Below are 127,494 nucleotides of genomic sequence, written 5' to 3'. Positions count from 1 at the left end.
ACCGGCTTGGGGAGCTCGAGGTAAGGGGCTGTTTAATTATAGATTAGCTGTTCCCATGGGCAGCAAGTTACATGCGCAGGCACCAGGAATATTCCTGGCCTACGGCTCAGCTCTAGCAAAGGTGGGAGCTGGCTGTCTCTCAGCTGCCCCCATGCATGTCACACAGCAGCTCCCGGGTGATTTCAAAAAAACCCTGGGACCAGCACTGGCAGCCCAGCAGGGACAGAGCAGCTTCTGCCGCCCGTCCCATGCAGCCCCATAGGTGGGGGGTGTCTTGCGTGCTGCCCCACCCTGAGTGCTCCTGCAGCCAATGGAAAGCCAGCGGGGCAGTGCCTGTAGGCAGCAGTACTCAGAGACCCTCTGGACCCTTCTGCCCAGGAGCCACTGCCGGAGAGGTTGCTCCAACTAAGCACTGCTCCTCCCTGCCCCCTCTCCCCACACCTGTTCCCACCCCCCTCCCTCCCACCCCCACGTTCCCTCACCCCCTCCTGCATGGCAACCCCCTGCCCCAGTGCAGAACCTGCATGCTGCCCCCAAGCCCCCTCCCCGAGCCTTAGGCAGGTGGGAGGAAGTGTGCAGGCACTGGGCGTTCTGGGCACCATCAAAATTGCTACGAACCTGCTGCCCCTGGATGTTCCAGCTCTGGGGCCTGTTGTGCTGGGGGAGTCCCAGAGCTTTTGTTGTAGCCTGAGCCCAAACATCTGCTCTGCAAACAGGCCCTAAGCCTGAGCCTTGTGAGCCGGAGTCAGCTGGCTGGAGCCAGCTGTGGGTGTCTAATTGCAGTGTGTTCCTGGCCTCTGGCAAGGGGAGAAGGCCCTGGCACAGGCAGCGCATGGGCCAGCTGGAGTGCTTATGAGCCCCCAGTCAGGCAGGCCGTGGGAGGGGTACATCCATAATGCGGAGCACTACGGCGATTCTGTGTGCACTCCGAGCTGCCGAACAGACCCCAGAGCATCTCCCATTCACCCTGGAGGATGTAGCAGACCCAGCAATGCAGGATGCAAGTGGCCCGAGGGCTGGCCAGGCCTTCTGGGCTCCTCCGCCCGGGAGGTTAGGTTGCCAGACCTGAACCCCGAAACACTGGTCAGTAAAGACGAAGAGCCAAGTCCTGCTCTCTGTGCTCTCTCTGCAGCTCCCTGGACTCCACGGGGCAGCAGGCGCTTAACCCAGAGTAGTGTTTTGTGGTGATATTGAGCTGCGGGCTCACAGCAGAGGTGGCTGCATGGTTAGACTAGCCAGTCTCGGCTGACCAGGGCAGAGAGGAGGGGGAGAAATCCCATGGGGAAAGGCAGCTGACTGCCCGCTGTTGCTGCATTTAGAAGATGCTGCTCAGGCTGCAGCCTGTTGCTTTCTTAGAATAGATCGGCTCTGCGCAGAGAGAGACCCTCTTTGTGTCCACTCCCCACCCTCCCGGGGCTCTCGATTTCCCCGATGCCCACTCAAGAGCTAAAAAAAAACCCCTACAAGTGCACCAACATGGCTTCTCCAGGCACTGGAAGGGCTAAGGAATGTTCCGCGGGCCAAACAAATCCGGGATGTACCACCACTGGCTTGGATGGTTGACTTTCACACGCAGAGCACGAAGGAGGCGTTTTCCTCCATCTACATCAGCGGCTGGTCAAGCAGGGACAAAAGCCTGGAGGAGGCACAGCAGGGGAGCGTGGAACACATTTTTCTTGGCCCTCGATGTAACTAATCTGAAGACCTGGTTGTTACTCCCTGGTTTGCAATTGTTATTCTGTGCCCCCTTGTACACAAAGTGCCACACCCTACTCCACCAGCCATCCTGCCAAAATCGACGGGCTCGCTTCTGACCTAACGTGACGTTAAATGTGAATAAAGAGAACTGGATCCTGGATCTTTAAAGCGTATCAGTAAACAATGAGGCTGAAAGGTCCTTTACACTAAACTCAAACGTGCCTGTAAATACAGGTCGCATTTCAGTCCTACGGTGCTGATCACCTGCAGCTGCCAAAGCCCTTTGCAGAGTTCATTTCAGTAAGCTGAGACTACTTTGCAGATGAGAAACTGAGGCATGAAGCAGTCACAGCTTTAATCTTCAAAAGCGCCCATCAATTTAGGGTGGTTTGGTTTTTCAGAGGCACCCCAACATGATTTTTCTGGCCGCCTGCCTTTTCCACCTGCAGATCCTCTGAAGATGGCCCCAGGGTGTTTTCTGGCCCCCAAAACAGAGGCACCCAGAAGCCAGGGACTTTTCTGAAAAACCGTGCAACAGTCTTGCCACAGAGCACATGATGGGGCACAGCCTCCCCAGCTGCCCTCATACACCCCTCTCTGGTGTAGCTAGTGCATTCCATGTCCCATTGGCTGACGTATTAAATTAAGTCAATTACTTAAAAAAAATACAAGTACAATGCCAAGGAGGTTAGTTTGACTGTGCTAGTACATTTGATCCAGCTACCCATGTAAAGGCCTGACCCAAAGGATCTCTTCGTGATCTCCAACGGCTCACTTGTTAAAATGCTCAGGTTGGGTAGTCCAAGAGTTCAGTTGATTTAACAAACGGACTATAAAGCGATCTGTGAATTCAAGCCTATCTGTCATAAAACACACTGCAAACAAATCCACGCTGGCTATGTTAGAGGAGCAGCTAGCTATTCTCAGAGCCTGGCCTTACCGCCCCCTGTGCCCTGTCACCACTTTCGATTCCTATGAATCACAGCAGATCTACACAACACACCTCTTCCCCACAGTCACACATAGCAAGTACCTACCACAGACAGCGCTGGAAGACGTTGTGTGTCTACCAGGGGCTGGCTAGCCTCTTTAATACCCACCCAAGGACCCGAGCCAGCATTTCCTTTAAAAAACCTGATAGTGCGCTGACGAGACACCAGCACAGCTGGCCATGCCATTGCAAACCTGAGTGGCCAAAGCTCATGTCCCTCAGGAGAGATCAATTAATGCCCGGTTTCTTGGGGCATTCTCCTTCCCTTTCTTGTCCTTATAGGGCATCTTACCAACTCAACTGCATGAGTCCAGGGGCCAAGAGCTGAAATAGAACAGCTGCCTCATGGCTTTTAATTTCAAAGGCACAACTTCAGGCATGTCTTTCCTGCAGGTGATAGACAAGATGTTCACCAGTGTGGGTAAGGGATCGGTGTGAGTCAGGAGCCTGGCTGAATGGTATGTGGCATGCTCCTTCTGAAATGGGGCTATCAGTTTTGACAGAATTAAGCCTGCACTTGAAAACAGCTTTTAATCCTTTCATTTGGGCTGAAAATCCTCTGAGCTGTCTCCTGAGTCTGCAGACAAACGAACAATGGATTTGTTGTAGAGTTGCAACTGCTGACACCAGAACTGATTTGATTCAACTGCTTAAGGAGGTGGCGACTGCCCCCAATCATTTTGCAGTGGTGTGTTGACTCTGAAGTCTAATGATGACCATGTAAATATCAACTTGCTACAGCTTGCACTGCTGTGTGTTTCACTAGACACGTCTGAGAAGTCTTGTAAGCAGAGAATGGATAGTATCCCCATCAAGGTCTTTTGGTATTTAGTTAGGGTGAAAAATGTTAAGGAGTGAATATCCTGGCAGGGACGTTTTCAGAAACAGCAAATTTGAGGCAAATATTAGGAGAAAGCAGATTTTGAGTTTGCATTGGTGAGTATTCCCATGAAATTATGATTCATCCAATGAGGGAATAGAAATGGCACTGCTGGATCTGACTGTCCAATCAGAACTAACTAACCCGCCTTGAATTTTGAATATCGAGTGGTTGCAATGAGCTGCCTCCGAACAAAGTAGAGAGTGTGACTTATTTGCTGAGTGTATTTGGTGTATAATTTCAAACTACGAATTAATGAATGAAAACAGTAAGTGACTTCTGAACAGTCTGCTTAGTGAGGGAGAGGTGAACTTCATTAGACGAATTACTGACTGAATTATTCACCCTGTCTATCAGACCAAATGGTCTGCGTTATCTGCGTGTGAAAGCCGGATTGCAAAAAAGTAGCCACACCTACCCAGGCGGTTATCATCCAAGCTGGTTAATTGTAAACAGACACAAGCTCATCCAACCAAGAGGCCAGAATCAGCAAACATTTAGTGCTGTATCCAGCTCCCATGAAGTCTGCTCAATGTTTCCCTCTGATTTCAGGGGGAGTTGGCTCAGCTGATTTGGGAGAATGTTTCTGACTCATGCAGGCCTAGCCCTGGAGGAGGCTGACTGCCTCCATTCAAGATATTGGGAGCTGAATGCTGCCAAAGCATCCCACAAAGTGTTCCCTCTATTTTTTTCCATCCATGGGGAGAATAAATTTTGTTATGTGCACCAAGGCATGTGTGGATGTGCACCACCAATAGAAACACACGCTGCCAGCTGTGAGCACCATGGGCACTCTGCTAATTAGCTGGGCAGCACCTGACTCTCCTGGACAGTCGCCCAAGTGCTCAGCTTACAGGGAGCACTGATCCCAGCCCAAGGTGACTTATGTCCTTATTGTACAAGAACTTGGAATGACCACAGATTGAAATGCTCAGGTTGCATCATGAGGAAGGGTGGCAGAGACAGGAAATTATATCCGCAGACCTTCCAGTAAGTCCTTATTCCTCTGCTTTTCCCCACAAATTAAAAACTCCTACCTGGCCGGGGTGAGTTCGACTAGGCCAAAAGCAGCTAGAGACATCCCCCTCCTGAGCCAACAGGGGTCTTCATGGGTAGAGTCTGTGCTGCTGCAAGCATGGGAGAATGTTACCAATGATCGAAATGCTGCAGTCCCTACTCAGCCCAAATTCCTTTTGCAGTCAGTGAGTGTTTTGGTTCCCTAAGTGCAGCAGGATCAGGTCCTGAAATATGATTGGTGGGCTCTGGGCACTTGTGAAATATGGGTAAAAATAATAATTAATAAAATGTAGCACCCACGCTAAAAGTGAACGGCCGTTGCTTCTTAACAGTATAGGGCCTATGTCACAGAGGTTTGCAGTTCAGACTTCACCCAGCAGAGGGCAGCGGTGCATAAACACACTCATCATATTTTATAAAGCCCATTATAAAGCCCCTGGCTGTAGTGGACCAACTTTCTCCACTCACTTGTTATTATTTATATATTATTGAAAAAATTATTTGTTTTAATGGCACGCTACAAAAAGTAAGACCTTGGCTAAACACTACTACCTTGTGCCCTTCAAAGTGATTGGCTTTGGAGGATGGTGTTAGGTAAGCCCTCCTGAGAGGCACTGAAGTCAGATGGGAGAGAGAGGACGTCCCGTGGTGAGAGTACTAGCCTAAGACATGAGGGACAACGGTACAAGTGCCTGTTCTCTCACAGACTTACCCATCTGCACAATGGGGATAACAGCAGTGTCCCACCTCCCCAGGGAATTGTGAGGCTAAATCTATGGGAGGTGGAGTGGTGCCCAGATGTTAGGGCGATGGGAGACATAAGTAGTTAAGGTAAATATACATTCAAAAAAAAACATCCTCATAGCAGAGCCTGGGTCAACCATGTGGGTTTGCACTCCTGGGCCAAAAACAAAAGTGCAGCTGTTCCCACTGGGGTCCAGTGACATACCGCTTGCTGGATTTCAGAGCCGGGGTTCTAGCCCACATGGGAATGCCTACACTGCTGTTCTTTTCCTGGTAGCATGAGCCCCAGTCAGTTGACTCAGGCTCTGAGACTGAGTGAGGTGGTGGGTTTCTTTGCAATGTATTGGTATCCCTAGGGTACAACGCCATATAGGATAGTACATCTTCCTGCAGAATCCAGCCCATAAAGAGTGAGGTGCAGGAGAAGATAGGGTAACAGCAAGCCCAGGTGAGCCAAAAAGGACTTTTAATTGACTTATGGCCTCAGTCTGCACACACCAGGGCTCTGCTGTTCCAACCAGCCTGTTCCTGCCTGTTACATTCAGAGAGGGGCAGCAAACGGTGGAAGCTGCTTTGGAGGGTTGTTTGTGTCTGGAAAGGCAAACCCTGCACATGGTTATATTAAGAGCTGCCCTGAGAGGTTCTAAGATGTTTACTGCATTTATTAATCACTTTAAAAAATAACGCTGCTCCTCCAGCTAAATGTGTTGGCCTCATTCTCAGCTGTCATCCATTGGCTGCCTTGAGGAGGATTGTTGTCTTCCCATGAGGATGCTAGGGCAGGGCCTGTGCTGAAGAAGCAAACAGCCCCGATGCTAACCAAACAAGGACATAGACCTCTTTGCCCTAGGGGATGCAGTTAGGGTCTAACCCTTTCCCTGAGCTAGGCCCTCTGCTGGCCCCAATCCTAACCCTAGCTTGGTTGCCCCCGACAGTGCCCAAAAATAGAGTTGCCAGCTTTTTACTTACACAGAACCTAACACCGTTGCCCCTCCCCTCCCCTGAGGTCTCACCTATGCCCCGCCCTTTCTCCAAGGCCAAGCCCCCACTCACTCCATCTCCCCCCTCCTTCTGTCATTCACTCTCCCCACTCTCTCACTCACTCTCATTTTCACCAGGCTGGCTCAGGGAACGAGGGCTCCAAATGGGGGCGCGGGCTTGTGGGGGATGACAGGGATGAGGGGTTTGGGGCACAGGAGGAGGTTCCAGGCTGGGGAAGGAGCCAGGAGGGTCAGAGTATGGGCGAGGGCTCTGGGCTGGGGTGGGGGTGGGGGTGTATGAGGAGGTACAGGCTCTGGGCTGAGGAGTGGGTTCTGGGAAGGTGCAGGAGGTGGCTCTGGGCTTGGCCTGAGGGGTTCAGAGCATGGGAAGAAGTTCTGGGCTGGGCAAGTGGCCGAGGGCGAGGGCTGTAGCTGGGGGTGCAGACCCTCAGGTGGTGCTGGGGATGCGAGGCTTGGGGTATAGAAGGTAAGCTCTGGCCTGAGATTGAAGGACTCAGCTGGTGGGAGGGGGAGCAGGGCTGGTGTGGGGTGATGATCACTTCAGATATCTCCCAGAGGCAGCCAGCATGACCCCCTCTGCCTCTTACCTGGGGGTACAGTGAGGTGGCCTGGTGCACTTCTCCACCCACAAGCACTGCCCCCACAAATCCCATTGGCTGTTGTTCCTGGCCAATAGGAGCTGCAGGGGCAGCGCTCGGGGTGGGGGCAGCATGCAGAGACCCTCAGCTGCCCCTATTCGTAGAAGCCAGGAGGGGAACATGCTAGCTGCCGCCCAGGAGCCATGCATCACCGCCAAGTGGGCAGTTAATGGCCCAGTCGGAGGTAATGGCGGAGCCACTGGGATCCCTTTTCGACCTGTCACCCAGCCAGGCTACTGGTGTGTCCGGGCTGGTTCTGCTGCCCAGCTCAGTAGACACTGGGCAGTGCATGTGCACTGTTGCCAGCAGCTCCTTGGAAGAAGCCGGGGGAGGGAGAGGCAGGCCAGGGGTGTCTCACAGCAGTGCCGTCACACAGCTCCCTTGTGGCAGCAGACAGGAGCATTGGGGCAGGGACCTGTCCACCACCCAGGTGAGGTAACCTTCCCCCATTGTCTCCCCTCACTGTCCACTCCCCGCTCCCAGCCCCCTGCCGTGACTCCGGCACCCGCCCCCCATCCCAACCCTCTCCCCTAAGCCCCTCACACTCCTCCACACGCTTAAATTTCTTACAGGTACTGTCTTATTGCAAAGCCCGCGCCCCCTGCCCTTGTCCCCCTCCGCCCCCCCTCCCCCCGAAGGGATGCAGGTTGTAATAGGACAAAACCTGTGAGAAATCTAAGTTACTTTCGCCCCCAGCTACAGCTACACTATCACCCCCCTCAGTGACATAAATTACACCCACTGACACCAGTGTGGCCAGTGCTATGTTGGCAGGCAAGTGGTTCCCAGAGACAAAGCTACCAGTACTCACTGGGGGAGGGATCAGAGACTCTTGTCCACTTAGAGCAGCTTCGCTCTGGGGCCCACTTCTGTGAGTGTAGCCAGAGCTTTAGTTGGGGGCTGATGGGGTGAAGAAGAGAGAATCCACATTCAGCTCCTTCACCAGGCTCCACACGAGAAACAAATCAGAAAATTCAGCAAATGACCACAAAAGCCCCATTTAATATGTCAGCTGTGAGTCACAGTGCTCCAGAAAGGGCTGGTCCAGCTGGACCCCTGGGTGAGATGCTCTTCCAGCAAGCGGCAAGTTGGTGGTGCCCAAGGACCAGGCTGGCATGAAGAAGAACCATTCAATTAACTCCTCGTAAGAGGTCCAGTACATCAGAGAGCCTACCCAAATCTAAAGAGACATCAGAGCAGCAAAGTGGCAGCGTAGATACAGCATAAGGAACATAATTACAGCTGCCTGAAACCTCATTACTAAATCAGTGCATACAAGGCAGGCAGAGCTGAAACAGACATTGATAGTATCCTCAGGCTTAGCACAGTATTAGGTTTAGCGAAGAGCAGGAGAGGAAAGAGGGATTTCCAGTTTTCTGTTTGTGCCTTTTTAGTACTCCTGGGGGAGTTTTCAGCACCTGCTGAGTATAAATGTTAGCCATGAGAAATCCCCTTCCACTCATCCCCATTAACTTCCTAGCTTGGGCTGCAATTTCAGATAGTGGTATGGGAGTTTGGTGCCCAATTCCCATTAACTTTGAAAATCCTGGTCTGTATTTATTTAATATTTCGATTACAGCTGCATCCAGGGGTCTTGAGCTGGATCAGAGCCCTGCTGGGTCAGACTCTGCACCCACAGTCCCTGCCCCAAAGAGCTGACAATTTTAAGGTTACATTGAAGATGGAGGTGCAATTTCCCAAGTGAGTAGACATTCCCATGCTAGTTTTGAATGCGTGTGCATGCTACAGATAGGGTATAGCTGCAGGAGAGTGGGCAGCAAGAGAGCTGGTCAGCCCAAGTAGGGTCCCCTCTGAGACACTGGCTATATGCTGCTGCTCATGCCACCATGCCTGTAATTTGCCTCATCAAGTTTAGTGCAGGAATGTCCACCTGAGCTGGAAATTACCCCTCCAGCTCCAGAGAACACATCGTCTTGGAATGAAGAACTGCACAGCCTCACACTCGCCATGCTCACAGAAGGAAATGGGTTTGTACAGGTGGCCGGCACACTATTTAGCCCTTGGTCACTAACTTATGTCTGCCCTATCAACCCAGTGGCAAATTGGTGCAACAGCTTCATGTCAATGTAAGGAGGGCACAGTGGCAGCCTGCTGATCCTCCCAGGGAAGGTCAGCTCAAAACTCCCACTTAATACACCCTTCTAGTTTCCATCCTGCACACGTGACTAGATCCATTGTTTACAGTCAAGCTCTTAGGTACAATCGCATTTGCTCTGATCCAACTGACAGAGACCAAAAACTACAAGAACTTTACCAAATATTCATAAACCTGAATTACCCACCAGGAGAAGTAAAAAAACAAATTGACAGGGCCACATGAATACCCAGAGACCAGCTACTCCAAGATCGGCCCAAAAAAGCCAAGAACAGAACACCACTGGTCATCACCTACAGCCCCCAACTCAGACCACTGCAATGAATTATTAAAGACCTACAACCTATCCTTAATCAGGATGCCACACTCCAGAAGGCCCTGGGTGACATGCCTGTTCTCTCCCACAGACAACCTCCCAACCTCATGAGGATCCTCAGTAACAGCCACAGTCTATACCCCAGGAATACCAGTCCTGGAACCTTTCCCTGCAGCAAAGCCCGCTGCCAGCTTTGTCCACATATCTTCTCTGGAAATACCATAACTGGACCTAACCAGGTTACTCACAGAATCACGGGCACTTTCTCATGCTCCTCTACTAACATCATATATGCCATCATGTGCCAACAATGCCCAGATGCTTTGTATATTGGACAGACTTCTAACTCCCTTAGACAAAGGGTCAATGGGCACAAAACAGACATCAAAACACTCCAGATCCACAAACCAGTTAGTCAACATTTTAATGGAATGGGGCATTCTGCCAATGACCTAAAGGTATGTGTGTTACTGAAAAGAAATTATCGCACCGTTTTGGAAAGAGAAACATCTGAGCTGGCTTTTATATTCAAATTCGGCACATTAACACATGGTTTAAATCGTGATGGGAACTTTCTGAGTCACTATAGGGGCTCGTCTGCATACTTGGCTCAATCTGATTCTTGACCTCCCCCCCACCCCTCCACTCTCTGATTTGCTCATCTTGATTATCTTTTTCTGATTTGTCCTCCTTGCTTATTGTTTTTGGTTCTCTGTGCCTTAAATATTGAGTCTGTTCTGGTCTGGCTATGGTCTGAAGAAGTGGGTCTGCCCCACGAAAGCTCACCTAATAAACCATTTTGCTAGTCTTTAAAGTGCTACTTGAATGCTTCTTGTTTTAATTCAGTGGTTCAAGGTTAGCCCTTACACATGATAATGCCTTCCTAGCACAGACCAAAACTTGGTGGAAGGGTTCAGTCTGCCGCCTGTTACATAAGAAAAGCCATATTGGGCCAGATCAAAGGTGGATTTTCTTTAGCCCAGTATCCTGTCTTCTGACAGTGGCCAATGCCAGGTGTCCCAAGGGCACGAACTGAACAGGAAACCATCAAGTGATCCTTCCCTGTTCCCCATTCCCAGCATCTAACAAACAGAGGCTGGGGACATCATTCCAACCCATCCTGGCTAATAGCCATTGATGGTCCTATTCTCCAGGACTTTATCACGCTCTTCTTTGAATTCTGTTGAAATCCTGGTCTTCACAACATCCTCTAGCAAGGAGTTCCACTAGTTGGCATCACACAAAGAAATACTTCCTTTTGTTTGTTTTAAACCTGCTGCCCCATTAATTTCATTTGGTGACCCCTAGTTCTTGTGTTGCAGGAACAAGTAAATAACTTTTCCTTATTTACTTTCTCAACACGAGTCATGATTTTATAGACCTCTATCATATCCCACCTGTAGTCTCCTCTTTTTCTTCAAAGAGGAGGCTGCTTCATGGCAATCCGGATTGCCTCAAACATCACGCTGTCCATATTTAGGGAGTGGAAGGGAACCAGAAATTCACGTACATCTAATGGAATTGCAGACCAAATCCCTGACAGCAAGATAACATCTGCAGGGATGTTGTTAGGCTGGCAAAGTTCTGAAATCCAGGATTTTGGATGTTTTCTGATATTTTCATGGGTTTTGAATTTTTAAAATTTCCTTTATTTTAACAAGTGATTTATTCCCCTGGAATTCTAATGTTTTGAGAGCAAAAAGTTGTTTGTGTGGGATGTTCACAAATTTTTTTGAAAAGTTTCTCTATCACCCATCAGCCCATTTATGGAATTTTCCCTGAATTCTGTCACAGCCCATCGCTGGGTCGGACTTTTCCCCACAACTGCACAGAGTTCTGCCTGTTTGAACACACCCAAATATTCACAGCACAGAAAGATCTTGAGATAAATTAGAGCTTACTATTACTGAATCGTTCTATTTTATTCCATCAGAAAACAAACTGTTAAAATTCAAAGATTATACTTCAGCAGCTCAATGAATCAATGCCCTGGAATAGCTCTAATAATTGGCTGGGTCTGATGTTACCTTTAAATACCAAACTGCTACTGGGATGCCCTCCGAGATGGCTGAAAGGATGAATCTTAACAGGATAAAATTAGTTCCTCAGTATTCACTCTAGTGTGGAGTTACATGTCCTCCAGGACTGAACTGGCTTGCTAAGATGTACCCTTATATTGCTTGGCTAATGGACATTAGCAGCTGCCTTTGGCAAATGCTTACGGACTCCCAGCATGTTCATTCAAGCAGTGCTAGTGTTAGAACTTCTGGGGCTCAATTAGTCTGTCAGTTCCTGCATGCAACTCCCATTGGCTTTAACTTGTGCAGCTGATGAGCTAATCAGGTCCTTTGCGTTACAGAAACCACGATTCCAAAATAGCTTTAGATTTTTGGATCCAACCTGAGTTGCCTGTCTGCCAGCAGAGCGATTCCCTTCTCAGGAAATTCACAGCTGCATTTCTCCTCACCAGTACGTATAGCTCCCATTGTAACATATCAATGAGACATTCAGAGTCCTACATTTCTGAGTGAATCTGCCCATTCTTGGCAGAAAAGAGTTAAAGACACTTGGCTTACAGCCTCATGCCTAGAAAAAAAAACCACAAAGGGACAGATTCTCCCATTCACATGTTCTCCTCTTGTGTAAGTTTTTGTTGGTACTAATTAGATTATTTTATGCATTATCCTATTTTATCAGATGCACTGAGAGGCCTGAACCAGCTTCGGCTAGGATATGCTTGGATGAAGAAAAAAAATCTTGCGTAAAATAACAGCTGATCGTGTAACTTTGTTAGGATTCACTAGCTGCAATGTAGCCAGTTGAACACCAGTGGAGATTTTTCATTCAGCTTCAGTCTTACAGCGCTTTCAGGTCGGAACATGTATTGTTCACGTTATCTGGGGAGAGAGCTGACGTCTATAGCCATGAAGATGAAACGTTTTAAACAATTCTGGTAGCGATGTTGAGCTCCTCCATCCTCACGCACCCCCTAGCCATGAGCTCCGCTCCTCACACCAAAGAGAACTCAATGGAAGGGAAAGGGTGGTCTTGTGACTGAGGCACTGGACTTAGGACATTGTAATGGGGGGTCTGCCACAGATTCCCTGAATGACCTTGGGCATGTCACTTAGCCTTCCTCGTGCCAGAATTCCCACTGGTAAAATGAGGATAACAGCATTTCCTTTTTCCTAGCACAACGGGGCCCGAGGTGTCAGAAATCCAGGCCTGCAGCAGCGCTAGTGTCCAGGCATTCCATAGGTGCAGCTGGCCAGCAGCAAGCTGCCTGCTCAGCTGAGCGGGGATGGGGAGCAGATGAGGGAGGGCAGGAATGAGCAGCTTGCTGTGTTTACTGCCCACACACATCATTGTCACTACTTGGGCCCCTCCCTGCCTGAGACGCCAACTTGCCTGTTTTCGTGCTTGCCCTAGGGGACACCTGCGCCTGAGGCCTCAGTGCCCGCCTCCAGTCTCCAGCTCTGATACTAGCCTCTGGTTTCTGAGGCTCAGTTCCCAAGGCCTTCCCTGGCCCTGAGCCCCGAGGCTTGCACTGATCACTAGGCTAGACTGCTCACGTGCTGTCATCTGGCCTTAGGTGCTACAAAAAATAAAAGAGTGATTAGATGAATTTGAAGGCTGGGGTGTGAAAGCCACCCTCTGTGTGATTCTTCACCTGAACGGCAGAGAGGTAGCCGTGTTCGTCTGTATCTTCAAGAACAACAAGAAGTCCTGTGGCACCTTATAGACTAACAAATATTTTAGAACATACGCTTTCACAGGCAAAGACCCACTTCATCAGATGCATGAGTTGGGGTGGGGTTCAGAGGGGTATATAAAGAGTGGGGTCCCAGTAAAAGGGAGGACCAGAGCTGACAAGGTCTATTCAGTCAAGGTGGAAATGGCCCATTATCAGTAGTATGTATCGAAAGAGGAAAAACCAAGTCAGATCAGACAGGGGGATGTGACCCATTGTCAGTGTCTAATGTGGAGATGTTAATACCCAGGGCAGAGAAGCTGCTTTTGTAAGGGGCCAGCCATGCCCAGTCTCTGTTTAATCCTTGGTTGATGGAGTCAAATTTACAAATAAATTGCAGCTTGGAGATTTCTCTCTCCATTTGATTTTTGAAATTTCTTTGTTTTAGGATGGCTGCTTTTAAATCTGAATGAGGAATTAGTAGGGACTAGTAAATTGGCATTGTTACCCAAATTGGCTTTACTGATAGAGCAAGTTCAACTCCAAAACACATACAATGAGCTCGATTTACAGAGGCCTGGGCCTGTCACCCTGACTCTCACAGCCCACCTGGTGCCCAGGGGTAACTCCTGGGAGGAAGTGCAGTGAATAGGGCTCATAGTTTCCCCTGCCCTCCCTAGCAACAGAGCTGAAATGCGACTGCAGCTTTCCCACCATCAAAGCACTCTTCCCAGCATCTGATGTGTCATTCTGTGACTGACATAGCTCTTGGCTTGGCTCCCTGCATGTGTCATCTGTACCATGGGGAACCATTGCACTCAGTGACTTCCTCCATTTTATCAAGAGCCAAATGCCCCCCTCCACCAGTCCCACCGCAAGCACAGTCACAGTGGTTGGCAAATGGTGGGGAAATTTTAGGACTCTGCTTTCTAAACATATGTACAACACCTAACACAACAAGGCCAGCACCAATCTTGGTGCAGGGTGGGTGGGGGAGACTTCTAGATGCTACCAAAACAGATGAGAAGTCCTGTGGCACCTTATAAGCTAACATTTTTTGGAGCAGAAGCTTTCGTGGGCAAAGGCCCACTTTGTCAGATGCCTGCTCCTGTAATTTACTATACATTTGAGGGAGGTTGTCCATGGATCTGTTTGTTAAAGAACACCTCCTAAACTGTCTGAGCTAGGACCAGAAAATTTGGCATGAAACCAAAAGCAAGGTAATGATTTGGCTGTGCCGGGACAATAGGGTGTGCCTGAAATGTGATTGTTTTTCATCAAATGGGAAGGGAGGGTTCTGCTAGCAGGGATTGTTATATTGTATAACAACCACAATGGGGCAGCAAGGGGCCAGAGATGGGGACCAGGACAGCTATACCCCCATTGGGGCAGCAGGGGTGGAGAAAGAGACAGCTATCTACAAGACTTTTGAAAGAGTCTGTCTGTTTGTGCATCTGTCTCTGTCTGCATCCCCTGGCTGTGTCCACTGAAGCAACCATGGACAGACGCTTCTCGCTGGCCCCAAGCTGGCGCAGCGGGAGAGGGCTGGGGTTATCCTCTCCCTAGGGCAGTCTGCATATAGAACACCTCATCCCCAGCCCCACATCAGAGCAGTGATTTAAATGAATGAAAAAATATTTCAGCTAAGGACCAAGCAAGGCCAGGTAAATCTTCCATTTAGTAATAGGTTAACAGCAGCAGCTTCCTTATTAGAGTGGATTAGAATCTAATGCAGGATACCCAATGTGAATGCCGAGGATGACCAGATTTGTAAGACTCCTTTGTTCCTCTCTCACCAGGTACAGTTGCATTTTGCAGAAGGATGTCTCTGAACAGCTGCTACAGAGAACAACCTCCCACGCCACCGCCAGGGCAAGAATTTGTATGACCTACTGTGAGGATCCTGTAGGATGATGCCTTTCCCCAGGAGTGTCTCCTATTGCATGCAGCAATGTCAGAAAGCCTATTAAAGGGCCATGAAAAGATGGGGAAGGAGCGGAATAGGACTTTTATCTTCAGGCTCTAAAATGATGTTTTCAAAGCTGTTGTCAGTGGTGATCTAACCAATCTTCAGCCCTGTTCTGTGAGTGCCCAACAAAAAGCTGCCAGGGAAAAAACCCTACTGCACCATTGAGCTATTTCCTCTGAGATGCAGAAAATGAACAAAACTGAATATATTTTCTGTTTCATCTGACCAGATCCACCTGCTTGGGACACAGAAACCCAGGCACCAGGGCAGAGTTAACACTTTTTGCATACCTGTCAAGATCCTGGTTTTCAGCATGAGCACACAGGCCTGAGCTAAAGGGACACTGTCGTGTAGATTTATGACTTCATCTTTCTTCCTCTGCATTCATTGTGATAGCCTCTTATTAAGCTTGAAAATAAAACACTATTGATCTTACCCTTTCCCATTTGGCAAATATTGATCTTTCCCACGTTCTCCCCGGAGGCTGAAACTAACCCCAGTCTTTTTGTTCCTGCTTCTGGGATTGACATTCAACACTGTTGGCAATGATGCTGGCCGAGAATGAAGCAAAGCTCTGGGCATGTGGTTTATTTAGTGCATTTGGCCATGCTAGCTCGCACACGCTGCTTCTCCATGCTGGCAGCCACAGAATCCTGAACAGGATGAGTCTGATTGCGCTTGGCAGGTGTGCAGGAAAAGGAAAGACTCAAAGAGAAAGGGGTGCACAGTATAACAATAAACTTCCTCACAGCTTATTCACTTATTCACGTTCTAATGCATCATATCCTGTGGGGAGAGGCAGGCTAAAGGAACCATTTCCCAGCACCCGCCTTTGTTACCTGTCAGGAGAAAGTCCTGTTAGTCTGAGGTCTGATTAAACCCAATGAGTTAGAACTGCTGGGAAAGGTTGTGCATGGACCTTCCTATCTCATGGTATTCCAGACCTATTTCAGATTAGCTTGTGCCATGTAGGTGTCGGCTTAAGCTAAACCACAACAAGCCACTTGGAAACCAAACTAAAAGGAGCTACACTGTCTTCTGTAGCCTGTTAGATTAAATCCAATTGAAACCCAGTTTAAGTCACATCGCCGCTCTTGTCTCATGTCGTCAAGGCCGTGGAAGGACAGAGTGCCACCTCTTAACACTGAGGCTCTGGAAAGTGCTGGGGATCTCTAATGTCCACCAAGAGGTCATCTGAAAGGCCCCCAGCACGCTAACCTGCTTACATCACAATTGATCAGCCAGGAGAGGAAAGGCTAAAAGGACCCAACCTGGGAGTTGGATCTGCGACTCCAGGCAGACTCAACGCGCCGTGTTTGAGCACACAGATATTCATGGCAGTTTATAGACTCTCAGTGGATGCAGTTCTGCTCCCCATGCAAGCCCCAAGACACTCCCTCCCAGGAGGTTATCCTGGCACCTCCTCCCTAGAGCTCCATGTACATAGGTGCCGGAACAAGGCGTGCGGAGGGTGTGGTGGCACTGCCTGACTTGAAGAGGTTCCCATTATATATAGGGTTTGCAGTTTGATTCAAAAGCTCTAAGTCCCCACTTCCCCCACCCGCCCCACCTCGTCCCCCCAACACACTATACAGATTGTTCCAGCACCCCTGTCCATGTCACTAAAGAGTTTCCCAACAGACTTTAGCTCAATACAAGGGTGAAAGTAGCTTACATTTCTTACGGGTGCTGTTCTGCCTCATTGCTCCGAGGTGTGGGGTGTTTATGGTCATGGAGATGGGGGTGTGATGTAAAATTACCTGTAAGAAAGTAAGTGTGGGGTGGAGTGCAGGAGGCTCAAGGCAGGGGTTTGGGGAGCATCAGGATGTGGGGGGGCTCAAGGCAGGGGTTGGGGTGTGGGGGGCACAGGAGTCAGCAGGAGCTTGGGGGTGGGGTGGCTCAGAGCAGGGGTCTGGAGTGTGGGGCAGTTCAAGAGTCAGAGTTGAGGAGTGAGGACAAGAGGGTCGGGGCATAGGAGGTGCAGGGGTCCGGGCTGAGGGTACGAGGAGGGACTCAGGGAGTAAGGTTGGGTATGGAAGGGTGGAGGAGTCAGGACTGGGGATGCAGGTGTTCAGGAGTGAGGACAGGGGACTGGGAGTGTGGGGGGAAATGTGGGGTTGCAGGAGTCTAGGCAGAGGGCTGGGAGTGTGGGGGACTCAGCGCAGGGGTGCATGTAGGGGAAAGTGCAGGGGGAGGGCACCAGTGCAGGAGGGCTACAGCTAAACATATTGGAATGCTGCTGCCCTACTTCCCCTGCCAATCAGGGAGCGGGGGGAAAGTGCATAACTTGCATGAAGTACTCCTCTGCCCCTCCCCTTGGCAGCTGGGAGTGGAGGGAGTGCACACAAGCTATGCACTTTCACCTTGTTCCCTTGAGCATCAGGGGAAGGGGAAGAAGAACTGCAGTTGCCCAGTAAATGCAGCTGCTGAGGGGACCTCGGGGCTGGCACATTCTTGGCCGGTGTGGGCTGTGCCCCGTGCCCCATCCAGCCCCTTTCACCTGCCTGACTGCCTCCTGTTTAGCAGGGTGGCCTGCAGAGGGCCCCAGGAGCCCATGTGGAAGTGGCTGAGCCTCCTCTTGCAGCCGAGAGCCCCAGCCCAGCAGCTCCTTCTGCACTGATTTACTTTCACCTCTGGTTCAACGCCAGATATTACCTCACCCACCTTATCTCCCATATCTGGGACCAGCATAGCTCCAGCCACACTGTGAGCAGTGAACGGCTCTCTCCCAGGAAACGATATTACGTCATTTAAAAGCAGATTTTAACGACAAGTTTTAAACTCGCTGTGGAATCCCATGCCCCAATAGCAAACCCTGGCCCATATGCCCCTGTGCGTCCGAATTCTGCCAAAGCGAACACGACCATTCTTTGTCTGTAACAACCCCCTGCCTCGTGGCTGGCTGTCCCCTCTGCCCAGTGCTGGGCATCGCCTTTGTTTGCTGCTCCTGCACCAAGCGGAGAGGACACAATGTGGGCTTTATGGGGCCTGTAACAAAGGGCTGTGACCAGCTGGCTCCTGAAGGAGATGCCTCTGTGCCTGACCAGGGCACGGTCCAATTCCCCTGCACGCCGTGGCTTTGACGGCTGGGCTGCTTCTTTCCCCCGCTGAATATCGGCCAGGAACAGGAAGGCAAGCAGGTGAGGCACTCCAGGCACCTTGACCTTGTCTTCAAATCGGCCATCCACACTATTCTGAATCACAGATCACTTTATTAGGGCTATTGGAAATGGAAAGGTACAATTACTCTACCCTTAGAGCAATGTACATTTAAAGTAATGTTAAACAGTTAACCGATTAGCATGAGGCTTACTGGTACACTTACCAGTTAATGGATCCTTGCCAGCAAACTCCAGTGGTGGCCAGCTGCCCTGGACCATAGCAGCCCTGACTGCAGAGGGGCCAGCATGTTGGGCTGCGGGCTCCTCACGGCTGTGGCAGGACCTGGCAGCAGGCGCTGAATTAACTAGTTAGGTGCACTCACTTAACCAGTTAACTGTTTTAACATTCCTTCTTACCTTACACTAAATAGTAACCTAATGGTTCCCAGCCTAGCCTAGCCCTGGGGCACTTCACTAAGGGAGCATCAAAGGGTCTCACTGGGATACCCTCCATGCTATCCACCAGCTGCATCTACACAGTCACACCTTTGCCACTTGCACGCAGACCACCGCTTGCAACAGGCATCTTCCCACCCTGGCTCCCAATTTTCCAGTCTCTCCTCCCAGGCTCCTGCCTGGGCTATTTCTCAGGCTCGCAGGCAGCCCCTCGCTGTACTGAACACAGGTCCCTCTAGCCTTGGCCCAGAGCCAGCCCAGTGGGTGCAACCCATGGCAGCACTGTGACAGCAGGGCCCCCACCGGTGCCTATAGTCAGTTGGACCATGGAGCCCTAGACAACTGCCTTGCTCACCTTGCCCTAGGGCTGGGTCTGCCTCTGACTGCCACTTCCTTTCCTTGCATAATAGAGCTTGTGGAACACCCAGTAATCCAGGGTTTGTCTACACTGAAGTTTGCACCCTCCCCCCCAAATAACACCTCCCCCCAAAAAAATAAATCCCCCAAAGCAATCACACAGCCAAGCAGGATAACTCGAGAGGAGAGGGCTTCTCCCTCAAAATAGTTACTCCAGCTCTGCAAATGACTTACGCCGACCTCCCACTCCTTTCCAGGTCAAAAAGGAAAGTGTGTGAACAAAGCACAGCTACAACAAGCGGCCCTGTGGCACCTTATAGATGAACAGATATTTTGGAGCTTTCATGGGCAAAGACCCGCTTCATCAGGTGCCAACTGGGTTTTTGCCCACAAAAGCTGATGCTCCAAAATATCCGTTATAAGGCGCCACAGGGCTTCTTGTTGTTTTTGAAGATACAGAGTCACATGACAATGTCTCTGGTACAAACCACAACTAGTATCCGTTCATCCAAAGGCTCCTTGTGCAGCGCTGGGGCTGTGAACAGTGGCTGGAAGCGAGGACGCTTCTCTTGCAATGCTGTGGCTGCGTGAATGCAATTTTTCGACGTTACTGGCCTAGGCATTAGAATGTGGAAATAAGGAACATCAGAAATCCTGCAGTGTAGAAATAACCACCGTGCCCACCCCATCTGTATCAACCGGAGAAGGTTAGCTAAGGCTGCACCATTTGCTGCACTGGCCTGGCTAGGCCCTCACTTCTACTGAACAGGGACAAGTACATTGGAACAGGAGGGACAGAGGAGCCCCACCCCAGGGACAACTAAACCAGCCAAGCCAAGTCCCCAGTGCTAGACTGGCTTGAGCAGAGCCTGGGCTGGAGTCCTTTGCACACCCACTGCTGTTCCTGCGGTTCCTCTGCAACCCCAGGCCGCAAGAGCCAGATGTTACCATGGCAAACGAATTTTAAGTAATTACGGGGGCGGGGCGGCTGCAAGAAAGAGCCAATCAGAGAGGAGAGCCAGGTCCGCGGGAGATTAAAGTGCCCGTCCGCAAGCTGCAGCAGCTGCTGCTGAAATCTGTCTGGAGCATGGGGCTGAGCAGGTACAAGGAGCTGCGGGGCACTGGCTCCCTCCCGCTTTCCCCGCTCTCTGGGGCGAGCGTGGTGGAGCAGCTGTTGCAGCGGGGCTGTAGGTGGGGTCCCTCTACTTGCTGCATCCCCCACTGGTTTCGGGCACCGGCGGCGGGGGGCGGCGCAGCGGGACCGGCTCCTTCCCTCTGCGGGAGGCTTTGCACAGCTGCAAGGGGCGCAGGCCGTGGCTCGCTTGGTGCAAATGCTCCCAGAGGCAGCAGGTTGCCTCCTTACCCCCTCCCTGCTGGCAGGGGGCAGGTAACGTCTCCCCACCCCCGCTTGCTGGGAGAGCAGGAGGCATATGCAGGTTACACACCTGCCAGGTCTGAGTGCAGGTGGCCTGGCTCTTACTGGAAGCAGCTTATCCTTATACCTGCGTGGGGGGGAGGTTTAATATCTTCTAGGGAGAAGCAGCCATTGAGTCTCCCTTCCCCCTCCTTTCCAAGCCTGTCTGAGCACTTCCCCCTCTGCCATTCTGTGGCCAGTGCTAAAGAGATACAGCAATTTAATCAACGAGTTGGGGGGCACAAGGGCCAGGCCAGGCAGTCTGCAGCTGGCAGCTCTGGAGCCACATACTGCTCTTTAAGGACTCTTTTTGTGGCTTCCAATGCTGTAATTGCAAACTGCTACATTTCTGCTGTTTTGTTCTGTCACAGTACAGACCAATACGGCCACCTCTCTGTTACTGGAAAAAGCCTCACGATTGCTTTTGGTGTATTGGTGGCTGTCTGAAAGCCCAACAATGAGCACAACTCATATCTAAATAATGCACAATATGTGATCTTGAAATGTTGGATGGCTCACCCTTTAATATGTGTCGTGCAATGTGGGGTATGGGTGCAGGGTGCTCTTTAAATAGGGGTTACAAAAAAGTACTGCTCGATGTTGGTTGTTAAGGACCATCGCTTACTCACATGCATTTCAGCTCTTGAATTTCCAAGTTTTTTTACCAAATTTGGAAAAATAGTGTTTCTTGCTATTTTGGTTGCTGACCCTGGGCCTAGTCTATTACAGGTATAACCAAAACCACATGACTTGATTAGTAAATTATGCTGTCCTTTGTGCATGCAAATTGCAGTTTAAAGCCACCTGGAGAGCAGGGTGGGTAAAGCCTGTGGGGGTATCTGGCCTCTTCCTCTCCCTCCTGCAGGTTGGCAAAAGGCCTAGCCAAAAGTTTTGCACCCTGGTGGGCAACTGGCTGGTATGGCTTTGTGGATTTGGCTAAGGCAGTAGTGAGCCTCTGACTTCTCATACAGTGGTTGAGATGCATTGCTTTAAATAGTGCCTTCAGTGGGAAAGCATCTTCCAGGGCTACCACTTTAAAGATCTCCTCACCAAAAGGCTTTGGCCATATATCCCATGCATGATGGTGAATGCACCAAGATAAGAACTGGAACGTGTGTTTAAAAACTGCTGCATTAGTATGTTTTAGGTAAGTGTTCCTTCTAACTGCTCCACTCCCTGTTAGACTCTGACAAAGGCTCACATCCCCCTGTCTGATCTGACTTGTTTTTTCCCCTTCTGATAAGTACTGTTGATACTGGGCCACTTCCACCTTGCTGAATAGACCTTGTCAGCTCTGGCCCTCCCTCTCATTGGGACCCCACTCTTTAAATACCCCTCTGAAACCACACACCCCCACTCACGCATCTGATGAAGCAGGTTTTTACCCACAAAAGCTTATGCTCCAAAATATCTGTTTGGCCTATAAGGTGCCACAAGACCTCTTGTTGTTCCCACTGCAGCTGTGATTGCCAATGCTGGCAGTACACTAGGACAGCTGCTGACAAACCTGTCCTGCTGGTCCTTTACTAAAGGTCTGGGGTTGTGTGGTCACTGGCAGTGTGAAACAAACCAGTTAGGGGCTTGCACCATGTGTTTTCCCCATAGTGTGTTTGTGTCTGAGTCTGTTAGTGTGGCTAACATTGACCTTGTGAGGTCTTGAAAAAACAAATACCAATAGCCACAGCTTTTTGATGGGCAGGAGGTCTTCTCAGTACAAATTCAACCTGGGAAAATACTTCATCTGAACTGTGAATGTGTCTAAATAACTAATGATTACATGAGGTACAATCATTCTTTGACAGTATCCATAATGGCTCCAAAAACCTTTTGGTCGTGCCTGGGCTGTTGTCTCTGATCTGCTCTGTGCTTACAGTGGTAAAGGTAACGTCAATGGCATAATGTTAGAGTACTAATACAAAACAAGTGATTATGTGACCCAAGCTTGGCTAACAGCCAGGGTAGCTCAGTGTCTGCAGTCTGAGTATTAAATGGTCTTTGTTCCCCTTCAAAAAGGAAAAACCAGTGCCTACACGCTTTGGTAGGAGCAAATATGGGCTAAGCACAAAGCTGTTTAGAGCATTAAACTTTAGACGCTAGAATGTCAATGTTTGTACCTGAGCTACATGCAGTTTCTGCTTTTATACCTAGTTAAACCACGTCCATTTAGCTTGTGTGCCCATCACAGTGAAACTAACTAGATGCTGTAACCAAGTCTCTTCCGTCTCCAATCTCATCTGCAGGTGATGTTTTGAAGTTGCTCAGCAAACAGCTGGAAGGATGCCCACCACAAATGAGCAAGATGGGAGGATGAAAAAGTTTAAAAACAAAGGCAAAGATGGAGCTGTAAGTATTGCAGTCCCCAAATGACCAGTGGCTGGACGAGTTGGCACATAAGCATGATTCCTCACTAGCTACATCAAAAACTTTAAAGTGATTTAATGCAGCAGTGTGGCCGTGGCAGGAGCACAGGGACAGAGTTTTCCTGGTGCTCATCTAGATAAACCACCTCTGTAACAGTTCCCAGTGCTGTAGCCTGGTTTATATTGGTGCTTTGCAGTGTTGTAACTTGCTGCACTGGGGGAGTGTAGCTGGCTCATAGTCTAAGCTAAAAAGTTATTGTGCAATAAAGTGCCAGTATAGAGTTGGCCTCGGTGCCTTTCCTTCTGGGACATGTTTGAAAAGGTTGTTCTCAGCAGTGAATCTTTCAGAATACACTAAAAACGTGAGACTTAGGCTTGGTCTACATGTGATTCTCAACCCTCACTAGTGGCCTGTTTGTGGCCCAGCCAGCTCACAGCTCCAGCCCACTTGCTCCTTGGGGCCCGTGTTCCCTCTAATCTTTCCATCCATGTGGGAATACGCTTTATGTGCACCACAGTTAGAAACAAAACAACTAGCTGTGGGCTCTCACCTAATCAGCTGGGTGGCATTTATCTCTCTCCTGAGCAGCTGCACAAGTGCACAGCTTACAGGAAACACAGGGCTATAATGATAGGGTGTCTAATTAGCATGGATGTGGCCCACAAGCGTAAATAGGTTGAGAACTATTGCTCTGCACTGACCTTGTCAATAGAAAGATCATTCCACATCCCTGAGTGACATACTGACCAAATCCCTAGCTTCTTGGGAAGGTGCAGAAACTTCACTAAGGGTATGTCTATACTTACAAGTGGGTTGGCACACTGCGATCAGTCTTCTGGGGATTAATTTTTGCCACGTATGTAAAGATCAAGTAAAATCAACCTCTGGGCTCAGCCGTCAACCCTGGTACTCCAGGCTGATATGTGGAATCAGGGACGTCAGCATAAGCCTGAGGATCCCTGATCTACACAAGGGAAAAAAGTTGATCCTGATATGTTGACTTTAGTGACACTAGTAGCAGGGCTAGAACTGCATATCTGCTAGCAACTCTGATCCCTAGTGTAGACCAGGCCTAAGGAGCAGGGCAGGGGCTCAGCTGGACCCCTCCAGCTGCAGTGCTGTAGATCTTCCCTAATGCAGCCAGAAACAAACGCACCCAGAGCCTGAAAGAAGAAGATTCAGATTTAAACCACAAGAGCTACTAAAACTTAGCCAAGAAATCCTTGGGACAGAGCACTGGTTCACCAAACATGTAAAAAGCAGAGGATTTGCTTCTTCAGGCCTGTCGCACTGAAAACTAAAAGCTCTGCTCGTCAGAAGTTTGTGTAGCTACAAACACTTGAAACTACCACAGAGACTGCTTCTTGCTTGGCTTGGGGCTTCCTGTCTGAGTTATACATGGCCCTCAAAAGAAAACTGCAAAACATTGTCTGTAGGGGGGGTCAAGACTTTGAAAAGATGAAGTGACCTAGAATTGGAGAGAGGGGTTTATGCTGCTGGCATAGGTGTTCTCTAGCACTTCCTCTGGTCTGCTTATGCAGAAGCCGAGGAAAACGCTTTAAAAAAGTAGGAAAAACAAAAACCCACAGGATCTGGGGACAGGTTTCATAACTGACACAGCTTTCTGTAGCTGGCAATATATCAATGACAGTCCTCTGCAGTTTAAAATAAAGCTTCCTGGGTTAAGGAAAGTATTTGTAGGGGCTTGTCTAATTGGAGAGGTTTCAGGTTTAACCTGAATTGCTTTAGGATAAACTGCCTTGTATTCACATGTTTAATGCAGAATGGGATGTCGTAATTGAGTAATTCATTTTGGATGCAGATAGACTCTCTAATTTGGGAGGAGTTGTCCAGGGACAAAGCTGGTATGAATGTATCCCCATTTTGAACTTTTCTGCTTCTGCCAATCCTCCTGGTGCAATCCCATGCTGCATTCAGGCACACCCAGGTGTGCCTGTTTACCTGTGTGCCCACTGCTCTTCCTCAGTCAGCCGGGTGTGTGCTTTCACATGCAGTCAAGTACATCTTATAGCAGCCATGCCCCCATATGGGATGGCAGGAGAGGAGTCATGGGAATTATTTTGACAAGTCCTCAATTTGCAGTGGCTTCTGGTAAGTGTACGGGGGAGTCCCAGAATTCCTAAGCTGGGTAGTAGAATTCTGTCCCATGGGACATCAACTCAGAATACTCTGCTCTTACTTGCTTAATAATAAGCACACTGATGTGCAGATTGATTCTAAAGGGAAGTTGGTTACAGGAGCATAACAAAGCAGTCTGGACCCATTGCTTTTGGAATAGTGATGCCTGATCATCTTGGTCAACATGAAATAACACTCAAGGATACCAAGCCCTTGTATGTAGCTGCAGTGAAGCTTTCTCCTAGAAAGGATAATTGTAGTGTGAGTGTTAGACTATTCTCTAGTGCACATACAAATCTGATTACACCATGGTCAGCAGTGTCCAGGGATGTGGAAAGACTAGCTTTCCAAAAACTTAATTGATGACGGGAAGTGCAATTGCAGACAGTCGGCAAAACTGTCTCGAATAACAGAGGGCAGATTGCTGATTACGGGGTTATCTGGATTGTTAGTAAACTGGGTACAAACAATGTCTTGAATACAGCTAAATATCTACAACTAGAAACAGGCAATACATTGGGAGTCAAATTCATCCCCAGTATCACCCCTGCCTCACCATACTCTCTGCTGTGCTGCTTCTTGTGAGTAAGGGGGCGGTTCCCCTCCTCCCCCAGAGCAGCATCAGCTTCCTTGCTTGTGCTGCTCTTGGGCTGTGCCACTGTGGGCTGGGGGGGCTGCCTACATGCTCACCAGAAGGGGTGTGGTTCCTCTGCAGGAAGAGGAGAGTAGGGCAGGGCAGTGGAGGGTCACTTGGCTGGTGGGTTCCCTGTGCCTCTGGAATCTCACACTAGTCACTACTCTCTAGGAACAAAGAATGTAAGCTGTACTCGCAGGATGGGGGAGTCACTCCTGGGATGCAGGGATCTGAAAGGTTTAGGGGTTGTGGTGGGTAATTGGCTGAGTATGAGCTCCCACTGTGGTGCTGTCACCAAAACAGTTGTAGCTCTTGGATACAGGGCATAGCTGTAAGATTTTTTTTTTTTAACCCTCTGTCTTCAGCACTGGTCCAGCTGTGATACCAACAGTTCAGGAAGGATGTTGATAAGTTGCAGGGGGCTCAGAAGAGCCATGCAAACCATCAGATGGTTAGAAAACATGACCCAAGGAGCTCAGTCTGTAGTTTAACTGAGCTTTATGGAGTGACTTGATTAGCTTTCTAAGCACCTATACGGGGAACAAAATCGGGCAGAATCTCGTCTGGTGACCTCTGTAATCTGGCATGGTTTTAGTTAATTGAATGACCACTTAATCATAGGTTTGGCCAAGTTTCCTGGCTTTACAGCCACCAGTCCTCGCTGTTAGCATTGTGTGCTGTTTAGCTGTAACTTACCCTGAAATATCAAGAGCCTGGTAAACAGTGAAAGTGTTGATAATGTGCTAGACCTCTCATGGTCTGGCAGATTCTCTCATCTGGCACCCATTAGGTCCTGAAGGTGCCGGCTGAGAGAGGTTCAACCAGTATTTAATGGGCCATCAATCTAGCACGCAAAGGTCTAACATAGCTTCAATCTAGGAGCTCATACGCATTCAGACTGTGTAAATTTAGCAGATGGTAACTAACATTGGAACAACTTACCAATGGTGACAAATGTATACTCCACTGCAGGCACCTTACAAATCATATGCACGTGCTTTTCCTAAGGTAAGCGTGCTTCAGGAATCCTCTGAAGTTGTGTCCTGGGTTATACATAAACTTTGCAGAATTTCCTTTTCATTTCTTTTATAATTTTGACAAACTGTTGCTGTTTTGGAGCCTTCTCAATTTATCAACTTTGGATATTCATTTTCAGGAAACATTGGGGGCTCTGACAATTTACTGACTGGTCTTGAGATTCAGAAAGAGCTTTCACCACAAACTGTCTGTATCGCATGTCAAAATATACACAGCAAATACCCTTAAAATCATCTAGAATTTCTCAAATAGCACTTTTTTTCTCTGCCAATCTTCCCTTCAGTTATTGATGGAAAATGACTCTTTGCTGGTTTGTGTAACCTCTCCAAATTTAGTCATACAGGAGATCAGACTAGATGAACACACTAGTCTTTTCTGGCCTTGTGATGGATGAATTGGATGGCTTACCCTGATATTTCTGCCTTGTATGGTAAATGCATTTAAAGTTCTCCAGGAAAAATTATCTCCTCTCCTAGTCACCAGACTAGTTTTAAAGGTAACTTTGTGTCTAAGGGCAGATCCATTAAAAATGGGAATTTTGTTGGTCTTCCAGCATTATTCAACTTGCCACAATCCCCTACTGCTGATAGGGCTTGTTGATGCCAACTGGGCATATATAAGACAAACCTATAGCTTCACAACCAGTGAAAAAGCTTCAGTAGGCCAAACAGGAAATCTGGGCAGAACGCTTTGAAGGCTGAACTTGGGGTAGAAGTCACTCTTTCCTAGAGAAGCATCCCATCTGTGTCACCATTCCCTAGAGGTTATGCATTTGTGGCCACTCCAGAGAGGGTCAGATGCTGCTCAGCTGATTAGCAGAGCACCCACAACTAGGCCTGTGTTCCTACTGTGAGTGCATGTACAATTTCTTCAGCATGTGGATGGAAAGGATTAGAGGCAACATTGTGTGCAGTCCAGGCCTGTGAGGGGATGCGGGGGTGGCAAAGGGGGCAGTCGAGCCCAGAATTTCAAAGGGGCCCAGCGCTCTAGATGCTGCTGCAGTAGCAGTAGTGGTGGCTCTAGCTCTGGGCCCCTTAAACTCTAGAGTGCTGTTCCACCCCTCTGTGCATGGGGTGGGGTAGGGGGATGCCAGGGCTGACTGCCCTAAGCCCTGCCCCTTCCACCCTTGGCACTGCCCCTTTTGGGGGTGGGAAGCCTAGTCCCTCTCCCACCTTGCTCCTGGGCCTGTGGTGGCTGTCTGCACCAATGGTAGTACTATATTTTGTGATCCTGGATGCTCACAAAACCACTTATAACATACAGCACTCTTCCCTCATAGGAGATGAGACGCCAGAGGATGGTGGTTAACGTAGAGCTTCGAAAGGCCAAGAAGGACGAACAGATCCTAAAGCGAAGGAACATTTCTTTCTCCTCCATGACAGAAGAGAATCTTTCTCCAGAGCAAGAGAAAAAGAACAGAGTGAGTACAGAGCACAGCTGCACACAAACCTTGCGAGTGCTAGAGCCTACGGCCAGGCTAACTCTCGCAGCGACAGTTACTAGCTGGACTAGGGCATTGACTGCAGCATCAGTGCAGCTCACAAAGTCTAGCTGAAGTGATTCATTTGTGCAGGAAGACTAGAAAGGGGGATGTCTGAAAAATGTGTTGGACTGTGTTAGAACTGGCAGGAACCTAAGATGGCTATTTGAGCAGTGACTTACAGCCTTGTTCCCTTGCCTGGCTCAAGGATCAGTTGCATCTTAGGTTTACATGGATGCCTCATCCTGAAACTCTTGCAGAAAAGATGGATGTTGGGCTCAGCCCCATTGCAAGGCTCAAGCTCCTAGTTTGGCTTGAAAGATGAAGTGGGTGGGTCTTGGCTTATCTTGTCCGATTCTGACTCGCGTTTCTCCATGACAGACCGTTCAGCTTTCCATGGAGGAAATAATTCAAGCGGTGCATGGGAACAATCCTGAGCTTCATCTGAAGGCTACTCAGACAGCCAGGTAGGCTGTAATGGTCTATCTGTGGAATGAACACAGTTATTGCTGTTATGCCCAACATATTTCCTGATCATGAGGTTTTACTGCAGGCATAACTGAAAGACTAGGCAGGATGGATTGTCCAGTGGTTAAGTAGTTACCTAGGACTAGACACCTGTGCTCAAGTCCCTACTTCCCCACACATCCTCTGACCTTGGTCGAGCTCCTTGGTGTCCCTGCTGCAGCTTTCCACCTATAAAATGGGAATAAATGTTTGAGTTCCCTGTAAGATGGGCACTTGTGCAGCCACTCAGATTCATATGTTGTGAAGCTGATTAGCGGAGCAACTGCAGCTAGGTTTTTGTGGTGTGGGTGGTGCCCATTTGCACATGCCTCTGTGCGTAAAAATGTATTTTGCACATCTGGAAAAGATCTGAGGGAACATGGCTCACAAATCACTCTGAGGCATTCAAATACTGCACTAAGGGGAAGAGGGGCTGTGTAAGTACCTGAAACAATGGAAGGAAAAAAGGGGCAAAGGTACTAAAGCAAGAAACCAAAGCATGAGACATGGCACACAGTAGCCTGGATAGAGGTAGGGGTGTTTCCTTGCAAACTCCTGAGCGAGGAAAGGGAATAACTTTTTCCATTTCCATCAGGTGGGAGTGATGGGGCTGGGTGGGGAGAGACAGGTGAGGGTGAGGTTAGGGGGAAGAAACTAACAAATGTCCAAAGCTCAGTCAGAACAGTTAAGAACTGATGTTAAAGCCTAAGGGGACAAGCACTGTGAAGGGACACAGCTGGTTACGTGTCTGCTCTCCTTTGCAAGAGGTGGAGGGGAAAAGGTTAGGCTGGTGGGTGAGGGGTTCCTCTTCCTTCAGGCCACGCAGCAGCCTCCTAGTTTTGGCCTTCCGAAGGCAAAAGGGTTGCTCTGGTTGCCACCCCACCCACTGACTGGTTCTGCTGACAACGCCCTGAACAAGGGTATCAGATATGGCTGCTAGAATGATTTGAGCACACTGACACTGCAATGAAAAACCTGTGGCTGGCCCAGGCCAGCTGATAGCCTGAGCCCTGTGAGCCAAAGGGGCTGTTCTTAATTGCTGGGCAGGTGGTGGTCACAGAAGCCTGAGCTCTAGGTAAGAGGGTCCCAAAGCTCAGGCTGCAGCCCAGGTCTGAATATCTGCCCTGAAGTTACAGCCCTTTAGCCTGGGTCCCCAGTCATGAGCCAGCTGTGGGCTTTCAATGACAGTGTAGCCATCCTTCAAGTGCCTTCTTAAAGGTCCAGTGGGGGTGGGATGGGCAGTGCAGTAATCATGCTCCTCTGGTGACTGCTTGAGAGGCATTAGCCTTGCTTCACGAGTGACCAACTCAGGATCCACTAGTTCCACGTTGACATAACTAAAATGACTTAACCTAGTTGAGACTGGCCTCCTCGAGGAAGAGGAAGGCCAGTTGTAAGGGGAGCTGAGCATGCCAGAGCTGACATGCAATGGGCACAGCTATGCATAATGTGCTTTTTTGAGTGTCCCCAGGCAACATAGCAACATTCAGCTGGTAGAATCAAACTGGCAGGCTGTACCAGAAAACAAGTCTTCTAAAGCAGCGTTCTTCTCACTTTGAGAGAGCAGTAACAGAGGAAGCCAGGCTAGTCTATACACTAGCAAAACAAAAAGCGGTCAAGTAGCACTTTAAAGACTAGCAAAATAGCTCATTAGGTGAGCTTTCGTGGGACAGACCCACTTCTTGAGTCTGTTCTGGTCTGGCTATTGTCTGAAGTGGGTCTGTCCCACGAAAGCTCACCTAATGAGCTATTTTGCTAGTCTTTAAAGTGCTACTTGACCGCTTTTTGTTCTGAGAGAACAGAACACCAAGCAATAATTTTTATGCAGAACACCTATGAAAATTTCCTTCCCCAAAAATTGGGTTTTTCTTCAGACTGACAACAAACAGCAACATCTGCAGTGAAACAACAGGAAGTAATTTAATCAGGTATCCTAGCAATGAAGGAGTAACATTGTATCTAGTTTTAATAACAGAAAACATCTATCAGTGGATGAGATCAAAAACAGCAGATGTTTGCTCCACACCTGCAAGATCACAGAACATCCATGTTCTCTGCAACATAGTTCAAGAAACTGTTTGCAAAGACCCCCATGTGGGCACACACAAGTAATCTTTGAAGAGGAAGGAGGGAGTATTACTTCTGGTTGGTAACATGCACCCTTGGGTCACCACTGCTCTGAGCGATAGGCAAAGCATGATACTCAAGCCACCATGGTTTCAAGAGCCATCTGTTCTACTGTGCTTTCCTAGAAGGCTAAACTTCAGATAGGCAAATCCTTTGTTTAAATTCAAGGCTGCGCTTGGTTTGAGATCATCTCTATTGGGTAAAACAGTCCAGGGTCCATCTCGCTCTCTGAATCTGACCTAGAGAATGGTGCTTTGTCACTATATGCCCCATGGACTGAGTGAAAGAGGCAAACTTACTAAGCAACCTCTCTGTCACCCCCAGGAGAATGCTGTCCAGGCAGAGGAACCCTCCTATAAATCAGGTTATTGAAGCAGGGATTATTCCTAAACTGGTGGAGTTCTTGCGCCATAATGATAACATCAGCTTGCAGTTTGAAGCCGCGTGGGCACTGACTAACATTGCTTCTGGAACATCTGACCAGACAAGAGCAGTTGTGGAGGCAGGTGCCATCCCAGCCTTCATAGCGCTCTTGTCTTCCCCGCACATGCATATCAGTGAACAGTCTGTGTGGGCGCTGGGTAACATAGCAGGTAAGATGAACCCATCATTATTTTTGTGTAAGCAAGAAAGCTCAAGAGGCCTTGTTCAGTGCACCACCAGGTTTTGCTAGGTAGTAATCTCATGTCCTCTAGCTCTAATGGGAGGTACATATCAAAACTCCTCAAGAGAAAGTGGGAGGTATAATAAAGCCGAGGGTGCAGCCAGTGTTCTCTAACTTTTCCATCCACCCTCAGACTAAATTGTATGTGCACCACCAACAAACATGCTGGTGGCTGTGAGCACTCTGCTAATGAGCTGAGCAGCATATGAATCTCAGCTGGGCTGCCACCCAAGCACACAGCTTACAGGGAACACAGATTTATTTATTGGTTCTACTCACCCTCATTGTGCTATAGGCAAAACTGTTGGCCAATAGCTGTAGGCCAACAGCCGTTATCACAACCTTAAATCCATCTTCTAATAAACGCTTTGTTATTCAGCACTTCAATATCTGGAAAACTTGGTTAATTGGCATTTGCTATAGACAGTAATATTCTCCCTTCAGTTAGCTATCAGAATTTTTCTGGTTATCTGGCATCTTTTCTGGTGTTTGCGAGGTCATGTGTTTGGCCCTGAGGCAGTGGAGGAGCAGTAAAGCACAGTACCATATCCAGTAATAGTGCTAAAAGGTGTCATGTTAAGTAAGGTTGTTCCACTTAATGTTTTCTGAGTGTGGTGGAAAAGCTTGAGTAACTGGCACATCTGATTAACTGGGAACTCCCACCAGATAACAGCTTGCACGCTATAAAGAAGGAAGAGTGAGTCTATTTTTCTCTCTGCCTCCTCTTAATACTACTTTTGCAAGACAGCATGGCTTTGATAGTGTTCTTAACATTCAGCCTTAGTGTTAGAGGGGAAAACTGCCACTGAATCCTCACCAATTAAAAGAAACACTACTTCGTGGCTCTACTTTGCCTATCAAAAATAAACCACCATACTTCCTAGTGCAGGCTGCATTAGGAAGAAGTCTGGGAGCTAGACAAGACCACTGTAAACAAACTACTTTGCTCTTCTCCACACAGGTGATGGCCCCATGTACAGAGACTCCCTTATCCACAACAACGTGATTCCTCCTCTGCTGGCTCTAGTGTCTCCTTCGACTCCTGTAAATATTCTAACTCCTTTTGTAAATATTCACACTCCTTTTGAATTAGTAACGTAAGAACATAAGAATGGCCATACTGGGTCAGACCAAAGGTCCATCGAGCCCAGCATCCCATCTGCCGACGGTGGCCAATGCCAGGTGCCCCAGAGAAGGATAACAGAAGACAATGATCAAGTGATTTATCTCCTGCCCTTGTTATGAAGGCTAGGGCACCATACTTTATCCCTGGCTAATAGCCATTTATGGACCTAACCTGCAAAAATTTATCAAAAATTTAGTAGCTGTTAATTACTTTACTAATAGCTGAATAAGGGCTCAGCAACCCCCAGCCTGGGTGCCAAGAGCAGCACATGAGCCATTCCCCCTCCCCTGTCCCCACCCATCAGCACATGAGGCAGGAGTTTAGCCCCACCCCTCCTCCCCTGTGCAGCCAGGAGCTTGCTTGAAGCCAGGCTGCCTGTGGATTAACAAAAGATCAGCTAATGCTACTGACCACCACATACATAGTGAAGTTCTGCATCATTACTTGTTAATGAAGCTGTTGTAAGTAGGACTACTAGTGACTCTAAAAAGTATCACTGGCACTCAAACTGTGCATAGAGGTCCAAAGGTCAAATTTTGGCTCTCTGCCTCATCAAGGTTGCTGACACTTGAGCTAACCTGTTACTGATAACTTGTAACAAAGCCAAATGTTAGCCCATTTCCCCACTTCCCCCTTCCCCTGCCTCAGACTTCACAGGAATGTGCTGCTGGCTTTGTAGGATTCCCATATGCTATCATTGTCTCCCTTCAGCTCCTGAGGAAAAGGCATTTAAACAGGGCAAATGCACCACTTCTAGCATGCTTCCTTCCTGGGCCTTAGCACTGCAGGCTTTCAGTCATGTGTGACAGGGTTCCCCTTGTGTTTCAGATTGGGTTCCTACGTAATATCACGTGGACGCTGTCAAACCTCTGCAGGAATAAGAACCCGTATCCTCCCCTTGAGGCAGTGAAGCAGATCCTACCTGTGCTCATTCGCCTCCTGCAGAACGAAGATAAAGACATCCTCTCTGACACCTGCTGGGCTGTATCCTACCTTACTGATGGGTCCAATGATCGCATCCATGTAGTGGTAGAGACTGGGATTCTTCCAAGGCTGGTGAAACTCATGGCCAGCCCAGAACTAAGTGTTATGGTAGGTAAACGTGGTTTGTGGTGAGGAATAATCTTCTTTCATGCATCTCACTTCTTCACACAAGCACAATTCAGTGTTGCAAAGAAAAAATCTAAAGAGTAAGACTTCTGGGGCTGGCATCCGAAGCATGCTGGAGGCAGGAGGGAAATGTATCCTTGTCCATCCTAAAAGGATTGTCTTCTCCCCCAGATTAGAGCAGCAGAGCTATAGCCTCTGCAAGTCAACATGCTGGCTTATGTCTTGCAACTATAAGTTTCACAAGCCAATTTACCTGGAGAGTGTCACTTGCCCTACTTTTAAGATGTAAGAATGGATGTTTGGTCTGACCCAGTTTGGCTATCTAGCCTAGTCTGTCTTTGACATTGGCCAATGCCAGATGCTCCAGAGGGAGTGAACAGAACAGGTAATCACTAATGATTCACTAATCACATCTGTCATCCATTTCCAGCCTCTGAAGAGGCTAGGGACACCATTTCTGCCCATCCTGGCTAACAGCCATTGATGGACCTGTCCTCCAGGAATTATCTGGCTTTTTTTTAAAAACCCTGTTGAAGTCCTGGTCTTAAACATCCTCTGTTAAGGAGTTCCCCAGGCTGACTAAGACAGTGTTGTGCACTGGTTAAGTTCTGGCTTCATGGGTCCACAACATGAATTTTTCTAATGCTCGGTCAGGGGAAAAACTAGTATTGAAGAGACTACCTATCTGCTAGATACACTCTTCACCTAGCTTATTCAGGGAGTGAATCTTTTTCTCTCTAGACCCCAGCTCTGCGTGCTGTTGGGAATGTAGTCACGGGGACTGATGAGCAGACGGAGAGGGCTATCCAAGCAGGTGTGTTGACTGTCCTGCCACAACTCTTGCAACACCCAAAGCCGGCTATCCAGAAAGAGGCAGCGTGGACACTCAGCAACATTGCAGCAGGACCTTGCCATCAGATCCAGCAACTTATTACCTGTGGGCTGCTACCTCCCTTGGTGGAGCTGCTGGACAAGGTAAGGGACGGTCCATGCGAATGATATGTGGAGCCTCTGTGAAGCTTAATTTGGTGCAAGAACTGAACAGACTCCTGAGACTACAGGTTGCTTAGGCAAGCTGTATATCAAGGAAACTGTCTAGTCTGAATCTAGAGACTCAGCACCAATTAAATCTTTTGCAGGGAGAATTTAAAGCTCAGAAAGAAGCTGTGTGGGCAGTTGCCAATTTCACAACAGGAGGCACTGTACAGCAAGTGGTGGAGCTTGTCCGGTATGGGGTTCTTAAACCTCTGCTCAATCTGCTGTCTGCCAAAGACAGCAAAACCATCTTGGTCATCCTTGATACTCTGTCAAATTTCTTCTTGGTAAGATCATCCCTCCAATGGCAGTCTGTGTTTTCATGATGGTTTTTCCTATAGATATGTCTCCACTTTCCAGGAGATCGACCTGGTCAGGTTCCAGGTCAATCTTCCGGGCTTGGATTTTGTGCACTAGTCAACCCTGGTGGTACTCATATTGCAAGGAGTAAGGGAGGCCAACTGGAGAATTGTCCAGAGAAGTTGATCCTAGATACATCTCTTCCAGCTACACAATTGCATATCTAGGATAGACTTCAAGGCCTAATATAAACCTGGCCTTAGGAGTTTCAAACGTGTATGCTCTGGGTAAACCCTTTCCCATGCACATAAAACACCAGTGTTGGCCCTTTCCTTGGTAGAGGCTGTAGGTAGTACAAGAATGCAAGTGGTTCCCCAAAATGACTCCTGACTACCAAATCATGAGCTGACTTAGATAAGGTTTAAAGGTGGCTCTAAGAGGAGCTGTAAGCAGGAATCTGAGCCTCTTTCCACCTTCATAAAAGGATGAAACAAGCTAGTATAGAGCTTCAACTGTCCACTTTGGCCAGGTTCTGAAAACCAGTCCATTCCAATTGACATTTAGTTTGCAAGTATCCTTTGTTTCTGTGCTGCTAAACTACATCTTTTTATGTAAATAAAAGCATTGAGGTTAACTTGTTGGGAGTTGATTACAATCCTCTGGGACAAACCACACAATTACTGCATGGCTTAATTAGATATCTTGTGGCTCACAAACTGAATACCTGCATGCAGGACTTAACTTTCTACAACACTGTGGTGTGCATGAAGTGGGTACTCAATGGATAGTCTCAAAAAAGTTACTATTGCTATAGTTAAAGACACTGTCACCAGATAACTTTTCAGTAAGATGAGCAGGCATCTCATGGTAGCTGATGCTATCTGACCTCCTGCCAATGTCCACAGGCAGCTGAGAAGCTGGCAGAGACAGAAAGACTGTGCTTCCTCGTGGAAGAGCTGGGTGGCCTGGAGAAAATTGAAGCATTGCAAACCCATGGGAATACCATGGTTTATCAAGCTGCCTTAGGCCTCATAGAGAGGTACTTTGCTGGTGAGGTATGTGGACTGTCTCATCTACTTTCAAGTTGTAGCATGGGGACAACAGTATTGTGGGGAGGGGGTTGTTGTTGGTTTGAATAGTATCTAGTGCTAATTCTCTCCACCCAGGCTTTCAGGAGCCTGAAACAATCTGAATTTCTACAGTTATTAACCTCAGACTTTGCCATCATTCAGTTCACAGGTATCAGCTACTGATCTGGATGCCAGAAGTGTTAGAACATAAATGAGGTTGAGAAAATGCCCAGCAAAGTCAACCAGATCATATTGTCCTGTTAGAGTCCTCTTGGCCATCTCCAAATGCCATCTCTTAATGATTCAAAGACTTGTATGAACTCAAGGGAAGGAATAGCTCAGTGGTTTGAGCATTGGCCTGTTAAACTCAGGGTCATGAGTTCCATCCTGGAGGAGGCTGTTTAAGGGTCTGGCACAAATGGAATTTAAAGAAAAAAAATTGTCAGGGATGTTGACCATGTTGGTCCTGTCAAGAGGTCAGGGGGCTGGACTCAATGACCTCCCAAGGTCTCTCTAGCTCTGAGGTGTGTGTTTTTATTTTAGAACTGCAAATGTAAACAGTTAAATACATATCTAAAGCTTAGCTCACTTACTTGTATGAGTGGATGACCAGGCTAAACATCATTTTAGCTAATTGAGAACTCTTGTCAAGACACAATTCCCATCAGTAGAAGGTCAAACCATGTTAATTCACAACAAATCTCCCTCTATTAAAGATTAAACTTAAGCCACTGACCTTATGCAGAAACGCTGAACTTATGGTTACTGTTGCATATGGGAAGTGAAAAATGAGGGAGGAACTTAGCTCTGTCCAGCAGCTCATATGCCACTGACTTAACTGCAGTTACAGGATTTGTGCATGCACAAACAAGGAGTAGTAACAGAGGGAGAGGTGCTAGTCTATCCTATCAAAACAAAAAAGCAGTCAAGTAGCACTTTAAAGACTAACAATAACTTATGTGAGCTTTCGTGGGACAGACCCACTTCTTCAGACCATAGCCATACCAGACAAGACTCCTTATTTAAGGCACAGAGAACCAAAAACAGTGATCAAGGTGAGCAAATCAGAGAAAACAGCAAGTGTAACTGCTGCTGAAGTATCTGAAATGTGCTTGTGATAGTTGGGCTTAAGAGTGAACATTCTCTGAGGTGAATAAGGGCATCTTTAGATGCCCTTCTAAGCAGCTTCTTGAACCAGTCTGTTCAGCACCTGACCATAATGGAACCCAGATCCTGAGTAAAAATCCACAGGTGCTATAGTCTATAATCATAATGGCAAACCCTGAGGTTTAGAAACTATTGCAAAAAGGGAAATACTTCACACGATTTTAAAGCTGTGGTGGTTGTGGAGAAGTCCCACATGTGCTAGGTAGCTGGCCCCTGTCTGAAAGGACTAGGGGCACAGGAATAAGATAAAAACTGACCTCCTTTTTTACACAAACTGTCAGGCTTTAACAGTGATCAGAACTTCAGCTACCTACTGCCTGGACTGCTATGCTTCTGAGAGACTAGACTGTCAGCCCATCTACACAATCCATAATACCACACTGCTTTGTGTAGTACTAAGTGGATTAGTTTAGGTGATGTTCCAAGCCAAGTCTTTGTGGCTCTGGGGATGAGAGAAGTGTGTGATCTTAGCACTGCACCACTATAAGAAATGAGTCTTTTAGCCAAATGACCAGTGCCCATTGCTTGAAACATCAGGGGCAGATAGCTCAGGGCATGTCCATACTTCAGCATGAAGCAAGCTCAGACCTCTTGGATTGGAGCTAGGAGGGCAAGCCCATTTGCCAGAGCCCCACCACTATGCTGCTGTTCTGGGTCTGAGTCCTCTGGCTGGGAGACTGGCTCCCAGCTTCAGCCTAGAACCACTCTGCATGCTTCCCCGATTCTAGAGCAATAAGGGCACACCCTTGGGCCTTAGCAATCCACATGAATTGCTAACTTTCCTTCTGCCACTGTAGCTCAGCTGAGTATCTATTTCCAGGAGAATCAAAACCTGCAGCCAGAATCTGACCAAGCAAGACAAGTCTTCGACTTCTCAGAGAAACCAGATTTCCACAATTTGTAAGAAGGAAGCACTGCAAAGCACTAAACTGGTGGGTGGAGGTGTGGCCTCTTGTCTGGCTGTCAAAGCAAAGATGTTGAGGCTTTTTGTATTTCTGAAATCTGACAATAAACTGCATGTTCTGGATTTGTACTACCTGCTTCTGAAGCCTCTTTCTAAACCATGGCTGTGAATGTCTTCTAAAGGGTCTCTCTCAAACCATCCCAGAGTCCAACAAAACTATGCTTTTGGGGCAAGGGGCACGGAAAGCTTTTATTTTGGTCTGAAGTTCTACACGAAAGGCTTTGTAAGCTGAACCTCAAAGCTGTGGGGTGTTTATAATAAAGCAAACTTATCTGTCACCTTTTGATATTTTCAGGTAAGCCTGGACATGGCTGAAGCTCTTAGCTCTAAAATAAGCTAGTTAAACAACTTCTATTTCACAGACACCCCCCCACCCCCCAACAAAGCTACTGAACCAGAACAGAAGGGAATGAAGGGCCCTCTTTCCTGGCTGACCTTAATCAGTCAGAGGACTCCATTATTAACTCACCTGTTTGCTAAATCTGGGTTCTGTGGCTGATGGCCCAAAATGAGGCTGGAAAAAGTAGAAACAGGTGAGTTAAGATCCAGCTTGGCACTAATGGCCAAACTTAACCACCACAGGCAGGCCCACAGATAGTTTGGGGTGGGGGGCAAAGAGGCAATTACCCTGGAGCCTAGTGATCCAAAGGGACCCAGAGCTCCTGGCTGTGGTCATTGCTACTGCAACAGCAGTGGTTGCTGGGCCCCTCTGATTTACTGTCAGAGCATCACTAGACACAGTGGGGTGGGGTCTGGCTCCCTTGTCCCATGACCCGCTGTGGCTGTCAGCCCCACTGACTTAGGGGCAAACTGGTACAGCACATCTATGTTACCAGCTGGCTCTAGTGGTGCAGAAGGTGTAGACAAGAGCTCGTGCTGGGGTTTCATTCCAACTTGTCAGAGCATTGATTGTTCTGCCCTGGAGCCTGGAATGGCAGCAGCTGCTTTGTGAAATGGAAAGGAAATGGTGCTCATTTGTGTGGCTCTCCAGTTGTGTGCAGCTCTGTGTAGACACAACCGTGTGTGGGGACAGCCAGGCTGTCCAGCTGCTCTGTACTAGAGCAATGCGGCAGATGGTGTTTCAGCATCTGTGCTCACAACATTGAGATGAATGGGCTGCCAGCTGCTGCAAGAGTCTGAGCTGGTGAGGGGGGTGAATCAGCATTAGAAGACGTGATGCTGAAAGAACTGTGGCTGTTAGCAACAAGTCAACAATGTAGTTGGCCCTATTTTGGGCCTTGTTAATGGAGGTTACACTTCCTCCTGATCCTCCCAGAGTCTTATGTGCTTAAGCCCTTCTGGATTGTGCTTGCACTCTGCAGGCTGAGCATGGGGTGTACAGGCAAAGGTGAAAATACACTTCACTGCCCACAGCTTTTAAAACTGGTTTCATGAGTCAGTCTAACTTGCACCTAAAACCATAAAGGTAATTAGTTTGATTAAAGTACAAGTGTGCACCAAAGCTGCTTCTCATAGCTCTCTTAACAGTTAGGCATTTCAGTATGTGCAGCCTACAGGCATTACCTCTCACTGACGCTTATCTTAGCCAAACACAACTTGCAATTTCTTGCTAGTCTGAGGAGCAGTTATATGCAAAAATAGGCACCTTGACTGTAAAGTGAGGCTGACTTGTGAGAACCATTCTTGAATTCCTTTAAATAGTGGTTCTGCTCAGAGCAGGAGCTGCATGAGTAGGGCTTCCATGTCTGCTGGGGGCTAGAACAGTGACCATCTCTTCCATAATTATCCCATTGTATTAAACATCACCCTGTTTATGGCAACTAACTTCTGAACCTCTTTCTCTCATCATAGCAATGCCACAGTGCATATGTCTAATCAATCTCTAAACCCGGACTACTCCAAGAACACTGTCTAACCTAGCCCCACCTTTCTGACATCAGTTTCAAACAACTCCCTGTCTTTGAGGATGAATTGTTTCAGCATTCCCACTCCACTCAATAGCTTCACACAGCACAAGGAGCTGCAGTGAAGGGTACAGGGGATGCCCTCAATTGTTTGAAGGCAATGGAAGCCTGAGTCCTACATAGCCTTTCCTCAGGTGGAGTGAAGTTCTGCCTCCCACTGGAGGGTGGCACTGGTCAGAGGATGCTAATGGACTTTAGCCTTAATCTCTTCAAAACAACAGCCCCCTTGGGTGTGAAAAGCAGACCATTGGCCCCAGCTATGGATGTAGGCTCCAGTTAGGAAGTACCTGATGCTTTGACACTTCAGCTCCCTGTTTATCTCTCATCAAGCAGATTCTGCCCCAGGCCCTGAGGGGGTGGTGGAAAAAGAGAGGAGCTGAGCAGAGGGCATCTGAACCTTGCTATTTTGCAGAGGCTTCCTTTGTCTAATTATTTGGTTGCCTGTGGTGTTCAGATGAAAAATACATCACAGCTCCTTCCTCCTACGCGCTCTCCTGATTAAATGCTCTTGCTTAAAGACCCTCTCACAGAGCTGACCTAGGAGCAAGTCTGCAAGAACCTGCCTTTCCAGTCATAGATGTAGCACCCAATTTTTGTTGATGCCCGTGTCCTCCCTTCAGCAGAATGCTGCTGTGCCAAGCTTGCTAAGCCTGAGAAATGCTAACCTCTACCTTATGATTGTATAACCCACGGCAGTTATAAACAAAGCCCTTGCTGGTTAAGTTATTTTGTGTATGTGCACTGAAGCTATCAGACCAGGTGCCAAGAGTTTACTATAGATGGATCCAGCTACTGCAATACTGAGGGGAAGGACTGCAGCCCTGATCATCATGCTGCAACTTCACAGCTGTAGCTGCTGCTTCCAAATTAAAACTCTTTTTTTCAGGGGGTGCAGGGGCAGGAGAGCTTGCACTGCCCACATCTAACTCAAGGAACATTTAAGTATGGCAGGAGACGCCAAAACCAGAAGAGTGTTTAGCATAAATGGAAAGTGATAGAGGGCAGATGACCATAGGTGATGCATTTGCTGAAGGCAGAGTTACACATGCAACTGAGACTGCAAAACAGATGTACGTGAATATCTTACCTCTTTTCAGCTGATGGAAAAAATTAAGCTTTGAATCAATCACTACTTGTTGTCCAGTTTCAAGGTGGCAGCGTGACAAATGTCTGAATGGCATGTGGGAGGTTCAGATGGCTGTGATTGTAAGATGGGAAAGGGATATCCTGATAACTACAAAATAAAAGCAATGTATAAAAAGTAAGTATTATCCTGATCTCTTAAGTTACATCTACACTAGAAGTGTCTGACAGAAGTTACTGTTGACATAGAAATTTTGACAGAACCTCTGTCGACCAATTGCATCTACACCCAACTTGCTCCATTAACAGAGAACTGCCAGGCTGCACTGCTCTGTCAACAGTCGTGCCTCAATTTTTTGAGGGATAATACTCTTGAGGCACATGCAGAGTTCTGTCGAGACTCTGTCAACAGAATGCTTTGAGTGTGCAGATGTTCCCTGAGTTATGTGGGCAGGCCTCTTCTGTCAACAAAATTCTCCAGTGTAGACACAGCCGTAATATCAATAGAAAATCTGTGGGAGTGATGACTGCTCTGTTGGTGACTGGTGTAGCATGGCTATATAAAAAGAAATATGGAAGGTGTCCACCTCATCTTACCTCTTCTCTCTCAAAAATCTACCCTAACTCATGATTCATGGCTCATTTAGGTTTCCCTTCAACGAAAACAGGCTTGGCCTGGGGTTTGTACCCAATGTTGCAGTGTACAGTAAACTTTCATATCCAGCATTCTATCATCTGGAACTCTCCAATAACTGGCATTTTAACCATAAGTAAATTTTAGTTAAGTTTCCATAACTACAGATAATGAAAGTAAATACAGCAAATAAAGTACTCTGCATACATTTGTTTCTTCATATCTAATCTTAACAGAGAGGAAGCCGTGCTAGTCTATACACTATCAAAGCAAAAAGCGGTCAAGTAGCACTTTAAAGACTAGCAAAATAGTTTATTAGGTGAGCTTTATCTGTGCCTTAAATATTGAGTCTGTTCTGGTCTGGCTATGGTCTGAAGAAGTGTGTCTGTCCCACGAAAGCTCATCACCTAATTAACTATTTTGCTAGTCTTTAAAGTACTACTTGACTGCTTCTCCATTATCCAGAATATTTGAATATCCAGCACCTCCTGGTCTCTGGGCTGCTGGATATGAAAGAGTTTACTGTATTAGGAAAATCTGGTATTGGACAGTAGAAAGCCACCTCCATTAATGTTTTTTTCAGCCTGGAAACAGAACTGAGTCTACTTCCTCCCTTTATTTACCCAGTTCTAAGTATTAGTATGGCCAAGCATCTGCATGTGCATTCTCTTTAGTGCTAAGATGCCAGAGCTGCTGAATGTCAAAGCCATCCTTTATTATTATTGTATTTCTTAGACCTGATACTTTGCATTCAAAACTGGGACAAAGCATTGCTTGAACATGTAATTTAAACTATTAAATCTGTTGTCTGGGCCAGCAGGTTAACATAAAAGGGGCTCTTCAGCTCAGCTGCCTCCTCCTTCTGGTACAGTGTTGCTGCTCAGACTGATAATGCAGCTGGAAAGTATTGTATTTCACCAGGTGAAAAGAACCAGAGACAGATGCCTCTTTGGTGTAAACTGATACATAGCACACAGGTGGGCCTTGGTACGCCGCTTTATGACTTGGTGGCCTTAAGAATGGATTACTTTATGGCACTCCACGTGGCTGGAGCTGTGCTGAACTTTTTAATAATCCCTCCCTACTAATCTAGCAGCTGTGGTAAGCACACCTAATCATAAGCAGACTGCCCTCAGGTCCTTGAACTGTCATGCCACTCAACCTGGCACCAGTGCTAGATGACCAGTCAAATGGGGCTGCTCTAAACTACCCCTACTGCTGCATATTGCTCCTGTGATGGGAGAGTTTTAAAAGACGCTCAGAGTAGCCTGGGTTCAGGAGGCTCTCAACCTCAGCTGCCCAGTACCCAAGCAGCATCTTCCTCAGACAGCATATTTCACTGATGCTCTGTGGACTGCATTGACTTGCTTCAGTTTTGGGGAGGAGTAGAAGAAGCTATAAATGCTTGGGACCTGGCTAGGTGAGGCACAGCCTCTATCCACACAAGATGCTACGCTGGAGAAGCGCGAGCTACAGCCTTCTGTTTTGATGGATCAGGGGCTGGCTCGAGGGTGGTGTCGGGGAAAAATCATTTCCTTCACAGCCCACTCCCCTTGGGCTGATGCGTCATACTTACATTGCAGCAGCATGTTCCCTGTGCCATTACTGCAGGTGGCAGAAGTCAAATGGCACCTTTGTCCTTATCATGGGCTTGTTTTTCCAGCTCTCTCCTATCCAGATGTAATAATGCTGCTTCAGCCATTCCTGGGGTTGCAGAGCCAGAGGCTGCCTCCAAGTCAGCATGTCAGATCATCAAAGAAAGGCTATCCTGTAATCATCAACCTGAGAGGCCCCCTGCCTAAGGCACAGACCGAATTTTCATGTTTCTTTTACTCTGGGCATGTGTGTGTGGGGAGGGAGGGTTTGAACTCCATGACTTCTCTATCACTGAGAAAAGCACCAGTTCTGTCTCTAGAGTATAACCCAACTCTGTGTGAAACCCCAAAGAACACATCTGGCCGTGGCAAGGGAGGTAAAGTCTCAGAAAAGGAGTTGCTAAGTGCCAGAGGAAGGTGTTGAGGGATAACATCCAGGGTATTACGAAGCCCACTATTTGCTGTCGGGCTTGTCTTGGAGGCATAATGTGCATTTTGGGTCTTATTCACAAGGAGACTCAGGGTGTCCTAAAGATCTTGGTGGCAAATGTGACATGAGATGCTTTTAGTTACACTGAGCATGCGAAGGGGAAGACTGTGACTGTAATGGATGTAGTTTATGCATTGAAGCGCCAAGGTCCTACTCTTTATGGGTTCGGAGGCTAAACTCATGTTAGTAATTTTCAGAGGAGAACTATGCAAAGGCAGGATCCTATGGTTGTCTGGCAGCTTTAGGGGTGAAAACTCAACCAAAAGAGTGTTGTCACTATAGACTTAAAAATCCCTCTGAAAGAGGTGGGCAAAGTTAAGAGCTGTAGCATATAATTACAGATCATCTTTGCCCACACACAATAGCAGCCGCTTCAAAATTCTCTCTCTTTTTTTTTAAAATGGGAAGAGTTTCGAAATAGCTGTGCTCAGCCACTACTTGACCCTATTGTGCTCCAGAAATCTTCATCTCCTTCATCTGTCCCAGCTTTGGTTTCTTCAACCCCAGAAGGGAACATTAGAAACTGTGCTCTCTAGCCTCTGCAAGGAGCCAGCCATGCCACTTTCATCCAGCAGCAGCAGATGATGATTTCAACTTAAATACACTCAAAAGCAGAGCAAAATCCAAGTGCATATCTCTCGGCCTGGTTCCAGCTTCCAGTTCAATAAATCAGCAGGAGTGGGGAATTAGGTCATCTCCTTGCCGGCAGAAAAAAAAAAAGGCAAACAATTTGCCACACAGTCGTGTTTACTCCTTCAGTCTGGCTGTGTATAACCTCTGCTAGCCTCTTCCCGGGGCGTGTTCAGCCTAGCATGACAGAGAGCACCACATGCAAATAAATAACCAGGACATGCCAGTTTTAGCCCAACCAAAGAACATTAAAAATAGGCCTGGCAGATAGATTTATTAATGTATTAAAAGTGAGGGAGACAAGCAAAGTGTGAAGGAGACTAACTCCACCTCTTTGATGGAGAGGGATTATGTTTGTATTTATTATTCAAATGTTCATAATTTGTTTTATTTTGCTGATAGCATTGTGGAGCCCGCTGAACGAGGAAAGGATTGCGCTTTATAAACAGTTAGGTCATTCTAGTTTTGTAAGCAAAAGTTATATGATACCTGTGCAATTTTTATTCTAGCTGATATTCTGTATCAGCAGATATAAACCATTTCAGAGCTTGGGTTAGATGGGAGAGTCATGGTGGTGGTTATGCTGGACACTGGGTGTCACACCCCTCCATGCTTTATGAAAATTGGTTTGTGAATATGCATAACTCAGAGACCCCAAAGTAACTCTCATAATACATCAATTTTAATGTTACGATCTGCTGAATGTGAATGTACTATTTTTGTGCACGTATAATTCTTGTGTGTGACATTAGAAATCTGACACATTGATCTGCTTATATTCTAAATGTGCTGAGGGCCATCACTGATGTCCTGAAATCTGGATGGCTCGTCAATCAGTCTGTGAATAGCCTAGTTTCTCCTGTAAGCCTGAACTGTGGTTGGTCCTAGAAAGACATATGGCAAATCCACTTGATGTTAAAACCCATTTAGGATCTGGTAATTTTCCTCACAAGGTGAAAAAGAGAGTTTGAATTAAGTAAAAAGAATTTTCTGCCTTGGGCAAAAGGGATGTAAGAAGGGTGGAGACAAAAATAAGTTGTTGCCAGACACCTCTCTTACCATCCGATACCTGCTGGAAATATCTAAGATTAAATGGGGGAAGATTGGGCCCAAGATAGGAGACTGCTTAGCTTGTGAAAGAGATGTTTAGAATAAGAGTTTACAAGTAAGAAGTTCCTTAGTGGATTTGGATTAGCTGGAGAGCTTTGTTTATTTTAATTTAGTAATTTACTTTGATCTGACTATTTTCATTTGCAACCACTTAAATCCAACCTTTCGTACTTAATAAAAACACCTTTGTTCATTACAAGCCCAAAATAAATAACTGTTACCTGTGGGAGGGAACCTTTTCTGTGCATATCTATTTTGTTGATAAAGGGGGCAGACATATGAGCTTTCTCTTTGCAAAACTTGGACACAGAGTAAGGTGGATTTATTGGGGTTTGAGGGGATTAGTTTCTTGAGTGTTGAGCATTTAGAATGAAGTCCTCCCAAAGCTGAACTGATTCAGTGTCTGTGTTGCTTTTTAGAAGGGGTGGGAACTCCAACTCTGTGGTTTTCGCTGGTGGAAACTAGAGGTTCTGGCTAGCAGAACAGGATGAGGGGGTGGGGGGTGGGGAGCACTGGGCAGGAAAGGGAGCATCACTGGCCTGATCAGCACACCCAGGGAGGACTCCAAGGAGATGTTTGAGATTAACCCCATCACAATGGGGTGTCAGGGTTCTTAGGTTCTGTTCCTTGCTTCAGTTTGTGATGTGACTTTGGATATATTGTTCTCTCTTTCCCTGTCCAGCATGAAATAAAAAAGCCCTCTGTGGGATTGGTTCAAACTACCAAGAAGATACCCACTTACAGCACAGGCAGGGCTGGCCCAACCATGTAAGCAAACTCAGCGGTTGCTGTGGGCGCCAGGTTTTAAGGGGTGCCCAAAACCCAGTCAGTGTGAGTGGTGGGAGAAAGCTGCCATGAAAACACTTCCCTGCACTTCAGTTCCCCCAGCCGGGGGTTGAGGGAGAGGGGAAATGGCAGCTCACAGAGGTTTTTGCCCCCTTTCCCCAGGTACAGTTGGTCATACGGGGGTTTAGCACTGGCTTCTCTGCTGCTTGCCTCAAATAATTTAATGGAGGGGGCAGGGCACAGTTCTCTTAGGGCACCAAAAATCCTTGGGTTGACCCTGAATACAGGATAGTTGTTGAGAGGATGAATTAATGTTTATAAATCTCTGGGAGACCCTTAAATGGAATGCTGTAAAAGTATTAAAGGAGAGATGAGAGTTGTCACAATCTGATACAAGAGTTTTGGCCCTGAACAGTGAGGCCTGGGATTTGGCTTTGGCCAGCAAGTCTAACACCAAACCTGGGGTGACTGGAGAGGGGGGCATAGAAGGCCACTGCCCATATGCCCTCCTTCCCAGCCTGGGGAAGGGCTGGGACAAGCCCCCTCCACCTGGGCCCTGCTTCTGCCCATCCCTGCTTTGCCCTCCCGCTTCCTCTTTCCCTCAGCAATGTAGCCCAGGGGCCTAGCAGCACCAGAGGGCTGGCACTGGCAGTGGAGGGGGGGGGTTCTCTCCCCCATGCTCACTGGCAACAGCAGGGGAAGTAGAGAAAAACCACTCAAGCTCACATATACTCTCCCGACTGTATCACTCTGCTTTCCCGCAGTGAGTGTGGGGAAGGTCCCACCTTCTCCCCCGAGCGATGTGCCAGTAGAGCACAGTGAGTTGGGGCTGTATTGCTCCACTTTTGCTGCCGCTGCTGGTGAGTGCAGCAGGACTGGACTCCTACTGGAGGTGCTAAGCCCCCCTGTAATTCCCCCCAGATGCCCATGGACTCTGGTCTTACCAGCTGCTAGCCAACCCCTTTCCCTTCCTTCCTATCGCATTTGGGGGCATGTGCCTCCCATGCCACTCCTGCTGGCGACCCTATTAAAAGAGGGTCACAACTCACTTAGGAGGCTTGACCCAGATTTTGAGAATTGCAGTGCTAGCCTTAAGTAATGAACTTTGCATTTGGTTCTCATGGTCCTTCTTAGCTCTCATGGCGTGGAGTTCCTGGTGCTTCCTGGCTTGTAACGTAAGTACAAAACACACTTACTGACTGTGAAAGGCAGCAAATTCATAGCTGAGAAAAGGAGGTACTTTCCCTCACGGTAAGAAGTCTTGTGGCACCGTATAGACTAACAGATATTTTGGAGCATAAGCTTTCATGGACAAAGACCTGCTTCATCAGATGCATGAGTCGGGGGTGGGGATGGTTTCAGAGGGGTATTTAAACAGTGGGTCCCAGTATGGGGCTCCTTTACCTGCACATCTACTAATATAATATATGCCATCATGTGCCAGCAATGCCCCACTGCAATTTACATTGGCCAAACTGGACAGTCTCTCCGTAAGAGAATAAATGGACATAAATCAGACACGAGGAACGGTAATGTACAGAAGCCTGTGAGGGAACACTTCAATCTCCCTGGACACTCAGTGGCAGATTTAAGGGTGACAGTGCTGAAACAAAAAAAAATTTAAAAATCAAATGGAGAGAGAAATCTCTGAGTGGCAATTTATTTGCAAATTTGACTGCATTAACCATGGATTAAACAGAGACTGGGAGCGGCTTGCAGCTCACAAAGGCAGTTTCTCTGCTCTGTGTGCTAATACGTCCCCATTAGACTCTGACAAAGGCTCACATCCTCCTGTCTGATCTGACTTGTTTTTTCCTCTTTTGATAAGTACTGTTTATACTGGGCCATTTCTACCTTGCTGAATAGACCATGTCAGCTCTGGCCCTCTCTCTTACTGGGATCCCATTCTTTAAATACCCCTCTGAAACCCCACCCCCCACCTCATGCATCTGATGAAGCGGGTCTTTGCCCACGAAAGCTTATGCTCCAAAACATCTGTTAGTCTATAAGGTGCCACAAGATTTCTTCTTGTTCTCAAAGCTACAGACTAACACAGCTACCTCTCTGATATTTTCCCTCCCAGTGTTTCATTCATCTGTGGAATTCATTGCCACACCATGATGCTGAGGTCAAGGATTTAGCAAGGTTCGGAGATGGACTAGGCATTGCAATGGCCCACACGAATATCCAAAGTTAGGATAAATACGGCTAAAAAAGATATTTTCAGGATTTAAACCTTTCCCTAACAATTATGGATTAAGATTAGATTTTGTTGAGGAATAGTTTATCCCAAATCAGTTCACCACAAAATTTCTTGCACCTTCCTCTGAAGAATATGGTGCTGGCCATGATCAGAGACAGTCTACTGCACAAAATGGACTGGGGTCTGATTCCCTATGTATAAGAATCCCCATATTGTTCCACAGAAAGGTAACTGCTGTGGGTGATCATGGTTGCAAAGGAAACTGGTATTGTCCAGGTAATTTGAGCCAATCCCAAAGGCGGGTTTGCCTGTTGAGATGGAGACTTTACACTGTATCCTATATTCAACAGGGAGCCGACGCAGCCTGCAGAGCACTGGCATGCATAGTGTGCACAGTGGCTAGCGATTTTGCTGCTTTTGACACCAGCTGGAGCTTTTTCAGGGTGTGCCACTTCATTCCTGCTCGTGGCAAATCACAGTCCCCGAGATCAGGTGTGGCTCAGCTGTGTCTGGCTCTGTACCCCATAGGAGAGGGCACAGGGAGTCCTGAATGGCTCAGGGCCAGGGGGCCCCAGGAGGGGCAACAACACCGCTTAGGTTGCAAGAAAAGCGGTGCCAGGACTCCAGCAGGTAGGTGCCAGGGCTCAGCCCCAAAGGATAGGGCGCAAGGGAGGCCTCAGTTTCCCTGTGGCCACCCTCATAGTCCTGCCCAGACTCGTTTCCTCCCCTGGGAAGACTCAACCTGCTCCCCTCTGGCTGCAATATACACGCCCTCCGCTGGGGGCGCCGCTCATACCGCCCGGCCTCCGCTGGCGACCTTCCTGCGATGGCGGCAGCCGTTGGCCGCCGCGCTTGGCGTCACGCCGTCTTCTCGCGCAGGAGCGAGGGCTGGCGCGAGCCTGCGGTTCGGGGCGGCGCGAGCGCGCAGTCCTCGTCCGGGTCGGGCTGGGCGTTGAGCTGCGAGCGGCGGCGGCTGAGGCGCTGTGGCGGGGGTCGCTGCGTGGGGCGGCGGCGGCGCACAGGGCCAGACGGGGGCAGCCCAGGCCGGGGCGGGAGGGGCCCGGATGGAGGTGGCTGTGGCGGGCGGCTGATCCCCCCGCCCTGCTGCGCGGGGAGCCATGTCGAATCCAGGGACCCGGAGAAACGGCTCCAGCATCAAAATCCGGCTCACAGGTAGCGGAACGGAGGGGGCGGGGCCGCCACCCCCCATGCGCGCCCACACCCCGCGGGCTCTGCCCGGCAGAGGTGGGCGGGAGCTGCGGGGATTCCCTCGCCCCCTCTCGGGGCAGCGGGGCCAGTCCCCCCAGTTGCCCCAGTGGGGGACGGAGTCTCTGGGGGCCGGGGCTAGAGGCGGGGAGAGGCGGTCAGGACCCTTGGGTGGGACGGAGGGGAGCAGGGGATTGCGGGCTCCGGGGGGGAACCCCAGGACCGCTGAGATTGGGGGCAGTAAGGGCTAGGGTCTCCCGGGGGGGCGGCCAGGACCCCTGTGGCGGGGGGTGGAGTGGACGGCAGGGGGTAAGGTCAGGACCGCGGCGGCGGCCCGGAAGGAGATGGGGCTCAGAGCCTGTGTTCAGTCCGCTGTTGCTCCTGGCCAGTCGGGGCTGGGTTTCAGTTCCCCCTTGCCTGGGAAGGAAGCCTTGTGGAAGGGAGTTTCTTGGTGCTTGGTTGGGTTTCCTCACCCGTGGGGTCATGGGAGGACCCACCAAGGTGGTTATTTTCTCGAGTTGCCATTGGGGCCCTGTTGCTGAGGGCTTAGGGCTCTCACAACCTAGGGGAATATATTGTGGCCGGGTTGAACGCTTTTATCTGGTCTGTTGTGGTTGCTTAGGAGGCTGATGCTTGTTGAAATCCAGAATAAATGGGGGACTGAGAGAGGGCTGGGTACAGCTGAGACTTTTTCTTTCTTTCCTTTTTGTCCTCTTTATTTCTGTCCAGGCTCCATTTCCTAACAATTGTCCTTCCAGTCTCACTGCTTCCTTCTGCAAATACCCATACTGCACAATCTACCATTTGTGTTTCTTAAGCTTCTTTCTCTTGTTCCTGTTGTTTTCCCCAGTTGGGATTGTCAAGTATGTGGTATATGAAGTTTGAAGTCCAGACACCACTGACCTACCTCTTTGGCATTTTTCTTCAACTAGCTTTACAGGTCTCCCATTGTGTTACACGTTTGCCCATTAGAGATTCCCTGACTAATATATGTGAGTGTCCTGGACAGTTCCTGCCGGGAAGTGTTCCTCTTTGGTAGTCTCCAGATACCCTCTCCATTCATGGCATCTTTCCTTTTCTGCTCCCCCAAAAGAAAAGTCCGGTTTTGCTAGATGTATGTAGAGAATCATATTTCCTGCCTGTCAATTGTGTTTATATTTTATTAGCCCATATTATTAAAGAGTTTGCTTTTTTTGCATTGAAGAGTTTCAGTTGCTGGAAAATATCTGTTTAATCTCTTTCTGACACTTTGATCTAATTTGGTTTTTTTTCCAGTAAATCACACGCTACCCTTTGAAGTTCATGTTTGGTGATAAGATGTGTGTGTAGGGGGAGTATGTTACACCCTTCTACAGTATATATTATTGTAACCCTAAGGAGTTGAATTAAATACTATTTTGTAAGGAGTGCAGGGAAAGACGCAATTTCTTGTTTCAAAAGGTGGCAGTATCATGAGCTACTGATGAGAAAGGTCCAGTCCAGGTTTTGAAAGGCAACTGGTGTGTGCTCCATAGGACTCTTTGGAAAAACCTTTAAGGCTGTTGCACTGCATGAATTTAGCATATTGTTTTATTGTACATAAAATATCATGTATTAATGAGAATATAGTCCTTTTTAAACTTTAAAGGTAAGCCTGATTTGGTGGTTCTTTACAATGCTGTCAGTCAAACACCTGTGTTATAACCGATTTCCTTTTTGTGAAGTGCAGTACTATCTGGTTTCAAATATTTTTAGGAAACTGTGATTCAATACACATTTCAGAGGGGAAAGGTAGTTGGTTGCAGGATATCCGCTCATTAGGCCTTTTGTATTTAAACTACTACTAGTTGAGAATTTAAGCTTTTGAGATAAATGCTTTTTTAGAAACTAAAGTTTTAAAATGTTGGGTATGTAGCTACTTAATAGTTTTATACCGGTGTATGTAAAAATATATGCTCCGGGTTTTGCATTTTTTTGCAGACATCCTGCGTCAGATAGCTTTTATCTTCATTTTCACTTTAGTAAGCGTGAATCAGCCTTCATAATTTAAAGCATTTGAAGGGGTGCTGCACATTTTAGTCAATGGAATGATTTCTGTGATTTTTGTGTTAGGAATGTTATGCTCAAACTGTATTGAGGGAATTTCCCTCCTGGTTAGTCATACTTTCAGTTTTATTGATAAATAATCCAGAAAATGGATTAAGATTTGCAGGAGTTGCTCTAAAAATAAATGACTTTTGGAGATTTGTCACGAGAAGTATTAACAAACATATTTCTTGCTTCATATGAAATTTGTTTAACTGATTAATTTTGAATAACTATAGCTAATATGAAAACAAAAAAGCAGTCCGGTAGCACTTTAAAGACTAACAGAATAATTTATTAGCTAATATGGCTTTTGTTGCTACATTTTGTGTTGTTGAGCTGTTTGAGCTGAACTGAAACAAAGATATCATCTGTTTGATATCCTGCCTGTATCGTGTTGCCTTGTGACTTGCGATTTGTTTTCGTTTGATTACGAACCATCTCTTTTTGATTTACATCAACTGAAAATTACTGTGTAAATACCACTTACATAGAAGATGCTTTCTAGGGCCACTTCATAAATAAGATATGAACCCCAGGAGAATCTTTCTGGTGTCTAAAAAAATGAACTTGTGCACGCACAAATATTTGCCTTGACAGGAACATCTTATTTTTTTATTTATCCCAAATTCTAAACAGTTTGACAGTGATTAAAACACAACAGCTTGTGGATAGGATTAGACACTGTGGGCACTGACACAATACTGTCCATGAAAGGGCGGCAGGGAAGAATTGCACACCCTGCCCCCAACTTACCTTTTCAAACCAAATACTAGTCCACAGAATAAAATGACCCCATCTTTCACACATCCCAAGTCCTCTGATTTTCCCCCATAAGCCAGCCTTCCCCACAGCCTGAGCAAATAGTTTCCTGTTGTCGTGTGTGGAAGTACTCATGCACAGGATTTTACCTTCATGTTGTCTACAGGTTTTGAGAGCAACTCTGAACAACACAGTGTGAAAATGTGTATGTTAGTGGTCTCATTAGTGGTAGTGTAAGAACAAGATGCTTTCTCTCTCAAAAAAATAAAGAAACAAAGCAAAGCAAAACAAAACAAAAACTAGTGTAGAGCAGTCCTAAATGCATTGTGCAGCATGTCTGAAAGATCAGCTGTTCAAGGAAGTATTGCATTCCCAAGATTGAGTTTTGGGGGGGCGGGGCACAAGAAATGCCTGGACATTGAGTTTGACAGGGTTACCACAGTTAACAGACCCTTCCCACTCCAGCCCCCACCCTTTCACGTGTTGACATTGAAGATTTTTCCTGGCTCTGGTTGGGGTGTATGTATGGGTAGAGGGGCCCCAACTGTTTCTTACTCTAGGATTTAGAAGTTGGTTATAGGTGTTGTGGTGGTGGTATTGGGAGTTGGGAAGTAATTTAAAGACTGAAAGGTAGTAATAAGAATCCGAGTGAGAGAAAATGCAAAGATTTGTATGAGATGACTGGACAGATTGGTAGCAGAGGCCATTCTGACAGAGAAGAAAGGGAGCTGAGACAGAGAGGAGCACTGTGATAAAACATAAATGGATAAGTTGGGAGTGACAGAATTATGAAAGGTGTTGAAAGTCAACTTGATATCATGGAGGCAAGGAGCCACTGGAGATATTTAAAAGGATGATATGGTCAGAGTGAAGGGCAAGAAAGACGAACAGCATTTTATACAGATTGGAGGGTAAAGTAGAAGTGTCGGTGAGCACATAGATGGGTGTCCTAGCTGCCTTGACAGGTAATAAAGGTTGAATTCAGAAGTGAAATTGTGAGAAAACCTGTAAGATTTGGGGGCAGCCTGGCTGTCTGAGTCATGTGTAAGAACCAAATGGTAACTCCTGGGTTACAGATCTAATATACGGAGATACACATCTCATAGAGCTGGAAGGGACCTGGGGAGGTCATTGAGTCCAGTCCCCTGCCCTCTTCACAGTGCCAAGTACCATCTCCCCACCCCGCCTTTTTTTTAAATTTGTAAACCTATTTGCCCCAGATTCCTAAATGGCCCCCCTCAAGGATTGAGCTCACAGCCCTGAGTTTAAGCAGGCCAGTGCTCAAACCACTGAGCTGGGGAGGGGGAATCACTCAGTGGTTTGAGCATTGGCCTGCTAAACCCAGGGTTGTGAGTTCAGTCTTTGACGAGGCCATTTAGGGGTCTGGGACAAACAGATTTGTAAATCTGTAAGGCATGGTGCTTGGTCCTGCCAAGAGTGCAGGGGGCTGGAGTCAATGATCTTGCCAGGTCCCTTTCAGGTCTATGAGATGCGTATCTCCATCTGATTTTACACAAGAGATTAGTACAGGTTGAACCTCTCTCATCCAGCAACATCTGTAATCCGGCATGATTTTTGTTAGCTGGATGACCACTTATGTATGTGGTCACAAAGTTAGTTGCCAAACACCAGTCTTGGCTCTCAGTGTTCTCTGCTGTTGTTTAGCTGTAATTTACCCCTAAAGCTCTTCTAAGAGACAAGTAAGCAAAGGAAGTGTTGCTAATGCCGCTAGACAAAATTGACCTGCCATGGTCCTGAAAATTCTCTTGTCCAGCACCAGTCAGGTCTCCAGGGTGCTGGATTAGAGAAGTTCAAGCTGTAATAGTAGAGAAATGGGGAGGATGGAGAATGGTGATACATACAGAATCTTTGCAATCAGCCCTGGATGGAATTTAGTAAAATGGCTTGGTACATCCAGTTTAATAAATTTATTTCTAACTTAAACTAATACATTTGTGATAAATGCTTTTCAAATTTGTCTTTACTAGTTGCAGAACAGTATTTTACTTTGAACTTGAAGTCAATTTATTTCTAAAAGGTTTATGTTGCTTTGGCTTCATTATTAATGGGATGCTTGTAGCAAAGTTGACTTACTGATCAATAGCAACACAGAGTTTGGTGACCCAGACAGTTTTGTTTCATTTACAGAAATGTTGAATAGCAGTACCTGTCTGTCTGTATCAGAACTACTAACACATTTTACATTTTTTTTCACATTTTCATAATCAATTTAGTATGCAGGTTGTCAAAAAGCATTGTCCTGCTATTGATACAACTGGTACCATCCAGAAGTGAAATTGAAATAGCTGGTTAATAAGCTCAGTATGTTACACCATCTGGATAGGGAAATGATTTGTTTGTATGCCATGGAGAGGGGCAGGGAATGACGGTTGAGTCACTACAAACCCTAGATACTAGCATTGGATTTCATCAAAATTTGTGGCCAAAACTTTCTGACTTCATTTTTACCTCAGTTTCTGTCCTGTAATGATTCTCAGCTTCTTTACCGCAGACACTCTTTAGAGAGTCAGGTGGCTTTGTGGTTGGAGTACTGGACTGAGTTCAGTCCTGGCTTCACCACAAACTTCCTCTGTGACCTTGAACAAGTGACTTAATCTCTCTGCCTTGGTTCTTCATTTGTGAAGTGGGGATAATACTACTGCCTTGCCACATCAGGGGGCTGTGAAGGTAAAGTCATTTGAATGTGAGACAATTGTAGTATAGTGACATGAGACGGGAGGCATATAAACAGAGGAAAAAGCTCCATTTTTTTTCTTGTTTGATGGGTAGGAATCCAGAGTGCAGCCTTTGTAATATGCCAGATCAGTTGTGTTCAAAACAAATGTAATAGACCACCACAGCCCCCACTCCTTGAGCCAGTCACCCCCTCTCCAGCCAGGCATACACCACACCTACGAGATTACTCACTGGAGCTGCCCCAGGTCTGAAGCCCGCTGGGGCTGGAGGAGCCATCTCCACTCCTGCCAACATACGCTTGTCTCACCATGTGGTGGGGCATGTGTGCAGAGCGGCCGGAGGGGCTCCCCACTTTTGGCGCACACTACTGCCCCATTTGCTGCACGTGTACTGGACCCTGCAGGGCCAGCTGGTATCTTCGTTGAGCTACCAGAGTGGGAATCCAGACAATGACCTTTTCCTATGGGCAGGCTGGTGGGGTAACAGTTTTTTTTCTCCTACATACAAGTGTAGGCCATCCCAAAACTGTTGTCCTGGTGGAAGGAAATTAAATCTTCAAAAAGAGTTTGCTTTAGCATTCCCCTCAGGTGGGGGAAACTAGGAATAAAGTTGTTGTTGTTCCTAACTCAGGTTTCTTAAAATCGGAATCTTCATATAAAGAGTGTGATTTGGAATACTGTTGTACAATTATTTTTCTTTATCTAGCAGACTAAGGGAGATTCTTTTCTCACCCATTTCTTTTAATGGTCTTTTTTTTTCTTGTGTGTGTTTTGAAAGCTGTTCTGAATGTCTTTGCAAAGAAGTTAACCTATTACTGAAAATTGATTTCAGCAGTGAACCACTGAACCACTACTGAAATGGCATAAATGGAGCAAATAAAACATCTTCATTATCATTTCAGATACAGAAAGCATGAGATTTGACAATTTTAGTTATGTTTTCTGAAACAGTATTAAAGATGATGTATTTGAACATAACCCACTTTAATTATTGATTTAATGTGGACTGGGACATGCTTCTGAAGATTATTTAGCAATGATTTTGGTTTTGTAGTGTAGAGAGCACTAAGGCTTTTATGCTTTTTTCCCATTTATGCAAGGAATTTGACCTATTGCTAGCAGCAGTTGGCAAACAGGTTTAATTGCCACTGAAGGTGAAACAAATTTCCTAGCATGTAGTGATCTTGGTTCTACATAGCATATTGTATTTGAAACCGGTCCTTTGCAGAATACATAGGCAGAGATGCTGTCTGCTACAGAGAGCTTACAGTATGAATTTTAGGCTGGGACTTGGGCTCTGATCTAGTACAGCACTTAAGCATGTATTTTAACCTAGAGCACTCAAGTAATCTTTGTCTTCATTGGGAAAACTCATGGCCCTAAAGTTAAGCATACATGTCCTTTGCTGTACTGGGGCTGCAGTAATTGGGGATGACTAACAAAGGTGGGGATAGGTCAAAGACAGATGAAGGCTACGCCATCTCAGTAGTGTTTATTGCTTAATTTAGGCACGTGCACATCATGTGGTTCATTTAAAGTTCTTGGATATAAAAGTAAGATGAAGATATAGTGAATTCTGTATTTTTGCTGAATACGGTTCTCCGCAATGTTTAATATATTTACTATATATTAAATTATTAATTTAATTCATTAATTTTAAACCAATATTTAATATATTTCATGTGCTCCTCTAAAAGGGGGAAAAATTGTGGAATGCTGCAGGAAACTTTTTGTTTGTACTAGAACTTTAACTATATGGAATTTTAATTCAGAGGGAAGGGAGAATTATTGTTAGCAACAGATCAGTTTCCTAGTACGGATAAGGTGACCATTTTGCTGGTGAAGATGGATTTCTCTTTTTAGGCTGGTAATTAAACTTTTTAGAACGTTGGTTCAGAATACAGTAAACTCTTTCATCTCAGGTGTTCTTTTATCCAGAACTCTCAAATAACTGACATTTTCATCGAAAGTAAATTTTAGTTACCTTTTCCTTAAGTACAGTACAGTGAAATTAAAAACATATAAATATAGCAGATACAGTGTAAGTTTACAGTGCACAATACTACTGTTGGTAAATAAAGTACTCTGCATACATTTTTGTTAGTATCTGATCTTGTGTTGTTTTTTTTTAGTGTTACACACTGCTAGGTATACCTCTCTGTTATCCAGAATACTTGAATATCTGGCAACCTCCCAGTTCTGGGGCTTCTGGACATGAAAGAATTAACCATATCTCTTATTCAACCATTGTAAATTGCATACTTTCCTTTTGTGGGTAGAGTTTAGAGCTTGGGGTAAGTGGCTGTGGTCTGCACGGAGGTCTTTGTGAAAATCTTCCGTAGTTGCTTTACACCTCCCCCAGTGCTAGCAATGAGTGCTAGTGTTGAAGACCATTGCCTTTTTTTGACTCTGTTGTTAGGGATGTAAAATTCCATTATTTGATTAACTGGTACGAAACGTTCAGTTTAATTGGTAAGAGATTAAATGGGATGTGAGGGAATGGAGGGAGGGCTGCTCTGGCTCAGCTGTCCTGGAGCCACGAGCTGGAGCAGCGCCACTGTCTGCTGTGGCTGGGCTGGAGCAGTGGAGCAGGCCCACCCCCCTCTTCCAGCTGAGGACATTGGCTGCTCTGGCCAGACTGGAGCAGCTCCCTGCCTGTGGGCTGGTGGGGGTGGGGTGCTGCTTCTCCCACCTCGAGTTGACCAAAGGCATCCCTAGCTGTCATGCCGTCAAAAGGTATTCAGTCAAAACTCTAGAAAACCCATTGCTAAAGACACAGCCCCACATTAACATTCCCACTATTTCTGTCATTCATAAAGTTGGTGGTGCCATAGTGTAGGTGAGGCCTGCATACATGTTAGGGGAAGAAACTTGAATGTAAACCACTGTACGGCTTTTCTTTTTAGAAAGGAATATTTTCAAGTCCATACACCTGTTGGAGTGTGTTTGTAAATTCTGATTCAAGACAGTATGACAAAAGAGAATTGCAGTAGCATTTTAGTAATTTGTGAATGGGAAATCGGATAATATTTTCTGCCTCTTCTCACTTCCCTGTAATTGCCTTTTGTAGACCTTAAGGGCAATATTTTGGGCTTCACCCACAGAGGGAGGGAGAGTTTGTGTGGTGTTCTGTTTCTGCATCCTGGGAATATTTTTGGGTGTCTTAATTGTAAGGTATGTTCATGACTGTAAATTGGTTTATATGGCAGAGCAGGGTTGTATTCTGTGAATAATTTAAAAAAAAACCTCACAAAGGGATATAAATAGCTTTCTGCTTTCATCTTCATCAAATGATTTTGTCAAATTAAAGGCCAAAATTCAGACTGGCTTGTTTTCAAGGTCACTGTAAAGCACAGGAGACAAAAATCCCTAAGGCAAACCAACTCAGAGCATAGATTGATAGAGCAGGCCAAGCAAGATTAATAAAAAAAGCAAGAGGCTTTTTCTTTATTTGTTAAACTGCATTGCTACACACACCAATTTAACAATCTTAAGTATTTAATTGGCAAGTTTGTCCATCTGTGGGTAAAACAATCCACTGTTCCAGAATAATGTTAAAATAGTGCCTACTCAATGAGTATATGGTGATGCATGCTACCACATCGATTCCAGCTGTGTTCACCTCCGTTGCAGCTGAAAGGAATTCTATAATTGGCTGAAGAATGTCGGTAACATCATGTATCAGTGAACGCAAACTATTAAGGCTTGCTGTGGCATGATGAAGCAATTTAAATGTTTTTAAGATTGAGTTTGACTCTTTTGCTCTTAAATTTTCTTGAAATTATGAAGAATCTTCTGCAACCAGGCACTTTCTAATACCCAATAGAGTGTATGGTAAACAATACAAGTTTAAATTAACACTCAATTTGAAATTATCAATTTAAAAAAAAAAAACGTGGATCTACTATATGCCAGTTTCATAAAGTTTTCTTACCAGTGTTTGACTGTAGTCATATTTATCGGATTCTTAGATATATTTTTCCCTCTTTCCAATGACCACAAATGATCCACAAAAACAAGGGGAGAGTAAGGGTATGTGAACACTATGAAATTGTTAGATTTGTTAAGATTGATTTTTCTAGCACTCTGTTGTGTAAAGTTGAAGGTGCATCTCCGCACTAGTACGTAAAGCCAACGGGTATATTCCCCATTAGCATTGCCAGGTTCAACTTTGTCAGCAGTGCACTGTGGGTAACTATCCGCCTTTTTCTGCTGCCCAGTTGCATTGTGGGTTCCTGTCTGTGTGTGATGGGACAAAAATGTACTGCTGGTAGTTGTAGGTATGTTATCAGCATCCCATATGGTAGACCCATGAGTTATGCAAAGGTTGCCTTCCTGGCAACCTCATGTAACTCCGATTTCGTGCAAGTCAGGAGGAGCCAGGAACCAGGGCATGAAATCAGCTGCTCTATTTGCCCACTGACCATTGTTGTTATCCTCTTCCTCATCCCCCATGTTCTCCTTGTTGTTGCCAGAGGGTTCCTGAGGGATCTCTTTGAAGGCATCCACAGACTGTTTGGGGACAGTGATTGGGTCCCACACGATTACTCTTAGAAGCGGCATGTTTATGGCGATTACCCATAATGTCTGTTTCCTGTGTTTTATGGTGCACCTGCTTGAGCTCCTTTATTTTTATGCAGCATTGCTGAGCATCCCTTGTGTGTGTGTGTGTGTGTGTGTGTGTTTTTTCTTCCCCCTCCATGCTCTGTGAGATATTGGCATATATTATTCTGCTTCATAGTTCTTCCCAACACAGATTTATCTTTTCTCTTCCTCTTTTCTCTCCTGCTCAGCAGTGAGGTCCTGGATCTGTGTGCTCCATGCTGGAGCTTGTCTGCTACCCTGGGAATTCATGGCCAAATGTGCACCTGTGATGTGCTGCCTGCTCTGCTCATTACTCTGGCTAAAAAGGAAATGAATTTCAAATTTTCCTGGTTTGCTGCTTACACATCTGGAGAGCAATGAACCTGAAAGTGGTGACCAGAATGGTCACATTGGGGCATGGTAGGACACCTCCAGGAGGCTAAGAATATCTGTTTTTCCACAATGCTCTGTCTATGCTACCCTGAGGAGGACCATCCAGCGTCGAATTTGGTATTGCTTCTTGTGAAAACCTTGAGTACAAAAGTCAACTTTAGGAGCCCTTCAAGTTGATTGGAATGACCTCGTAGTGTGGACTGTTTCATGGAACCAGACACAGACTACTACGGAAAGGACCTCAAGAGGTCATCAAGTCCCTCCTGGCAGGACCAAGCACTATCTAGAGTCTAGATACTAGACTATCCCTGTAAGATATTTATCTAGCCTGTTCTTAAATATATCCAATGATGGAGATTCTGCAGCCACCTGAGGCAATTTATTCCAGTAATTGACCACCCTGCAAGTTAGGAATTTCCTAATGTCTAGTGTAAACCTTCCTTGCTGAATTCAAGCCCATTGCTTCTTGTCCTGTTTTTTAGAGGCTTTGGGAAATAATTTTTCTCCATCCTCCTTGCAATAATCTTTTAGGTACTTGATAGTTAATATCTTATCCCCTCTCAGCACTCTCTTTTCGAAACTAAACAAACCCAATTCTTTTAATCTTCTCTTATTGGTCATATTTTCTAGCCCTTTAATCACTTTGTTGCTCTCCTTTGGACCTTTTCTAATTTTTCCATGTCTTTTTTTCCTAAAATATGGAGCCCAGAACTGGACACACTACTCCAGTTGGGGCCTAATCAGTACAGGGTAGAGTAGAAAAATTACTTCTTGTGTTTTGTTCATAACACTCTTGTTAATGCATCCTAGAATCACGTTCATTAGCATAACACTGTTGACTCATACGCTCCTTGTGGTCCACTATGATCCGTAGACCCCTTTCTGCAGTACTCCTTTCTAGGGAGTCCCTTCCCATTTTGTATGTGTGAACCTGATTCCATAGCAATTCAACCTAGGTCATAGAATCACAGAGCTGGAAGGGACCTCAAGAGGTCATTGAGTCCAGCCCCCTGCCTCAAGCAGGATCAGCCCCTCAGCTAAGTCAGCCCAGCCATGACTATGTCAAGCTGGGACTTAAAAACCTCAAGGGGTGGAGATTGCACCACATCTCTAGGCAATGCATTTCAGTGCTTCACCCTCCTCCTGGTGAAGTAATTTTTCCTAATATCCAATCTACTCCTCTCCTTCTGTAACTTCAGACTATTACCCCTTGGTCTTCTGTCTGTCACCATTGAGAACAGTTTCTCTTTATCCCTTTTAGAGCACTCCTTCAGGAAGCTGAAGGCTGCTATTAAGTCACCCCTTAGTCTTCTCTTCTGCAAACTAAATAAGCCCGTATCCCTCAGCCTCTCCTCATAGGTCATGTGCTCACCTAAATTCAACCTAATCTCCTAGTGTAGATCATATCTAGCTATGCAGGAGAATGAAATGTATAAAAAATAAGTTGCAAAGTGAAAGATCATGTCCTCTAACATTTCTTAGCTCTTACCAGGTGAGTGATTTTTTTACTAGATAGTCTCTTTGTAAATTTTTTTATTTGGCATCTTTCAATAAAATGTATTTTTTATTGTACCTGGAGAAAAGTTTTGAATGCTCTTTGTACTTCAGTCTCCTACATCTGATTATATTTTCACCAAATGATTAGATTAGATTAAAATAAAATGTAGTTCAGCATGTTACCATTTGAAAATTTGCATCTCTTGTTTCTTTTACAAAATGACAAGATAAATCCGCTTATGTTGATGAGAGGCAATATATTTTGTTTGAATTCTAAACTTTTTGGTCTCCAGAGTGTGGGGTATATTACAATAAATCTCTAGACTTTATTGGTTTCTTTAAGATTTAGATAAAAGAAAAGCGGAAATGTATTTTACACAGCTAACATTTGATTCACTTTGTACTCGTGATGACTTAATATAAAGCTGAATTGATGTTTTTTCAGATGTTGAATTATACAAGATGCAAGCCAGGCAGATGTACCATGCTCATAACTATGATGAGCTGAAAATTCTGTGCCCCTCTGATCAATATTCTTATATCAATTATTAATCCATGGCAAATAGTACCCAAGAAGCTGTTTGAAAAGAGTATTTTGTGAAACTAATACATCTGTTTGTTATACTGAAAATGTGGAAGCTAAACAAAATCCAGATGTTTAAATGAATGTGAAGGACTAAAGGTACTGTATGTGGCTTGTGCTACATTTACTTAAGTCAGTAGCAGTTTTATATGCGTAATCACAAATGCTTATTAGTAGTTAATTGAGCTATGTAATGTGTATGCTTTATAGTGATCAGTATACTTCTAGTTGAAATCTCTTATGCTTGCTTTTCAGCCCAAAGGAAATCATTATGAAGAAATTTAGTAAATTTATATTTGTGTGTATGTGATCAATCTGTGTGTGTGTGTATTTTTAATAGCACTAATGCTGCACTTTAAAAATTGTTACTTCATTCTTCAACAATAATTAGTTAGCTTTTTTGAATACATCTCATTAAACATTCTTTGTCTTTGGAAGCATCAATGTATGACCTTACACTCAAGTTTACAGTTCAGGCATCCAGTTTTACACATGCAGTTCAAATGTTTTGAGATTTGATGTTAACTAGTACATGACTGTTAAAAGAAATTAATATAAATAATAAATTAAGACTGAAGAATAATGGGAAACCCCTGTTTAACATGTCTGTCTTACACTACCATGGTAGAAGTGCAGCATCTCAGTATAAACACTTCCTGCGTCGTTGCAAGGGTTTTTTCCATTGATGTAGTTCTCAGGTGACAGCTTGTCTGGATCTGGACCCTGAAGCTGGGGGCTCCTGTCCATGGCATGTAGCCCATGGTGTGGTGGAGGGTGCAGAGCAGTGCTTTTTTTTTTTTCTAGGTGAAAAAAGGTGCTGGAACTCAAGCCCCAAAACGTGACACGCCCCGCAACCTCATGCTCCCTCCAGGCTAAACCGCCTCCCCTACTGCCCCGTTTCTGCAATCCCTGTGTAACTCCAATTTTCATGCAGGTTGCGGGGAGATGGCTCCCCTGGGGTTGCAGGAGCCAGGAAACTTATCAGCCTAGCAGGACTGGTCAGTTTCTGGCTCCCAGAGTGGCAGAGAGCTGGGAACCAGAGGGCAGCCTGGTTCCCCTCTCCTTGTCTCTTGCAGCACCTGAGAAACTGACCAGCTGGTCAGTTTCCCGGGTCCTGCAAGTGGCTGGAAGCTGGGAATCAGGCAGCAGCCGGGCTTCTGGCTCCCCTGCACTTGCAGAGAGGTGAAACCAAGCGGGCAGCAGCCTTCACAGCTCCCTGCCACTCCGGAGACTGGGAAACCGCTCCTGTCAGGGACAGCAGCCTGACTCACGGCTGTCTTTCCATCCCCCCAACAGAAGACCGCTCCTGTTAGGGGCAGCAAGAATCGGGCTGCTGCCCCGACAGGAATGGTTTCCCTGCTACCATCAGGGATGGCAGTCATGTTAACCAGAGACATGTGCAACTTGATTTCACGTATCTCAAGGGTTTACTGCGTAGGGGCAATGTAATCAGTTGTTGTTGTTCTACTGTCTCAGTCTGCTAGTATTAACATTCTTTCCTTGTCTATTGTGGTACTTTTGGAAATATGTGAAAACTCACTGTTGTTTTCAGTTTTTAATTTAAAAATTAAATACTTCTCAGCTTAGTGGCTTCCCTTTAATACCAAAAATCCACCAGTAGTTACAGGAAAGCAAAACTTGCTCTGTAGGCGGATTGTTTAAAACTTGCATGGTGTTGCAATCCCACCAATGTGATTCTTCTTTGCCTGTCTAGCCATACATAGTGTTTTGATATGCTTTAGTGGAAATAAAAAATTATGAAACCACCCACCAAACCGAATTTGTAAAAACTTGCTTGGGAAAGTGTGTTCTGAGTAGTCTGCAATCCAAAGCATTTCCTGTTCTGCATGCTTATCAAGCCTGTGAGCTATACTTTCAAGCTGAACTAGAGCAGATTTGAGAGTTTATTCCTAGTGATTGGGGATGAGGTGGGGTGGGGGGAGGTTAAAAACAAAATTTTTCAGATATAATACCAGGTATTTATTATTATTTCAAGCTACAGGTTGCCCTGTCCTGGTCCAGCATGGGTGGGGCCTGACAAGTCCTAAACGACAGAATTTGCAGACCAGGGAGGTCCAGGGCTTCTGACCCAGGCGACCCTAACCTCCTGCCCCCCCCGCCCCAGATTCTTGGCTTCCACAGGGCTCTGGTTGGTGTGGGCTCCAGTCCCTTAGGCCCAGCCCCTGTCTGGCAGATGTGGGTCTGGCTCCAGCCCTGGGATTCTCTGGTCCTGCAGTATCTGTGTGGTCCTGATGGTACATGGATGTTGCCAGGTGAGAGAAACCAGATTTCAGAGGTTCATCCTGTACAAAATGTGTACAGTAAAAGCTTCAGACTTTGGGGAGACCAAAGGAAACAATTACTGTTAATTTGGGAAAGTGTTATTGGAATATTTGTAGGGTTAATAGAGCAAATATTCTATATGACAAGTCAGATTCCCTCTACTAATCTGCATATCGGAGTAAACCAAAATAACCTACTTTGTTTTCTAAAAATTTTCTGCCCTCCTGCAGCTGTCAGTCAGCAGGTGGCAGTTAATAGTTAACTAAGGTTTTTATGCTTTCAGATGCCTCTTATGGTTGTAGCAATGTAAAGAATCATGTTAGAGGTCTCTCACGTTGTCATGAATCTGACTTTCATTTTAGGAGTATGTAGTCTAAATATAGGGGGCTGGAAAAAGTAGTCTAGAGCAGGTTTCAGCATCTCCCAGCACAGGTTCAGAGAGTGGCATGTGAGGCAATTTTCAGCAGCATGTGAGGTAAGTGTTCAATGTCATGCCTACTCCCCAGTGCAGCTGGGAGCTTGCTCAAAGCTATGCTTCCTGTGGATTAACAAAAGAGTGGTTAATGCTACGAGCCACCACCCAAACAGTAAAGCTATGTGTCTTTATTTATTGATGAAGCTGTGTTGTAAGTAGGACTGTTAGTGACTTTAAAAAGTATCACGTGTACTGGGACCATACACAGAGGCCAAAAGATCAAATTTCGGCACTCTGTCTTGAAAAGCTTGCTGACCCTCTGGTCTAGAGACTCAGTGAACACTTCATTACAAGATTTTCAGCCAGCGTGACTAGACCAGAGAAGCAAGATCTGATACGTGTTAGTTTTATAGATATTCATTAGTTCTATGCCATAGTAGTGAAAATGCAGTTCTGGTCAAAATACAGTCTTCCTCAGTTTGACAATGCTGTAAGCCAGAGCAGAGGTGCTCTAAAGTTATCTTTTTGCAGACTTCAGAGGGTAGCCTAAATGCTGTATTCAAAACACAAAGGATAAAATGGAATGTTGGTTAACTGGGGGTTGGATAATCGCTCCCCCAGCCCCTCAGCAGTCAGCAGGCCACCCAGGGGGTCTGGTCTCATAGCAGCCAGCATATCGCACCCCGTATTATCTGACATTTTCAGTTATCTGAACATTTTTCAATCCAGATTGTCAGATAATCGGGGTTTTACTGTATTTGATTTTTCTCACTACTTCCTTCAATTAGTGAATTTTTTTGCATGTGCAAGAGCTCTACAAAGATCTCTAGTTCACATTCAAAACAACGCATCAAATTTCTATCATTCTGCAATAGCTAAGAATAGCTTGTGGTTTTGTACATGCAATCTTATTTAATCTTAAAGTAATTTTTAGGTTTTCCTAATAAGGAGTGGAACAGTATGTCATACTTTTTGTATGTTGTGTACAGAAGTTACATTTTTGCCCAGGGTCTCTACTGAATTTTGACTGACTTGTCTCTCTTCATCCTTTCAGCTTTAGTGTTACACATGTTCTGAATAGGTATGTCCTTTGTTTTAGATGTCGGGTTTAGAACTCAGACATCAGGTATGAGTACTATTAATCTGACATTTAATCCTTGCCTTCTGCTTCAGTTCATATCTTGGACTTTTCTGTGAAAAAGAAAAATTTAAAATTCTGCTGTTGCTAGATCAATTTTAAAATGATAGAATATGTACACTAAAGCTGTCATAACAAGTACAAGTACATTCAGTAGGTTGAAATTATTAGGCAAAACATCTTTCTGAGAGTCGCCATACAATGTATTATAGCAGTCTTGTAGCACTCACTGCCTCCAGGGATGTAGCATGAACTATATGTTCATGCTTTTGTAATCTTATTTATCTTTTAATTTGAATTGCTCATTGGGAGTGCTTCCATTTTAATGGAGGATTGTGGAGATAAATTAACTATTTAGAGGAATGTTAAAAATCAAACGAAGGAAATACTTTCCTTTTATTTAAATTTAATCTGACCTAGAATATTAGCATTGTGTATGTTAACTGTCCATATGTAATATACTTGTCAGCCAGGTTTAAAGAAAAATCCCTGAGATTCCTTTGAACAGGTTCTCAATTAACGTCTAAAAATGTTAATAGTAAGGTTTGTGTAATAACATGATTTGATGCTGTCAACCTTATTTCCCATTGAAAACACAGCAAAATTAATGTTGCCTCTGCAAATATACAGTCGCGTGCTTTTGCAGGGTGGGAGGGCAACTTTGGTATGTTTTCATCTAAGCTACACTGTAGATATTTTAGGGATTTAAATATCTGTTAAACACTTAAAACTATACTACAGTATGTAACTACTTAACTTCTGGGGAGCTGGTGCAAGGCAGCTATGGTCCTGCCTGCCTACTCAAGTCTTTCCGATGTGGCTGGGACTCTGCCTACTGGCCCAGTAGGACCACAGGGTCTTGCCAGCACAATGTAGACATGGGATTGCATGCTGTCCCAACACAGCTTGGGTTCAGCTAGCTGGGCCAACTTAACCAGCCAACTGCTCAGGCCTGGCTCTGCTGGCCATCCATCCAGTTAACCTGTAAACATTCTGGTAAGCCTAGTTAAACCGATTAAGCTTTTACATCCTTAAATTATTTATCACCTTTCATTGGAGTATTTTCAGTTAGAATTGGGATTATAATTTATTCATTCATTGGATGCTGATCTTGGATGCAAGAAATGATTAATAGTAGTAACTCTACGTTTTGTCAATTTTATTTCTTTTAAGATCTCAGTTCTAATACCACATTAAAACAGTAGTTGTGTCTTCAGATTCTCATTTGTTGTGTCTATATAGATTTGATTGAGGTCACTTAAAAGGTGACATCATGTTAGAGCAGAAGTGTGATCTCAGCTGCCAAGCTGTACCCTGAAAGTCATAATATTTTAATAATTATGCATATGGAAAAGTATGGTAATGAACTAACTTGTAGTGAAAATATTTATGGCATACATTGAAAAGTTTTTAAAAGCTTTGTATATAATTCTATAAAAATCTGTTGCTTCCTTCCTGAACTGGACTGTCATTTTGTTCTTTTTTTGGTTTGTTAGAGCAGTGCTTCTCAATTAGTTTAGTTTAAAGTGTGCCTCTGACCCACATAGTGGGAGTGCCGTCCACTATTCTGAACATGTGCCCCACCACCTGGTGGAAGAAGCGTGTGGTGGCAGCAGCTTTGAGGTGGTGGTGGCGGCAGCAGCTCTGGGGTGGGTACAGTGATGTCGCCACTTCTGGCTAGAGCGGGTGTGGGAGTGGGTACTGGGTTATAATGGGAAGCTGGAGGTTCCTGGTTCTGGAGGAGGGAAGGGGAATTGGGTTAGAGTCAGGGGCTGAGGGTGCCTGACTCTGGGGCAGAGAGAGGGGATTGGCTTATATATATTTGGTGTGCCGTGAAATTATAACAAGTGCTGAAGTGTGCCATGAGGTGATAAAGGTTGTTGAGCACTGTTAGAGTACTTACGTAAAAAGTTTCTAACATCTTTTGATAGGCAGTTTAGGTAGCGACACATTTTCTTGTACATCTACTTCTAAGAGGAGTCTTTTAGTCTTTCCAGATTTCATTCCATTGTGTAGCCTATTAGCTTTAAGTGGCATTTCAGGGTTGGCTGATCATAACCTGATGCTTATGGTCCTAGGGCTGACAGCAGGGGTAGCAAACTTTTTGGCCTAAAGGCCACATCTTGGTGTCCAAATGGTATGGAGTGTCATGAATGCTCACAAAATTGGGGGTTGAGATGAAGAAGGGGATAAGAACTCAGGCTGAGGGTGCAGGCTCTGGGATGGGACCATAAATGAGGAGTTCAGGGTGCTGGATAGTGTTCCAGGCTGGGACTGAAGCATTCGGGGGGCTCTTGGCTGGAAAGAGGGGATTGGGATGCATGAGGGCTCTGTTTGGGCATGCGGGCTCTGGGTTTGGACTGGGAAAGGAATTTGGGGTGCAGGAGATTGCACTGGACTGGGATTGAAGAGTTTGAAGGGTGGGAAGGGGAGCATTGCTGAGGAAGAGTGTTAAGGGAGGGTTCCAGTTACAGGCTTTGGACAGTGTTTACCTAAAGCGGCTCCTGGAAACAGTGGCCCATCTCCACAGAATCATACTGGAAGGGACCTCAGGAGGTCATCTAGTCCAGCCCCCTGCTTCAAGCAGGATCAAACCCTACTAAGTCATCCCAGCCAGGACCTTGTCCAGCCGGGACTTAAAAACCTCAAGGGATGTAGAATCCACCACCTCTCTAGGCAACGCATTCCAATGCTTCACCACCCACCTGGTGAAGTTTTTCCTAATATCTAACCTACACCTTTCCCTCTTCAACTTCTGACCATTACTCCTTGTTCTGCCATCTGATCCACTGAGAACAGTTTCTCACCCTCGTTTTTAGAGCTTCCCCTTCCGGAAGTTGAAGGCTGCTATTAAATCACCTCTAAGTCTTCTCTTCTGTAAACTAAACAAGCCCAAATCCCTCAGCCTATCCTCATAGGTCTTGTGCTCCAGACCCTTAATCATTTTTGTTGCCCTTCGCTGAACCTGCTCCAGCAAATCCACATCCTTTTTATACTGGGGGGCCCAAAACTGGACACAGTATTCCAGATGTGGGCTCACCAGCGCTGAATAAAGAGGAATAACTACTGCTCTAGATCCGCTTGAAATGCTCCTCCTAATGCACCCGAGTATGCCGTTAGCTTTCTTGGCTACAAGGGCACGCTTTTTACTCATATCCAGCCTTTCATCCACCATAACCCCTAGGTCCCTTTCCATCTCCCTTCCAGCTCCTATGTGGAGATGGGTCATGTAGCTCTGTGCTCTACCTGTCCACAGGCCCTGCACCCACAATTCACACTGGCTGCAGTTCCCAGCCGGTTGGGAGCTGCAGAGCCAGGGTTTGGGGTGGAAGCAGAGTGCAGAACTGGGAGCTTCTGCGCATGCGGGGTGGGGCAAGACATGTCCCCCACCCCAACCCCACTCTGTAGTGGGACCTCAAGGTCCAGATTAAAAGATCCGATAAGCCCAGAGGCCATAGTTTACCCACCCTTTGCTTAAAGTGTATCTCTAATGCAAGAGAATTGTCATGTCCTCCACACATAGCTGTGTGATACAGGGTACAGATTAGAATCATTTTGTACCCTTTCTGTAAATTCTGCTTGACTTCACTAAAATCACAAGCAGGTTGTGAGCAGAATAATAGAGATAGTTTGCTTGTGTCAGTTCAGTAATGTTATAGAAGTGGAATAATTTTGATAAATCTTCTAAAATGAGAGGTGAGCAGGGATCTTTGTAGCTACAAACACGGGAAACATGATATTCTTCTTACTCGGAATACATTCCCATTGTATCTGAATTTGTAGGTTTGGTATAACCAGTTTGTTTTTGTTGTTCATCCCTGGTGATAGCCAGGAGTGGTGCACTATATAAACAGGATGCATTGACCAAATTTGAACTCTAACTTGGTTGTTTAAACAGTTGCTGTCCTATCTAATTAGTAGAACAAGGGTGGCTGATACAAGTTTTATCCGAAGAAAAGCCATCTTTTCATAAAGTCTTAATTTGGTGCTATTCAGATGGGGGGGTTGTTTTTATATATTTAATTTTCACAACAGGTACTTTATTGTACTAAAATATGCTTAAAATAAAGTGCAGGTCACCTTTGTGCATGTAAGTGAAAAATGGTATTGATATAAAGTGAGTCAGCCAAGCTTTTGATGTTAATTGTAAAATCATGGCTGCAGAAATGGGCAGCTGGATATTTGTGAGGTAAATGCCTAGTTAATCTTATTGTGCCAGAGAAATTTTTGTGTGGACAAATGAAAATATTTGAGGAAGAATGGCTTATCACTCTCTGGCTCCAACTGTAGAGTACTTCATTCAATATTTTTCATCTTGTCTTCTGTGCCCCAACCTTGTTTGCACACAGCTTATGTTTTACCTCTCCTTAGTTGAAAAGAATGAACAACTTAGTTGTTTTGATTTGTCATACTCAAATTGAGAACAGAGTTAAGATTTACTAATTGTAAACGTTTTCTTTCCCATGGTTCCATGTTTTTGTGGTATGCCTGTGAGTCTTATATAACATTTGTGTTTCCTAGATATTCTTGGCACAGCTGAATGCGAAGACTGCTATACAAAGTGTTTTCGATGCACATGCTGTATTCCTTGAATCTCAGTTCCAAATGAATAAACTATATTGTTAGCCTTTAAAATGCTACAGGACTGCTTTTTTGTTTTGTGAAGATGCACACTAACACTGGTACCTCTTTGTGACTGTTCTAAATGCGTACTAGATATACTTTAGTGTGAACACCATTGGAACAGAGTAGTGGTAATCTCATTAATATGTGTACATTTTTGTGCCTCCAGACAGTCTAGTGTTCTTGAGTCACATTGTTGCTAGTCCCTGGAGAGTCTGCAAATTCAGCAGTAGGATGCATGCTTATCGACCCACATTTCCTCAGGCACAGAAACAGTCACGTGTGTCTTCCACACCAGGAAATGTATCTCACTTACTGTTTGGAAACCAGACAAGCATTGAAGTAACTTGTTTCCTTACGCATTTTTATGATTTACCCCTTACATGCCTGATACGCGATTGTATAGAGTGGAGAGAGTATGCGTATGCTACTTTAGCCTGAATGCCATAATTTTTGTCTAGCAAGAAAACACAATTCTCAGTGTGCACACTGCTAATTTACTCTCACAATTGCCAAGTAAAAATTGCTTACATCTAACCCAGAAATGTTTGGTTTTTACCAGCCGTAGAACCTTTATATTAATACAATGAAAAGGGCACTACATGTGGGGTATTTCCTACAATGGTTTAGCTGCTGTCATGTGATCTTTTTTTTTTTTTATGCTGGGTTTAATAGACTGCAAGGGATCAGGAACTGCAGGATAAATGAGAAATTTGATTTAAAAGAAATACTATAAATAATTTGTTCCATACTTCCAATGCTTTTTTCAGCTTTAATCAAGAAGGTTTTAGTGGAGATCTTTAGAAAAATACAGATTCCCTAACAGTAATGGGAATAACAAGTCTAAGCACTTTGTGCTGAACTACAGGAATTTGGACAGATAAATGGAGACAATTTATAATAGTTTGAGTATGTATGAATTGCTGACAGGTGAAACTTTCTAATAATTCAATTAAGAAAAATAATCTAATCAAGAGTAGATTTCAAAATCAGAACTGGTGCCAAGAATCTCATGTTTGAGATCTCATTGAAGAACATTTCTATGCCTTACCTCTGCAGACTTCAGAAATAAATTGCACCCTTTTGCCAAAACTTCCATCTAGAGGTCTTAAAGTCAAGTACCCAAATCAGTATTTTTAGGCGCTTAGGTAATTGGCTTAATGTGCAGGTAGTTTTTGTTGAAATAGATGCTTATTGCAAGTGCCAAATGCATTTCTGAAAATCAGAGCAGTTACTTAAATAGATTTGGGTGCGTGACTTTAGATACACTTGAAAATATATGCCTTAGTCTTTTTATAATCTTCTAGGAACTGCTTAAGAAAATTATGCCTTTTTGGCTTTATCTGATTAGAAATAATATAGCTGTTAAAAAATATTAACAAAACTTTCAGTGGATGTTTGACCACTAATTTGATACTTTAGATTATAATGCCAATACATACAATTGGTGGAATTTTCCTGTTGGATCCCTCTGTGTCATCGTAGTGGTAATGGGATTATAAAGAGGTATCAAACTTTCTGGATCCAGAACTGAACAGGGTTTTGCTCTGTCCATTGAACAAATGGCTAAATTCTGTGCAGGGTTCCAGAGGGAACAGTGATTAAGACTGGATTTCAGACACAGATTCATCCTTGATTTAGGCATGGTCAAACGCACACAGTAGTACTTATTTTCCTACACAGGAAGGCATCCACATGGCATTTAGAATGACTTTAGGGTGGCTGTGCTGCAATAACTTCATGTGGCAAGCTCACTTAGCTTGATTGTTTTAAAAGAGGCAACATAAAATGGATGACGGTACAGTGACCCCAAGATATGCACGCTCAACTTGCGCATATCTCATGTTAATGCAACATTGAATGTCTGGGAGCCAGCACCTGGCTCTGGGGAGCCAACCACCAGCTCCCTTCCACTCAGAGTAGCTGAGAAACTGACCAGCTGCTGTGCTGGTCAGTTTTCCAGCTCCTATGGGGGCTGCAGCTGAGAGTCATGCTGCTGCCCCTGACAGGAGCAGGGAAACTGACCAGCACAGTAGCACTGCTCAGTTTCCCTTCTCCTGTGAGCAGCCCAGAGCCAGGCTCTGGGCTGCCCACTACAAGCAGGAGATAGGAAACTGACCAGCACTGTTGCACTGGTCAGTTTCCAGGTCCCCTGGAGTAGTTCCTGCCAGGTTCCCAGCTCCTCCCAACTTGTACAAAATTTGTGTTTATACTAGATTGCCCAGGAATGTAACCTTCGTGTAACTTGGGTCTACTGTACATTTATGCTAAGATGTTGACCTTTTGGTATCAACAGGGATTCAAACAGTTTATCAGGATCTAATGCATAGTAACTAGCTGTGCATCAAAAATTAGAATTATAGATTTTAGAATTCTAGAGATCTCTTAAACCATTGTTTCCCAATTTTATTTGGCCATGGATCCCTTTTAAACTTGAAAGAATTTTGTAGAACCCCATTCCCAGGCTTTGCCCCAAACCTGCCCCCATTCCCAAGCTTTACCTGCCATCCTGCAAATGTGCCCCCCATCCTCAAGCTTAACCCCTCTCAACCCCAAACCTGCCTTCCCCCAACCCCAGGCTTAACCCGCCTCAGTTCCAAACCAGCTCATATGACTAACCCATTTGTGGTGCTGGCTGGGGAGACTATCCCACGCAGCCACATGCCCAGCTGAAGGAAGGCTGGCATGGAGGTGTTCCACTGGTGAAGGTGAGCCAAGTCACACCCAGCAGAGGGATATGATCGCTCAGGTTGTGAGGTGAGTGAGGGGCCCTCCATGGCTCCCTGCCTTGCTGCTGCTGAAATAATGTAACTAAATTCTGTTTAATGGCTGGATCCCTCCCGACACCCTGCCAACTGTTACACCAATTAAATTTAGTTCTGCTGTTTCAGTGGTGGCAGGACAGGGGGCCACAGAGGAATTTTCTCACAGAACCCTTATTTTTACTTTGTGAAACAGCATTTGGGAAACACTGTTTTAAATTAATCTAGCTAAAAAGCAAACCTTACATAAAGGTGTTAAATGTGAAAAAAGTTAATACATTGATATATGGTCCTAGGTAAAATCTTAAGACTTTTTTACAGTCTGGGGGAATTCTTTCTAATGATATGAGACAACTCTCAACTCAAAATACATATGACAAGAATTTGAGACGAGTCATTCATATAGTTGTGAAATGAAGTTATATTCATAGGAAATAGCTAAAACTGTATGTGTGTTTTCTCCATACTAAAAACTAGCAGCACTCCCCTTTCAGGTACTACATTGTCTAAGCAGTATCAGTGCCTTGAAGACCAGCTATCTGACTTTATGGCTGAGTCTATAGTAGCCCAACAGCAGATAAGAATAAGGGGATTTCGAAGTTGCTGGGGTCCTTTTGAAAAGGAGCCCTGTCTAGAAAAGCCGTGTGGCGGTGAGCCGCGGCAATTTCAAAGTGCTGCAGCTGCCGGCATTCTAATGAGGTGCTGAATATGTATTTCAGTGCTTCATTAGTAAACTTCGAAATGGCAATTTGCATGGCCATTTCGAAGTTTTGGGCTCGTGTAAACATAGCCTATATGTGGAAAAGATATTGGAGACATGAGGAAAAGGAAATCCTTTGAAGAACCAGCCAGCACCATGACATTACTTTCAGCGTTTTACAGAGGCATACATCTTTGGGTTCTTTTTGATACTGTACTACCTTCAAGGATACTGGATTGCCAGATATCAGCTGCTGAAAATAACTCCAAATACTACTGGCCAACGGGCCATGCCCCATTTCTTGGATGTAAACCTAATCATGGTCATCCACACATATGTTACCATTGGCTTGACTATGGCAACACTCTGTATGGAGGAATGAAAATAACATTGGTGAAAAAATTCCATCTGCTTCATCTACTGTCTGCCTGCCTGCCTAAGTAGCCAAGATCAATATGAATACATCATCCTAGATTTTTGGATAAGGTGCTCAATATCAAAATGGAGGCTTCAGTTTTAATACGTAAACATAATAGTAAATAAATGAAAAATAAACTGCAGACTGAACCTCTCTAGTGCAGCAACATCCATCGTCTGGCATGAATTTAGTCTGGCATGATGTCCACTCATCATGGGTATGGCCAAATTTCTGATGGTCCCATAAAGTTTGTTTACAAGCCACCAGTCCTGGCTCTCAGTGTTTTGTGCTGTTATTTAACTGTAATTTACTCTTGACTGTCTTCTAAGAACTCAGTGTGCAGTAGACATGTTGGTAATGCTTCTAGACAATATTGACCTCCTGTGGTTCTGCAAAATCTCTTGTTCGGCATCAGTCAGGTCCCAAGGTTTCTGAACCAGGGAGGTTCAACCTGTATACATTTAAAAAAAAAAAATTGATTTCTTAAAAAGTACTTCAGTATACATTTACATAGAGGCTGCCCCAGTTGTAATGTCAGATTAATTGGAGACTTCATTTTAGAATTTTGCTTCAAAGAATAACCCTTAATTTCAGTAATTAGTTGGTGTAAGATAAACTGCTGAAAATGCAAAATACTTACTGTTTCACCTTTAGACAGTCAGAATCTGGCTTTAAATTTTTTGTCTGTTTTATAGATGTTTCTTTATTTCATTAATTGATGTCTTGTACTGGAAATCCTTCATTTGAATGGCTTTAGTGATTTTAAAAGAATTCAGGGGAAAGTAGCTAGCGATTCCATCATCCAAGTGGCACTAGTTTGAGCAGAAGCTGCTTGTTTGACATCTTTTCACAGCAGCTTTTGTTAGGACTCCTCACCTTAGTTGCAGGATTTGACTGAAGTCACATCTGTATTTTTTACCAAAACAAAAAAGCAGTTGTGTAGCACTTCTAAGACTAACAAAATAAATTATTAGGTGATGAGATTTCATGGGACAGACCCACTTCTTCAGATCAGAGCCTTACCGGAACAGACTCAGTATGGTTTGAAGAAGTGGGTCTGTCCCACGACAGCTCATCACCTAATAAATTATTTGTTAGTCTTTAAAGTGCTACAGGAATGCTTTTCTGTTTTGTTAGAATACAGACTAACACAGCTATCTCTCTGTCACCTGTATTTTGTACTTTGATAAAGTTCCATGCAAGTTGTCTAACTAAAATCTTTCCTTATACATTTTAACTGTCATGGGCTGAACTAACATCTCACAAATGGTTTAACTACATACATTTTTTAAATAAATTGTTTTTAAACTCTTGCAGCCATGCCTGTTGAGCATTTAATGAAAACCAGACACTAATCTGTGCCAAACATTTTTGTCCATAAAAATTTCAGTCAGGTTTATTTTCATTTAAATGCTTTTCTGTCTTAAGGGGAATCAGTATCTTTTTTTTATTGTCTTATTGCATTTTATTTAAAAGATAAAATTTGATTTTTAATATATATGGAATTGTGAAGCATTGCATGTTTCTCAGTATGATCTTTAAATTAAATAGCATCTAAAATTGGAAGTAGTCTTTAGAGATTAATGTAATCTTTTTGAAGGGCTATAAATCCAAAGCATTGTTTGGCTGAGGTGCAAAATGCAAAATAAAAAAAATCTTTTTTTTTTTTTTTTTATATATGAAGATTCATGATTGAAACTGCAAAAATATGCTTACCATTTGAATGGACGTTTTGGGAATGATATTTGGAAATAATGTAATGTCACTGTTGGACTGTTTTGTTGTATTAAACTTTCTCAGCAGCTTCAGTGCAGAGGCTTCTGCTTTCCATTGCAGGATGCTTGAAGCCTATGACCAGTCAGGTTTTTGCTATATTTCCACTGATGAGATAAATTTATTAGGAGCCTGTCTGTGTGTATAAACAGGGCCACAAAGAATACTTGATTGATAAATATAATAGCTAACCATGTTTTGCAATTGCCAGAGTCATATAAGCTGAATATGATTTGTATGTCTGCTAAAGCCTCTTTCTTGCTGACTAGCAAACTGTGTTGTCATTATAATACCATTCTCCATTAATAATTCAGGTCCATCAGGCAATGTTTGCAAAATACTGTATAATTTGTTGCATGGACAGTCTGCACAAGTTTTCAGTTCACCTCTGCTCTGGGTTTTAAATATTAGACTCAAATATTTGGTTACTAAAAAATAAGGCTGCCACATATTAAAAAAAGAACTAATTGTACGAATAATAATAGAATATAATTTATTTGAATGTGGATGTTTCTACATTTTCAAATATATTGATTTCAGTTGCAGAATGCAAAGTGTACAGTGCTTCCTTTATTTTTGTTTACAGATATTTACCCTATAAAAAACAAAAATAGTACTTTTCATTTCAACTAATACAAATATCAGTCTTTTTATCATGAAAGTTGAACTTAAAAATGTAGCATTATGTACAAAAATAATAAAACTTCAGTGCCTACAAATCTACACAGTTCTTCTTGTACAGCCAGTGTCTCAGACAAACTGGTTTGGTTACAGTTTGCATGAGGTAATGCTACCAGCTTCTTGTTCATAATGTCACCTGAAAGAAAACAGGCATTGGGGTGGCAGTGTTGTAGCCTGTGTCACAAGATACTTGTGCCAGATGTACTAAAGCTGGGGTGGCCAACCGTTTTGCCTCAGAGGCCACATGGCAATTTTTTACATGTTCCCCAGGCCCCTCTCATATCCAAACACTTCCCCCCCTCCGCAATCCCCACATTTAATCTGCTTCAGACGATGAGCTCCACACGCTGCTGCTGTTCCTCTGCAGCTGCTGCCTTTTCTTGCATATCCCCCCAGTGCAAGATAACAGTCTAGAGTAAAGTGACTGCTTTTTCATTTTCATCATCGGAGTCAAATGCCAACAGCAGAAGGCTGATTTTCCTTTTTGATGGTTCAGGTTCTGTCGTTTCCACATCTGAGTGTTGCTCTGAGATTTCAGACAGCATGCACCACACTGTTTCTCTCAAGTTTTGGAAGGCACTTCAGATTCATAAATCTTGAGTAAAGTGCAATACCTATTTTTATAAATCTCACTTTTGTACCTTCTTGCGTTTTGTCAGATCTGTTGTGAAAGCATTCTTAAAATGAAAAACATGCTGGTTCATCATCTGAAACGGCTAAAATGTGAAATATATGACAGAATGTGGGTAAAACAGATCAAGACACAATTCTGTCCCAACAAGTTCAGTCGCAAATTTAATTCACGCTTTTTTTTTTTTAAAACAATCATCAGCATCAAGGTATGTCCTCTGGAATGGAGGTTGAAGCATGAAGCGTATGGATGTTTAGCATAACTGTCACATAAATACCTTGCAGCAATGGCTACAAAAGTGCCATACAAATGCCAGTTCCCAGTTTCAGATGACATTGTAAATAAGAAGCAAGTAGCATTAAATGTAAACAAACTTGTTGTGTCTTGGTGATTGGCTGAACAAGAGGTGCAACTTAGTGGACTTACAGATTCTAAAGTTTCACATTGTTTTTGTGTGCAGCAGTATAACAAAAAAATCTACATTTCTAAGTTAGTTTCACAATAGAGATTGCACCATAGTACTTGCATGAGGTGAAATGAAATAATTTATCCTCTTTTTACTGTGTAAATATTTGTAATCCAAAATAATATAAAGTGAGCACTGTACATTTTGTATCCTGTATAATAGGAGTCGATAAATCTGAAAATCTAGAAGAACATCCAAAACATTTAATACATTTCAGTTGGTATTCTATTATTGAACACTGCCATTAGTTGCAATTTTTAAAATCACAATTAATTGTTAATCATGTGAATTAACTGGATTGACAGCCCTCCTGAGAAGTTAAAATACACACATCCTTCTGAAAGTTCATACAATCTGAAGTGCAAAGTTGACTCTGAATTTAAAAAAAAAAAAAATCTAAAACATGATCAAAATAACAAAATAAAACAAAATTAAAGGAAGAGGAGAATGGAGTGGATGCAATTTAACTTCAAACCGCAAATATAATGTGGTATTTTAGTACAATGATATGGTTGGTCCTGGAAACCCTGTGTTTTTACACATATCATACCTTCAGCAATACTCATTTTCTGTTAAATCATTTCTCCTTCCATACACACCCCATCAAATGTAAATGATTGCCAACCTGGAGGAAAAAAAAAATACTTAGAATGGTCACGTGTTGCCTAGTGGTGGAAATCAAAATATACATTTATCTGCCATCAAGTCTTTTTTTAAGGGTATGCACACAGATAGGAGCAGCAATCAGAATCATTCTGAGGCAGTATGAAGAGGGTAGGTGGTGGTATTCAGGATTTTCCACGCACAATACACTGAACCGCTTGGATGAGAAGGGATTTCATTTAACAGAGTCAGCTAAGGTGTTTAATCTTTTGCCACAGTACTGTGGGATTTAATGTATCATGTGTTGACATTCTGCTGCTGTCTAATTTTTAACACTTTGTTCTTTTATGCTGCCCTTTCAGAAGACTTGTTCTTTTTCCCCTGCATTTGGTTTTGAATAGTAGAACACAGTGCAATTTGTTTATTTTTAAATTCTTTTCTTAAGGGTAGAAAAACACCAATTTGAAAAAGAGCCCTTCAACCAAAACAATTAAATAGGCATTTGGTTGTGGTATTGCGAAAAAAATTCTCATTCATAAAGATGTTGGCACTGATTGCTGAGTTTTCTAGTTGCATGTCATGTGAATATGGAGGCATTAGTGGAGGTATTTATTTCTGTGTCTTGGGCCAGTCTGCCTTTGGAGTGTTTTGCTGATTATAGTTATACTGGCAAAGTCCTCTTCGTGTGAATCCAGTGTGTACTGGCAAAAGCACAGTTTTGCCAGTGTAACTGTCTACACTAGGAGCTTTTGCTGAGAGTCACATTGATCAGAGCTCATACCTTGTCTCAGCTTGACCACATAGCTGTGGCAGCAAAGGCGTTAGTGTAGGGCTGACCTCAGATACACTGACTGCTTGTCCACACATAACGGTGCTGCTGCAGTGCTTAGTGCAGAGGCTAGCTATACTGGTGGGATGGCTTCTCCAATCACTGTAGTTGTTGTTTCCTCAAGAGGCAGCAGCTTTCTTGAAAGGGGGTCGGAGGATCTCTCCCATCAGCATAGCATTGTTTATGTTGGAATTTCAGTTGGTATAACTGTGGTGCTCAGGGTAGTGAATTTTCCTCATCTCTGAACAATTTAATTATACCATAGGTTTGAAGTGTAGACCGCATTTAAATGTAACTTGCATTGCAGGCCAAAGTCCTTGTGTGATATACAGTAGCATTCAGCACAGCCTCAGAGAGGTAGCCGTATTAGTCTGTAGCTTCACAAATGATAAGCAGTCCTGCAGCAGCTTAAAGATGAACAAATTTATTAGGTAATAGCCTTACCCATGAAAGCTTAACTTCTAAAGCAGGCGTGTCCAACCTGCGGCCCACGGGCCGCATGCGGCCCTGGACAGCTAGTAATGCGATCCCACAAGATCGTAAACTTTTATGTGATTTATATACATTGACTATATTATATATTTTATATGCGGCCTAAGACAATTCCTCTTCACTCAATGCAGCCCAGGCAAGCCAAAAGGTTGGACACCCATGTTCTAAAGGCTAGTCTCCACTAGGAGCACTGAAGTGGGTCTTACTCGTGGAAGCTCATTATCTAATTAATTTGTAAATCTTTAAGGTGCTAAAGGACTGCTTGTTGTTCATTAGTGTCACTTGTCTTACATCTAGGACTTCCTGTTCATCATTTTTTATTCTTTTCTCTCAATAAGGAAATTTTCATGGTAGTCATAAGATAGAATTTAAAAAACTTGAGCACTAAAATCTTTATTGCTTTTAATAGAATTGGCTTCATGACGCTTCTATTCTGGGCTAACTAATTTTACCAATTACTAGGGAGGGAAAGTCAAGACCAATGTCAGATGTGTAAATATTTTCAGTTAAAAATCTTTTCTGCACATTGTGCCCATCCATCTGAATTGATGCCTGCAAGAATGTGGAATACTATACGCCTCTTGGAACGATGTGACTGAAGGTGTATTTATACAAAGAGAAGCAATTCAACCGTCATACTTGACAAAAACGTGAAGATGATTAAAGCATAGCTCTGCAAGATATCTTTCTTAAAGCCCTCCCCTCTTTCTGTGCAGGAAGGTGACCATTCTCAGAGGACTTGTCTTTGCAGAATTAGCTCAAATAGTAATTAAAGTGTTGTTCCTAATTAGAATCCCATCTGCACACAAAAAGTCCTTGACTTGCATGTAGCAGACATTTTAATTCAAGTTGGCTCGCCTGAAAAGAGGTGTAGGCCTAAAACACAAGTGAACACAATTTGTCATCTATCATGACTACTCTGTAATCTAGATATAGGTTAGTGCTTCTGATCCTACAGTACCTTCCCACAATTCCTTCCATGTGCCAAGAGAGAATGGACAATTCACTGAGAAGTCGAGTACCTTTGCATATCACAGTACTAAAAGCTGTGATATGTGCCCCCCAGATGTCTTCTGGTATGTCTACACTTACAGGAAGATCAAAGCACTGGCAGTCAATCTTCCAGGGTTTGATTTTAGTGCCCCTAGTGGGGACGCGCTAAATTGAACTGTCAGAGGGGTAGCTGTGTTAGTCTGGATCTGTAACAGCAACAAAGGGTCCTGTGGCACCTTATAGACTAACAGAAAAGTTTTGAGCATGGGCTTTCATGAGCACAGACTCACTTCATCAGATGACTGTCATGGTGCCACTGTCAACCCTTCGTATTCCTAGCAGTCATAATGATAAAGGAAGTCAACAGGAGAATGTCTCCCATTGACCTCCTGCTGTGTGAATGGTGGCAAAAATCAATATTAAATAAGTTTATTCCAGCTACACAATCCTTATAACTGAATTTACCTATCTAAAACCAATTTTACCTCCTAGTATACACCTGGCCTTAGAGCCACCCAAGAGTGAATATAACTGTCATCTGATTTTTCAGTTGTAATCTAATACTGATCAAACACCCCTGCTATGCTAACATATTGCATACTGTTTGCCTCATGCAGGCCTTACTAGTGCACACTAATGGTCCCATAGTGTGCTTTAACATAATGGTGTTTGAGACTGTACAATGTTTAAGGTGTGTGAAGGAACATTACACTGAGACTACTCATTACGATATGTACAAAAGAGAGGCGTAAAGCCTCTATTTTCTGGCATCTACGTAAAACTCAAATTGCAAAAAAAAAAAAAATAAATAAGCCTCAAAGAATAGACGCCCTAAGTGTATAACACGAGGGTGGACACAGAAGTGCTATTTCTTACTCAGGCCACTCCCACTTGAGCCCAATCAATTTGAGAAATAACTTGGATAGATAACTCTAGAATAAAGATATGCCCAGAATGTGCACTGACACTGAAGAAATGACTCTTTCAACCCCTTCTGTCAAATGTACATCCAAGTAGTGCTTTACAAATCTGGCTCATGTGGCCTTTGAATTCCCTATTAAAACTAGCAGGTAGTCCCACAAAACCTGACATTTGAAGATACCCAAACCCTTTACAAAATAGTACGGTCTAGATGTAAATGCTAACTTTCAGATGGACTCCATCAGTAATTTAAAATGCTCCTCAATTCTACACATTAGTTCAGGGCAGAAAGTGAAGAAAATTATCGTGCAAATGTCCAGTTTGCCAGGTTTAACCCCTCCAGTATTTTTGCCACAAATGTGGTGAGATTTTTACTTTTGCAAGTGGTATATGATGCTCCAGCAGTATGGTGCCAATGACTTTAGTCTACCGGAGTACCCCATGCCAGAAGAGTTTTACTAATGGTAATGCAGTTTAAGAAAAAGTATGGCCTGAATACAGTGTGGAGAAGGAAAGCAGTCTGCTCAGTCACCCAGTACCACTTCCTGTTGCAGTCCCCCATCAAGTGCCTTTGTCACCTGTTTGTTTACTTGGACTTAGAAATCTGAGTCTTTTATGTGAACCCATTGATAGGGCAATTAAGAGCATTTTTGCTTCCGTAAGTTTAGTATGCAAATAGTGGAACGAAGCCAGGGGCACAGCCCAGGGATGCTGGCTGCTGAGAGTGCTTCATTAAAAGTTGTTTTTGGAGCATCGACTGTTCGTGTACAGGATTTTTATATTCCTAAAGTGAATAAAAGCTTTTTAACTAAAATAAATTTCACAGATTGCAGTACAAAAATTGGTGGCAATACTTGACGATGTGCCGACCTACTCCGGGTCCCGTGGGTGCACGTGGGGTGTGATACAGTGGGGGGAGTCGGGTGGCCCGGGATCAACCACCCCACCTTTATAGCAGCCTGATATAGTGTAGCAGCAATATGTGATTTAGTGTATTCACTTTAAAACCTAGGTTTCCACAGTATTATGAGTACCAGGAACAATAACACTCCGATTGTGAACACCACAATGCCCTGTGGCTGTTCTAAGTCCCAATAATTCTCTATACAGACCCAGCTAGACCAGCTAGTGGTATTTACCAATAGTGATTTATTCATTTATTTGTAACTACAATTACTTAACACTTGTTATATATATATATATATAGATAGTTATTTATTTGGCATAAGCTAAATACTAGGTTACATATAACTATATATAATTACATGTGACTTACCAATAACATCCAATGCTCCCACATCTCACCAATAACTACGTTACAGCGGCCCTTCAAGTCAGAGATACGGCTTGGTTGGGACCTTTCGTGGTGGTGACGTCCGGGTGATCAGGCCGGGGTCTGCTGTCTGGACTGGAAGTTGCTAGCCTCCGCCTTGTGTCCAGGAGCCCACCCCCTTATTCCTGTTAAATCACCTTTTATACTGTTTCTTACTTGGGGGTTCGATACCTGGCCAATTAAAGCGTTTGTTACCTAATTTGGGCTTTCTATCCTCCCGGCCTGTTAGAACATGTTACAAGATTTCCTCTGTCCTTGGTCTTTTTCTGAACCTCCCCTGAGGCCCTCTGATGTTGTACAACCAAGATGTTCTCTTTGGGGGGGCTTCCAGCTACTAGCCCCAGCTGTTCTCTTTGGGGGCTTACTATCTGCTTGTCAGGATGTTCTCTTCGGGGACTCTCCAACTACTTGTCAACTTTCTGATTTCTTTCTCCTGACCTGACTTCAGACCTTCCCGCCGCTGTATGATAGCATTCCAAGATGGAGTGTATGGTCATTCTGCCTTGCGAGTGAGGCCCGGCCACCAGGTGCTCGTGCTCCCACAATACTCTACTACACTAGACCAAAAGCTGGTACCAAAGATACAACATTAAACAATCTAAATTTTTCGGTGTTCAGGAGACTGAGTGGCTTTTAATCAGGCACTCTGCCGACGTTAGTACCAAGAAAACACCACAAAACTTGGGTCGGTCTGAAAATATTAATTAAACAATAAGATTGTGTAGGGATTTAACTTACATACTAGGAAATTGTCCCTCCCCTCTCTAATAAGCTTTCAGATTGGTGGTGAGAAGTATGATGAGAGACTGAACAACTCCCTACTTAACGGGATTTTTTAAATTAGAAAATTCAACCAATAGTCCTATCATTTCTGACTCTCTCTCATTTTTCCTATATTAACTTTTTTCTGTTTATTTCCTTCTGTTTTCTCAAATTGCCCCCAGCAGAAGATGATTAAATTTTGCCCTGTAGTGCTCACATAGTAACTGATTATGATCCTGTAATTGTATTTTATTTCAAACTGTGTAATTCAGTGTTCCTGTGAGTGCAATACTTCACAGAGCTGCAGATCTTTCCTTTTTGGTCAATGAGTGAAGAAAAGGGCTTATAGAAGAACATTCCTCTGATCTGACATCCAATTTAAAAAGACACTTCTGATAATTGTATTAAAATTTTTTGACCTGTTGCTGCAAAGGATGTAAAAACAGATTTATTTAGCAGCAAGTTGAATAGTTTGGACAGTTTCACTTGGCTATACATTTATTAATTTTATAATGGAGGAAGGTATAACTCAGTGGTTTGAACACTGGCCTTTGAAACCCTGGGTTGTGAGTGCAGTCCTTGAGGGGGCCATTTAGGGATCCAGGGTAAATAGGAAATAAAAAAAGGGTTGGTAATTGGTCCTGCCAAGAGGGCAGGGAACTGGACTCGATGACCTCCCAAGGTCCCTTCCCTTTCTATGAGATGTGTATCTGCGTATATTTTTATTGTTATATTAATTTAATTCAGTGCTGATTTTGATCATATTTGCCCTTTGAAAGCCTATTCCTCCACTTCCTAGTTGAAGGTAGATGCTGGTGGCATTGCTTCCAGCGTAGAGCTGCTTACAGAAAAATGAATAGGGTCCCAGCAAGCGGAGGTGTGCCAAAATTGTTTTTCCCCACCCTCTTGTTGCCTCTACCTCCTCAGTCTACCTTAGCCAAGGTGAAGGTGCCTGTGTCTGTGATGCCACACAGCTAGGGCTGATTTTGTGTAGGATGGAAACCCATTAGTTGCATGGTCAGAGAGATGAGGAGAGATGTTGAAAGGAAGAGTAATGGCATTAAGTATTATACAAGCATCCTATTACATGTATCCAGAAGTCTCATACTAATAGGTAAGGGACCTTGTCAAAAAGTGTTTTGTGATGAATGAACGCATACTCCGTAAGTAATAACTTAAGTATCTTCAAGAGTTTTAAGTAACATTTGACAGTCAGTGGTTATGCTTCTTAACTTGGCATAGGAGTTTACTGAATATTGGACAAGTCCTTTGAATTGGAGAGTAGATGTTGAAAAGGTCTTATTGAACACTAGAATTAAAATTGGAGTCTTGAACAGAAGAGGAGTGGAGATAAACAGAACAAAGTCTATCTTGTCTTACCTCGCTTCTGATTATGCTACCCACCTGCTCTATATAAGTGGGGAGAGGCAAATCATGTCTGATTTGTGGCTCTTCATGAAGTTCATGGAGAATTTGATACTTTTGTCTATGTTCCCTTGGATGGGGTCTTATGATATCTGGAGTAAAAAGACTTTTGTGTCGGAGTCCCCTTGAATACTATTTCAGTGTGTGGTTTTTTTCTTCATCTATTACTTAAATAATTTACATGCAAAAATACCTTTGCATACAAGAAGTTTAATTTCCTGGCAGATTGAGGTAGATAGAGTAAGCTGGGATTCAGTAGAGGATGGTAGGTGCACAAGTTCTAAAAAAGTTAATGATACAATAACAGCTGCTTGAAAACCTGTGTGTCCAGCAATCAGAACGGGTGGACCCAGAGGCAAGAGAAGACATTTTTGTGTACATAAATATGAAACCCAGGGCACTTTCTGCATGGGAAGTTCAGCAAAAATGGCACTTTGAAAGATACTGAATTCTGTCTTTGTCATGTTAACCAATTCATGCCCAAAGTTCATAAGGATGGAGTTTTTTGTGTTTTGTATACACGTGTGTGTGTGTGGTTGATCAGCATTGAGCTGTGAGTGTAAAAGCAATAGGAGATTAATTTAACTGCCTCTGTAGCTGAGTGCATTCAGAGACTACACTGATCCCAAAGTTTGAGGGGGGGAGGCAGTTTTCATATTTAACTTATTCAGTTTTAAAGTAAGATCAAGATTTAGAAAAATTTTGGTGCCTATGATGGGAGTTGAAGGGTTTTTTAATAAAACCTTTGGATATATTAATTTGATATTTTTGTTTTTCAGTATTATGTGCCAAGAATCTTGCAAAAAAAGATTTCTTCAGTAAGTATAACTGACAGATTTCTAACACTGTGTTTGCTTTATGGTATTGTTCTCATACTTACTTTTAAGCTGTCAATTCTATGCATGTCTGTTTTTCTGAGAGAGTTAGGGATAACGTCCACATTTGCCAATAACTATTTAGGTTCATATTACTGATGTAGACAGATAGTCTGGACATAATTGTCAAAGGGCAGAGGAGGGAGAGCAGAATAATTCCTAAATTCTAGTCTTAGTCAACCACAGGTGTGAGCAGCATGCTGATCTCAAAAGAGGTGGTAACAATATTTGTAAAGTGCTTTGGTGTTATGAAATACCATACAAATGCTGGAGCCAAAACATCAGACCAAGGGGCGATAGAAATGCATAGATACTAATGAAGTTGCATAAATGACATGCTGTTTTAACTTAAGCAATCTTTAATGTTTTATATTTTTTAAATTGCTGAAAGTTAAGAATTACGTTATGCATATCTGTTATAAAATTAGACTATAGAATTGGAATAAAAAGTAAAACTGAACAAAAACCAAAACAGTACAAAGGTCAAATTATGGTCGTCACTTTATTGGCTCTTGATAAGAATACAAAAGAGTAGATTACTGAAAGTTATGATTGTTTGTTTTTTTTATTCCAGCGGCTGATATATTAAAATGGTTCTCTCTATATAAGTACTAATTTGTCACTGTGAGGCTAATTGTACCTTTTCCCCCTCCAAAGGACTTCCTGACCCATTTGCAAAAATAGTAGTGGATGGATCTGGTCAGTGCCATTCAACTGACACTGTGAAGAACACATTAGACCCCAAGTGGAACCAGCATTATGATCTGTAAGTTACTTATTCTGTGAAACCACTGCAGGAATTTGTATGTAAAATGAAATACAAGTGTGGAAGCAGCCATTTTTTCTCCATCTCTTAGCAAAAAAAAAAAAAAAATAAGCCCCATTTCCTGAGGAAGCCTGACTTATAAACACTTGCAGTTCTTAAAAATATTTTTTAAAAGTTTTATTTTTCTTCAGGGACACTTTTTAAAAAAAAAAAATTAGGCGTGATATTAAAGCATCTAGGTGTTTCAAATATGAGTGCTTTGTTTCTAAGCTTGACTGGAGTCCTGCATCAGTTATTTCGAAACATTCTCCTTGTTGCTGTGATTAAAATATTTTCAAAAGAATAAGCAGAAATCTAAAAGAAATACATTTGGTATCTAATGAATTCATATGCTGCATCACTTTTAACAAGGCTGTCTGTAATTAACCAGGGCTGTAACTTTACACAGCATGTTAATATTACAGCACACTAATGGTGTCAATAAGATTTTCCCCATGACCACACACACCCTCTCTCTCCCCCCAACAGAGCCAGACACCAACACCCTCCCCCCTCCTGAACTGCTGGTGACTCACCAGAGTCACATTCCACTAACCACCCCCCTGCCGCCCACAGCTGGGTCCCGCAACTGGAAACTGATCTCCAGCCCCACAACTGGAAACTGTACCGCCTCTCGCTCCCCAACCGGTGGGCCCCATGGGCCCCGCGGCTGGAAACTGCACCAGACCTGAGGCTGGAGCAGCACTAGCCACAGCAGCCACTGCCACCATGTGCTTTTCCCACAAAGTGCGAGGGCGCATACCCGGAGCAGGGGCTGGGTAGAGGGCACTCCTTTGCCACACTGCTGTGTCCCACTGGCCATATGTGGTGAACACAAGGCGTATTGGACAGGATGGTGCTTTAGCAAAATTGTGTTTCTGTATTTTGGCCATGTCCCTTTATCATAAATACATCAAAGCTCAATTTGGACAGAGGAAAGTGAAAATATTGTAGAATAATAAGAGAACAAGTCTGAATTCCTCTTTTCTTCTAAATATGTTTTTTCTAGATATGTTGGGAAAACAGATTCTATAACCATCAGTGTATGGAACCACAAGAAAATACACAAGAAACAGGGAGCTGGCTTCCTGGGGTGTGTCCGTCTTCTTTCCAATGCCATCAGTAGACTAAAAGATACTGGATGTTAGTATATTTTACGTGCGTTTTTAAAGATTCATTTTGCAAAAATCCTTGGTGTATATTTAAGTTGTGAATATTAAGTATTTTACTTTGGGTTCAGTATTTGCTTGGGCTGAATTTTTTAATTGTTTGTTTACAGACCAGCGTTTGGATCTATGCAAATTAAACCCCACAGATACTGATGCAGTACGAGGCCAAATAGTGGGTAAGAACTTCCCTGTCTGTATAAAAAGGTTATAGTTCAGACTTTCAGCTCCTTAGATCAAAACAAGATTCAGATAGATACTAAAAGACTGCATCTACACTGTCAAGTTCTTTTGAAAAAACAGGCCTTTTCTGAGAGAGCCCTCAGAACATCTACATGCAAAATGCGTTCTTTTGATCCAAAATCAAAAGAACACGGCGCTTTTTCCCGTGGCTGTCTTCATCTTCCAGATGAGAGCGAGTGCCTTTTTCTGAAAGATTGTTTGGGGGGGAGTGTGTAGATGCCCTGGGGGCCCTTTTTTCAAAAGAGTAGTCTGTATGGAACCAGGTTTTTCAATCTCCAGCCCATTCTTTTGAAAGATCGGGGGGCTGAGTGGACGCTCTCTATAAAAAGAGCAGATCCACTTTTTTGTGTGTTGACATGCATTTTCGAAAGAATATTTTTGGGAAGAGATCTTCCAGAGGAACTTCCTTTGAAAGATGGCTGTAGTGTAGATGCAGCCAAAGGGTAAACCTTTAAAATCTTTCAAATGTCATTTCCTGAAGTGATTATTGCTTCTGTTCCCTCTTTCTGTATTTCTTATACTAATGTTAATGATGTCCTGGTTATTGTAAATGAACAAGGACTAGGTTAGTGCATTTGAAATTTGTTTCATCTAAATTGATTTCTTCTGTCTGGTAGTTGTAAGCGTAATTGATATGAGTAAGTAGGAATGAAGGATTTTAGTGGTGATTCTGATACAGCTACTTGGGGTAAACTTTCTCCCTGGTGAACCAAGTGTACATTTTGGGCCAAGGTGCAATACAAAGGAATTCAGTGGTATCATCAATTCTAAAAGAAGATACTAGGATATAAAAATTTTGCAGAATATCAGCTGATGGTGGTTGTTTTGACATTGTGATAATGTCATGTGAGCTGGTGGTTTGTGACTTAGACTACTTAAAAATGAAGAAAAGGTTTGTCTAATAAATTGTTGTTTTTCTTGTTGTGTTTGCAGCATTTAGCCCAAATTTTACTTAAAATGTTTTGAAAACAAAACTATAGAAACATGCCTTCAAATTAAAAATTCAACCAAATCCGTGTTATCTTTCCTCCTTCATTGAAGAGGAATTGGGAAAACGTGTAACTGGCAAACACTTTAATTCCACGTTGGGTGACATCTAGTGGTGAATAAAGTTCTAGTTCCAGGCATCCTTGACTTGCTATTCATAGGAGAGAGTTATAATATTTGTGAAGGCTGATAAGTAAATACCGTCTGTATTTATAATGAAGTAGATACTAACTTTGATTATGGATAAGGAAAACTCAGTCTAGCTTTTGGAGCTGTGATGTTTGTAGTTCGCATTTGGAAAATCAAAATGCTATCCCTTTTTAATCAAAACACATTTAAAATATTGTATAGTGCAGATGGGAACCATTGATAAAATGATACTCTCTTGGAATGGCAGGATTTGTCTTCAATATTCCTTTTTCTATTTCAGTCAGTTTACAGACACGAGACAGAATAGGCTCAGGAGGTTCTGTGGTAGACTGTAGAGGGCTGTTGGAGAATGAAGGGTAAGTGTTGTATCCAATAATTCTGCTGATTATTTAGTTTCCCTTAATTCCATGCATTTAAGAAAAAGAGGCATTTTTGTTCATGCTATGTATTATATTATAAATTGTAGTGAAACCAAATTAAAAAATTGTTGTTGAGCTATAATAGCTCTGGACCATTTTTTTATGAATTTGGCTGTATTGCTAGTCCCAAGATTTAATTATATTCTGTAGTCTAGATTTAGATACATGTTTGTGCATACGCACCAAATGAAATTTATATTTATAAGTGTGTACATAATTGAATTCAGTGTTTGTGTATATGCACACACACTGAATATCTCAGCATAATTAAACTGCTGGGAAAATTGGTAATGAAATTATATTATTTATACAAATTTCATAAACAGTTTTCCTAGCAATTCAGTTGTGTTGAGATATCCAGGCTTAAGGTTTTGTTGTTAGGTCTAGAACATCAGAAATGTAGAATATAGTGTATATCGTAGAAGCTGTTTAATTCAAATCAAATAAGGAAGAAAATTAGCTATTTTTATAAACAAACCTATATCGTTAATTTTGTGTTCATCCCTACTTTTAGAACGGTTTATGAAGATTCTGGACCAGGAAGGCCACTCAGCTGTTTTATGGAGGAACCAGCACCATATACAGACAGTACTGGTGCTGCTGGTGGAGGGAATTGTAGGTTTGTGGAATCTCCTAGTCAAGATCAGAGGCTCCAAGCACAGAGACTTCGAAATCCTGAAGTCAGAGGTCATGTACAAACACCTCAGAATAGACCACATGGTCATCAGTCACCTGACTTACCTGAAGGTTATGGTAAGAATTTCCAGAGCTGTACATTTGCTGCTTTTGCAGAAAAGCTAATGCTGAATTTGAATTTTTATGCATAGAGAGCAATGAAGGGTCCTGTGGCACCTTATAGACTTAACAGAAAAGTTTTGAGCGTGAGCTTTCGTGAGCAAAGACTCACGTCATCAGATGCTGGTCCAGCATCTGATGACGTGAGTCTTTGCTCACGAAAGCTCACGCTCAAAACTTTTCTGTTAAGTCTATAAGGTGCCACAGGACCCTTCATTGCTGTTACAGATTCAGACTAACACAGCTACCCCTCTGATACTATGCATGGAGAGTGCACATTAAAACACTTGTAAACTATAGGAATAGTGCTGTGTTGATTTTCCCATGGCATATTTTGTGCAAGGCCCATAGTGTAAGAAAGATCTTGGAAAATGTAAAGGCAACAAAAAACAAGAATCAGACAGTAAGGTGGGAGAGCAAATTAAATCTTACATGGGGGAGGGAAAGACAGATTTCAGAGTGAGTCAATTATCTAGTTAAGAACAGTAAAAACAATCACCACAACATGGAACAAGAGAATTAATTCCAGGCAACATGGACTGAATTTTAAAAAAGAAAAAGTTAGTCTTAGGTATTAGAAATACTAAGTGGTTGGATAACGAAGCATACCAATGAATCCCAAGTGCAAGAGCTCGGACTGAACGGCTCAAGTAATCAGTTCAATCCCTGATTGTATTGTAAAAGGATATGCTTGTAGCCTTAAGAAACTGCTTATAAATTTTTATGAATTTATAATTTAGAATAATTAAGGAATATTTTTCCTTCTTTATATAGAACAAAGAACAACAGTACAGGGACAGGTTTATTTTTTGCACACGCAGACTGGAGTTAGTACGTGGCATGACCCCAGGATACCAAGGTATGTATTCATAGTTATTTTCATTTTATGAAAGTTAGCTGAATCATTAAGTTCCGATGCTATGAAGTAGTTCCTATTCTGAGAGACAGCAGAATAAGTAATGATTGTTTTCTTCGGGGACTTTAATTTGGTCCCCTTAGGACACCTTGCTTATTAATTAAACATTAACTACCTGCAACTTTTAAATCAAGTAAAAACATCATGTAATCCTTGCTGAAGTCACACTGATGAAAAAATTGATTTGACTTTGATCCTTTTGATAAAGTTGCTAATTGCTTTACTGAATTTTACTTAATTTTTTTCTGAGGCTCAGAACATTCTTGAGCGCTCAGCTGAGAAACTAAATTTTACTGGCTTTAAACTACTGATAAATTCTGAATCCTGAGTTGATGTCTTCAATCATAGAATTGCTCACTTCTTGTGCAGCTAAAGCAGACATATTTTGCCAGTTCTACACTCTAGGGGCTTGAAAATTACTTTTAAAGAACTATTTACAATGCCTTCTATTTCAGACCAACAAATTGCAGCTGGAAATATGAGTCATTCACAAATTTAGTTTGGCAAAGCCTCTTTAAAGAATTGGCCTGTGCTAATTCAGCCTTTTGTGACTATATGGCCATCATTGGTTAGTTTTCCTGTGGAGATTTATGTCTCCATAATGTTCCTATAGGTTGGCTGTGCCCCAGTGTCTGGAAAGCCAGGCTATGAAAGTATAATTTTCTACTCACTGTGCAGACAGCATAACTGACTGGGAGTGATGCAACATAGAGGATAAATGAAGCAAAGCAGCAATGTGCAGAGACAGGCTTTCAACAACAACAGTTTAAATCACAGGTCAGGAACCTGCGACTCCAGAGCCACATGAGGCTCTTTAAGGAGTCATTTGTGGCTCTAGGCGCTGCTGCTGCTGACTCCTCTGCTGCTCCCTGCACTGTCACTGCTGGCTCTCTGGGGTTGTGCTCAGAGCACAGGGAATCCATAATTGACGATAATCTTGCCATATTTTTTGCAAAGGTTATCATCTATTTCTGTACCTCTTTTGAGGTAAGACTTGATAGTCAGGGAAGAAACTTGCCCTTACCATTTAGCACAAATGTACGCTAAAAGTTAGCTGTAGTGAGCTCACTAAACTGTGGATTCAAATACACAGATGATCTAAACCCAGCCATAACTAATCTTTTTAGAGAATTTAAGGCCTATTTTCCCCTGCTTTTTCCTGCACTAAGGTAAAACTTAGCGTATAAAATGTGCTTCTTCATCTCCTCACAGTGCATTAGCATGTGTTTTTAATGTATACCTAGATTTAGGAAAACAAAAAGCAGTCAAGTAGCAGTCAAGTAAAGACTAGCAAAATGGTTTATTAGGTGAGCTTTCGTGGGACAGACCCACTTCTTCAGACCATATCCAGACCAGAACAGACTCAAAATTTAAGACACAGAGAACCAAAAACAGTAAGCAAGAAGGACAAATCAGAAAAAGATAATCAAGGTGAGCAAATCAGAGAGTGGAAGGGTCGGGGAGAAGGTCAAGAATTAGACTGAGCCAAGTATGCAGACAAGCCCCTATAGTGACTCAGAAAGTTCCCATCACGATTTAAACCATGTGTTAATGTGCCAAATTTGAATATAAAAGCCAGTTTGGCCGTTTCCCTTTCCAAAACGGTGCAATAATTCCTTATCAGTAACAATGGCACAAAATGGTCAATGGGCACAAAACAGACATCAAAACACTCCAGATCCACAAACCAGTTAGTCAACATTTTAATGGAATGGGGCATTCTGTCAATGACCTAAAGGTATGTGTGTTACTGAAAAGGAATTATCGCACCGTTTATAGTACACCTGGTTTTCTGTTCTAGTCTTCCTATATGAGTATTTGGGTTTCTTGCGTAACAAAACAGAATGGCCCCTGGCCTATGTGGTAATCCTGTTTTACCTTCACAAACACAAGGTTCACTCATCTTATTTTTAGGGTAATTTTGTCTTTCTTTTAATTAGCAATACTTTCTAAATTTTTTTTCCTTGTTCTCTGTAGAGACCTTAACAGTGTGAATTGTGATGAACTAGGACCTCTGCCACCGGGTTGGGAAGTGCGAAGTACAGTGTCTGGAAGAATATATTTTGTAGATCACAATAATAGAACCACACAGTTCACAGACCCAAGATTACATCACATCATGAAGTAAGAACTTCACACAATAGAGAATTCATCTTTTAATATTAGGGTCCTGTAGTTTGTAGTAGCTCTTAGAAATAGCTTAGCTTTTTCTTTGTCCATAATCAGTAAATTTAGATACTATGCAATAACTCTGAGACCAGTATGTTTTTATAAACATAACTATAGATGCAGTATTTACTGCCTCATTTTGGTGTTGCTTTTGTTTTACTTAAATGGAGCCCAATATAATGCAATGTAAATGTGATCTTACGCTGTTTGCGTTAACAGTTTTATAAATCTGTTTTGTAATGGAATGTCACAAAGTGGCCTCAGTGTTGGGGGTGTCAGTGAAATTTTTCATCACTGTTCAGTCAACACTCAATATAAGCATTGTACAACCATGAATAATATTGCCTTTCAGAACACTGAATTGAATTGGGTATAGTTGAGTTATCTCAGCATCTGTGCATATCCTGATTTGCATTAGTTACTCTGCTCAGTCCAAGTTCTGCTTCAGTTAAGTATTAAAAGGTTGGGAGGAGGAACTAATTCTTTTATTGCCACTACCATCACATTATGCCATATATTTCTGTTCCTGTGGTTGTAGAATAATGTTTTACATCATTTCTTTCTAAGCCATCAATGCCAACTAAAAGAACCAAGCCAGCCTTTGCCAGCCCAAAATGAGGGATCTTTAGAAGATGGTGAGGAGTTGCCTGCCCAAAGATATGAAAGGGACTTAGTACAGAAATTAAAAGTCCTTAGACATGAACTCTCTCTTCAGCAACCACAAGCTGGTCACTGCCGCATTGAAGTATCCAGAGAAGAAATATTTGAGGTATGTAGGTTCAATCACCAATGGTGAGATGTGAGAGTTAAATACCACTGTTAACTGTGTAAAATTGCTCTTTGATTATAATCAATCTTACTCCATCCATTGGATGGTCACTGAAGTGAATATGCTGTAGCTAAGGAGATAAAGAACCAGTAAAACAAGCTTGGATTACACATTTGCAGGATTATGTTTGGCTGACATTTGTAGCTAGAGAAGAACAGCTGATGTACCACCACAGAGCATATTAATGTTAAATTAATGCTTCTTGTTTTGGTGGTGGTTTTACTTTCTATCTGCATAGCCGATTACCTTCCTAAAGTTGTTTGCAGTTAGGCTATGTTTACACTGGGGGTGCTATTTTGAGATACAAATATTTCCTAGAATCATAGAACACTAGAACTGGAAGGGACCTCGAGGTCATCAAGTCCAGTTCCCTGCCCTCTTGGCAGGCCCAAACACCATCTAGATCATCCCTGATAGGTATCTATCTAACCTGCTCTTAAATATCTCCAGTGATGGAAGTTCCACAACCTCCCTAGGTAACTTATTCCAGTGTTTAACCACCCTGACAGTTAGGAAGTTTTTCCTAATGTCTAATCTAAACCTCCCTTGCTGCAGTTTAAGCCCATTGCTCCCTGTCCCATCCTCTGAGGCCAAGGAGAACAATTTTTCTCCCTTCTCCTTGTAACCCTCTGTGAGGTACTTGAAAACCACTATCATGTCCCCTCTAAATCTTCTATTTTCTAAACTAAACAAGCCCAGTTCTTTCAGTCTTCCCTCATAGCTCATGTTCTCTAGACCTTTAATCATTCTTGTTGCTCTTCTCTGGACCTTTTCCAATTTTTCCACATCTTTCTTGAAATGCAGTGCCCAAAACTGGACACAGTACTCCAATTGAGGCCTAATGAGCGCTGAATAGAGCAGAGGAATGACTTCTCGTGTCCTGCTCACAACACTCCTGTTGATACATCCCAGAATCATGTGGTTTGTTTTGGCAACAGCATCACACTGTTGCCTTATGTTTAGCTTGTTGTCCACTATGACCACTAAGTCCCTTTCTGCAGTACTCCTTACTAGACCGTCGCTTCCCATTCTATTTGTATGAACCTGATTAGTCCTTCCTAAGTGGAGTACTTTGCATTTGTCCTTATTAAACTTCATCCTGTTTACCTCAGACCATTTCTTCAGTTTGTCCAGATCATTCTGAATTATGAGCCTATCCTTCAAAGCAGTTGCAACCCTTTCAGCTTGGTAACATTTGAATACTTAATAAGCATACTCTCAATGCCAATGTCTAAATTGCTAATGAAGGTATTTAATAGAACTGGTCCCAAAACTAATCCCATGGCTATTTCAGGCATACTATTCTGGTTCCTCTGCTCCCCCTCATGTGAGGGGTAACAGAATGTTCGAAAAGTCTGTTGTTCGGAACTTAAATGTCATTTGGATGGCACCAAGTTCAGCATAAGTTATTTTGAAATAATATACGCAATTTTCACTCATTATTTTTTCAAAAATCGTGGTGTAACGTTGGAGCCATATCTTGTTTTGGGAATTTCTCCGCTTGTCTTAGGAATGTGGAGGAGGGAAGTCAGAAGCTGTTACGAAATGTTGTGTAGGATAACGTGAAATGATAAGGGAGTAATAACATTGAGAAAGATGTTAACTGCAAAGGTAAAATATTGCAAATAAAGTTGCAGGCTTCAGAGCTTGCAAGACTTCCTGCTGTATTTTCTAGTGTTTGTACACTTCTTCAGCTTGTCTTGTTTCACTGAAACCTTTTCTTTCTTTAAACTTTGCAGCAGACTTCGTTCTTTTTATCTAAAATTACAAGTAGCCAAAAATTTAACATGACAGTTTGGTTAGATTTTAACAAATGAATCTGATTTTTTCCTTAGTGAAACCCTTAGTGAACTGCCAGTCCATCTATCATTGAGGAGGCATTATTGTTTGTGCTTTTCAGTACTGTGAAGATTTACTTTAATTGGGAAAGCCTCTTTCTGTTGTGGGAATGGATAACATTAGGAGCACTGGAATTTATAGAGTCAGACTCCACCTATCTTCTCCCATTTAACACTAATATACTGATGGCATGTTACAGGAGTTCACATTGATATTAACCATGAAAAGCTTTGATACATTATACTTGGGAAGTACTGACTCAGATGGCAACCTTTATGGTTCTGGTGTATTTATAGTAGACTTCTAACCGTGGAAAGGAAAGAACTGTCTTATTTGTAATATACATAGGAGTCCTATCGTCAGATAATGAAAATGAGACCAAAAGACCTGAAAAAGAGATTGATGGTGAAATTTCGAGGAGAAGAAGGCTTGGATTATGGTGGAGTGGCAAGGTGAGACCTGGATTTCTTAATCCTTTTTGTCTGGAATGTGTTTAACTGTTAAATAGCTTTTAAAGTCTTAATGATGTACACCAGCTGCCACCACTGACATGTTGAGACTTCATCTCTTACCCTGACACAGCAGAGGCAATGTTTGTTCAGGGCTTAATCACTTCCTGTCTAGACAGATGCTTTCCCATAACTTTTTATGATCTGCCCAGATTTCTGCATACAGACTATCTAGAATGATGTAGCTAGACAGCTCTCTTGTTCCAGATAATAGGGGTTCTGTTGATTCACTTTCCTAAATATCCTTTCCATCTCCAAATTCTTCCCAAAAACATCCTACAAAATTCTGTCTGTATTTGTCTTGTTTGCTTTTTTGTAGTATGTTTACCTCTCCTTTTCACTTTTTCATTAATGCTTAACAATTGGAAGCTGCTTTTTTTTATTTGCACTGTGCTGTCTGTGACTCTTGCTTTCAGCACCTCAGAACTGCTGAATCATTTCCTGTTTAAATATTACCTTAAAACCTTGCTTTTTCTTATAATAAGTCACCTATCCGGTTTGTTTTTGTACAATTTCTTTTATGCAAAATATTTACTGAGAGGTTTTTTCCCAGCTGCCTGCCTGCCTTGGATTTTATTACTGGAAGAGTGAGAAAAATTAGTTGAATTGCAGATCATTTTAAAGAGAATACTCTCAACATGAAGCTACCACTGAAGTCTGAAAATGTTTCCTTACTATTAGTAGTAGTAATACCTAAAAATTCTACAATTGAAGTAGGTTTAAAATAAACCTCATTTCAGCTGGCATACCTTGTATGGTCACACTTTTCTTCCAGATTGTCAGCTTTGTGTGGATGTCACACGGTGAGAGAAATTAGAAGAACATATTTTTTCTTAATAGAAAAATGTGATTGTAAATCTGCAGTCCATTGGTATGGTAGATGTAGTAGCTGAAACTACTGAATGCTTTTTTTAGAAAGACTAATTCAAGTTGATGTCCTTTCCAATACATAATTGGTCTAAAACTGAACTTATCCTCAAAGCTCATGTTTGTGTTCTCAAATGTGTGTGTATATAGAAATTTCCAATTTGTAATTTCCAACCTTGGATGCTGCACCAGTAGATGAAATTTTCAGAAGCATTCAGGAGGATTGGGAGCCTGAAACTCCTGGAATGTTGATGCGGCTTAGGCTCCTATATTGCTTAATTCTTATCGAATGTGTGACCCAAATCCACATTAACTGCTCAGAAACTTTAATTCATAGTTAGTTACCTTCCAGATAGCTTGCGCTTATACCAAAAGTTAAACAAAAGTAGAAATATGGAAACATGAACACCTCATGTTAGGAGGGCTCCAATTAACCCATCGATTAAATGACCCAGCAACGTGTTTTCCTTTGGTCACATGCAGTCCCATAGTTCAAGTGAAGAGTATGAATAATAATCACATGACCCTAACTGCTTGCTAGTCTGTTTTCACTCTTGTAATTAATGCTGATTTCTTTGATATACTGATAAAGTAAAATCAAAGTCTGTGAATGAGCTAGAGTTCCTGGCTTCATAGAGGCAGCTTTATAGTTGTTTACCCTAGACAATATAAGTATCAGATTTCTGATATAAAATTGAAGATAAATCATTCGACTGTTTTGACAGAATCATAATATTTGAAATTTCATCAAAATTTTTACTGTTCTAAAACCCTGCTTTGTTTGGCAGAGAGTGGTTGTACTTACTGTGCCATGAAATGTTGAACCCCTACTATGGGCTTTTCCAGTATTCCACTGATAATATTTACATGCTGCAAATCAATCCAGACTCTTCTATCAATCCTGTGAGTATGAACTTTATGGCAATAATCACGTATGTTAAACTTTAGTGCAAGCTCAACCGCAATGCTGCCTCTTAATTGTCTGATCTTTAGAAAGTAAACAATAAACCTTTGTGATTAGCATGTTCACATCCTATGAGTTTTAGACTAATGTACTGGGAGGTAATGTGTAATTTTGGCATGTCAACACTGCTGTGCACTGTCATGTAAGAAAGTCTTTGGTACTGATAAAAACTGGTCCTTTGCCACCATACACATGGGTGTATCTACCCTTTAAATAAAAGGGATGGGAAGTATTGTAAGAAATATAACTTCCAGAACAATGCCCAACCAGTGAATGGAGTGACTCCACATTTTGCCCTCAGAGAAGTCAACATGAGACTGTGTTTAATAAGGAAGGTAGTCTCGGTCACCTTGTGTTGTTGGCGGATAGATCCTGTCCAACTACAGTTGGAACCTCCCTAAACCGGAACACTCTTGTCTGGCAGCATCTGTAATACGCATAATTTTAGTAAGCTGGATGACCGCTTATCATGGATGTTGCCATTTCATGTGGCCACATAAAGTTGGTTTACAGCCACCAGTCTTGGCTCTCAGTGTTGTGTCCTGTTGTTTAGCTGTAATTTTCCCCTGAAAGTGTTGTTAGAGCTCAGTCAGTAGTGAAAGTGTTGGTAATGTGCTGGACAATACTGATTTCCCGAAGTTTGGCAGTTTCTCTAGTTTGTCACCAGTCGGGTCCCAAGGGTGCTTGGACTCAGGCGGTTCAACCTGTAATTTAGATTTTTATGATCTTACAGTTTTGCTTGGTAAAGATTATAATGTAGATGTAGTAAACTGATTTAAAACATTTTTCTTATACCATGTAACATTTATTCATAAATTAGAACAGAACTGTAGTAAATACAATTCACAATAAATGAATTAGAAAGTGTCTTATGGCCGGGTCTGAATACGTAATTATAAACTGAGGGTTGTCACTGTGTTTCTAGTGAGGTAATTTGATTCTTTGTCTATAGTATTTAATATTTTTGTCAGTGAACTGAGAGAAAACAAAATCATCGCTGATCATTTGCAGATGACGCATTTTGGGAGAGTAAATAACACGGGACAGGTCACTGGTGCAGAGTGATTGAGGTTGCTAGATAAACTTGGCATAAACAATATGTATATATCTAGTATGGCTAATTGTAAAGTTGTACACATAGGAACACAGATCACAGACCTTGTTTACGGGATGGGGGCCCTCTATTCTAGGAAGCTGTGGCTGTGAAAAAGGCTGGGCGATCATGGTGAAAAAATAAAGTTAAACATGAGTTCTCAGTGTGATGCTGGCCCAGAGGGCTAATGTGATACTTGCACACACAAACAGGGTAACAAGCTTTGTGACTGTGGGGAAGCCATAGATGTGGTATAATCTTAACTTTACTAAAGGTTTTTAGAGGATAGGATTACAATTCAAAGTGACTTGGAGAAATGATCCGAAATAGCTAGCTAATGGTCTACTATAGCCTCACTCAGTATTTGCTGCAGGTTCTCATCAGTTTCCATGTTGGATTCTGAGGCCAGTGGGTCACCATCCCAGGTAACCAGATGGGCACCACCACTGTCTCTGTGTTCAGCTCAGTACCCAGTCAAACTCTGCAGGATGTTTGTTGCCATATGTGCTTTTCTGGTCTTGAGATGCTTAGTCCACTCCTCCCTGCACTGGTCACGTCTGATAAATTTGCAATACTGCCCTTCTTTGTTGGTATGCATGCTTATTCCTGGTACTCTTACTGAAGTCCACTGTTTTGCTGGCCTCACGCCAGGTATTTACCAAAAAGTGGCTGAGCTCCCATGACCATGAACACCACACTTTGGAAAAGCCCTTTATTTTTATTCAGTCTTTATTGCAAGCCCAGAAGGCTCGCTGATGGTGTTTGCAACTCACTGGTCACAAACAATGGATGATTTAAACACTCATTCACCAAGCTACAGTACTACAGCAGCCATGGGGGATGCTTCCGTTTTCCTGCAGTCAGCTGGTGATTCCTGGGATAGAGAGGACAAAGGAAGATGACCCATGTGATTGTGGGATATTTTGGTGGACTTTTAGGTCTTCAGTTGGGAGACTGCTCTACACCGCAAAGCAGAAGGGCTTGAACCCTGCAGTACTGCAGGATCCTGGGACTCTAGGTCTGAGTAAGTGTCTGAGAGTATTGTGTACAGATCAAATGGGATATGGGCTCAAACTTGAATGAGCTCAGGCTTATATAGCAATATAAGCATATATAGCTATATGTATAGCATACCATGGTGCCCATTAGATTGCAAATCCTTAGATATTAAGTCATTGCTACTGGCATAAATATAGTCACAAGGTGTCAGCATTGGGTTGCTTTTCCAGTAAATTATTCTTTTTCTTCTGTGTCCTCGGCAGGATCATTTGTCTTATTTCCATTTTGTTGGTCGGATAATGGGTTTAGCTGTGTTCCATGGACACTACATCAATGGGGGTTTCACAGTTCCCTTCTACAAACAGCTGCTGGGGAAACCCATTCAGCTGTCTGATCTGGAATCTGTTGACCCAGAACTGCACAAGAGTTTAGTTTGGATTTTGTAAGTACTGTTCATTTACCAAATACTTAACCGCAGAACTTAGAGCGTTAGACCTCAGGGGTAGTAAGATGTCACATTAAAGGAGAGCTTTCAGAATGAAGAACGTTTTGGAAAACCACGCAGTTTCCTGTCCACCGCTTCCCAAAGCAAGAATTGAAGGTATGTGTGAGGGAAAGCACTTATACAAACCAAGGTGTTGCTGAATGCTTTAGTGAAGTCATAACTTTGTCCATAGCTGCATAATGTTTGGTTGTGGAAATCAGTCATGTCAAAATCTAATAAATTCTGTGTGTGCTTGCTTGGAAAACAACATTCAGGGACCATGCCCTTGGTTCTGCAGTTTTTAAACATACGTGAGAAATTACCTTTTATATTCGCATCCTCTTAGATTTAGTCAGATGTATTTGAAATTCCTTCACGGTTTAATTGCCAAATCATTTTTATCAATGTAGGTTTTCCTTTTGTGTTCTAATTCATATTGTAACTTTCTGATCTAATGGTGAATTAACATGAGCTTCTTCGTACTTTTTGTTGCAATCTTACAGCAAATCTTTTTATTATATTTTAGATATAATAGAAGTAACTGTTTACTAGCAGAGTGTGCCGATGTGATAGAGGAAAGGGAAATTAACACCCATATTGGGCTTCTGAAAACCTCAAGGCTATACATTAGAGGGGGAACTTCAGAACCAGTGAATGTGGGGCTTGTGAAAGGTGGAAAATGGACCTTTCTCTCCATATATAAAGTTTCTCAGGTGTTTGATAAGTAACTGGTCGGTGTGCATCAACAAATGTGGGAAAATACTAATTTTATCCTTTCCCTGTAATTTACAGAGAGAATGACATAACCCCAGTGTTGGACCATACTTTCTGCGTGGAACACAATGCTTTTGGGCGGATTCTGCAGCATGAGCTCAAACCAAATGGCAGAAATGTTCCTGTTACAGAAGAGAACAAGAAAGAATATGTCAGGTATTATAGAGAGAAGCAGCTACCCAAACATAATGGGAAGAGAGGAGATGAGTTCTGTCTACAGTTCTTAAGATCTGAAAAGCAAAGTAGATTTAGAGGGAGATCTGAAAATTGGTTTTAGTGAACAAGTATGTTTTGTTTATGACTTGGAAGAAAAGAATCTCAGAAAAGACAGGTTGGAAAAACTTTTGCTTTCCTAAAAGTTCCTGTTTCCAGACCATCCCAGCCACTTGTGTCCATCACAATGACTCTTCTTCAAGTGATTGCTGTTGTCCATTCCAATAGGTGTACATGTGCAGAGCACAATCATCAGAAGATTCTTCCCTTAGTGTTACCCATTGGGTCACCTTTGGAGTCCCCCTAAAATGGCACCTGCATGACACAATACATAGGGCTCTGTCCACCCTTCACCCCATCACTCCCTTCTTACTACTACTGACAGTCATTGGAGCAGTTGTTCTCTTACTCTAAAAGACAGCCCTAGCTATTTTTTTCCCCTGTGGTTTTTTTTTCTTTCCTATTTATAGTTAGTTAGCTATCATTGTTAAGTTGTAGTTAGTCGATAGTTCTAGCTGGGGGGGTGGAATTTCCCCTGCCCCCTTGTGTTCATCTTTTGTTCTCCATTTCCCCTGGGGCATGCAGTGGGAGTTTACAAACTGCATCACTTGTGGCAAGCCTATGCCCAGAGTGGACCCACATACGGCTTGCTTAAAGTGTTTAGGTGAAGAACTCTAAACGGACAATTTCAGTGTCTGTAGAGGTTTCAAGCCCAGGACTAGGCAAGAGCGGTCAGCTCGTAGACCCACTCAAAATTTCACTGCTTGAAGCTCCTATTTATGGAGTCAGACCCAACACCATCCTCTTCAATGCGCTGGCCTTCGTGCGTAGTGTGCCAGCTTTGGTGTGGGGCCCATCGACATTGGGTAAAGAGGAGCTTAAAGAGTATCAGCACCAGACCAGAGCTTATAACCTGAGCTCCTTTGCATCGCTTCTCTCCCTGGTTTTGGTGCCAAATAAGAAGGCCAGCTCAAGCAGGGGCTAGTCTCCAGCCAAGAAGACTGGTAGCCTCTGTGTCCCCCTCGGTGGGACACCATAAGGACTCTGTGGCACCCCGACATCATCAACACTGGCTTCAAGGGAAGGGCCGTCAAGTCTCGCCTAGTTAGATTCCCCAGGGCAGGACATCGCGGAGGAAGTCCAGGACCTCCTTTGCACACTGGACAGTTTTGAGGAGGCAAGAGACTGCCATCAGATGATGGAGCACTCAGCACTGACACAGAGTGGGGCATTACTCAAGACCTACTCTGGCACCAGCCCAGCCCGTGGCACTGTCCATAGTGCAGCTCCTGGTTTTGGCACCATTTCTGGGATTTATGCTGGTACTGGTTTGGGTCCAGCACTGTGGCAAGCTGACCCTACTATAGCATTGCTCCACATTTCCTTGTCACTGTTCTCTGGTATCATCAGGCACCACAACATTCTCTGGTGCTGTCGAACACCACACCTCTGTCTGGCTCCAAGTATATGTTAGAATTGGGTCCAGGTGACTGGGCTCCTGCCAGAGGTCCAGACTGCTATCCAGGACCTCCTGTGCGACTGTGCAGGCCTGCTCTCCAGCAAAACAGATACCAGGTTGCACAGTCTTAAGGACTTCTGGGCGACCCTCAAGTTACTTGATGTACATATGCTAGGCACCTCAACTCAAGCCATACAGGCAACAGTCTCCCTCGTGCTTTTTCCCTGGCCCTCCTTGACAGGACCATGCTCACAAGCAGGGCAGGAATAACCACTGTAGGTGGCCTTCCCAATATGGTGTCAGGCCACTCCAAACCACCCATGACTTCAAACCCACCTTTTGAGGGTGGAGTTTCAGTTCAGTTCTCAGATATTTCTCCTCCCTGTCCCCTCTTTGGTAGTCATTTGTCACACTTCTGCTGAACTTGGGCCAGTATTATCTTGGACTGTTTGGATCCTGAGCATAGCCAGGTTGAAATAATCCATCCAGTTCTCCACCCTCCGACTGCCCACCATCCCCATCCCTCTTCAGGGAACCTTCTCCCGAGCAGCTCCTCAGTCAGGTGGTTCAGCCCTTCCTTGCATTGGGGGCAATAGAGGATGTCCGTCAGGCATTCAGGGAGGAGGGTTTTCATTCCTGATATTTCTTTATCTCCGCTGCCAAGTGTAGACTCAAGCCCATCATGGAGCTTTGAAACTTGAATGTGTTTGTAAGAGAGTTCAAGTTTTTCATAGTTTCCCTGGTCACCATGATTCCCTCCCTTGATCTGAGGGACTGGTACTCTGTCCTTGATGAGAAGGATGTGTACTTCCATATTTCCGTCATTCCAGCACAGGGGAGGTTTCTCAGGTTCACGGTCATTGGCTGGAATATTCAGTTCACAGTCCTTCCATTAAGCCTTTCTGCAGCACCATGAGTATTCGCAAATGATGGTGGCAGCCTTTCTATGAAAACGATGGTTACAGGTTCATAGTACGGCATGCCAGACTTCCCCTCTGGCCTCTTCAGACGTGGTTCTTCGCAAAGCACAGACCCCACAGGGACTTGTTGGGTAGTGTGGTCACTCTCCTCATCTTTGTTCTCCATTAGACTGATGACTGCAGCCCCAAGAGGTGGGGGGGTGGTAGAGAGACAGAGAGAGAGAATCCCCATCATCAGTCCCCAGCCTTCACTATCTCTGCTCAGGGATGCTTTGGAGATGGGTTGGGGAGCTCAGCTGGGTGAGTTCACTATTCAGGGATTACGGTCTCAGGCAGAACTCTCCACACATATCAGCATCAGGGAACTGAGCGGGGTTCACCTCGGGGGACATAGAATACGTTGGCCGACCACCTCAGCCGCTCATTCAACACCCATGAGTGTCCCTTAAGACAGATGTCAACCTCTCCATCTTTCAGAGGTGAGGTCATCCCCACCTGGACCTTCTTGCCACGAGGAGCAAAGAAAGTGCCATGGGTTTTGCTCCTTTAAGAACCACAGCCGCAGTTTCATAAGGGATGTGTTTCACGCTCCACGGTCATTCAACCTACCGTACACATTTTCTCCCTGCCTGCTAATACACAGAGTCATCCTCAGCATTTGGCAGGACAAGGCAGCCATCGTCGTCCTTGCACCTGCATGGCCCTGGCAACGTTGGTTGACGATGTTGCTCAGCCTCTGGTAGATGCATAGATAGAGCAAGAGGGCTATCTCTGCCTTCTCACCCAGAACCACAGCTGGCTGCAGCTCCCCAATCTCCAATTCCTCTATGTTGTGGCATAGAGATTTTGTGGCTGAACCCACTAGGGCTTCAGTGCTTTGACTCATTTAGGGCGGTCCTTTTGGGTAGCCGGAAACCTGCTATTAGGGCAGTGTACTTAGCCAAGTAGAAGCATTTCTCCCTAGAAAGATGCTTGACTACAGGAAGCAGCTGTGCCCTTGGTCCTAGATTATCTTTTGCACCTGAAGCACCAAGGGTTGTCCCTTTTGTCCATCAAGGTTATTTGCCTGCCATTTCATCCTTCCACCTGGGCATGGGAAACAGATCTCTCTCTGCCAACCCCACAGTTGGGTGTTTCCTCAAATGGCTGGAAATGGTATACCCCTAGGTTAAACATCCTGTCCCTCAGTGGCACCTCAGCCTGGTCCTGTCCTGGCTTATGGGGGTCCCCTTTGAATCTCTGGCCCACCTATCTCTTGTCCTACCTCTCTGGGAAGGTCGCCTTCCTAGGGGCCATAACCTCAGCCAGGTGGGTTTCAGAGCTCTGAGACCTCACCTCTGAACCCCCATATGCTTTTTTTTTTTTTTTAAATATAACAAGGACAAGGTGGAACTCTGCTCCCACGTGGTTTTTCTGCCTAAGGTGATGTTCCACATCCATGTTAACCAGGACACTTTTCTGCCTGCATTCGTCCCAAAACCACTTGTAGGAAGTAGACCTGACATTCTCTAAATGTCAAGTGTGCCCTGGCTTTATCACACCAAACTGTTTTGTAAATCAGCACAACTTTCAGTTGCAGTAGTGGAACAACTTCTCGCTTCCTGGATCGCATCCTGCATCAGGACCTGCTGTGTTCTAGCAGTTACTCAGAGGCCACAGGGTTCAGGCTTCTGCCGTGGTGGTCCTCTTGCAAGTTCCCGTTCAGGATGTTCACAACAAGGTCCTCAGTCCACACATTTGTAGCACGCTACACCATCCCAATAGGCCTGGGATGAAGTGCCATTCAGCAGAGCAGTTGTCAAGGTGGCAGCGCACTGATCTCTGACCCCTCCTCCAGGTAAACTGCTTGCGTATCACCTGTTGGAGTGCACATGAGGAATCACTCAAAGAAAAAAGAAAGTTACTTACCTTTCGTAACTGTTGTTCTTTAAGAGGTGTTGCTCATGTCCATTCCAAATCCCATCCATCTCCCTGCTGTTGGAAAGCTAGCAAGAAGCAACTGAGGAGACATAGCGTCAGCAGAGCCCTGTATACGGCGCCAAACAGGTGCCACTCCGTGGGCCTCCAAAGCCAACCTGATGGGTACTGCTTGGAGAAGAACCTTTCTACAGTTGTGCATGCACTCGCCTGTTGCAACGGACATGAGCAGCACATCTCAAAAAAGTTACAAAAGAAGTATTTTTTCTTTTGTTTAAACAGGATTGAAGATGGGGTTTTTTCAAGCAAATAAACAGTGTTCTTTTAGTCAGTCAAAGCCAGTTACTAGAAGGTAACTCTTTGGCACTTTCAGCTCCTGCGAATCCTTTGGAGTAAAAGACCCGGTTCTGTTCTGGGCTGTAGTTCTCTGCCTGGCAGCATTTTCTGCTGAACTAAATCAGCCTATTTTGAAGGATAGATAGGTCTCAGTGTCTGAGGTATGGGAATGTTTTTGCTGCAGTATTTATTTAGTATGTAGACTTGTGTATTTTAATACCAGGCAGGGACCAATATGACTCTCCACTCGTTGGTTTTAAACCTTTTCCAGATGAGATCGAACTTCTAGTATGGGCAAGACAGGGTTGTCATGACTTCCTGATTGAGAACCCATTATCTAGTCCAGGAGTGAGCAAACCATATATGTCAGGCCCCAACTTTACCCCTGCAGTGAGCAGGCTTCCTCACCCCACCTGGCTAATGTGATCCAAACCAGCAGAAATTTCAGTTACATTCATATGAAAAAACCCCTTTTGGCACCTGAAAGAAAATAAGTCTATAGAAGGTACAAACTTTATTGATCGGTATATAAATGTGAGTACACATGAAAACAGCGACCTATTTCAACATCTTTAATGAGCTAGATGAGCCTGACACATAAGAACCAATCATGCTGTGCCCCCTTTTGGAAATTTCATGCCCCCCCCAAGGGGCCCCCAATTTGCTTACCCCAATCTAGTCTGATCTTAGTCCTGGGTGAATTTTGAACCAAAGTATTAAACTTGTTTCACCAAAAAAAAAAAACCTAATTCTGTGCACAGTATTTTAAAATTCTTTGCATTTATTTGTCAAAATAATGCAATATATTCTTGCCACTTGCAGTTTCTCCAGTAATTCATTTCAACTACAATACAATGGATGGAGAATGGAAATGGGAAGCATTGGAGGAAATCCCCAAACCTCCTTTTTCTAATTATACTTTAGCAACCTTTGATCCTTTTATTTCTCGTTATTGGTCAACAAATATATATAGCTATATAGTTGTTGTTACATCGTAGGCTCAGTGTTCTCTATCAAGTGAGAGCTGGGTAGTGTTCCCTCTAATTTTTTTCATCCATGGGCAGAACAAATTTTATGTGCCCCAAGGCATGTGTGGATGTGCACTGCCAATAGAAATGCATGCTGTCCATTGGGGGTGGCTGTTGGGGCTTTGCTAATCAGCTGGGCAGCATCTGAATCTTTCCTGGTGGCCATCTAAGCATTCAGCTTACAGAGAACAAAGGATCTGGGGAATCAAACTCAGAATTTATGTTGACTACTGACCATCTCCAGGGAGTTCAATAGCAAGCAGTTCATGGAGCATATTTTGATTGGAAAATTGTTCTGTCTAAAATATAACCAGTTCTAATTAGTGAAGCACCATATATGTTTATATGGCCATATTGTCTTTTACACCACTCTGGCAATGTAAAGGAAACGCAGCTTTTTCACCTGTGTTACGGAGGGATGTATGATACTTGAAGTAGTTCACAAAAACAATGGGAATAATTGATTAAGCAAGCAAGCAAGCTGCTATACTTTGCTCTGTCTGAGAGGATAGACCTGTCCCACACCTATCTGCTGAAAAGTACTCTGTAGTCCTGCCCCTCCATGCTGAGCGCCCTGTAATAATGAGTGTGGGGACAAAGCATTTATCTCACATGCGCAGCTGCCCAGGCCATCCCTGTGATTTGCTGCTTTATTGGCTGCTGTGGGTACCTGTGCTGCTGAGAGAGGGCAGGATGTTCTTGCAGCTTTCCTTCACTTTCCTCTCCATAAGTCATTTTTTCTGCAGGAAAGCAAATAAATCTGCAGGCGATGTGAATTCTGCACATGCACAGTGATTCAGATTTCCCCCTGGAGTTATCTGACCTACAGCACAGTACACAGAATTTTACCCAGTAATTGCTGGAAGGTGTCCAATAACGTGTGTTTGAGCTAGGTCATTTTTTAGGAAAAAAAATCCAAAGAGAATTCAAGATCACACCTCTATCACGTGTAAAGAGCAGGTTCATATTTCACCATGGATGGTTTGTCATACATGTTAATTTATTGCTTCTTTCAGGTGACTTCTGTATGGTTACTGACAACATTGAAAAACATGACTAAAATCACTTGGCAATTAGGCTTTGAACTGGCTTTAGTGGACATGCCTACAAGTGGTGATGGATATTTGAAGGGAAACTGATGGATGAAGACAGAACTGTTTAAAAAAATTTTTTTTGAGAATTTGCATAGGATAATACCTTTTTTGAAGCATTTCAACCACTAATTTACTTCCTCCTTTAGGCTGGGAATACAAATGCTCTGAATAGGTGGAAGATGTAATGAATGATAGAAAAAAGATCCAGAGACGTATTCACTGTAGATAGTTAGTGCTGACTTTGCTAGCCTGATTTTTCTATGAAGTCTTCATCTTTATGTATCTTTCGGGCCTACGAATGTAATTTGTATACATGTAAGAGTTAAGAGGAATAAATTGAGCTTTAAAAGATATTGTTTGGTGTGCATGTGTGGTGGTGGTTGCTGATTTATAGAACTATTAAATAGACAAAACATGTTTTTTTCCGTAAACACAATACATTTACCCCAGCTATAACTGAACTTTCCCTTTCTGCTAATGTAAAAAGGCCCATTTCCATCCAGCGTATTACTCCTAATTTTGTTTTGGACTTTTTCCCCCCCAGGTTGTATGTAAACTGGCGATTTATGAGAGGAATTGAGGCACAATTTCTGGCTCTACAGAAAGGCTTTAATGAACTTATTCCTCAACACTTATTAAAACCTTTTGACCAGAAGGAGCTTGAGGTACACGTTTTATTCATTCAGGCAAATTTAAAAAATGCATTAAAATCGTTGTTGTTTTCCATGTAAGCACTGCTGCCATTGCCACAATGTTATAATGAGTTTGAGTGAGAGGGAAGTGGTCTACAAATTATAGCACAAAGCAGATTTATAAGACAGTGTTTTTTCGAATGTGGTCCGCCGCCTGAAACAGTTTGAGGACCTTTGGAATAAAGTAAATCCTTCATTTTAAGCAATTAGATTGTGTGTCCCCTCTTCCTTAGCACCATTCCAGCTGGTTGGTGTGTGGCCTATCATGGCGACTCCACACTACTCAGCATTCCAACATCACTGACTGAGGTCTGATGAATTTGTCCAATTTCCTATAGTGTATTGTATAAAACAGGTTCTAAAAGATGACTTGGATGCAAATCACAATCAGCTTTGTCGTCTGCATTACAGATGGTAAATAGAACATTGTATAGCTGTATGTGCCCTGGCGCATTTGGCAGTGATCTTGTTAGATTTCACAAACTAAGCAGGGTTGGCTGGAGTCGTTAATGGGATAGAGAACGTCCAGATAAAGCACAATGCTATGAAAAGTGGTGTGGACGATTCAATAGGTGGCAGTTTTTATCTAAGTCTGAAGCTTTGGTATGGTATAAAGAGTCTCACTATGCTTTTCAGATTACACATTTGAAAAAAGATTACTAATTAAAGTAGGGGGTTAGGTCAGGTTTCTTGTCAAAAACTCAGGTTAGGCAATTGCATTGGCCTACCTTGCAGTTTCAGTTAGACAGAATATTCACTTCCTACCATTAGCTGTTCAGTAGCTTTACTATATCCTGTGTACCAGAAAAGTGTTTCATTGTGGGTAAAATGATTTGTGTATATGTGGTATATTACCATGTATAAAGCATGTTGGGGTGACAGATATTAATGTAAGATGTCATTTCAGCACTTGCTGCTTTAAAGTGTTTTAATTATTTAATAGCTAATAATAGGAGGCCTGGACAAGATAGACCTAAATGACTGGAAGTCAAACACACGTCTAAAGCACTGCATGGCAGATAGCAATATCGTCAAGTGGTTCTGGCAAGCCGTGGAAACATTTGATGAGGAAAGAAGGGCAAGGCTGTTACAGTTTGTGACTGGGTCCACGCGTGTCCCTCTTCAAGGTTTCAAGGCTTTGCAAGGTGACTGATGTGGAGTCTGAGTTAATGTGTACTTGAAAATGCAATAGAAGTCGTTCCATATTCGCTGCACGATAATAGTAGCATGTTCTAGCGCTGTATGTGGCTCTGGAAATCAGTAATCTATTACAGAAACACTCACCTTGAACTGAAGTTCTCATTTGCCAACGCCTCTGCCAATAACAAACACGTTAGCAGTTGCCAGTAGTGATATGTGTTGACAAATCTGTCTTTGTTATATGGTATCAGTTCAGTTGTATGTGCCAGTCTCGTAAGAAGACTATTGTCTGGACGATTGCAGTTAAAATCATTGTACAGTATATAAGATGACCACTGTATATTTAAGTACATAAAATTTACAAATCTAATCGGGTCTCAGAAGTCACATAAATTATGACATGAGCAACAAATTTGTAGTAAAATGAACAACTTAGACCATTTTGTAAATGAAGATTTTTATACTCTTTCTTAGTAACTTCATTAGCTGTGTTACACTTCGAATGTGTATCCAGAAGTGGTGTCTTTCTGGCAACAGATTTTCAGTGTCTTAAGCCTATTATGAATGGACCTGCTATAGACACATGTTGGCTGAGAATAAATGGAGCCTGGCTGTAGTGTGCAGTCCTGCATGCCCTACCGAATGGGGAAACTCTTTAAGTAAAAATCCATGTGTTTTCTAAGAGGCATGTTGTGTGGTGTCTGTGTTCTGAACAATTCCAGCTACTTCCCCAGAATCCAGAGGCCACCTCTGCACTGACTTGTATGCACAGTCAGCCTCTGGTACATTCCTGCTTGAAATTGGAATAAATTGCCCCTTCTCCCATAGTTTTGGCAAATGCATTATGTACTATCACTGTGTCGCTGAAGTACATTAACTAGAATGTCTGTCTGTAAGGTTCTACAGGCGCTGCAGGACCCCGGCTGTTTACCATCCATTTGATAGATGCAAATACAGAAAACCTTCCAAAAGCCCACACTTGGTAAGATGAAGATGTTTTTAAATCTGCTGACTCATGTGTTGTTGGTTCATAGTATATTTATCTCCATTTGTCCAATGAAAGTATCCACAGATAAGAGGAGATACATTACAAGCAATCTTCAAAGATGATGCTTCAGTAATTCTGTGTTCCTTGTGCAGCAGTACAGTAGTGTTCTTGCATGTACATATGGCTGTAAAATTAGGAAGAAACACCACTAATACGTAATATACAGATTTGAGCATCAAGAGAATCTCAGATGAGCTTTCGCATAGACCTACTTGCACTCATGTACAGGAGGCTGTTTTAGTAGGTACCTAAACAATTATGGCATTCAGAAGTAAAATGTAGGAAAACTATTATTTTAAAGCATCACCTTGACTAAATTAAACGCTTAACGTCTGTCCTAATATGCATCATTCTTGGGACAAAGTACACATCCGGTGCTGCCCTGTAGACACACTGCTGTCTCACATTCCATTGTCCAGCTGCCCCTCAGATAACAGTAGCATTGTCTGACAAAGGAAATGCTTCAGATTCAGTACCTTCTTCCCTAATTATGCATTAATAGGCAAGGAAAAAGTTAGTGATGGTGACTAAAACAGTGCTTCAGAATGTTTTGGACACTAGCCAGAAGCACTGTAGCCTGGTGCCTTTTACATGTTGCAAGTGGTTTCAGTTCAAATATTGCATGGGAATATTTGTATTTTTATTGAAAACTTTTAACTTTATTCCGCCTTTGGAATTGTAACTTATTTTTTAAAAAGTTAAACATTTCCCATGTGAATGCTGAATTTTTTTTAAAAAGCATAAACATATGAGAGACAATATTTGTTTTAAACAAAGCTAGTTAAAGATTAACACCAAACAGTGAAGTTAAATGCTTTCTCTCCCTTTTGTCCCTCCCCTCTCCTGCCCCAATTCAGTGCTCCCGTGAACAGGTTTATGAGCTGTAGGAAAAGGTGCCAAGTTAGCCCCAATCATCTTGTCTAATTTGACCTTGAAACAGCTAGTCATTTTCACCTCTATCATGGTTCATTTTATAGATCACATCTTTAAGGATGGGCAAGCTAGGTTTTTGCAAATGAAATGTTTTGAGTCATATACAGCAATGTTCAGGCTGTTGTTTTCACCTTTAGCTTTAACCGAATTGACATTCCGCCTTATGAGACGTATGAGAAGCTTTATGAGAAGCTGCTGACAGCGGTGGAAGAGACATGTGGATTTGCTGTGGAGTGAAGAGGCAACCAAAGGAAACAGACACTAGTTCACGGACCACCAGATCAAAAGCTAGAAGATGCTTGCTGTGAACTTCCTGCTAAGCTGTCTGAAACATTGGAACACTAGACAACTTAGAGAGATGGGGTTGTTTCCCCTCCTTCGTCGGTGGGGTGGAGGGGGCTTTTGGTGGTGGTTCCCAGCCATTTTCTCCCCTTTGTTACAATAATCCCCACCCTCTTCTTCCATCCCCATAAAGTAAAATGCAGCCAAGTTCAGCATTTGGCTTTGATTACACCAGATATTCTGCTAGACTTGTAACACATATTGTGATAGGGTCAATGACCTGTGGTCTTTTTATAGGAGTATCAATCTATAGTTGAGTATCTGAGCTTGGTTTGCTGAGGACTTGCAACTGGTAAGAGTACCTGGCTATTTTGCCTTAAAACAAGCTTGAGCCTTTTGTAGAGTCCAGCAGCTATTGAATATCTGACTGGCACTGGAATTCAGGATTGCATGTTTTAAACACCTGTTAAACAAAAAAAATTTCTAGCAGAAAATAAAACTCCATATGCACATATAATTGAAGTTCTGCCTTAGCAGGAAGCTCTCAGTGAAAGTAGTGGCTCACATCTAGGAAAAAAAAATGAAGGAATCCAGGGCAGTTTAAGTGGTGTATATTATTTCTTTTTTGGTGTCCTGGTTGCAATTTAATTATTTTGCACATGGAAAATATTTCTCCTGCAGATTTACTTACCATAGTCTGTTCCAAATTTAAGTACTTTGCAAAGAAGCCTGGTAAAGAGAAAACAAATAGACTCAGTTTTCAAATCAGATCAGTCCAAAAGCTGTGATTTCTGTGCCACTGTTTTACCTGAGACACACTTGAGTTGAAATTCTAAAAGACTTACGAGGGAATTGCTTAAAGCTAAGCTAATGGAACAAAGTTCTGTTTTGAAAGTCGTTGGCCTTGTGAAAGGTGTTTTTGAGGGGGGAGGTAAAGGATAACTATATAATGAATAAAATCTAAGCTTTACTTAGAGCTATTGGAAGGGTTTATCTTTTTAGTTCCGTAGTGGCAGAAATTACTCCAGAGTGCCACACATGGCATTTTTCAACTATCTAAAACTAATGTTTAAGAGTTGGTACTCTAACTCATTTGCTCAAATTGGTTCCCAGTGCAAGGGGAAACAAAAGCAAATCAAGTACCTGGGTCAAATAACATTTCTTCCAATTTGCACTTCAAGATAAGACAGTATTTTAACAAAATAACATGACTTTGTGAAGATCCAGTTAGCCATCAGACATGTCTACATGTAAGTAAAGCAAACTTACTTTGTATAGGGTTTTCTTTAGCAAGCCTGATTTTTAGAGAGATTCATTAATGAAACATATAACAGATGTTATGTTTATGGAATAGTGCATTGAAATTCAGCTGTGGGTCAGAGATTGTTCTTAGAAAATGTCTACAGGAATATTTCTATTTTGTCTTTTTTTAATTGAATTTGATAATAGCTTTAAACTGTGATAGGACAGAAAGTTATCTACTAATCAGAATCCTGGACTCCCGCCCTTTGTTTTATTTTCCATTGACCATAATTCTAGTGATTTGTTGTTGGGAGTGTCAGAATTGCATTCAAGATATGATATTGTTTAATTTTGTGATATTTGCCCAGTTTGGCTAGAGAAGATCACATGGTAGGCTTCTGTAAGACTTATTCAGACAGTTTTATGTAAGGCCTTTAGAATCTAGTGGCATTGAAGGACCAGTTTCTGCATTATGGGTTATTTGGCATGGAAGAAAAATTGACATTCGCGGTAGAGGAAAAAGCAACTTTCTGCAGATGAGCACCTGTGCAGTCTTGCATTGAGTAATGTAATTCCACAAGTCCTGGCTTGTTGAAAATGGCTATGAATTCAGTCTCTGTCAGTGGAATGTGTTTAACCCCTGCGATGCATTTGTATGTACAGTATACCATAGGCAAATTGGAAAAATCCCAAAAAGGTTGTTGCTCAGAAATAAGGTATGCAGTCAGTGTTGTGGGTTGTTGCCAGTGAAAGGGCTAACAATAAGCAAACAGAATCCACTGGCTTCACACAAAGCACAGCTAGCTCTCTAAAACCAAACAAGGATGATGGCTATCAGTCTTGAGCCCTGCAAGTCAGGAAGCAAGGTAGCACTTGGTAATACGTCTCTTGTAGATCAACACTTCATTGGCTGCACAAAATAGACAAGGGTTACTGTTTTGTAAAGTAGGCTTTGGTATATTTAAAAGCCTTATTCATGTCCTTTCTCCGTGCTGGAAGCACTGGGGAGAGGCAACTCTGCCCTAAATTACTTCAGTGATAAATCTTAGAAACAGTTTTACCGCCTCTCCTTTTGTATTGCCTTTGCAATTTTGTGGGACTACAAAAATGATGGAACATTAATTTTATATCATTCTGTACATGAATGTGTGAGGTAGGCCTTAAAACTGTCTGGATGAGGGGGGGGAAAAAAACATGCTAAGCAGGTGTGGGTTTAAAGCAGTGCTTGGTTCTGCCTCACTCACTATTCCACATCTGGTTTTGATGGCCAAGAAATAGTGAAAGAAAAGCTGAAATTTGAGGGGGAAAGGCCCCGGAGGAACTTGGTTTCTACAGAGGCTGTTCTTGTCCTGTCTGGCACCCACAGTTTTAAAGCATGTTCTTCACGCTGGCAGACCACAAAGGAAAGAAGATGGAACGTGTTCCTGTAAAAAGATCCAATGTGTGAGCTGATTGGTTGTTTACAGATGTGCCCAAAGAATAACACACACAAATTTACGTTCGCATTTCACCATCGCCCATCTGCCTTGTACACATATTCATTTTGGAACAGATCTGAGGAAAGTGTAAGTTACATCTTCTGAATTCTTTCCTGTATCTATTCCAGAAGCAAGTGTGGAAACTGCTCCAGTGGTACCGACTTCCAGTATTTGCCCTGATACTGCTTATCAGCCAATCCTATCCACTCAGGGATGAAGGAAACCACCACTCTGTGTTTTAAATGGGGAAGAAATGAGACTATGAATGTTAGTGTTCTCTCGGGCATTGTGTGTGACAGCCCTGCTGTAAAAGACTGCTTGTTGGTTCGGATGGTGAAATCAAAGCTTGGTCAGCTTATTTACATTTAGTTCAAGTCAGGTAAGGTGGTTTTGAAATCGAACAGATTTCATAAAATTAAAGACCCTACCACCACCCACTCTGTACCCAGCGCCCAGGGTCAGTGCTGTGTAGCACAACAAGCTCCCAGAAACGCAGTATGTGATTCTGTTTTTAATTTGTTAATTTTTTGTTCCTTGACCACTTTATAATGTATTTTTAATTTATTATTATTTTGTAATGTCTCGTTTAAGTATTGCTGCTATCCTTGTTATTCTCCCTACTGTTTTTATTGCAGATTTGTTTTGTGGAAATTGTACACTAAAGTTTCATTTTATGTCTAAATCAAAGTATTTAAAGAAATACTAGTACTATTTAATGTGGTTATGGAACCAGCTGGAAGAAAGTGATTGTATAGTTGGCTGGACCCAGGCGGTCATGTTCATTTTTGTTACATATGCAATAAACTCACAACTTTAAACTCTTGGTATCTACCATTTTGTTTATCAGACTGGGGGGAAATATCAGTCAGCCCACATGAGGGGGAATAGTAGGAGAACAGTAGGGAAGGCAACAAAGAAATGGATTCAAATGCTGCCAAACTGAGTATAACAGAGCTTACAGTATAGAGACAAACAGTAGAACTGAAGACATACTTGACGGTCTGCATCCATGATGGATTTTACAAGTTTCCCAGTACTGGTGTAGCACTAATGGAGCACTAGCAATGACAGATGCTATAGTGGTGATCACACATTTTTATACATCATTGTCTAATTCTCTTTCTGGGAAAAAAGTCTAATAAAATTTCAATGCTGATAAGCTGTGAAAAGTAGCCTAGAACTACATTAGATTTAAATGAGAACACGTGATTTACTGAGATGAAAATCCTGTTCCCCGGGTAGCATTCCTTATCTTTTAAGCTGTAAAGTTTAAGACATTTTTGCTTCCCTCCTTCTGGCTTGTCATAATTATGTTTTGGTCCTTCCTTCCCTGCTGCAAAATCTGTACCCACTGGAAAAACATACTCCATTTTAATGGTACTTGGGTAAAAGTAACTGACAAATGTGGTCTCATATTGCTAATTATTGATGTTTTGCTTTGGCTATGAGAAACTTTATTTTACAGAAGCGATGTAGACCAATGCTTGGCTGTATTTCCAAGGCAGAAGTGGGTGTTCTGGGCTTGGTACCTAGGCATGTGTTGTGACATAGCCTTTCCTGACCAAAGCTTTTCTAATTTGATGTTCATCCATATTGTTTTAAAACTGGGATAATTCATCTGTTTTTGCTGTCTGTCGAGTCATTTGCAAGATATAAGTGAATCTCTAGGTAACGAGTGAATGGTTGTGGCCTTAATCCAAATTTTTCCTTTTTCCATCGGCTAGCAGAAATTTAACCACCTTTTGCTGATGGTTTGAAGCCCAAAAGGCCATCAATTCTTCACTGCTCTGCCAAGCATATGTTCCACCTTGTGTTTTCCTTATTAAATACTTTGGGCAAAAAAATATCCTGATCTTCCTGGGCTTGTTTTGGTATGCAACCCAATACTACTCTCATCTGACATTATAAGTAAGTGGCTATTACATCAGTTCATTGATACTTTTTTGAAATGATATTCATGGATTTTTTTTTTTTTTTTTTTTGCTTCAAAGCAACTGAGCTGACGGGACTGTATGCTACTATGTGGACTTTTGGCCTGGGCAGAAAAATGTAAAGCTTCCACTAAAGGAAAATATATGAGGAGTTCAGCTGACTTGAATAGCTTATTCGTAAGCAAAATGTAGAAGATCCAGATGGAGTGAGTCTCTCGGGTTGTTTTCCGTTTTTTCCATGCTGCCTTTCAACTGGCCTGGTGGAAACAGCAACCTATGAAAAGTAGGATCTGCCTCTTAGTAACATCGCTTGTTGATGTATTTATGATATCGCTAGTGGTCTCCTAGGCACTGTGCAAACACACAAACAGTTGCTGCCCCCAGAAAGCTTAGTTTATAATGCAAGACTAAAAGGGAGATGGAAGGGTCATAATATAAAAACAGTGGGTTAGGTTGTGATTTAGCAGCTTTTTTAATTCATTTGTACAAATGTATCTCATGATTTGATTCCCAGATGGCCTCTTTTGTAGCCCATTAGTTCATTCGACAACTCCAGCCTCTCTCATTTCCCTTTTATCCAGTCGTCTTCTGCAGTTTCCCCAGCTGTAAACTAGAGATAATTATATTGGTCTTTTGAAAAGCATTTTTGCGATCCACCAAATAGAAATCTGAGTGTTAAATGGCTGACTTACAAAAAAAAACCTCAGCCAATCAGAGCAACTAAATGAAAAACACCCTTTGAAGTCCACTTCATCATTAATTCATACACTTTTGTTTAATTTACCGTGTCTCCTTACTTAACCCTAATCTGAGTTATCTCTGATTTGTTAACTGTTTCAACTCTCCTTTCCCTCAGATGCTCCACTGTCAAGCCTCTCATCACTAGGACAGAAGTAGTTGTGAAAAACTCGTGACATCAGAGCACCATAAATCTTGTATTGCTGCTTCTCTTCTGCCAACCCTTGCAGCAAGACTGACTTCTTTCAAGAGAAGTGCTGGAGCTTGTCACTGCTACCGATGGCGAGGGTACTGCAGCTATCTGTCCTAAACTGCTCTGTCCCCTGTTCCCAGTGATTGTATTGGGAGTTCAGCTTGAAGTGTTTGAGCAGAGAGATGCCACGGTCACAGTGTGTTTTCTTCCCTTGCTAATAGTTCAGCCAACCACTGAGCCATGTTTTGCGTGGCTTTTGCAGGTATTGATGGTTATGGCTTCCTGGTTATGGTATCGTTAGAAAAGGGGGGTTAATTGTTCTGGCAACTTGTGATGGTCCTTAGTCTCTCTAGTTTTCGCCTTGGCTGGCAATTGTTTGCGGGGGTGGGTTTTCCAAAAATTGCTTATGTACCTTTGGAGGTAGTCCAAGCATGGCTGAAAGATGAGTTTTCTCCCATTCATCTGGAAACGCGGGTAGAGGTTTGCAAGCAGACATGTGAACAGCAGTGACAAGGAGTTGGGACTGGTATGCTTTGGGCTTCAAAAATTGGCAGCCCACAACAATCTGCTGCCCGGGGCAGAGACCTCTATTGCGTGGCCCCTACCACATATGAGCAAACGTATGTATGCCAGCAGGACAGTCATCGTCTTAACTTTCTTTCAGAATCCATTGTTGAGAGGGGGCCTGAGGAGGTTCAGGGTCGTGCTAAGGAGCTCATCTGATTTGGGAGAAGGGAGATTGTGCAGGGACCATATACCTTTTCCTTAACTTCATCTTACTGAAGTATCTTGGCCTCGGTTTCCCGACAACATGATCACCCAAGGGGCACTTTGCACCAATTTCAAAAGCAGGCCTGTCGCTGAGATACCAATCCCAAGCGTTAGTGCGGGTCAGCTCCCCTCCTCCAAGTCTGAGGGTGTTCAGATCACGTCGCTGCACGGGGATGAGAGTGACTTCCACGATGGGAAGTATTTGGGTCCAAAGTACAGGTTCACACCTGCTCACTTTTGGAGAAGAGCAGGACTGTAGCAGGTATGGGGTCTGGCTGGCACTAGAAGTGATCCACGTCTGTCTGGATAAGAAGCCAAGAGTCTTGAATATTCAACTCCAGTACCTAGTTTATTTTCCCCTCTGTGGAAGGGCTGCCAAGGAGTCGGCTAATTCCACTGCAGCAGCATCAACCTACTGCCCCCACTCCCCCCATGGGACAGGCTCTTGATGACTAATTTATGACTTAATTAGCCATGATGTGAATAAAAGGCCGCTAAATAACTCCTTCCAGGAGGACGCTCGTCCTAATAATTACCTGTTGTTGTTTATTGAGCGGCTTGATTTGATGCATGTCCATGTGGGTTTTGCTGGGCCCGGTGGCTTTACAGGTTAGCTTGTCCGCCGAATGCAAGCTATGTTCTGTGCGCGTCAGCCCTCAGACAGCAGGGCCAGAAAATTTTAGCAGCACTGTGGGAGGGGAGATGGGGAAAGCCAGTGCACTTTAGGGAGAAAGGAGGAGGATAAACAGGGAGTCCACTGAGGAAAAAACAAGGGGGGAAATGTAGCCAGCATATGTGAGGGAGATTGGGAAAGGAGGCGAGGGTCTGGAGGAGTGCAGAAGACAGGCTGGGAAGGTGTGGGGACATTGGGAAGGAGCACTACATTGATGGAAGAGAGGAGCATGTATTCTGTATGCAAGGCAGGATTAGTTTCTTCTCAGGGCCCAGTGCTTACAGGTTTTGTGGGCCCCCCCCCCCCGCCCCTAGTCTCGGGTGGGCCAAAAATGAGGGAATGATGGTGTGGAGGAGGCAGCTGGCTCTCGGGGTGGGGTCAGGGAGAAGGCAGGGTGCAGGAGTGGGCTGTAGGGGTGGTGCGGGAAAGGGCAGGAGACTGGAGCGCTTACCTGGAGCAGCTCCTGTGGGGAGGAGGAAGACGGGTGGTTCTGTGCTACCCGGCACTTTACAGGCACCGCCCCCGCCATTGTTCCCATTGGCCATGATTCCCAGGCAGTGGAGTCCTGGGGGAAAAGCCTGTGGGTGAACACAGACACAGCTGCCCCGGGCTATCAGCACTGTGCGCAGCCTGAGCCCAGGGAGGAGGGTGAATGGCAGTGCATGGAACCACCTCAGCCCCTCCCTGCCCGCTGGGCAGAGCTGGCTCAGACCACAGCACTCAGGAGCTTTTAATGGCAGCATATCAGGCTCCCAGGCTGCAGCCCCAAAGTCCCTTTCACAGTCCATCCCTGTGCCTATGGAAACCAGCATCTCTCCCCTTTCTGTGCTGAATGCCCCCATAACAGGCCTATGGTGTGAGCTCTGGGCAGAGCCAGCATTGGCCACGATGGGGAAGAGCCAGCAGAGAGGCCAGTTTGACTTCCAAGTTCCCAGCTCCAGAATAAATCTAATAATAATAGATGGAGGTACACATCTCACAGAGCTGGAAGGGACCTTGGGGAGTCATTGAGTCCAGTCCCCTGCCCTCTTGGAAGAGCAAAGCACCATCCCTTTTTATTTCCTATTTGCCCCAGATCCCTAACTGACCCCCTCAAGGATTGCACACTCATCCCTGGGTTTAGCAGGCCAGCACTCAAGCCACTGAGTTTTCCTTCCCCCCCCTCACCCTCAGGCATACAAATTCAAGAGAGAAGCTACCAAACATCAGTAAATGCCCAAGCACGACCCCACCCGGTGTGCCCTGTCCATCTCTTCTGCAGATTACGGTATTGTGGGCTAGTGGGTAGGGTAGCAGGCTGACATTAAGGCAAACTGGCTCTGCCACTAGTTTGTATGGCATTGGGCAAATGGTTTGATGCCTGTGCCTCGGTTTCCCCACCTGCCAAGAGGACAGTGGCAATCCAGTGGCAGTGCTCGTTAGGGCTCCTTCTCAGCACAATGGGCAGCATTTCACCCCGCCCCACGCCCATGTTCAAAAACCAGCAGTGCTGATACTCCACGAGCAGACGCGCTGGCTCGGGGTCAGCAACCTTTCTGTGGCGGAGTGCCGAAATTTGACCTCTGCAGAGGACCTAAGTGCTGGTGATACTACTTTAAGTCACAAACAGTCCTAACTGCAACAGCTTCATTCATAAATACATCTAGATGCGGAGCTTTGCCATGTAGGTGCTGGTTGGAAGCATTGGTCGGTCTTTTGTTAATCCCCAGGCTTTGAGCAAGCTCCCGGCTGTATGGGGGAGGAGGGGCGGGATTGAGCTCCTGCCTCACACGCTGATGCAAATTTGTTCGGGTGCCCCTCTTGGCACCTGTGCTGGGGGTTGCTGACCCCGATGTAGGTGGTGGCAGAAGTGGTTCGTGAGCCTTCAGACTACAAAAGGGCTCCGGAAACATTGGGTGATGTTCTACAAACAGCTTCCCAAATGCTTTTTTCCCCAGAGGTCAATACGTCACAGGGCTTGTCCAGGCCACGTACTTAATGCATCTTGGTGAGGGAAAGAGGTCGGAGCTTCTGAGCTTGTAACAATCGCGTGAGACATTGGGGGAAGGATGGGACCAGTAGCTGCAGTACTAGCGCTTGCAGCTACCGCCTGGTGGAACACAGATTGTGCACAGGGTGAGGGCAGCTGGCTTTTCTGCACATGGCACAGGAATCAAAGGCCGCCTCCATGGGGCGGCTGCAGTCAAGCAGAGAGGTAATAACGGGATTTAAGGCTGATGTAAAAACTGAGCCTGGGCGGACCTGAGCAACACAGCGGGGGGAGGGAATTGCTAAGGAAACAGGAGCCTGAAGTGGCACAGCTGTGGGGGTTAAGAGCATAAATCCAGCCAGACCTATGTGATTGGGTTTTTTTGTTTGGAAGGATTGCAGAGCATGGAGCCCAAGGGCCTGCAGGCAGATTGGGATCTCAGTAAAGCATCAGATATGGTTGCACAGACTCATCCTGAAAGATCCCATCAGCTGGGCCCTGCACAGGAAACCTGGCTTGCAGCCTCAGAACCGAATCTCCAGGGGAGCTGTGGCGAGCAATGCCTGGAGCAAGGCCACTGGCTCCTACGTGGGGGTTTGTTCTTATTGCCGGTCTCCTTTGCTGATGGGGAGGGGTACGTCTGGCCAGCCTGCTGCAGTGAGATTCAAACCCTGGCTCCACACGCAGGACCAGTGTTGCCTGTAAGCAGAGGGCGTGGGTGGCCACCCAGGAGAGATTGAGGTATTAACCAACTGATTAGCAGAGCACCCAGAGCCCTCATCATGTGTTTCTATTGGTGGTGCACATCCTCAGATGCCTCAATCCACATAAAATTTACTCCACACAGAGATGGGGGAAAAAAAGGGCACCCTGGATGGGAGCTCACGGCACAGCACTAAAACCAGCAGTGTAAACACAGTGATTTGTGCTTGAGCTTGGGTCATCTAGCTGACCCCTGTCCCCAGCCTACCCAACTACTTGTAGTGCCCTAGTGTGACTCCCAGCCTGTTGAGCAGGCTCTGAGGATCACTACTGCTTGCTGTGTAGACCTACGCAAAGAGGGAGTGAGAAACGCCTACATACACTTGAATCTGGGAACCCTGGGAAATTAGAGAGGTTTATGGACCAAGGGGGCGCTGTGGGGTGTGGGCATGGTGAGGGATGATTGTGGGGTGCTTACCTGACACCCCATTCCCTTGGGCACATGTGGTTCCCTCACTCCTAGGCACCATCGCCTGTCTCCGGGCAAGTGCTTCTCTGTGCTGCAATTCCCCCAGCTCAGGGAGCAAGAGAGAGAGAGGCAGCACCCTGAGCCGCTCCCTCCTCCCCCTGAACCACAGGTGTTTCCAAATCCCAGACACCCAGATTACAGAAGTTCAAATGTAAATTGGGAAGGCCACCTGCAGGCTGGGCTCAGGCTTTGTCTGCATGGCAGGTTTTCTCCAGCGTTAATTATCTCACTGTCCTAATGTCTGAAGAAGTAATGTCAGAAATCTCATTCATGCAGGCACAGCATTGTGAAATGGGGCGTTCTTATTTACAGCCACTGTTCAGAGCCACAGCGCTGCCAAGGAGCCTTCCCATAAGCTGCTAATAGCTGTGCTCTGCTCACCCACGTTCCTTTTCAACCTTGAAAGAGGACGTGGGTGGAGGGGATGACAAAATTCATTTGCAGAGCTGCAGTAATTTCGAGGGAAAAGTCCCCTTGTCTCGAGTTATCCTGCTTGGCTGTCCGATGCTTTGGGGTTTTTTTTTATTTCCGGAAAAAAGTTTTTTTTTTACTTTCTCTCTCCACACCCCTCTGCCCCCCAAGGAATCACTGAGGAGGCTGATTCTGGCTTCAAGTGCCACACGGCCCAGGAAGACTTTAGTTAACCAGATGAGCCTTTTCCTGAGCCTGCAGCTGACTGCACGCCCCTCAGGAGCAGCAGGGCTGTCTTGTCGGTAAATGTCGCGGCTGGGAATAAGATGCCTTGGATTCCATTCCCTGCTGTGCGCAAGACTTCCCTGCGTGGGCACTTTGCCTATGTCTACACTAGGCAAAGTAAGTCGACCGCAGATATGCAAATCTAGCTATGGGAATGGCATAGCGAGAATTGACTTATCTGTGCTCAGCTTAGGTGGCTGTCTGTACTGAGCAAGGTCGATGGGAGAGTTTCTCCCGTTAGCCTCCCTTATGCCTTGCGAGACGTGACCCCTGAGAGTTCTGTGTCATGCACCCCCACTGGATGCACAGAATCGAATCCTGGAAAGTTGACCCTGAGTGGGTCGATCTTCCAGGCTAGTGTAGGTGTAGCCTGAATCTGTCTGCGGCCTTATTCCTCCTCCATAAAAATGGAGATAACCCTGCATTGCTGTCGCTCAAGGGTGTGACACCTCCTCAGCACAGAGGTGCCGTTCTTTGTAAAATGCTTTGGGGTCCTTGCATGGAAGAAGCCATTGCAAGTGCAGCATGTTTATTAATCTCTCTAGGCCCAGAGGATGAGAAGCCAGCAGCCTCACGGACCTCCAGTTATTCTTGCATGACCATGCAGGTCTGTCTATCATCCTCCAGCCCACTTTCCTCTTACCACCTGACGCTCTCCAAGAGGAATTAACTCTTGTTGCTGTGTTAACCTGCCTCTTTGCAGAGTCTGCCCAGCAAAGTACATCTCTCTACAGCAAACCGACCTGCATTGCCTTTCCCCTCCACTGTGTTCTGACAGGCAGTGATACCTGCAAGGGGGCAGCTTCCAAGCAGGCAGCCTGACAGGTATGTCAGTTTCAATTCACTTCCCTTGCATGTGGTTGGTGACCTTGCAGAGCTGGGGTTTGGGCAAGGGAGAGGAAAGTTTTTAAAGGACGTGTTTAAAAAAAAAACAAATGGCAGTTCAGAAGCAGCCCCATCCGCCGGCACTCCACAAGGATCTGCCTGCAGTAGATTGCGGTTAGACACGCTAATCGTTTCTGCTTCTGGAATAATTCCATCGGGCCTACAGACTGTGGGGGAGTGTGTGACTCAGAGCCTCTTGTCTGCCAATGAAGGAGGATAAATGTAGCACAAAACTGCCGGGTGGTGGGCTCACCTCAGTCAGTTCCCAGCAGCTAATCTCTCCCTCTACTCACAGTGGGGAGATGTGGGAGCTGGTAAGACCATGGCTCAGGTCACATCTACGTTTCCCAGAAGATCAACCTGCCTGGGGTCAGTCTTGCAGGATTTGATTTTACACGCCTGGTGGAGATGTACAAAATCAATGTATGGGGGGTCGATCCTGTCCTGAGTAAGGGCGGCTAGCAATGCCAGGAGGAGGTTGATATATAGTGAGGCTTCAGAGACACACCACAAGATCCAAGGGTCAGAGAACTCCCTTGTCGTAAGACTCCTGGTGCTCGATCCGTTTGGCTTAATGAAGAGAAAGTGAGGATGTGGCATGATGACAATCTGTAAGTACCTACACAGGGAACAAATATTTAATAATGGGCTTCTGGGACTAGCAGAGCCAGGTGGGACATACTCCAAAGGGCTGCAAGTTGAAGCTAGATAAATTCTCCCTGGAGATTAGAGGTACAACTGCCCAAGGCCCCACCCCTTCTGTCATGGGCCCCGCCTCTTCCAGAGTGGCAGACCCAGGCTCCCATCCCATCTTGCCCCAGGGTCTGCAGTGGCTATTGGATCTGCTGGGCCAGGTGAATTTTCTGTCACTGGCCATTTTAAAATCCAGACTAATGATGCTCTAAGAATTGTGTTGGTCAAGCCCCAGGGCCTGCTCTGTACAGGTCAGACTGCATCACAGTAGTCCCCTATGGTCTTAAAATCTATGAGAATATTTGCAGGGGAGCCTCCTGGGGGATTTCTTATTTACGTATTAACCTGCTGGCTGGTGCGTGGAAAGGCAATAGAAAGGACTCTCCTGTTGTGAGGCCGTTCAAGAAATCATCTCTGGTACGGGGTGTGTCTTATCTCCACCTAGGGAATAGGAAGTGGTCTGGTGGTTGAGCGACCTGCCTGAGATTCAGGAGATCCTGGTGTATGATTCCTTGCTTCCCCCTCTGCCTGTATCACTTTGTGAAAGTCCTTCTGCCTCAACGAGGAGCCCTCCCCAGCCTCCTGATGCTGCGTGAGGACAACTAAATTAAAAAAGTTGCGTGCTCGGCAGTGTTCACTGTAATCTTTTCCATCCATGTGCGGAAGAATTTGTCTATGTGCACTGACACGTGGGAACGTGTACCACCAGGAGAAGACAAACTTAGCTGTAGGTGCTCTGCTACTCAGCTGTGCAACAGCTGAATCTCCCCAGAGTGGCTGCACAAGTGCTCAGCTTACAAGGAGCTGTGAGGCTCAGATACCATGGACCCAGCAAGCACCTAACCACCGGAGAAGGATCCCCTCCCCTGGTGCTTCCAGCTTGGTGGCTGAGTGTAACCATTGGCTGGGAAAGAAGAGGAATACACCAGGCTAGTGTACTGTCAGAGGAGAGGTTCTCAGGGACCTCTGCTCCCATCCTGGTGCCTGCAGGTGCGTAAGCCCTACCAGCAGGGGATGGTGCCTTCCTTGCTGTCCATATGTTACTGTCCTGCTCGGTCATAGGCACTGATGGAATAGATGGTCCATCAGTCAGCACAGGCAAGTGCCTAGCTGTAAAGAATTCAAAACAGCATGAAAAGGACAGGTGGGTTCTGTGTCTGAGCCCTGTAGACCTCTTCTGGCCTCTGCAAACTAGGAAAATGGGGCAAACAATATAAATTATCTAGGCAGCCAAGGAGGCTGCCCCACTGTATCTCAAAGTGACTTTGGATCTTAAAATGCACTTAGGAGCCTGTATCTCCTTCACATAGGCTCCTGAGTACAAAATGCCTTTTGGAAGTGGAATAGAAGCTCCAAAGTCCCGTAGGCGCTTTGAGGTCACAAGACAGCAAGTCAAGGCTCCTGCGGGGCAGGTGCATGGTTCACATGGTGCATGTCGCTTCTCACTGA

At 44.1% G+C, this 127,494-nt stretch overlaps 2 protein-coding genes and 1 pseudogene across 3 annotated transcripts; all 3 read left to right on the top strand.

Annotated features, from left to right (window-relative positions):
• The first annotated feature begins 22,666 nt into the window (after positions 1 to 22,666).
• Positions 22,667 to 38,051, top strand: KPNA7 (karyopherin subunit alpha 7). Its single transcript, XM_075011112.1, has 10 exons — positions 22,667 to 22,732; positions 27,841 to 27,981; positions 28,423 to 28,508; positions 31,000 to 31,268; positions 32,301 to 32,383; positions 33,294 to 33,557; positions 34,317 to 34,550; positions 34,715 to 34,897; positions 35,816 to 35,965; positions 37,968 to 38,051. The coding sequence occupies exons 1-10, from the start codon at positions 22,667 to 22,669 to the stop codon at positions 38,049 to 38,051; spliced, it is 1,560 nt and encodes a 519-aa protein (XP_074867213.1).
• A 5,574-nt stretch (positions 38,052 to 43,625) lies between these two features.
• On the top strand, positions 43,626 to 44,014 carry LOC142021864 (histone H4-like; annotated as a pseudogene).
• A 5,566-nt stretch (positions 44,015 to 49,580) lies between these two features.
• On the top strand, positions 49,581 to 117,077 carry SMURF1 (SMAD specific E3 ubiquitin protein ligase 1). 2 transcript variants are annotated; one of them, XM_075010502.1, is made up of 18 exons: positions 49,581 to 49,740; positions 86,380 to 86,418; positions 87,133 to 87,241; positions 88,290 to 88,423; positions 88,560 to 88,625; positions 90,107 to 90,182; positions 90,760 to 90,998; positions 91,815 to 91,899; positions 93,934 to 94,080; positions 94,693 to 94,894; positions 97,142 to 97,245; positions 98,958 to 99,072; positions 101,489 to 101,667; positions 102,502 to 102,639; positions 109,995 to 110,115; positions 111,086 to 111,287; positions 112,189 to 112,264; positions 113,401 to 117,077. In XM_075010502.1, exons 1-18 carry the CDS (start codon positions 49,686 to 49,688, stop codon positions 113,498 to 113,500), a joined length of 2,187 nt encoding a protein of 728 aa, XP_074866603.1. In that variant the 5' UTR covers positions 49,581 to 49,685; the 3' UTR covers positions 113,501 to 117,077. The 2 variants fall into 2 exon arrangements, with proteins under 2 accessions (XP_074866603.1, XP_074866602.1); XM_075010501.1 differs by having other exon boundaries at positions 112,180 to 112,264.
• Positions 117,078 to 127,494: the final 10,417 nt, after the last annotated feature.

The sequence above is a fragment of the Carettochelys insculpta genome, chromosome 16 (genome assembly GCF_033958435.1).
Source record: "Carettochelys insculpta isolate YL-2023 chromosome 16, ASM3395843v1, whole genome shotgun sequence".
Lineage (NCBI taxonomy): Eukaryota > Metazoa > Chordata > Testudines > Carettochelyidae > Carettochelys > Carettochelys insculpta.
The sequence above is the reverse complement of the archived record's forward strand: the minus strand, read 5'-3'. Positions and strand labels throughout refer to the sequence as shown.

Bases quoted from the DNA above. Each gene is read 5' to 3' on its own strand.
- KPNA7 (XM_075011112.1), top strand. From the start codon at position 22,667: ATGCCCACCACAAATGAGCAAGATGGGAGGATGAAAAAGTTTAAAAAC. The intron at 22,733-27,840 runs GTAAGTATTGCA...CTTCCCTCATAG, and splicing joins ACAAAGGCAAAGATGGAGCT to GAGATGAGACGCCAGAGGAT. The intron at 28,509-30,999 runs GTAGGCTGTAAT...TGTCACCCCCAG, and splicing joins AAGGCTACTCAGACAGCCAG to GAGAATGCTGTCCAGGCAGA.
- SMURF1 (XM_075010501.1), top strand. From the start codon at position 49,686: ATGTCGAATCCAGGGACCCGGAGAAACGGCTCCAGCATCAAAATCCGG. The intron at 99,073-101,488 runs GTGAGTATGAAC...TGTCCTCGGCAG, and splicing joins CAGACTCTTCTATCAATCCT to GATCATTTGTCTTATTTCCA. The intron at 112,265-113,400 runs GTAAGATGAAGA...TTTCACCTTTAG, and splicing joins CTTCCAAAAGCCCACACTTG to CTTTAACCGAATTGACATTC.